This window comes from Suncus etruscus, chromosome 1 (assembly GCF_024139225.1).
Source record: "Suncus etruscus isolate mSunEtr1 chromosome 1, mSunEtr1.pri.cur, whole genome shotgun sequence".
NCBI lineage: Eukaryota > Metazoa > Chordata > Mammalia > Eulipotyphla > Soricidae > Suncus > Suncus etruscus.
In genome coordinates, this window is record NC_064848.1 from 88,532,819 (window position 1) to 88,671,705 (window position 138,887).

At 35.6% G+C, this 138,887-nt stretch overlaps 1 protein-coding gene across 1 annotated transcript; it reads left to right on the forward strand.

Moving 5' to 3' along the window:
• Positions 1-5,798: 5,798 nt before the first annotated feature.
• On the forward strand, positions 5,799-108,673 carry ASB4 (ankyrin repeat and SOCS box containing 4). The gene is made up of 5 exons (XM_049784688.1): positions 5,799-5,988; positions 17,146-17,445; positions 66,784-67,274; positions 105,253-105,366; positions 106,527-108,673. The coding sequence occupies exons 1-5, from the start codon at positions 5,799-5,801 to the stop codon at positions 106,713-106,715; spliced, it is 1,284 nt and encodes a 427-aa protein (XP_049640645.1). The 3' UTR covers positions 106,716-108,673.
• The last annotated feature ends 30,214 nt before the right edge of the window (positions 108,674-138,887 follow it).

Sequence of the window (138,887 nt, forward strand, 5' to 3'; positions counted from 1 at the left end):
AGGGTGCCAGGCAGCAGAGCTCTAGGCAAAGATGATGTTTTCCAAAGCAATCAGCAGCCACTTGGAATTAGGAAATCATTAGGAAATTAGAGGTTTCCCAAATAAACTAACAAACAACAACAAAACCCGGGCTTTATGCTACCCCCCCTCCAATTCTCCCCGTTAGCAATTAATGTTGACTAGGAAAGAATAGATGTTGCTAGAAAGAATTTAGAGCTTACGGGATTTATTTAGTTCTTCCAGCGCCCCCAACTGGTCAACGATGGAATGAGCACCCTGCCGGCAAGGAGGTCGAGAAAACTGTGGCTAGGCAGACTTTGCCTTTCAGCTTGCCAATGTTCCAGAGATAAGAGATTCCACAAAAGAATAATAACCACAGGTCTAGGCGAGAGCTAGTACATTTCATTTCATTTAGAGAATAGTGAGACATTACAGATCTGGAAGGAACATCTCTCCAGAGTTTCAGGTTGACGCCTTTATTTTTGTTTTTATAATACCACTTACCTATTCTTCAGAAAAGTTGTGATGTTCTGTTTGTCCTCTGTTAGGAAATGCAGCAATAATAGTCCTACGATGCTTTACATTACAGAAAATATATTTACATAAACCTTTTTATTTAACACTTACAGCCCTAAATATTATTTTTTCAGAAATAGTCTGCTTAGCACACAGAATTGACCTGATTTGTTATGAAAGTATAGTTCTAAATGTACTCGTTTGCTAGGTCTCTAGAATAATAACAACACAATGTCCAAATAGTAAGGGCAGATAATTGTAGCCTTGGGGAATACAGAATAGAAATCTTAATGTGGCTTGGGAATTGTGTGTGTGTGTCTACCTACAAATAAGGTAATATATGCATTTCAGTGCTTATCTATGGAAAATACAAAACTTCATCACTTTTAATCAGTTTTGAGACAATAGGTATATATGCTTATAATCAATAAATAGAAGAAATGGAATTGATAGCTATCAACTGGGCTTCAAAAATACCTAAATGATCATAATACTATAGAAAGTATAACACGATCACATATGAAACAGTATTAGAAAAGCAAAAGGACATGTCATATTAAGTTGCTACTAGACAGACTTAAGGGTAATGGCTAAGAAGAGATTAGAAGGTGTTTATCAACTAGTTCTCTGAGTTAGTTTAGCTGATGACAAGAACATCCTAATTTACCTTCTGGAAAGTCAGGGAAACCCAGGGGGTTGTTTTTATGAAAAGTTTGACTCCTTGTCAAAATTTTGTCTTCTATTATCTTTACAATTGAACTTGGTAGTAAGTGCACTTTAATAGCGTCAAATTTATGTTTAAATGGCATAATAGACCCAGGCGCCATTTGTATTTCAGCGAAAATTCCCCAAGTAGTCATTGTGGTGACACAGACAAGAAGACTAGCAGTCAGGCTTCTCTGTCAGTGACACCAGCCTGCAATTCCCCAGAGAGTTTAAGAGGGTCTTCCATTTGCCATTTGCTACAATATCATCACCTTGTCAGCAAGCTCTTCATTGTGTTACGAGAGGACGATACTGTCCAAGAGATGTCACAGAACACTAATAAAAACTCATCTTACAGGATGGAGACTTTTCATTTTAAGAGCTGCGAAGACAGGAATTTTTGTCAGACCTGTAAAACTGTATGAAACATGGCCACTGTGTAATGTGGCAACCCACAACTTAGAGAAATAGCATGTTAAAACAGTAGTATGGATAACATAGGTTGGTCTCAAATTTCTTTTATTAATCTGGGTCATGTTACTTATAGTGTAGATTGACTCTGATGGACAAGTTAATGAAATGGTTGTTTTGTAACTACAAATAATAATATTTTGTCTCCTGTTGCTCAGATAAACTGAGTTTAATGCAGATAACATTCACAATTTCATGTATTTCTTTTCTAGAAATTGCTGTTGTTTCATATTAATCCATGGATTAGATTTACTTATTTTTGTAGTTATGAGAGGGCTGAAATAGCTTATGTGGAGAAAAATTAGGAGATGCAGACCCAAGGTCTTCTGTTGCCTCTTTTAGCAGTCAAATTCCAGAAGGCAGGGGTTTTTATCTGTTGCATTTACTGCTATGGCTCCAGTGCTCTGAGAAATCACCTGACATTTGGTTGGCACTAAACTGGTATTAAAGGAATCACTAAAATAAAATGAGTGAGATTTACAAAGTGTTCACTGAAAATGCCAATATAATTTTAGTAAAAGCAGAATTCTTCAGCCACTTAACATATTGCAATTGTTAACTCCCTCTGGGAATAATATATCTTATTTTAGACACATTCAACATAAAGAAAATTCATAAGAAAACAGAAGAACAAAGAAATTTTTTGATTCACCCAGAATAAGGAACAGTGGCAATACTGGGGAAATTATTGATGAACTAGATAAATGCTACTTTCAATATTCTGTTATATTTTCATAAGAACCTATTTAGAATAAATGTATGGCTGCATATTCATAGTCAGGTCCAATGGGAAAATTTTTGGATAGGCAAATTTTGGCTCAGGAGGAATGAAACATTTTTCTTGGACACAGAATTCTCCAATAATAAAATGAACTATTCTCTGAGCCAAGATGTGAGATTTAATTATATATTATACTAAACTCAAAAGACCATTGGGCTTTGTTTCCCCTAATTTCATTAGTCTCTCTCTCTCCATCCCTCCTTCTCTCCTCTCTTTCTCTCCTTCCCTTCTCTTCCTTTTCCTCTCTTTCTCCCTTTCTCTCTCCTCTCTCTATCTCTCTCTTTTCTCTCTCTGATTTTGGAACACATCAGCATTGCCCAGTGTTAACCCTGGCACTAAGAAATTACTTCTATTGGTGCTTGGGAATAATATGGTATGTTGGGGATCGAACTTAAGTCAGCTGTGTGCAAGGAAGAAGCCCTACCTACTGTACTATCACTCCAGTCCCTTATTATGCTCTTCTAAAAAGCAGAAGTTTTAAAATTTTGAGTTTTAGAATTAAATTTAAAACATTATTACTGTTAGGATGGGTTCTATTAACTGCCTATGCATTATCTTATTCCCTCAGGTTATAAAATAGAAAACTCAACTGATTAGATTATTTCCTTAAATAATTAAGCCATATCTGTTATGTGATATTTATTGCAAAATGAAATTGACAATTCTGCAAATGATGTGATATTAGAAGATGATGAAAATTTTGGAGAACTGCCCAAATAGCACAAAAAACAGAAAACTAATGAGGATTTGGCAATGTTATTTTTATTAAGAAATATGTAAGAAAATCTTGGGAAACATGAAGTCTTGATAAGTTTTCCAGTGAAAACTCCAGGCATTGAACTGGATGTCATCATAATATCAAAAAAATTGAAGACAGGCAGTTAGCAAAATTGATGATACTCTTCAATATTTTAAAAATATTCTTTTCATGTAATATTGCATACTAATTTGATTTATCTAAAATAATAAGTATATTATTGGTTTTATGAGCCAGTAACATTGGCTCACAGTCAAGTAATAAATGTGAAAGTGTTTTTCATAAATTTATTCTTTCTTAACACAAATTAAAAAGTAATTTTCTCATATTCTGAATTTGGTTTTTATTTTAAGTTGAGTCATTTTTTTTTTTTGCCTTTTTTTCCCCTAGCTCTAATTATTCTTTACTTAAAAACCCTAGACTTTTCTGTTTCCTTTACCAGGTAGATTTTTTTTCTTTAAAATTTTGTCAAAAAGAGACAAAAATATCAATTATTATAATTAAGTTATATATGTGGACATATATAACGTCAAAAGAATAGTGTCTAATTTACAACTAAAGTACAGTACTAAGGACATTATAAATAATCGAATAATTCTTAATTTAGTATTCATTTATTCATTCACTCTAGGCACTGAGCTATGAGAATGATTCTTTTTTTTTGTTTCCTTTATGGAAATCTATATGTGGCTATTCTGTGTTAATAACTTATTCTAGTCAATATATTCTCTTTACCAATATATGTTTTACCACAAATATATACTCATGGTAGCTGAATTTAGAAAATAAGAAAGTGTTAACTTAGGTGTAATCTCACCACCAGGAAATAATTACTGATAATATTTGGGATTATATTACAAAATTATGCCTGCAAACTTCATTTTCCATGATACAAATGAATGTATGCTTTATGTAACTATGGAATTCAATATAATTATTTTTGAATCTCATTATATGTGAAGTATGTTTTTTAAGATAAAAAATTACCATATATTTTTAAGAAAATAGATTTAAAGACACAAAAGTTGTGTTTATACTTTCAAACTATCTGAAGGGTATTTTATTATGATATTCATAATTTATCAGACCTTCAATAGTTGATCATTTAGATTGCTTCCAATATTTAATTATTACTGACAATATAAAATCCACACATACAACTTTATTTATATATCCATCTTTTTTAATGACACATTGTTATATGCTATATTAAACTTCAAATTCTATTTTTCTGAAATTAAAATGAAGAATATAAAAATATTTTAAACATTGGATCATTAAAGTATGGTTTCAAATGAACTTGAAATATTGTATTACTTGACCTGGCTGCTAGTAATTGAAGTGTGCTCACTTTGTAAAAATCTCAGTTTTATATTATCTTATGCCTCAAGAATTTAAGTTAAAATTTTATTATGATTCACAAATAATTTATATTCTTAAGTAAATTATAAGAAATAAATACTATCATTTTAATTTTTTAAAAGTCACATAACTGATTATTATGCAGTCTGCACCGCTTTTGACTTTCACTAACAATATATATATATATGTATATGAGACTTCATAAACATTCTAATGAACACTTACCTTTATAATTTTTTTATTTTTTCAAACTATAAAATTTTAATCATACATTCTCTCTAATGCTTATAATCATATATCCTTAATTAAATTTATCAACATCTTACTTATGCCACGTTTGCTTTCTCTGTCTCTAATTAAAGACACATATGTGCCAGATATATAGATGTGTACACATATATAATATTTATTTTTATATCTTGGAGCAACTGAAAAATGTTTCATGTCACAATAATACCCCTTAAAGGATCACTTCAGCATGTTTGTGTACATAATTTCAATAACTTCGTTAAATTTTTTAAAAATACTAACATTAATTTTATATTATTAAGGACATTTTATGTCACATTGTCTGAATTTAGTATTTTCTAACATATTAATTAATAAAAGGTTTACATGTTTTACATTTATGCTTTAACTGTTTCATAGCTTTAATTTTTTAAAACTGAAACATTACCTTTCATGACAGTAAAATTCTTTAAGTATAAACATGAAAACCTGCTTACTTTTGCTATTTTATTGTATATTATAAAATTACAGGTTTTCATGAGCATATGTATCAGAAACTGTAACAAAAATTCCATTTTTGATTATTTGTAATCAGAGCAAGATCCTAACTCTCCATTTGGACACTAATTGCTTAAATTGAGTGGGAAAAAATAAAGAGAAAGAAGTTAATCTTACATTCTGTTTTTAATCAATTCTTATTGACATTTTATAAAATGTGCTATGAATGTTTTCTTTTATATTGACACTGTATGCTAGCCAATAAATCAATTATTATAAAGCTAGTTTTAAAAATCTGAAAATGCACTGATAGCCAAGAAGGATATTTTGAAGTTTGAAATGATCCCTATATAAATAGAACGGATCAGCATAACTTTGGGATAAAATTAGCCGACAGTTTGTGGGCTCTCTAGCAAGTGCCTGTTTGCTTGGTGCGGCGCTCCTGATAAATCACAACAGAGCTTCAGAGGGAGAGGAAGGATGGACGGCTCGGTTGCCCCTATCACTAAAAAACCTGCATCTGCCAAGTTACTTAAGAAAAATTTCCTTAAGGCTCTAAAGTCAAATGACTTTCAAAAAGTGGAGGCCATGTTAAGCCAAAAGGAAATAGATGTGGACACAGTTTTTGAAGTTGAAGATGAGAAAATGGTTCTGGCATCTTATAAACAAGGTAAGATTATTGGCTAAAAATGAATTAAAGTTGATTTCTTATATACAATGTATGTTACTATAAGCCAGTAGCTCTTCATGTTTCTTTAAATCTATATAATCTTTAAATAGTTTAACTTTAATCTTTTTCATTTTAAGCTAGAATTCATCAGAGACTAAAATGAATGTGTGGTCTGTGTATATGTATTTGTAATATTTCCTTCATTTATTTTCTGTTTCTTTTCTTTTACATTTTTTCTTTTATCTTTTATTCCCTTTCCTCCTTTTCCTCCCCCTATCTCTGTGCCTGAAATTTGAAATTCTAAACAATCACATTTTGAATGCATTTTTCTTCAATTTGGAACTTTCTTCTACCTATAATTACATAGAATAAAGAAAGTATATTTTGATAATGTCTAATTAGAGGCTTCAGATATAAACCTAACAGCGTGACTATGTTGGGAACTGGCTGCTAATTTTCTGTTAATATAGCCACTTAAAGATATATCATTATTATATCTGGATGAAAACGAAGATTTATTTTGCTCCTTTTTGGAGAATTAATGAATGTATAAGGATGTGTTTTGATTTATCTTGATGGTCCTCATCATTTTAATTAGTTTTCAGTTTAGGTGCAAAAACTGAATCAGAAGAATCAAAGTTAACTTATTTTTTGTGACAATAGAAATTCATCACAATTATAGGTGTACCTCTAATACAATCTCTGTTTTATAAAGAATTATGATGAACAAACATTAGAGTGGTATTTTTCATCTAGGAATTTTTCTAGATGCTATGCTTATTAAAGCAGAAATAAATGAGAAGTGCGCTGTTTCTGATTTCCTAAATCAGCTAGTTAATGGGAGAACTTGAGTAGTGGGGCCATCTGGTGAGCGAACTGCAAACAGACACTGTGTTCAACATTATTTTTGTTTAGATAAAATAGAGGGTAAGGAAGTGTATAGCATTTAGAAGAAATGGTCTTTTTTTTCATGTTTAAAATATCATTCATGGATAAATGATCAGAATCATCAATCTGTAGAACTAATGCTAATTGATTAAAACTAATGCTGTTGTCAATGTGAATGTACCATCTACTGATTGTCAGTGCGAAGGAAGTATTGAATGACCGAAATCAATTGTTGTTTATGATTTTTTTACTTGTAAGCTTTATTGTAAGTCGGTCTTGCTATTTTGATTGTAAGACTTTTTTTTTTTTAAAGGAGTTGATGGTTCTATTTAAAAGCAGTGTATAATTAGTATTCAGATTTCTTTTATTTTACTACAGTCTGGCTAGTGAAAGACTATGAATGCAAAATCCATTTTAAAGTTACTTTTAAACTTGTCATTTGGGACAGTGAAAAAGGACTTAGGTCTAAGTTTGCCAGGATTTCTTTCTTTCTGCTTTTTCTAAACTTGAGCGTGCCAAATTGCACAGATCATAAAAGGTGTCTGAGTTTATGAGCAAGAAAGTCAGTCCTTCAAGAAAGGGCTATTTTTCTTGCTTTCAATAGTATCATCTCCTATGAATGAAATAAAAAAATTTTAAATCCCTTCTGTTAATATGAGCATAATGCTATTTTTCTTACAGTGCTAAATTTCCCTTCATGATAATGGCTATTTTCATAATGATAGAAATATAAGATGTGCCTTTTAATTAGAGAGGCAGCAATTTATACTCTTGGAAAAGAAAAGTTCATTTAAAAGATGCCAGGTGGATAATGCACAGATATAATAATATTTTGGTCATATTTTCATGCTTAATCCAGAAATTTCTGAGTATGTGCACATGTCTGCATATTTATAGACATGCATATAGAAAATACACTTGTTTTCTGTTTAGTATGAATATCAAAACCAAGGTTAAAGCCTCCTCTGTCTTCAAAGTTTCTTCAATTTTTTCAAAATAAATCTTTCAGTCTAGTTGACAAAACTTTAACTGTTTCAGATAGGATGAAAGTAATAAATAGAATGCTATTGCTAGTTTAACAAAGTAGGCTGAAGTGGTTATATCAATTTCTTAAGTCACAAAAGAATTCACAGGGAACAATGCAGAGCTGGATAGCCTACACTGGTTGTTTGGTGAATGCTAGTGTAGTTTCTTTCTGGAAAAAGAAATGCTAAAGAATGAGAACCACTTTGTTATGGCCTTTGAGGGTATAAGCTTTGAGACCTCAGCAAAGTTCTTGGTTGTTGAATGCTATTGAGCTGCTGAGCAATAGTTTTCTGCTTTCCCTTTTTTTAAAGCACTTTTAAAGAGGCGTATCCAGAAAAGTATAAAATCATTAATGTGTAGCTGTATTAATTTCCCCTTAATAAATAAACCTATATAACTAGCATCCAGAAGAAAAATCAAAACTCAACCGGCTTACTTTCAAAGTGTGGAATTCCTCAGGATTTAGTTATTTTTGCCTTACAACACAAGACGATGTATAAAAAATAGATCATGCTACATTTTACTTTGTATACCAAATTAATTCCATATTCAACATTTAATTGCCTTGAGGCATATTTACAGTATGCCACTATTATCAAACCATATTTATATCTTTTTACTTAAAATCACATTTATCACAATGTGATAAATTTTGAAAAGTGAACCAATTTTTGTTTTAATTATAGAGAGTTCCAATTCTGTATGAAAGTTAGTTTATACTTTGGGGAAAGGCAGCAGAAAAACTTTTTAGTAAAGAAATCAACTTGGAGTCTGAACGTTATTCCCCAAAATTTGCAGTCTATTGACATACAGAGTAACTTATTTTGAATTTATGAGCAAATATGAAATGTGGATTTTGTGAGAAACACAGTGTTTGCAAAGAATTCTCCTTTCGTTCACATTTGTTTCTGGCCCCCTACACACACACACACACACACACACACACACACACACACACACACACACACACACACACAGTAGTCTACGCTGTCAGGTGACTTAGAAATCAGCTTCCTGTTCAGCTTTAACTGCAACTCTTGCCTTTCCCACCAACTAATAATTTAATTCTTTTTTGTTTTGTTTTTGTTTTTGTGCCACACCCGGTGATGCTCAGGAGTTACTCCTGGCTATATGCTCAGAAATCTCTCCTGGCTTCGGGGACCATATAGGATGCCGGAGGATCAAACCTCAGTTCATTCTAGGCTAGCGCGGGCAAGGCAGACCTTACTGCTATCGTCACCGCTCTGGCCTCTAATAGTTTAATTCTTAAGTGAAACTGATTCCATTTAATTTTTTTTTCAAGTAATCTAAAACTGTATCATTAAATCTTCAAATTAAATTATGTTTTACTTAAAAAAATTTTCACACTCTATTAAGTGAGCATGAAACACATATTAATTGGCACTTGAGAGAGAATCCAGAGAATGACAGTTACAGACTTAATTGCAAAAGCCAGCAAGCAAAACTGCATCTCCAGATAAATTTTAAAATATGGTGATGTGAAATTAAATAGGTGCACAAGCTTTTCACCAACAGAAATAATATGTGGCTGAATAGTCAAGGATTGTCACTGGGTTAAACTTTCTTATCAGATTAACTTGCAGTATTTAAAGTAAGAGGAGGGTTTCTAAGAAAAATCAAAGGTTTTTCAGGGTGATTCTCCCTGGTGATCTCTACACAAGAAACATCTAGGTCCAGATATTTTCTAGCTACACATTTTTATTCTCATTCAAATATATGAGTCTTGACTCATTAATGATACAGGCAGACTATCATATTTATCTCTGTAGTATGAAAGTTCCTACTCATCAGGGTTAATCAGAGTAACTTTATTAATTAGTATAATGTACTTCTAATAAGTACTTCTATATGGCTTACAGCCACAGGTTTTTTGCTTGGTATTCATATTTTTAATTAAAATAACCAATAAATGATTTCACTGGAAAACTTTCTGACAGGTACTCTTGCATACTTTATTAAGCAACAACTGACATCCAATATCTTGAAAGCTCTTATCTTCACCAACTTAATGAATCATCTCTTTATTGGCTAATTTCCTTTTTTTTTTCCAGAAATTCTTTTTTTTTGAGTTTTCTTGTTAATATACCAGGACTCTTAACCCCTTCTTACGCTTTCAAACTTCTAAAAGTTTTTACACTTCAAGTTTACTTTTTTTTTCTCCCCTAGGGGAAGTCTGAGGTTTATTCTGAAAATATTAGCTATTAAAAAGTAGCCAAGAGTTGTGCTTCAGTCTATAATCCTCCAGGACTGTGCAAATACATGGACACAGGCAGAGCAAATGTCTGCTAATCCAGCAATGAGCAGTGTGTGTAACCTTTGGCTGTAATAACACAGGCTTTTCATGTGTGGGGTTCTTTGGACTCAGATAACATTATAGCTGATGACTGTTGCAGAGCCCTGGCTTAACTGAAGGTTTACCAGAGATCTGTGCACCCCTCAACCCCAAACCCTGGAGGAGAATCAATCCCTCTTCTAGATGATAGCCCAAACACTTGCTTCTTTTCACATTTTCTGAACCAGATAACTTTCTATTCAGTTATTAAGATTGATTTTATTGGTTTTAAAATGAACTGAAAAACACACAGTATGTTTTGTTGTTTTTTTTTTTTAGGAGCACAATTTCAAAGTGCCTTTAGAAATCTTGCTTCATAGCAAACTTCACAAAACTTCTTTCAAGAGCTTGGGGAAACCAGAGTGTGAATTGACCTTAGCAGCAATACGGACTGTTTAAACCACTTCATCTTTGCAAAATAGTTATCTTGTAAAGTGGAGGTCTTAGCTAGACTTTCTGTGAACTCCTTGCATGCTAGTAATATACAAACTTATGAAGAAGATATTATACAAATATTACATGGCATTATTATGGGAAGGTAAAATGTAATTACAGAAACTATAAACTTACATTGCCATGATTATGTTTGGGTGTTCTATATAGGTACTTTGAGTGGGAAAAAGAATCTGTACTTCCTGAAAGAATTATATTTCTTTATGGAGAAAGATTTGCTCAAGGAAAGCTCTTCTACAGACTCATTAGGACTAGATCGCAAACCAGGCATGAGAATGTAATGTAAAGTGCATGAGAATGTAAAGGTTTTTTATTTCCTCACCTAACGGCTTCGGCATGTCCTTTGTGCAGTCTGAGCGCACAATGACAGAGGTGAGCCAAGTCTGAAGGGTGTCTATGTATGGTCTTTGAAACCCAAATACAAAGGTTAAATCACATTCTAAGTTCCCAAGTCCTTTGGGAAGAAGGAAGAGAATGAAAAATGAATCTACCTGATTAGTTAACTGTATTTCTGTCATAGTTCTATTTTGGAGGACAAATGCTCATCTCTAGACACATCACAATGCAGTTAACAGGTGCTGCCTGGTCTATAGTTTTTCTTTTACCTGTCAGGAGGAGGCTGGTTTGGGTCACACCCAGTTGTTTTCAGAGTGGTTCTGGGTGAGGTACTAAAAGTGATGGGTGCGTGCAAGGAAAATGTTTTACTATAAACCTGCTATACTATATCTCTCTGGTTCCTGAGCTGAATTTTTTTTTGGGGGGGGGAGATTTTGGCCACACCAGGCATTACTCAGGAGTTACTCCTGGCTCTCTGCTCAGAAGTAGCTCCTGGCAGGCTCTGGTGACCATATGGGAAGCTGGGGATCAAAACTGGGTCTGTCCCAGGTCAACCTCTTACAAGGCAAATGAATTACCAATTACCACTGAGCTATTACTCTGACTCACTGAGCTTAAGTGTTTTTTTCTTTATAAATATTTTTACTTAAGCACCATGATTACAAACATGCTTATAGTTGGTTTTTAGTTTTATATATAGTATGATATATTATATATGTTATGTAAAATATATTATATATAATATGACATGCTATATATAATTTGTTATGTAAAATTATATTATAATTCTGATATATTATATATGTATATATATAACACAACACCCCCTTTCACCAGTGCAATATTTGGCACTGGTGCTGAGCTGCAGTTTTAAACATGTCCTTTACCTTGGATTTGGACTAGGGGAAGATAGTTGTGGGGGGAAGGACACCATGTCATTTCCATACCTATTATACACAGGCCAACACATACCATCATGTATTCAATATAATACTGTATCTACAGATTTATGAGGTGGCCTGCGTGTGATGGGCTGCCCCTTTATTAGCACCACACTTTCCTACTACATCTAGGGCTTAGGGAGTCCAGAAACTAGTTCCTGGAAACTGCCAACAAACTGTTACTCTGCTTGAAATGCATTCCAGAAGGCTCTGTTCTATTTCAGTCTGTTCATTTCAGACTCCGTGGGCATCAGCTAAGGTGTGAGGTTCAACTCCTCTATACCTTCATTTCAAGAAATAAGTTGTACGCACAATCGATTCAAGCGGTAGCTGGACTCAAAGACCCATTGGCTTGATTTATTGGTTAATGGTTATGATAATAGGAGAACCAGATAAAACTGTCTATGAGGCCATAGGTGATTGATTTATATAAAAGGTAGTAGAATATGTTCTCTAGGTACTATGGGGGAGTTTAGGAGGAAATCAAATCAACAAGCAACTACATTTCCATATCAGAGGTGTGACATACTATAGATGAATTTGAGATCCTCTTTCCTTCCTTGTAATTTGTGAAGTAAGCTTGGCACCAAACCTATTCTGTTTCCTCAAAGACAAAGATATATGGAAACCCTGCATTGCAGATTTCCTGTGTCCATTAGCTTGTACTGAGGCAAGAGACTTATGGCTCTTGCAAGTTTAAAAGTGGCAGTTTTCTCATCTGGAAAATGAAAGTCTTGGACTGGATAATCTTCCCTCCAGTGCTAACATTCTATTTCTTTGATTTTTACATTTAAATGGTGTTTTCTTAATCAGTTCTCTGCTGCATCCTTTCCAAGATCTTTATTTACCATTGCAGAAGCATGAGTTTCTAATCAGCTATTGCATAGAGCTGCCTAATCTTAGCTGTTAATCTGTAAGCAGAACACATACCAGTTCTCAGATCTGGAATCTGTTTCTCTCCAAGAAAGAAAAGGTTGTCATTGTAAATTACTTGTTGAGAAACTTTGAGAAATGAAATGATTAGGAATTGTTAGTAGTATGATTCATTCATTATCAAATCAGGGTGCATTATATTTAGTTTAAAAACTATGTAGATGCACGTAAATTATGTGTACATATCTAGCCACAGCTCTCTTTCTCCTTTCTCTCTCTCTCTCTTTCTCTCTCTCTTTCTCTGTCTCTCTCTTTACACACTCAAAAAGCATAGGATCTATACTCCCTGGTCTCACAGTTTATGATACTATTTATTTTTGCCAGCCAAAGTACATATCAATAAAGTACATATCACCCTTCTTGGTGCCTACAAATTTATAACTTATTTCTCTTAGTTTATAATTTTCTATTAGGAAATACAGAATCTGGGACTGAAGAGACAGTACAGAGGGTAATACATTTGCCATGGATGGAGGCACGCAGCTGACCAGTGCTCAACCTCCTGCATCCTATATGGTCCCCTGACCAATATATGAGTGCAGTTGTGGCCCTATAACCAAAAGAAATACAGACTCTTTCAAAATTTAGATAATTTGAAGAAGATGATAGTTTTAAACTTTAATTTGTCACATCTGGGGGTGTTCAAGAGATTCCCCCCCACTCCCCGTGGCTCTGTGCTTAGGTGTCACTCCTACCGTGGCTCTGGGCACCTTATGTGGTGCTGGAAATTTAACCTGGTTAGCTGCATACAAGGTTAAGTGCCTTACCTGCTGTACCCCAAAGGTCACACTTTACATGATACTCTGTACATCAGATCTTTGTGTGAATTAACTTTAGATTTCTTTTAAAGAGCACATAGTTAAAAGAGAAATCACATTTTTCTAGAATTCCAAAAGTGCGTGCGTGTGTGTGTGTGTGTGTGTGTGTGTGTGTGTGTGTGTGTGTGTGTGTGTACATGTGGGGTTTGATGTGAAGTCTCAAAATTGGGCTACTAAGAAAGCTATTTTTAACTGAAAGCCAAAGAATTCCTTGATGATCTGTGTGATCCTATAAACAGCTTCTTCAGTGTAATTTTTTTTCAATTCTGGACAGGGGGATAATAGAATATTTTAATCTAATTTATTTTAAATAATAATAAATGACAAGGTACAATACTTAAGAACAACAAATGAAGCATTGAAAACTAAACAAATTAATGTGCCTGTCTCTCAGCTTTCCTGTACTTCTTAAAAGACACTATTGCAAAGAGTTTCTTAATCTAGGTGTTAACAAATATATTTTGACATTATAGAAAATTATGCACACTGTTCATTTCCATAGCTTTGTTTGTGAATAATCTACCTTAAGATCAGTATACATAGTTACTGTTCTTTTATTTATAATATCTGTATAGTATTTAATTGTATGGAAATACCATAATTTATTTATCTATAATACTTAACCATTAAGAATAGAGTTATAAAAAGCAATTTTATTTCTCTTCTTTCTTTTGTTCCTCTTTCTACTTTCCCATTCTCTTTTCTTTCACTCTTTCTATTTTTCTTTCTTCCTCTTTCTTTGTCTCTTCCTTTCTTTATCTTTCTCTTATTCTATCTTATCTTTTATATACGTCTTATCTATATCTATGTCTATATATCTTTCTTTCTTTACAAAGTGTTGACTCTCATCACTCCTGAGAACCATAGATTCTGTACAGAGAATTCAATGAACATGGCATTATTGTGGCAATATAGTGGTTCTTAGTGGGTATTTCATACATGAGGGTTATACTAATAGGATTAATACTATATAACAACAAATATAAAGTATTTTTCACTTATTGAAATACTTCTACTATCTCATGACCATACCCATATCTTATGAAGTTCTAATCTTCTGAGTACCTCTAGATGTTCATCACTGGTGCCCCAAAAGAGTCACCTCTTTCTAAATTTATTTTTACTTTATGTAATCAATGAAGTATACAATTTTTATTTCTCTTTTTCTGGGAACTAAACTTTTATTAGTGTAGTTTTAAGATTATATTATCTTTTGGAGAAGGAGCAATAATACAGTGAATAGGGCATTTGCCTTGTGTGTGGCCATCCCAAGTTTAATCCTAGGCATTCCATAAAATCCTCTATGAACACCAGGAGTGATTTCAGAGTGTAGATGAGGAGTAACTCCTGAGCACAGCTGGATGTAACACACACACAAACAAACAAAAATATAATATTAGCTTCAGGCAGCTTCCCCAACTCATTTCGGTATTACTGTTATATAAAATCCAGAGGTATTTATATAAATAAATTATCATTAAAATATATCTTATTTATCTTGAAAATTTTATCTAGGAAAATTTTTAATACCTTAAAAGCAAACCTTTGATATATTCATGTTAAAATTTATTTTGTTGCTCCAACTTTAATGTCTTCTGTGCTGTTGAACTATTGTTACATTTTCATTTTGCAATAAATATTTCAACTTTCTGTACTTTTCTCACTCCAAACTTAGGCTGAGTTGAATAATATGGCTCTAGCCATTGACATTGAAATATGATTTATAAAGCTAACATTGGAATTGTTTATCAAATAGTTAATTGCTACAAATGGGGGGGAGAGCTAGAAGTGTATAGAAGTTGGAGATCAGAGGAATAAAGGGGACAGCTAAAGAGGTAAAGAGAAGAGAATGAAGAGAGGATGGGTGGGGAAGAGATGAATATTTGGAGCAACTATATAGGAAAAAGATCTCAATACTTGGAGCTAGGAACTGGACTAAGGAACAACTATGGTTTTCCTAATCAGTCAGCTTATGCATTACTTGAAGGCACAGTTAATTGTGGAAAGGATCAGAGTTTGTTGTTTATTTTGGATGCTAGGAAGTTTGAAGGCAAGATTGCAAGCTGTTCCAGTTCTATTGTGCAGAACACAGTTTATATTTTATAAAAATCAATCTTACCCTTGAGCTCTTATTTTCTAGATGATTTTAAAAGTTGTGTTTGTTGGAAAATTTATGAGTCGTCTTAAATTATTGCATGGGAAGAGGTATTGTGTAAAATAAAATGTGGAAAAATAAAAATCTTGTTTTACTTTTTATAAATACATTAACTGTATTCATAACATAACAATAACAAAGTACAACTGTTGGTAAAAAGAACTATGGAGAAATAAAATTATAAGCTTGTAACCAAAAATTTTGGAAACATTTAAAACCACCATGGGAGTACTAAAAAGATTACTTAAGAGTAGCATTTAACCCATTTTGTAAATAGAGAGCAATCATAGCAATGAAGATCTTAAATTTAAATGTCATAGATCTAGATAGATCTAGGGTCCTCAAACTTTTTAAACAGGGGGCCAGTTCACTGTTTCTCAGACCGTTGCAGGACCAGACTGTAGGTAAAAATAAATTATGAACAAATTCCTATGCATACTGAAATTACCTTATTCTGAAGGAAAAAATACGGGAACAAATACAATATTCAAAATGAAGAACAAGTAAAATTAAATCCACAAAGTTACCAGTATTTTATTGGGATCTATGGGCCTGCTTTTGTTGGGTTGTAGTATTAGGACCCCTGCCTGAGACTGAGAAGAAGTTAAGAGACAGAGCAAAGGAGGGGAGTTGTAGAGTGCTGCGCACATCCTACTCATGCGCACTATAGGCCCCAGATGAGATAGCTGCTAAGCAGGACAGGTAGCAGGGGTAAAAACAACTGGCGGGTGGGCTAAATGTCCTCGGTGGGCCGCATATAGCCTGCGGGCAGTAATTTGAGGAATCCTGCCTTAGAAAACCACCAAAAAGACAAAGTAAGTCAAGAACAAGATATTAGAGGTTGGAGAGATAACACAGTGGTAGGGCGTTTGCCTTGCATGCAGCAGATCCAGGATAGAATGTGGGACAAATCCCAACATCCCATATTGTCCCAAGTGCCTTCCAGGAACAATTTCTGAAAGCAGAACCAGGAGTAACCCCTGAGCGCTGTTGGGTGTGACTGCCCCCCCAAAAGAACAAGATATTAGAGAATAGTAGACCATAACTCCTGCTTGAGCACACCATCCAAATATTCTCTTAAACTAGATCTCTGCAGACCTGTCAGCTACTAGTATACCATTTGTGATAGCACCTTTACCCCAATTTTATACATGTGACCAAATTAAAATACTGTATTAAAAATCATACAAAATGAAGAGAAAGCCTAAGCTAAGAAGGTAACCTTTTTTTTTTCTTTCTTTTTATCTTTTTTAGGATATTGGTTGCCTAGTAATAAAGTAAAATGTTCCTGGGCAACAGGCCTGCATCTCTCTGTCTTCTATGGTCATGTGGAATGTCTTCTGGTGCTACTGAATCACAATGCTACAATCAACTGTAGACCAAATGGAAAAACTGCACTACATGTAGCTTGTGAAGTGGCCAACGAGGATTGCGTTAAGGTACTCTGTGACTATGGAGCAAAGCTCAATAGTTACTCCTTAAGTGGACAGGCTGCTTTGCACTACTGTACAACTCCGAGTTCCATTCACTGTGCCAAACTATTGGTTAGTAGAGGTAAGTCTTCATAATGACTGATTATAGTCAACTCAGACACTTATGGATTTGAAATTTGCTATCTTTAGGCCATGTTACAGATATTCTCATGCATGAAGTTTAATTTAGAAAATTCTGAAATTGGAAAACAAATATGTATATACATACTTATATTGATTTGAAGCCTTAACATGCATCCACATTAAATATAAACCTATAATTATATTGGTTCAAGTCTCTTGGTGATTATCACATTAGGATATTAGAATCATGATATCATTTTTAAATTGTAAGAAGTTTATTCATTTTCAGTTATTTAAAAATATCTACTTAGAGGCTGGAACAGTGGCTCAGCAGTAGGGCATTTGCCTTGCATGCGATGACCTAGGACGGACTGCAATTATATCCCTCAGTATCCCATATAGTCCCCCAAGCCAGGAGCGATTTCTGAGCTCATAGCCAGGAGTAACCCTTGAGTGTCACTGGTGTGCCCTCCCCCTCAAAAAAAAAAAAGGGGCAGTGATACTGGGCTCTGAGACTTGGCTTACAGAACAGAATTTGCAGAGGAAATGCAGAAGTAGATGGTGTGGAGAGAAACTAGAGTTTGTGGTGGAGGAATACTGACACTCTGGTGTTGGGTATGGTGTGGCAACATTATACACTTGAAACATTACTAAATAGTGTTGTAAACCATGGTGCTTAAAAAGAGAATAAAAAAACATCCCCAGGAAAGATTCCTGGGTACAGAATCAGGAGTAACCTTTAAACATTATTGAGTGTGCCTCGCAAGAAAATAAAAAATAGAAACAAAAAAGATCCAAGGGGGACTGGAAAGATAGTAGAGCAGTATGGTGTTTACCTTGCTTATGGCCAACCTGGGATCTACTCCTGTCTTTCTATATGGTCCCATAAGTCTGCCAGGAGTGATCCCAGAGCAAAGAGCCAGAAAGACATTCTAAGTACTGCCAGGTGTATCCCCAAAACCAAAAGCAAATCAAAACAAAAATAGGAGTCAAAAGATAGAGCAATCTGGTATAGTGAATAATATGTGCAAAGTGCTAGAACAAAAAATGAAAAAATGTGAACTACTCCTCAAATGGAAGAAGATAAATCTGGATGAATTATTATATGGATGGGATGGGATGGAAGGCACAAGAGGGTGGAGGTGAGTTCTCCAGAATATTATGAATATGATAGAACATAAGCAACTGAGGTTTTAGGTGTGGACGTTGGAAATGGAACCACTGAAACATTTTTATGTGAAGCAACTACATGGTTTTCAAATCCTCATTCTAGAATTATACATAAATTGAGTTGGAGGAAGCCAAAATGGAAGCAGGGAAACCAGTAAAATAATTATTGTAATAGGCGAGAAGAGATGATGTTTTAGATAGGAAGGGGCAAAATTAGGGAAGAAAATGAGAAGATGGATTTCTGGAAGTAGAAAGGATGGGATTTGGTAATAGATGTGGAGTGGGGATGGGAATAAAAAAGGGGAAGTTTTGAGTATCATTGCAAGGTTTTGGGCTTTATAATATGGGTAGATAGTGATGCTTTTTTTTTTTAATGGGGAGAAGCTGGAAAAGCGTGATGTGGAAGCTTATTAGATCTGGTTTTTAAAAGTCAAAATTATATGAGCTTTGCTGGTTGTCCACCATTCTGCACAAAAACAAAAATCAAAATTAAGGGCTGGAGGGACAGTACAGCATTGTAAATATAGGGCTTGCCTATATTGCCTTGCACACAGCTGACTGGGTTCTATTTCCAACTACCCATATGATCCTCTGAGCAATGGCAGGAGTAATTATTGAGTGATGAGTTATGAATAAGCCCTGAACAACACTAGGTGTAGCCCCAAAACAAAGAAAAACAAGGCAAAATTTTAGAGCTATGTTTAAAATTCACAATCACAATTATTTCAAAATGTTCCCTGATACCTTTTGTTATTTAACTCTTCATTCTAGATTCCATCTTTATCTATTTTCATTTATAATTTTTACTTTTCAAAAAAATGTACACATGTACTCTAAATTTTATAATATGTAGTTTGGGGGCATGATTGATAATACAGCAGGTAGAGCATTTGCCTTGCATACATCCAAGTCAGGTTCCATTCCCAACATCCTATATGGTACACTGAGTCTGCCTTTTGGCAATTCCTGAGCACAGAGCCAAAAGTATTCCCTGAGCACAGCTAAATTGGTTTAAAAATTATAAAAAGAGAATAAAAAATATAACATGTAGTCTTTGAATCTGATTTCTTCCATTTAATTTAGTACATTTGAATTCACTGATATGCACTCATTGGTACATTGTCTTTTTAATTCTGGGTAGAATTATTTGTAAAGATATTGTATAGTTTATTCCCCCTTCCTAAAGAGGTATCCGGACTATTTCTAGTTAACTATTTCTAGTTAATTTAGATATTCTCAATTGCCTAATATCTATATACATGTTTTTATGTGGAAATGTTTTCATCTTGGATAAATACCAAATAGTAGAATGATGAGTTGTATAATAAATTTTAGAATACACCAAATTGTTGCCAGTAGTTTGATATTTTGCACTGCTGCCAACAATGTATAAGAGTTCCAAGTTACTTTCTAAAATTTTCAGAGCTCCGTAATGTTAGATTAAATACATATGTATTAATAATTCTAATAACTCTAATAGGTATATAAAGACAGCCATTATGATTTTCATTTTAATTATCTAATGTACTTAGGAATTATACATTATCATGAGTTTAGCAATCTGTTTTCATTTTTTTAATTATTTGTTCTTATAATTTTCTCTCTCTTTTTTTTTTTTTTTGTTTTGGTTTTTGGGCAAAAAACAGCCTTCAGGGGTTACTCCTGGCTCTACACTCAGAAATCGCCCCTGGCAGGCTCCTGGGACCATATGGGGTGCCGGGATTTGAACCACCGTCCTTCTGCATGAAAGGCAAATGCCTTATCTCCATGCTATCTCTCCAGCCCCCAATTTGCTCTTTTTTTTAATCAATGTTTTGTTATATTACTATTTTAAAAGTTATTTACATAATGTAGTTGCTTTCCTCTTTATCTCTTTATTAGATATTTGTGGTTTTCATATATTTTAATTTCTTTCTTGGCTTACTACGTGCCTAGTGTCAAAAAATAAAACCCAGAAGTATTTCATAATGCCTTGTTTTGTGTAGTATCCCTAAAAAGAATATAAGTATTTAATTTTTATAAACTCAACTTATCATATCTTTAATTCTTTTGATTTGCAATTTACTATGTTCTAGATAAAAATATTTGACCAATCTAAGTAACAGATTTTAGCTCATTTTTTCTCCTATAAGATTTATAAATTGAGGCTTAACTTTTATATCTTGGGTTAATTTTTATTAGTTTTATGCATTATGTAAATCACGGAGTGAGATTTATCTTCTTGTATATAGCCATCCAATTGTTTCTATAACATTTGTTATATAGACAATTCTGTAACCACTGAATTACCTTCTATACTATTTTTTCAGGCCCTATATTTTTTAGTTTTATGTCTCAGTCTCTTGTGTAGTATATTGCACATGGGAGATTATCAATAAATGATCTTTTGCTGATCTGGGAATGGCTCCAGAGACCGAAGTGCATGGATGGGAGCAACTGCCAGCCAATAAATGAAAACTGTTATGTATATGGTTAATGAAATGTTGCTATTGGTCAGTTTAACTCTAAGTTTCCAGGGATAGATTATGGATAAATTTTCTCCCTTGGATTATGTTTTAGACACTTTGAGAAGTCACATCTATCACTATGTAGTTGGACAGAAGGCAATGAGCAGCACACAGACATAAGTCAGGCTAACATTAAATTCGAGACCAGAGAAGTAAGTCCATTAGAGGAAAAACCAATGCCATGGCAACTGAAAACTGATGTAATTTCATTTGCTATTTAATGGGCTCTTTGTGGAAAAGTGCTCTTTGTGGAAAAGGCTAATTGAGGCCAAAAAATTGCATGCAATTTTCTCTTAAAGGATTTTCCTCCAGTTTTTCAATGTTGCAGAGCCCGCTTTGTCCCCATGCTGGATTTTGTCTGCTATTTTTCTGTTTGCCTTTCTACTTAATGCCCCTCATCTTCTGGCCTTTGTTTCCTTTGGTATTAGTATAATAGTGTTCATCAGTTGAGAGGGCTTATTTACCTCTATAAAAATGTCCTCTCTGTGAATCATGCATTTCCCTACGAATAAAGAGTCAGGTCAGGTTTAGCTGGCTGAAAGCAGCATATTATTTCTTCCTATTTTCTTTCATAGGAAGAAAATGAAAACTACTTGCTTTTCTCTGCATGAAGCAAATCCTGACAGTTGGAAGAAATTTTGTGACTGTAGGAAAGCCATAAAAATTCAAATGTTTCCTAGCAGAATATAGCATGAGGGTAATGTAAGGAAGACCGTGCACTTTAAAAGACTGTCCCTTGTCACTTAGTGTGATGTGACATGTTACCTGAATGTTATGAAATCTGTTAATCAATGATACAAACACAGGAAGACAAAAATGTCATTGGCCTTTTTAATCAAGAAATATATATGGCTGCTTTATAGATAACTTTCAAACTAGTCTATAAGCTTCCATCCTTCTCTTATGTTATCTATTGTAATAGCACCAGTTACACAAAACTTTTACAAACAACCTTGGGGATTTTCCACTACATTTACTGTACTATTAATACCACCTGTACAATGAAATTTAACATTTTATTCATATTGACATTACTTATTATATTAAGCTTTAGGGAAAACTTTGTATCACTCTAAAATTGAGCCATCAATATAAAATATGCTAATGACCCTTGCATACAATAAATGTAACAGTGATAGTGAATACTGGGTAATGAAGTTTTGACTTCCACCTACCCAGAGACCCTCTTTTTTCAGATATCAGAGAAAAACTCTTTAAAAAAAACCTTATCTTTTGATTGCTGCTTCTTCTAGAAGTGTGATGGTCAATTATTCTGTTCTGAGTGTGTGAAGTTGCAATTTTGAAGGAAGGCTATTTCTCACATCCAGTCTGCTAATGAAATGTCCCTGTTTGTAGGGTTTGGTCCCTGGCATTACATGACATTCTGAATCCTGATAAGTGTGACATGCTGGCCACCAGCACCACTAGCAAGATCTCCCCCTGCCACCATCCCTCCCCCCGAAATTCCTCTTAAAATCAAGTCATACTTTAGGAGAAACTATCTTATTAAGCAATACATTATTAAGTTGATGGTCTACACCAGGATGAAGTATTAGAGAATCTCTAATCAGGAAAGTAACAAGTTTGAGACTCTCACCATATTGCTTCAACTCTGACCTGGAAGTGACTTGTTAGTTCAGTGAAAAAAAACAATGTATAAAATCAATGTATAAATATTGAAAGTAGGAAACAACACTCTCATTATTTCACATTTTATTTGTCTACATAAAAATGCCAAGAAACTTTGAAGCTAAATAGAATATTCTTGAGCTTGGAAAAGGTACTGTATTTGAGATTGAGAACACCAAAAATGTGTTCTTATATACCAAAAAAAGAAAAACAGAAATTATAATGTAAGGAAAGGTATAGGGTATCACAGAAATTCAAGGCTTAGAAAGTACATTCAATAAATAAAATATGAAATTTGAATATAAGACATTAAGAAGATACTGTACTCAGTTTCCTAATAAACATATAGCTCTGGGTTACTTCCTCTAGAGATGTAATCCCTTTAACATTTTATAGCTGATTAACTTTATATTTATATCCCTTTTGATATATAGGGATACCTCTCCTTTACATATAAAATTGAAAATAATAACTAGAAACATAAGTAATTTTCTGTTGAGCTATTGATTTGTTACTAATAGAAGATATGAGGATCTATTTGCTATATATATGTTTTTGGGCCATACCCGGCGGTGCTCAGGGGTTACTCCTGGCTGTCTGCTCAGAAATAGCTCCTGGCAGGCATGGGGGACCATATGGGACACCGGGATTTGAACCAACCACCTTTGGTCCTGGATCGGCTGCTTGCAAGGCAAACGCCGCTGTGCTATCTCTCCGGGCCCTATTTGCAATATATTTATTATAATTATGATAATGATAGTAAAATAGGATAAATTTATTCTTTACATTTTTCTTTTGAAGTTAATCATCTTTATTTATTTTTTTAATTAAAATTCACTTAACATGTAAAACTCATATAAAATTGTTTAATTATAATTTAAAATTTATCAAGCTATTCATAACACAGTTGTTTTAGGCATTCATTGTTCAGACTACAGTACCTTCTCCTGTGTGATCTTCCCTTCACCTGTATTTCTAATTTTTACTCACCAAAGAGCCTGCCTCCTTATAGGCATAAACAAATTTACTTCATTTTATTTGCTACAATATGAAGGCAAATGAAATGAACAAAAATTAGATAAACAAGGGTGAAATTGAAATAATTGTTGTCTAGTCATGGTGTTACTAAATTCAGTGTCTAAGAATTTACTGGGATGTGATTAGTGCTAATTGAGCTTTCTCTGTACTGTTTAGGCTTACTGAACTTGATTAAAATGTAACTCTCCCAACAGATTTTCTGTGATACTACTGGGTTGACACTACTACTAATTTTTGAGGTGTGCAATAGCTGTGTGGTCCAGGATTTACAGATCTGAAACAAATTTTGTGACTTGGGAGTTTGATAAGTTAATTTGCAGAGCTGGGCCGTTTCGGTTGTAGGGTAGGGTTTGTGCTGGGATGTTGTGTTTTACACAGAAAGGGTTATCTGCCCCACCTATTCTGCGAATGCCACAGAGGTATCAGTCAGATCTAACTACATGGGAGCTATCCATGGCCATTAATTTCTTTTGGAGCTTGGTTGAGGAGACAGCAGTCTTTTGGTTGGACTAACGGCAGTAGTGGGCAAAGGCTGCTGGTTTTTTCAGTGGCAGGGGGTGGATGTGAAAATCCACTATTTTCAACCTAACCTTTTGATATAATTTTAGTCTTCTGTGAAAATATCTAAGTCAAATAGGCATCTTAAAAACTAGATTAAAAAACACATGAAAAAGTTCCTTCTGGAGCCATCAAAAAAACCTCTTCAACCCAAACTAGATTACTCTGTGTTCGATAAACTGATATGCTGGGATCTCCATTTCACATCATCACTTTCTTTTTGTATTTCCTATTTCTTGGAGCCCAGGTCTTCTTAAGTATATCTGTTGGTATATTGCCTGATTGAGTGAGTGTACAGGTTTCCAAATGCTTTAGTTGCACCTCAACCTGGCATACAATTCTATACAAATAAAATGAATCATTTTATTTTAAGGTATACAGACATCACATCAATCATTGCCTTTTAGTTTCCAGTACTGCTACTGAACAAATGGAAGCTCCTTTATATTAACATCTTTTACATATGACTTATTATCTTCAATCAATGGAAGAGATGGGAGGTAGCATTTAAATTTTTTATTTAAATTGTTTCTTGAATTGTTTCTTGCATTTAAATATCCATAATGATCCACCTTAGTTGCTTTTTAAATTCAGTCACTACATTTTAATATACAAATATTCATATATGTTAATATTGACATTGTTCCCTAATTATTCTCTTTATAAATTTTTTTCTCTTTTCAGTATGATCTCTTATTTAACTCACTACAAAATTTTTGGGGCCACATCCACTGGTGCTTAGGGATTATTCCTGTCTCTACACACAGGAATCATTTCTGGTGGGCTGAGAGAGACCATATAGGATTTTAGGGATAGAACCTGGGTCAGCCATACACAAGGCAAACACCTACTGCTGTCCTATTTATTGTTCCAGCCTCTAAATCACTGCTACTTAGATATTGTATTGCCTGGTCTATTACTATAATTGTTTTGTAGTAAATATCTCTTTGTTTTGCTTATTTTTATATTCTGCTTTCTGGAAGAGTTGCCCTAGGTGATTTTTCTCTACTTTTCATTGTCAAACTTATTAAAGATTTTTATTATATATCTTATTGTCCTGGATATATGTAGATATTTAAGCTGAATAAATACAGCTTATTTAAGATTTAAGTGTTTGATGCTCAATAGTTGAGTATTAACTTCACTTTGGGTGATCTGGCTGGGCTTTTTATTTAAGAAAATGTGTACATACAATATTCAGATTACTTTTGTTTTTTAAGTTAAACGAATTGCAAAAACCAAACTAAACAAAAAGCTTCTAACAAACCAATTCTTGGATGTTCAAAACATAATTACAATATTCTAAATTCCAGGCTGTTTTGGTACTAAGTGGGCTGGGAATGCAGATATTATTTATTTTTAGGCTGTCTAGAATATTCTACCTTCTCCCCTTTTTTGGCTAAAAATGTTTTATTTTTGACTTCAGTGACAAAGATTATTGTTTTATTTTCCACAAATTAATTTGCATTTTTAACTGTTCTACATTTTCATATAATGTTGTTTTGCTTTGTGGCACTTGTATTTTATTTGTTTATTTTATCATTTATTTATTTATTTAAGTTGTATCTTCACCCCTTACTAAATTCAGCATAAACTAGTGAGTTCAGAGTAAAACTGGATGTTAATCATTGAATATTTAGCAGATGTCTAATTAGCAACTAGAACTAGAAAAGTGTATATTTGAACAAGATCAATTTCACAGCCTGTGTTGACAAAATTTTCTGTTTATATTTTCAATGACTCTTTTTCCATCCTATGATATTATGTCAGAAAGAATAAAGTAGGGGCTGGAGATATGGCATGGAGGTAAGGCATTTGCCTTGCATGCTGAAGACCAGAGGTTCTAATCCAGGCATCCCATATGGTCTCCTGAACCTGCCAGGAGCGATTTCTGAGCATAGAGCCAGTAGTAACCCCTGAGCACTGCCAAGTGTGACCCCCCCAAAAAAGGAATAAAGTATCAAATGCTTAAAATGTTATTAATAAATTAAAATATTAAACAGTTTAAAATTTAAATTATTCTTGGAATTTGTTAAATAGAACAGAGTATAGCAGTGACTGGTGCAGTAATAGTAATAGAGGAACTATGACTAAAAAAGAAAGAAAGCTGCTGTATATGATTGTATTTTAAAGAGTATTTGAGAAAAGGAGACAAGAGAGTATATAAGAAAATGGAGCTAAGGCATTTTTTCTTGTAGAAGATAAAAAAGTGTTTTAAAGCATTTAAAAGTCTAATGGCAAAATCCACTAGTGAGTATATATTAAAGAGAGGAAATATTTTATACTTTATATTTTGAAAGTTCTCATATATTCAGGATATGAGATCTAGATCTAGAACCAGGCACAATGATTGACTGTTATATTGTATGTGTTGGGGAAGAGGGGAATGAAAAGTAACAAATTATGAATCTTAACATGCTGGTATTAAAGTTAAAGCTTTTTTTGCATGTGTCTGGCCAATTGTCTTAACACCACTTGTTGAAAAGGCTTTCCTGGCTTCATTTTGAGTTTCTTGCCCATTAGGCAAAGATTAATTGATTGTCTGGGGAACATTCTCTGAATACTCATGTCTATTCCATTGATCTGAGTGTTTGTCTTTATTCCAATACCATACTGTTTTAGTTACTATTGCTCTGTAATAAAATTTAAAGTTGGGTAAAGTGGTTCCTTCTATATTCTTTTCTCTAGGAATTGCTCTAGATATTTGTGGGTGTTTATTGTTCAAAATGAATTTCAGGAGTGTTTGATCCATTTCCTTGAAAAATGTCATGGGTATACTTAAAGAAATTGCATTAAATCTGTAGCAGTGGTCCTCAAACTATGGCCCGCGGGCCACATATTGTATTTGTATCTGTTTCGTTTTTCATTGCAAAATAAGATACATGCAGTGTGCATAAGAATTCGTTCATAAGTTTTGTTTTTACTATTGTCAGACCCTCCAATGGTCTGAGGGACAGTGAACTGGCCCCCTGTTTAAAAAGTTTGAGGATCCCTGCAGGGTATATTGCCATTTTAATGATGTTAATCCACCCAATACATGAACAGGGTATGTGTTTCATTTCCTTGTGTCATTTTTATTTCTTGAAGCAGTGTTTTATATAGTTTTGTTTGTATAGGTCCTTCACCTCTTTAGTTAAGTTGACTCCAGTATATTTGAGTTTGTGTGAGTGAGATTTTTTTAAATTTCCATTTTTCTCTATCATTATTTGTGTATAAAAAAGCCATTGATTTTTGTGTGTTAATTTTGTAGCCTGTCATTTTTCTATATGAATCTATTGTTTCTTGAATCTTTTTGGTAGAGTTTTTAGGGTTTTCTAAATACAGTATCATGTCATCTGCAAACAGTGAGAACTTGAATTCTTGCTTTTCTATCTGGATGCACTTGATATCCTTTTCTTGCCTAATTGCTATCGCAAGAAATTCCAGCACTATATTGAATAGGAGTAGTGAGAGGGGCAACCTTGTCATGTGTCAGATTTTAGAGGAAAGTCTTTCTGTTTATCTCCATTGAGAATAGTATTTGCCATTGGTTTGTGGTAAATGGACTTGACTATATTGAGAAGGGTTCCTTTCATTCCCATCTTGTTGAGGGTTTTTATCATGAGTGGGTGTTGGACCTTATTAAATGCTTTCTATGAATCTTACTATATTATGTTACTTGATTTACATATGTTAAACCATCCTCGAATTCCTGGAATGAAATCTACTTGGTCATGGTGTATGAACTTCTTGATGAGGCATTGGATCTATTTGCCAGGATTTTTGTTGAGGATCTTTGCATCTGTGTTCATCAGGGATATTGTCCTGTAGTTTTCTTTTCATTTCTTTTCTTTTTTGCAGCATCTCTGTCTGGTTTTGGTATCAGGGTGATGGTAGCTTCATAAAGACTATATACTCATATCTCCATCTAACACCATGCACAAAGGTCAAATCCAAATGGATTAAAGACCTTGATATCAGATCAGAAACTATAAGGTATATAGAACAACACAAGGTAAAAACTTCATGACATTGATACTAAAGGCATCTTCAAGGAGGAAACATCACTCTCCTAACAAGTGGAAGGGGAGATAAACAGATGGGTTTAAATCAATCTGAGAAGTTTCTGCACCTCAAAGAAAATAATGACTAGGATAAAAGGCCACCTACAGAATGGGAGAAACTATTCACCCAATACCCATCAGACAAGGGGGTAATATCCAAAATATAAAAAAGTATTGACAGAATTAACAAGAAATAAACATCTAACCTCATCAAAAAATGGGGAGAAGAAATGAATAGACACTTCCTCAAAGAAGAAATACAAATGGCCAAAGGGATATGAAAAAGTGCTCCACAGCATTAATCATGAGAGAGATAAAAATCAAAACAACAATGAGAAAACAAAACTAAACTAAACTAAAATGGGGCTGGAGTGGTAGCACATGGTAGGAAGTTTACCTTGCATGTGGCTGACCCAGGCCTGACATGAGTTTGATCCCTGGCATCTCATATGTTCCCCTGAGTGAGGAGCAAAATCTGAGCACAGAACCAGGAGTAACTTCTGAGCACTTCAGGTATATCTCCAAAAAATCAAAACAAAAATCTAACAAACCAACCAAACAAACAAAGATAACAAAACCAACAATGAGGTAACCTCTCAAGCATCAGAGACTGGCACACATCACAAAGAATAAGAACAATCAGTGCTGGTGGGTATGTGGAGAAAAAGGATTGCTGGTGGGAATACTGTCTAGTCCAGCCTTTATGGAAAACAATATGGAAATTGAGCTCCCATATGATTCAGAACATTCCTAGGGATATACTCAAGGAACACAAAAACACAATATAAAAACACTTCTGCACACCTATATTAATTGCAGAATTATTTACAATAGCTAGCATCCAGAAACAACCAAGATGCCCTTCAACAGATGAATGGCTAAAGAAACTGTGGAACATATACACAATGAAATACTTTGCAGCTGTTAGAATAGATGAAGTCATGAAATTTTCTATACATGGATGTACATGGAAACTATTATGCTGAGTGAAATAAGTCAGATGGAGAGAGATAGATACTGAATAGTCTCACTCATCTATGGGATTTAAGAAAAATAAAAGAAATTATTGTAATAATACCCAGAGACAATAGGTAGGAGAGCTGGAAGAACCAGCCCACAATATGAATCTTACCACAAAAATGGTGAGTTGCTGTTAGAGAAATAACTACGCTAACTATCATGACAATGGAAATGAGTAAGAAATGTGAAATGTCTGTCTCAAATATATGCAGGGAGTTGGGGGCAGGGAGAGAAATGGGAGTTATTGGTGGTAGGAATATTTCACTGGTGTAGTGGGGTGTTCTTTTTATAACTGAAATCCAACTACAAACACATTTGTAATCACAGTGCTTAAAAAGAGATATTATTTTTAAAAATTAAGTTAAAGTAGATCTTCTATGTTGAAAGGTATTTTTCAATGTAAAAATAGAGATAGAGAGTGAGAAAAGATTTTGCAGGTTTAAAAGTGTTGTAATATTATTAAAGTCAAATGAGGGTATGAATAATTAGTCAGGTGGCTTAGATTGCTGAGCTGCTCTGTTTTTATTTAACTATGATACTAATTATAATTGTGATACTAATCTTGTTTTGGTGATACTACTTCTATGATTTATATTCACCATACAGAACTTATCTACATTTTTGTAGGTACTGAGAGAATAGTCAGTTGGGTGCACTGAGGACTGGTTTTATTCATAGCACCAGTAGACAGACTGGAAATAAGATTTTGGCAAAAGATTTATATTGAAATGATGAAACTTTGAACTAAATTAGAAAAAGAGGTAGAAAAATAAGGAATATTTAATGGACAAAGGACTTAATGGATAAAATACTTAATGGACAAAAAAGTGCAAGGGTTATGATAAAACCATGATAAGAAGAAAGGTTTTTATGTTAAAATAAATGGCTATACAAATTATAATTCCAGAGATTCGTACTAATCAATTTCAGGTTGGACTCCATCTAGGTATGATTGGGTGAGAGTCACTATAAAAGAACAGGACAAAATCACGAGAGTAGAAGATCCAAAAACAAAAAAGATCAATTGATTGTGTGTGGTTGTTAAGTCACTCAGGATTTGTGATAATAGAAGTCAGTTGCCAAAACCTTCAGAAACTGATGATGAGATAAAAGTATTGATGAAAGTGGAGTAGATGCATAGAGTCTACAATGCAAAGATGTTTTTAAATTTGTATTATTTTTTTTTTCAAGAGAATGAGGTGGTAATTGAAAGAAGCAATGGGTTTTCAGATACATGAGAGAGAATACAGCTCTCTTCTGCAGGCCACAGTTAAATATCCTACATCCATTCTTTGAGCTTGGAACAGGGCAAAGCTAGTTCAGTTGCCATGGTGACCAACACCGTGTCTCTGGGCTCATTAATCCTATGTTCCAAACTAAGCACTTAGCGATAGCTTCTGAATAAATGCAACAAAGCTCTGCATACTGAAAAGGGCACATTCATGTTAAGCAGGGGAAAAAGGTTTTCAATTTCATTCATTAAACTTGAGTAAATAATTTAATATCTTTGTGCATCAGTCTTCCTAGCTAATGAATAAGGATAAATGCTTAATGGAAAATCTAGCCTAATAAAGTTAACAACATCAGCTTTACATATAAAGGAAATTGATGTTGCTGGTATATATGCATATGAAGGAAATAATGGAAAGGAAAATAACATATATTAAGTGGCTACGATGTGGAATGTCAGGTATTTTAAAATAAAATGACTCATTTAAAACTTGCAACAACCATGTGAGGTGAGGTGTATTTTACTCCCCTAATTTTTGAGATGAGAAATCAGAAATACAGAAAAATCAAATAGGCTCAGGTCACACAATTGGTGGGGTTCCAGCAGGTCCTGTACCTTGCTGAAAAGTATAAACTACTTGCCCTTCTGAGATATTTGGTTAGCTTTAAAAAAGGGAAAAAAAGTTTTCTTAAAGTAATATTTACAATGCAAAAGATAAATTTAAATGCTATAGTTTAATTGGATTAGCTTAATATTCACATTCTATAAACATACATATATTTAACATGGGGAATAGACCACCACACTTGATATGATTAAGAGGCCATTTGTGGTATTGGAGTTTCAAACCAGTCAGCTGCATGTAAAGTAACACCTCACCTCTTGCTTTATCTTTACTACTCATTGCACTATGCCCTTTTACATTTTATTTTATTGAAACAATTGTGATCAGCAGAATCCTTCACAGTTGAATTTGAGATATGCAATGAATCAGGGCCCTTGCCACCACCAGTGTCAACCTCCTTCCACCAATGGCCCCAGAGTGCATCCTACACCACCACTCTTTGCCTCCTGACCTGCTTGTCTAACAGGCCACTTTAAGTTTAGATTGTTAAAGTTTAGGTCCCCTGATTCTATTATCGTTGACTTTGGCTTGGATATTTAGTTCTGTTCTTATTTATTTCCCTGCCAATGCATCCAAGACCACTTGGCCCCTGATCCTCAGACTTTCTTTGATTCTTTCTTCTTAGTTTTATAGAAAAATGTGGGAATATGTGAGAAAATAAAGTAATCCATGTCCCAAGTTCTATTATAAAGACAGAAGCCCCAATTTAAAAGATAAGATATTTAAAAAATACAATTAAAGAAAAAGGTGTGTGTGTGGTAGGTTTTTGTTTGTCTTTTGTTTGTTTGTTTGTTAGTTAGTTTGCATAAACAAGCAAAATATGGGGGAAATAGAAAGGAAAAACCTTTGGTTAAAAAACTCATGAAGCATCTGGCATAGGACCAACTACAGACTCTAGACATATTAAGTTGCCTAACCCCATTTTTTTTTCTCTGTGGTCTCAGTTAAAGCTCTTCACAATCACGGAAGTCACAGCCAACTTTTGTGGTTAGAGATCCTGGTTTTTGTCCAGATCCTATGACAAAGCAGGGTGACAAGTAGCATCTTCTGGTTTCATTTCACCATTGGATGGCAATGTAGGGGGCCCTGCCCTTAAAGCAAGTTGTTGCTATTACCATGTCATCAGGGTGTCATATGAACCTACTCTGGAGAAGTTGATGCCAGGACAGCATCAGGACCATCCCTGGCAGAAGATAGATTCATGGTGCTGGTGTGGAAAACCATGCTGGTTCCAAATATGGGATCCAAGGTTCAGGAGTGAATGGCTAATATCTGATTTTCTGATGCCTAAGCTTAGTCACTATGAGAACACTCCACTTCATTGCATATGTTTTTAAGCTTTTCTTAAAAAAGAAGACATTTTTGTATATTAAAAGTATGTTCGATTTAAAGATATATAGACTGGCAATGCCTCTTCCAAAGAGAGGAAGTTCTTTTTTTTTTATCAAAACAATTGGTTTATACCCAGTTTGCCATTTCTACTTCCTAGATTTGGAAACCCCCCCCCCCCACACACACACACATCGAACTAGGCACAGAAAGAAGTCAATTATTTTTTGTTTCTTAACATAGTGACTTTATTTACTTTATACATTTATTTATAATTTTATTAATTTATTTATAAATAATAGATAAATGAGATATATATATTTAAAATACATAAAAAGTTTCCTTAAACTCTTTATTTAAAAAACACATCAGTTTCTCATTTCTACCTTTACAATGTGAGATAGTAAGATTTAACATAATAAGAGTAACTCCCTGCAATTAAATAGATCCCTGTTCTTGATGTACTATTGGGATTCAAATTAATTCAAATGTTAATTATTTTTGTTTCACTTGTAAGTCCCTACAAGTTCTGTTTTCTTAAATTTGAGTAACTGATTGTTGTACCAGATAATTGCCAAGTCTTCCTTTAGAAGTAAATTGTTAATTGCAGCCTTTCCTCCCACTATAGGTCTCCTCAGATTTACTCTACTTTAAATTTTCCTCTCAAAGGAAAATTGTGACTTGCGTTATGAGTTTTCAGGCTGGATATGTTTTCTGTTTTATAAGTAAACACATCAGAAACCAAAAAGTGAAGAACAGACCTTCCATGTACCTGCACTACCTTATTCTTGTTTCTTTTTTTCTATCAGTGCATCTCACATGTATTTCTTACTTTAAGGAGCCTGGACCTTATTATCTATTGAATATTTTAAACACCATTTAACAAAAGATAGAATATTTAGAAAGAGAAATCGTATGTCCTTTGCAAACTCCATAAGCCAGTTTAAAAGATCATCTAAACCACCGTAGAAGGGAACTCAATCATCCAGATTTGGTGATAAAAACAGTTAAATCAAGCAAGAACCTGAGGCTCCCGTCTTTGTTTTCCATTTAGGTAACTGAGAACCTTAGAGGAAGTCAGGAAAAGCATAATTGCTTCAGAGCTAGAGACTAAAAATCAAGTAAATGCCAGCTTCCAAAAGAAGTTTCCATTAATTAGAAAGCCAAAAGGGAACAGAATAACAGCGGACCTCTCTCTTTTCTGGAATAAACCATTTCTCCAGCAGTCAGAAGAGCCAGCTTCCACCTAGAGCCACCTGGCTACTTTAGGAAGGTTCATTCTTAAGAGCATCTTTGGCCTTTATTTACTCACAGTCTTAGAAGTAAATTAAACTATCAGAAACACTCTTGAGTTTCTAGGTCTTAATTAACCGAAGAACCGTGTTTTCAAGGCTGAAAGTGAAGTATCTTCCTGTAAGAAAAATTGAATAATTTTGAGTGGGGAGACCAAGAAAAGTCTGAATAGGAGTCTTGAGAAAAGTTGTCTTGCACTGAATAATTAATAATAGCCACCGGATAGGGTCTTTCTATTGTCCGTTTGACATTTATTCCAACACTAAATTCTTACAACTATCCCCTGAGGTTATTGCTATTATTTCTATTCGCATAGTAAGACACCAAAAGACGATTTGTTTAATGGAAGTAAGACCAGGTTAGAAAAGTAAACCTCAAGGCAGTGCAGCAGCTACTTCCACAAGGTGGTGCTGCTTCTCCTTTGCTACTCAATCCGGCAACGTAATTTAGTTTTGGGATTGCCCTGTTGCTTCCCTTTATGACTCTTTTACTTCAGTAGTTGATGGATGTGTCAGTCTATAAAACCCACCCCTCCCTGAGCGCCTTCAAGACCTGCCTTCCTCTTAACCTTTGTTTAAGAAAAAATTTAGGTGATTATTTAGTTTCTTTTCTCCAACACTGATGATGAAATTTAGGGTGGTATTCGACTCAAAGAGCTCAAATACATATTAATATAAATTTAATGCTTAAGAGCAACTGTTCTGAGAAAGACTATATGAGTTAATTTTTAACTTTTCTATTTACTATTTGTATATTTAACTTCGGAGAATTCCCACTCTTTTTAATGAGTTGTGATCAGTCTGATACCTAGGGAATTCATGTGTAGGTTGATTGTGATGTACATTTTGATTAGTTGGTATTTCCTATACTTCTTAAATTAAACAGTATAAATGTCCCTGTTCTTCCCAAGAATAAAGGATAATAAGAGGCTGAGACATATTTTTAGGGGCACAAATTCTCCTCCTTTTCTTTCTCAGTTAAACCCATTGAGAATATTACTCATATCAGGCCAAATTTCTATAGAGAAGTTTCTGTATTCTCAAATGGTTAGTCTACACTAAATTTTTAAGTATAAAGTATTTTTAAGTACAATTGGAGTTTAAGAAATAAATACTAGGCTACATAAAATATTTTTTTTCTTACAGCACAGGAAAAATAATTGAATACTGATTTTCTGAAAAAAAAAAATCAAACACAAATTTTGAAGATTTTACCTTGATTCCATTCCAAGTTTGAAGATAATATGGCCCTTGGGGCTGGAGTGACAGTACAGTGGTTAGGGCATTTGCCTGGCATTTGCAAGCAGCCAACTGGGGTTCATTCCCTGGCATATAGTGCCAGAGCTTGACATGAGTATTTTCTGAATGCAGAGCCAGGTGTCAGTCACCCTTGAGCACCAATGAATTCTAAAATAATGGGCAGATAAAGCTAGAAATGGGAAAAGTACTAAAGGAAATAATTTCTTTCTTCTGCTACCTGGGAACTGCCCTATACCTTTCTGTAGTCTTACCCTTAGTTTGGCCATTTTGAGTCCCTGGTAATCACATATTACACACATGTTCTACTGGATAAAGAAACTCATGCATTATACTAATAGAGGTCTTTTCCCAAAATTTCTTTTCCTGATATGAGTCCCCAGCAGTGTCTTATCTTTCTACTAGCAAAAACAAATAACACAAAGCAAAAAAAAAAATAACAAATCATCCCTCCCCAGACAAAACAAAGCCACCAAAACCCCAACAATATTAACAACAAACCAGCACACTTCCTGAAGATTAATCTTCCTCCCACCCAGCTGAATGACTATAGTAACATTTATTCCCTCATGTGAAAAGAGCTTCCTAGTTGCAAGATACAATCTGACTTCATGAATACAGCAAGATTAGCATATAATAGTATGATAATAGTATATTTTCTAAAGTGAGTTACTTAGTCTTATCTATGATTAGTTTGCTAAATTTTAATCAATTTTTTGGATTAAAGAGATAAAATATAAAATAACATCACTGAGTTTAGTGCCACATCTGGATTGCTGAGTTCTAGAAAGGTATCTTTTCTTTAAGGTTGAGTAAATTGGAAATAAATACTAGAATAAATAAACATAGGTTAGCTTCTATTAGAACAAGTCTGCATTCCAAGGGATGAAAAGAAATATTCTGGGGAGTTGTTAGGTAAGCTTTGATATAAAAAGATTTGTCTCAAGAGACAGAAGGAAATAGGTTGTAATATTTGCTTTCTGTTTTCAATATGTTTAAAAAATACAGGCAGCTTTTTTCCCTCTACATTTTTTTATTGAGACAAACTAATTAAAAGGCACAAACATAGGGCATGTTTATATGGACATTGTAACAAACAAAGACATTAAAAGTGTAGAAATGTGTTGCCTTCCTCCTAACAGAAAGATCCTAATCTTTTATATGTACAAAAGTTGTACAGTTTAATGTCCTAAAGTACAAAAGATCTTTATAAAATCACTTTACTTTAAGTACTACATTATTTATTACTGTGTAGTTTAACCCCCTAGAACTCTTTTGTATAATGACAGGCAGATAGATACCTTTCCCTGATGTAGGAAGTCTCTGGCAGTTTCTTTTTTTTTTAAATTGTGAGAATAGATTGTGTGAAAATGGTTTTGTTTGATAAGCATTAATAGGCCTTTTTTTTTTTTTTAACTTTTTCACCTTCTGTGCAACCCATGGATGTTTATTCTACAATCTGCATCTCCCTCTAACAGATGCCCAGCTCATCTAACACTATATATAGTTTATCTCTTCCAGATATCAAAAAAATATGTTCATTGATTACAACCTTGTAAGTCAATGCTGGCTCAAAAGTAGAGGTCAATGTGGTTATTTTGCCTTTGAGGTGAAAGCAAAACTGGACCAGAAGCAAAAAACAAAAAACATAGGTTTCAGATGGGATAGAGTCACTTAAATGAGTTTTCTAGTAGCCTTGCTGGTAGACCCCTATTTAAATAAACATCTCAACCTTACTAAGTTTACTAAGTTTTCCTGTTCTAACTTTCCTTCTTGCATTCATCTCATCAATGAGAATTGTGTTCTCCTAATTAATCAAGGCAGAAAGCCTAGAAGGAATCCTAATAGGATCTAAAGCATATCCAAATCTCTATCACTCTACCAAACAAAACAAAAATCAAAACCCAAAAGAACAACAATAAAAAATCCCAAAATCAACTTACTCTGAAAGTTTACCTTATGTAAACTTACCTTATGTCTTATGACTCAAGTCACATTATTTCTCTCTCAACTATATCAGTAATTTTTCTGCTTTCTGCTTTTATTTCTTTTGCCATAGATGGAATTACCTTTGCACAACCAAACTAAGTAATCTTTACAAAAGGAGAATCACATTCCTTCTCAATGATTCATCTTACAATTAGAATATAGTCTAAAACCTTTTCTTTGACAATCTAAGTCTGACACCATGTAATTTTTGCTGTCTCATAAATGTTACATTTTATAAATCTTTTATTCATTCTTTTTATGCTTTGTGTTTCTGAACACATTAAACTTGAATCTTCCTAACTCAGTCTTTATTCTTATTGCTTCCATTTCTCAGAAATTGTTCCTCATGATATTTAGTTTACTTTCTACTGCACAGAAGTCAGATCCTCAGAGACTTTGCTAATAAAGCTTCTACTTTCTGCATCATTCTTTATCATTTTACCAAGCTTTTTTACTTCATAACACACCACTGCTTATCACTATATTATATAATTATATTTATATAAATAATATATTGACATGTATACATACATATGTATTTTTATATAAACTAACACTTTACCTTTGCTCTATCAGAATACAACTTCCATAAATTTAAAGATTTTACTCGTCTTATTACTGTACCATGCATACAGTAACTAGTGCATAGTAGAAGATTAACAAATACCTATGGGTTTATATTTAGGGGTAGGGGGCATGCTTTATTGTTTTTTGCTATTATGCCAAATCCATTTCTGTCCAGAGCTTATTTCTGGCTCTGTGCTTGAGGATCACTCTTGGCAGTGTTCCGTGAACAACATGCAGTGTTAGGGATTAAACTCCTGGGTTAGTAATTATATAAAGGTAAGACAATACCAGCAGTACTTTCTCACCAGTACTCACTCAACATTCGTTGAGCTAATTAATATACAAAGCACTAGGAATACAGGATAAAAAGAAATAGCATCTGTTCTCTACAATCTTACAGTGAGCAATAAAAACTGGAATAAAAAGTCTAACATCTTTACAGTAGAGAGAGTCTGGTGACAAGAGAAGTTATTCTGGAAAACATAGAACTGATCTTTTCACCAGCTAAAGAAGGAATCAAGGTTGTTTTATGTCAAGAATACAGCACAGGGGCCGAGATGGTGGCGCTAGAGGTAAGGTGTCTGCCTTGCAAGCGCTAGCGTAGGATGGACCTCGGTTCGATCCCCCGGCATCCCAAATGGTCCCTCCAAGCCAGAGGCGATTTCTGAGCGCATAGCCAGGAGTAACCCCTGAGCATCAAACGGGTATGGCCAAAAAAACAAACAAACAAAAAAAAGAATACAGCACAAACAAAAGTTCATAGGTGTTTGCATCATATTGTCAGAAATTTAATAATTAAAGCAAAGTGTGAAACAAAGAAGACCAAACTAGAATCTGTCTTTTTGGATAGATTTGTCTCCTAAATACTAAATTAAATATTTGGATTAAATACTTGAACTGTATAATGCAAAAAAAAAAAAGAAAGAAATTACAGGATTTTAGGATAATCAATGATGTGGTTAGATATGTACTTTAAATGTATTACTCTCAGAGTTATGAAGGATGAATTTGAAAGTATGAGAGCCTTTTGGGGAAATGCAAATAAACAAACCTGTCAGTGGTAATAGGATACGAAGTAATAAGGCCAAGACTTGGTGATTGGTGAGGAGCTGGGGAATGAGGAAGAAGGAGGGATGGAGGATGACTTTCTGGCTTTCAGTTTGGTATACTGGAACCATAGCAGTGATGCAGCTTAAGAAGGAAAAAATTTGAGGCATATTAAAGTTTAGTGATTAATCAGTCTACAATGATAAAGATGCAGTTGTGCACATAGGTTTTAACTTCCGGATTCAGCTCAAGAGAGGTCACCTCTATTTGAGACTTACAGTACAATGCAATTCATTTAATTATAATTTAATTTAATTATAATTATAATTTAATTATAATTTTTCATTTAAAGCATGTGATTAAATGTTTCTGATAATGTTAATAAAACATTGAACCAATAGTTCATTTTTTAAATTAAAAAATTTTTTTTTTGTTTTTTTGTTTTTTGTTTTTTGGGTCACACCCAGTGACGCTCAGGAGTTACTGCTGGCTCTGCACTCAGAAGTCACTCCTGGCAGGCTCAGGGACCATAAGGAATGCTGGAATTCAAACTGGGGTCTGTCCTGGATCATCTGCGTACAATGCAAAATGCCTTACCACTGCGTTATCACTCTGGCCCATTCATTTTTATTATTTAGTTGTCTTGATAGGTCATATTTTCTATCCATTTATTAATTGAGATATATTTGTCTATATATGTCAAAAGTTCCATCTTTTGGACTATTGTACAATCATACACAAGTGTTTTTGTGCACATGTTTTTTTATTCCTAAGAAGAGCTTGGAGAAATGATAACAGATACCCAGAGTGAAACAGAACAAACTAGGGTGAGATGAAGTGGAATCACAGAAAAATAATGGTAATTTAACAAAAGAGAGAAAATTGAGAATCCTAAAGAAGTTGAAAAAATTAAATTTTAGGAGTAACTCATCAACATCATTTATCCTAGCAGTGAGGAGTTGTGTAAGTTGCAACTTGAAAACTGTAGATGGGAATAATCGATGGAGGCCACTGGTGAATTTTTCAAAAATGGAATCACTATGACTTACCAAGTTACAACACAATTAATGATTTTCAGGTGTACAGTGATCCAGCACCAGTCCCTTCACCCATGTCTTTTACCTTCCAACAATGTCCCTATCATCCTTTATGTGCCCCAGCCTGATACTATGGCAGGCACTTATTATCCCTTTATTTTCTTTACTTAGAGGCACTGGACCACTGGTTAAATTTAACAGAGCAGTTCCAATGGAATCTTAGGGGACTGGGGGACATATGAGGTGACAAAATTAATGCAGAAACCAGAGACCACACTTTGATAAAGTTTGGCCCAAAGAGATCATATAAAGGAGGTAGTAAATGAAGAAAAGGGTTGTGATAAATTTTGTATGATTATAAGATACAAACAAAAAATTAATGAAAAAGAGAAAATTGGAGATTAGTAAATATACATTACTTTGCCTAGCAACATCCAACTTCTATACATGAATAAATTTCACCATTCCATAAATTTCACAAAGATGTTATTAAATTAGAGAAAAGATCCCTTTTGATATAAAATGGGAGAAAGTTAAGGCTAGCTTTAAATTTATCAATTTTTTTGTTTCATTCTAATCATTAAGATCTGAGCTCAATTCTGTAGTATTAAAAAATAGCAGGTTTTCTTTAGGTATCTCCAGGCACAGAGAAGATTATACTTATAGTTTAGACCTCTTACAGTTCAGCTAAGTCATTTTCTGTCTAATGATATGTGAACAGGAGACGTGTAAGTCACTTCCAAATTTTGACATTAAAGATACAGGTAGAGTTTTAAAATTATATTCCTTTCCATGATGTTTGGACAATGAGAGAAACCTCAGAGGAGGTAGAGAAATATGAAAGCTACAAGACTGTAATATTTTTTTCTTTCCTGAGAGATTAAGAAGAGGGCATTGATTCTTTATTACCACCTGGAACTACAGATGTGAAAGTAAGAAATACACTTTCAACACATAAAGCCCTTTTGAGTTAGGTGTTGTTACAAAATCATGTTAGGATTAAAATCCTAACCTCTGGAACATTCAGAATATATCATTAATCAAGAGTTAGTATCCTAGGTAAGAGAAAGAGAGCTGCAAGTGGGTAACTAAAATCATCAACTAAGTTTTACAGGAAGAGATTAAATCTTTGACAGAAGGACCATTGGTATGCTGGTTAAAGGTAAAAAAAAAAAAACAACTATCCTGGTATTTAGAAATGAGTTTGAGCAAATTGAATAGGCCATCTGCAAAGATATTATTATATGATTTCAAGACAAAGATGAAAAAAGAAAGACTGAGCCTGACACCTAAGTCTCCATGATAAAAGGGAGACTGACTAGAGTTTATGAGATTGTAGATTAAAAAGAAAAGGTAACTTTAAGGTAGCAGCAACTTTCACAGATGAAAAGCTGTACAAAAGGATGTGAGAGTAATGGTTCACAGTATCATTGCTGATCTAGAAGAGGTAGTTCTCAGTTCCAGAGCCTGGGTAATGTGACTATTGGAGAAATAGAATCTTAGAGGTAATGGTATTTCATTTAAGATTTCATTTAAGACTAGACTATGAAACATACAGGGAAATATATTTGCCATAGACTAGAGATTGAAAGGGCAAAATTGAAACTAGAGCAAAGCAGCCAACTGAAAATATGCTTTGGTGACAGTTAATAATAAACTTGACACTGAACAAAATTGCATCCTTAACAAAGAAACAGACTGAAGAAACAATACCAGAACACACAAAAATGAAAAGCCTGGATAATGAAAACAGAAATGTAATATTTGAGTAATAGATGTTTATAAATAATGCTTATTATTAATATAAAACCAGACAATATAAGTAAAACTCCCAGTGAGTGCTTGAAAATAGCAAGCATTATTAATATTTTCACAAAAGAACACTGAACAAATGTTCTGTCTGTTACCTCCTCAAAACCCTATGTAGGCTTTAGCATTGTTTTGAATGGAAGCCAATAAAGTTCAAGTTGACAAGAAACAAGACATCTCAGATAAAAAGAAAGTAGGTAAACTTCTAAACTTCTACCTCAAGTTAATAAGCTGAACCAAATTCCTTCAGAGAGTCTTATCTTTAGAACTCATCATATGTTCAATGTACATTCACTATCATTGAGAACACATACCTTTTTTCTCTTGCCTTGCCTTAGTTTATTTTCTAAGAAAAGTATAATTTTAGAGTGATGTTTAAAAGAAAGATAGGAAAAGCCAAAGCAATAGTGTAATAGGTGAGGTGTTTTCTTTGCATGCGGCCAACCCAGTTTGACCACCCAATATTCCATATGGTCCCTTGAGCCCGACAGGAGTAATTCATGAGTGCAGACCCAGAAATAAATCCTGACCGGGTGTAAGCAAAAAAAAAAAAAGTCATTTATCAATTCATCATATTTTCACTCATGACAAAATGTAAATTTCAAAAATATTGAGAAGAAATTCTTTATCAGTGACTATAACTTGGTATCAATGGATGGTAAAAATTTTTAGTTTAGTACTTTTATTTGCTTGTTTTGTTTCTTGGGGGACAAGCTTAGCTGTGCTCAGGGCTTATTTCTTGCTCTAAGCTCAGGATTCACTCCTGAAGAAGCTCCCTACAAGAACCATATGGGATGCCAGCAATTAAACCTGATTTGGCCATGTGGAAGGCAGGTGCCTAACCTTAACACTATACTGTTATCTCCAGTCCCAGATGATGAATATTTTCTGCAAAACAAGATTCCATTGTTTTTAATATATACAGATATATTTTTTGTTGAATATAAATAATATATAAAATAAAGCAAGAAATAAGCTCATTTAAAACCATAGTCTTATTTGGGAATAAAATTTATACTTTTAGTACCTAAAATAGTTGAAAAAACTCCCATAGACATATTTATCATGATCTATCAAAATTTAACAATAAAAATAGTGAAATCATACAATCAAATGTGTAAACAAAAATAAATTGCTTGTAAAAAGTAAAAAATTGGTGGTTTCATATCTCTATGATGTTCAATATTAGATAAAATCTAGATGAATTAAGCTCTTTATAGGACTCTTCAGAAGAAAATTAGTCATGAATTTTTTTTTGTCAGTTTTAATGAATAGAAAACTAGTCCTTGGGTTTCAGTTCCTAGATAATAGGCCAAAAGGTGGTGCTTCCTCTAAAAAACTCACCAGCCTCATGAATATTATCCATGCAAAAATACATAAGGTATGTTTATAAAACAATTATATTTTGTTTCCCAAATGTCTCTAATAGGCTCAGAGGTCTAGCTTCCCCCTACTATGGCAGAAAAACTTGTGTGTAGAACACCTTTTCTGGTAACTCTTAAGTAATCAAAATTTTGCATAGTCATTTTAATTATCAAAGTCAGTCTTAGTTAAATAATTGAACATCAACAACTATTTATTAAAACTTCATTATAAAATCAATGTTGGGAGATAATTTATAGGGCTGAAGTTCATGGCATGTTGAAGCTCCAGGTTTGATCCCTGGCATTGTCTGGTCTACAAAGCTCCTCTGAGTGTAACTAAGTAAGCAAACAAAAACAAAGTCAGATGCACCATTAAGATAGTTTTAGGATAATCCCTCTTATAATTTTTAATAATATTTTTACTTAAATACTATGATTACAAACTTGTTTGTAGTTGGGTTTCAGAACACTCCCCTTCACCAGTGCAACATTCTTACCATCAATGACTTCCATCCCCCTCCTCTTTCATCCCTTGCCTGTATTCAAGACAGTCATTCTATATCTCTCACTATCATTGTCATGATAGTTGTCAGTGTAATTCTTTCTCTAACTGCACTCACCACTCTTTGTGGTAAGCTTCATATTGTAGGCTGGTCCTTCCAGTCCTCATCTCTATTGTCTCTGGGTATTATTATAATAATGTCTTTTATTTTTCTTAGATTCCACAGATGAGTGAGGTTATTTGGTGTCTATATCTCTCCCTATGACTTATTTTACTCAGCATGATAGTTTACATGCCCAGCCATATATAGGAAATTTTTATGGCTTAATTTTCTTTGACACATAGTATTCCATTAGTATTTCACAGTATTCCATAGACAGTCGTCCATAGATGCATACATAGTATTCCATTGTGTATATGTACCACATTTTCTATAGCCACTCATTTGTTGTCAGGAATCTGGGTTGTTTCCAGATTCTGACTATTGTAAATAGCCCTGCAATGAATATAGGTGTGCAGAAGGTGTTTTTGTATTGCATTTTTGTGTTCCTAGGGCATATTCCTAGGAGTGGTATAGCTGGATCATATGGGAGCTCAATTTTCATTTTTTTGAATAAACTTGTATTGTTTTCCATAAAAGTGGGACTGGTATTCCCACCACCAGTGAATGAGAGTTTCTTTCTCCCACATTCCCTCCAGCACCGATTGTTCTTGGTTTTTTTGTGATGTGTATCAGTCTCTGTGCATGAAAATCAATGTGCATGAAAATCAATGTTGTTTTTGATTTACATCTCTCTGATGATTTGTAATGTGAAACATTTTTTTCATGTGCCTTTTGGCAATTTACATTACTTCTTTGAGGAAATATCTGTTCATTTCTTCTCCCAACTTTTTTGATAGAATTAGTTATTTTTTTTCTTTGTTAAATTCTGTCAATACCTTGTATATCTTAGATTTTAGTGTGACGGTATTGGAGGGTTTTCCCCTTTCAAGGCTCTTCTTCACTGAAAGGGGTGGTCTTTGCTAAATGAAGGTTTCAGGATTATATAGTGGCTAGAGCTTTTTAGGCCAAACACATATTTTGCTTCTAGAGTATGAAGCAATGTGGTGGTGAGCACTATCTTAAGTAGAGAGGTACCTTTCCTAAGGAGCAACTGACAGCAAGAGGTTTTATTTTTTTTTAACATAGATTGAATTGATGAAGACGAATAAAGGAGAGATGAAAAAAGTAGTAGAGGGAAGAAGAAAGAAAAAATAAAAAAAAGATAGTAGAGCTTTGCTACAACGTGTTCAATGAGTGGGACCTGTAGCATAAGTCTGTGGTGCGCCATTGATTGTTCCAATGGTCTCAATGATCATATGCTTTGGGTTCTAATAGAAGACATAAACAAAAGGAAATGAGTAAATTCGAGTATTTTATCAAGACATTGACATAATGGGCACTGTATACGGTATCCACTATGATTGAACACTTAGGTTTAAAATTAGGGTGTCTACCCTTTGTTTCCGAGGCTCCCCGTGAAGAAAGAAGCTGAAGGAATATTTTATACTCAATAAAATTAAGACATTAAAGCACATTGTTAGTAATCACTGCAGTGGGAGTTCAGGCTTCCAATCATATTCTGGTTCTGTGGATAAATACATTAGGACATTATTATAGACCTTTGCGGTTAGAGGTATTGCATACCTGTTCACTCAAAACTACTGTTTTCCATCATTGCTGGTTTCTTAGGTTATAATGGGTAATCACATCTTTGTGTTGCCCCCCCCCCCACTTTATTTGAACATTTATCCTCATTATATACTGGCACCTATGGTATTTGAGTTTTTTACCCTTTTGACCCTTATATTTGTTCATGGATTACTATATGTAGCTGTGGTATATAGTCTACATACCTCAAAGAAGTGCTTTCATTTTGTATCCTTCTTCTGACTTACTTCATTTAACATAATATTTTCAAGATCCATCTATGTTGCCGCAAAGTCCATGATTGTATCACTTTTAACTGCTATGTAGTATTCCATTGTATACAAATACCACATCTTCATGATCCATTCATCTGTTTTTGGGCATCGAGGTTGGTTTCAATTTTTGGCTATTGTGCTGAGTACTGTGATAAATAGTGGAATGCATATATATTTTGGGATGAATATTCTTCCATCTTGGGGGTACATACCCAAGAGTGCAATTGCTGGATCATATGGCAGCTCAATTCTGAGTTTACTAAGCACTCTCCATACTGATTTCCATAGGGGTTGGACTGGGCAGCATTCCCACCAGCAGTGGATGAGAGTTCCTTTCTTACCACATCTCACCAACATAGATTGAACCCTTTTTTTTTTTTTTTTTGGTTTTTGGGCCACACCCAGCGGTGCTCAGGGGTTACTCCTGGCTGTCTGCTCAGAAATGGCTCCTGGCAGGCATGGGGGACCATATGGGACACCGGAATTCGAACCAACCATCTTTGGTCCTGGATCGGCTGCTTGCAAGGCAAACGCGGCTGTGCTATCTCTCCGAGCCAGAACCCATTATTTTTGATGTGTGACATCCACACTGGTGTTACTTGGTACCTCATTGTCCTGATTTGGATTTCTCTAATAATGAGTGATGGTGAACATGTTTCATGTGTCTCTTGGCCATTTGGACAGTCATTTTATAATATTTTGGAAATGAACACAAGATTACTACCCTCATCTAAAGTTAAAAATTGGGAGGGTGGGGGGTTGGTAAAAAAAAATTGGACAGAGGAGAGCAGATGATAGGTATGAAAACAATAGAATGATTGCCTCAGTTTCATTCAGAAATACTATACAGGGATACACAACAGCCACTTATGAGCCAAGGTTAACTATCTTGAGTACTTGTATCTGGTCACCTCTGCAACTTCAGCATGCTCTAATAATGGATCTGGAATCTTACAGCCAGCAGGTAAAAAAAACTCAAGGTTAGTTATTAACCTACCTTTTATCCTTTCTTAGAAAAAACTGTTTAGGCACTGAATGAAAGGATTCAATTTAGTTTTTCTTTCTTTCTTTCTTTCTTTCTTTCTTTCTTTCTTTCTTTCTTTCTTTCTTTCTTTCTTTCTTTCTTTCTTTCTTTCTTTCTTTCTTTCTTTCTTTCTTTCTTTCTTTCTTTCTTTCTTTCTTTCTTTCTTCTTCTTTCTTCTTCTTTCTTCTTCTTTCTTTCTTTCTTTCTTTCTTTCTTCTTTCTTTCTTTCTTTCTTTCTTTCTTTCTTTCTTTCTTTCTTTCTTTCTTTCTTTCTTTCTTCTTTCTTCTTTCTTTCTTTCTTTCTTTCCTTCTTTCCTTCTTTCTTTCCTTCTTTCTTTCTTTCCTTCTTTCCTTCTTTCCTTCCTTCCTTCCTTCCTTCCTTCCTACCTTCTTTCCTTCTTTCCTTCCTTCCTTCCTTCCTTCCTTCCTTCCTTCCTTCCTTCCTTCCTTCCTTCCTTCCTTCCTTCCTTCCTTCCTTCCTTCCTTCCTTCCTTCCTCCCTCCCTTCCTCCCTTCCTCCCTCTCTCCCTCCCTTCCTCCCTCCCTCCCTCCCTCCCTTCCTCCCTCCCTCCCTCCCTCCCTTCCTCCCTCCCTCCCTTCCTCCCTCCCTTCCTCCCTCCCTTCCTCCCTCCCTCCCTCCCTTCCTCCCTCCCTCCCTCCCTCCCTCCCTTCCTGCCTCCCTCCCTTCCTCCCTCCCTCCCTCCCTCCCTCCCTTCCTGCCTCCCTCCCTTCCTCCCTCCCTCCCTCCCTTCCTCCCTGCCTCCCTCCCTTCCTCCCTCCCTTCCTCCCTCCCTCCCTCCCTCCCTCCCTTCCTGCCTCCCTCCCTCCCTTCCTCCCTCCCTCCCTCCCTTCCTCCCTGCCTCCCTCCCTTCCTCCCTCCCTTCCTCCCTCCCTCCCTCCCTCCCTCCCTTCCTGCCTCCCTCCCTTCCTCCCTCCCTCGCTCCCTCCCTCCCTTCCTCCCTCCCTCCCTCCCTCCCTCCCTTCCTGCCTCCCTCCCTTCCTCCCTCCCTCCCTTCCTCCCTGCCTCCCTCCCTTCCTCCCTCCCTTCCTCCCTCCCTCCCTCCCTTCCTCCCTCTTCCTCCCTTCCTCCCTTCCTCCCTTCCTCCCTCCCTCCCTCCCTCCCTCCCTCCCTCCCTCCCTTCCTTCCTTCCTTCCTTCCTTCCTTCCTTCCTTCCTTCCTTCCTTCCTTCCTTCCTTCCTTCCTTCCTTCCTTCCTTTCTTATACCCAGTGACGCTCAGGGTTACTCCAGCTATGTGTTCAGAAATTGCTTCTGGCTTGGGGGACAAATGGGACGCCGGGTATCAAACTCAGATCCATCCTGGGTCAGCCACGTGCAAGGAAAATGTCCTTCTACTGTGCTATCATTCTGGCCCCACAATTTAGTTTTTCCAATGTTTGTTGGAGAAAGGACAGCGTACATAATTTGCAGAGCCAGAGTCAAAGCAAAATTTAAAAAAATATCTTTTTTGGGAGGCACACCCGGTGACGCTCAGGGATTATTCCTGGCTATGTGCTCAGAAATCACTCCTGGCTTGAGGGACAACAGGACAACATTGGATGCCGGGTGGAGGTGGGGTGGGGTTGAACTGCTGTCCGCCCTAGGCTAGTGCTGGCAAGGCAGGCACCTTACCGTTCCGTGCCACTGATCCGATCCCATAAGTCTTCATTTTAAAGTATTTTTTTAGAATTTCAAGTTGGTAACTGCAGAGTAATATCCAAATGTATGACTTCTTAAGTGAGAAGTCTGCATGATGCCAGTCCTGGTAGGCCAATTATTGTACTGCAAGCCAGTCCATATTTCTGTATTTCTAGTTAGATGCCAAAATAGCCTCAACTGCCAAGTCATAATAGCTTAAATACTTTTTACTAGTGAAAAGCTTTTATATTTAATCATAAATAATATACAAAAGGCTAGATTGAAGTTTGAAAACTGAATATAACCAAACTTAATAGCTTTGACAATGTAAATTTATAGCTGTGAATAAGATGTTTAAGTATAGAAGGGAAATATCTTGGAGATGTCAGATAGCAGATAGCAAGACTAAAGATGGCTAGAGATTTACATCTAAGAAAGTTTAATATTTCAACAGAAAATTCAAAACATAATAAAAATGATCACATATAAAAGAAAATAGGGTTTCATAAATACATACTTGCCTTTTAGATATATATCTAAATTTGAGAATAAATAGATAAATAAGTAAATAGCTATAGTATGATAATAACTGCTAAGACGTTTAAAAAATACAATTGAAAGAGCTGTCTTTCTATGTTCTAGGAACTTATAAGCTAAATACTATACTCTGCTTTTCCAAGATGACACTTAATTAAAATATGTTTTGAAGAACCAGAATAAATTAGTTAAGAAGTCTATTTAATGTTTATTTATTTAATTACACACACCTAATTTATTTATTTATTTTATTAATTTAATCAATGAATGAAGTTTATTGAATTAACTTTATTTATTGTTCTACATCTATGAAAATAGATCATGCAGGCTTCCAGTGCTTGCTATACAGTGTTTTTCAAAAATTATTTCTTTCATTATAGAGCAGGTAATGTAATTGCAACCATATGACACTTATTATATCTATGTAGAAAGGTTGTTCCTCAGCACCCACAATCATCACTACCAAAGTGTCCAAGACCTATGACCACTATCTACCTTTTGGCTACTGCTTTACTACCTCCCAGCTCCCTGCCCATAGCACTTCCAACTTGGTTATCTCATTTTTATAATCCAAAGTCTTATGTTTGTCCTTGTTTGAAAGTCCTTATTTCTTTTCTGTTGTCTCTATACTACAAGTAATGATATTGTCCAATATTTGTCTTTGTCCCTCTGATTTATCTCTTTTAACATGATACCCTTCAGTTCTCACATTGCAGTAAACTGCAAGATCTCTTCTTTTCTTACATTGTGTATAAATACCACAAATTCTATTTATCTGTTGTTGGCTATTTCAGTTATATATATATATATATATATATATATATATATATATATATATATATATATATATATATAGGTTTTTGGGTCATACCTGGCAGCACTCAGGGGTCACTCCTGGTTCTACGCCCAGAAATCTCTCCTGGCAGGCTTGGGGGACCATATGGGATGCCGGGATTTAAACCACCATTCTTCTGGATGCAAGGCAAATGCCCTACCTCCATGCCATCTCTCCGGCCCTGTTTTTTTCATATCTTGATTTCTGTACTAAACATTGTAATAAAAAGAGGTGTGCTCACATATGTTCAAATTAATGTTTTTGTGTTGAAGGAGTAGATGCTAAGAAGAATATTTTGGTTCAGTTTAAGAGCTATTCTTTTTTCTTTAATTTGTTTTTTTTAGGGCCATATATTTAGTTGGCTCTGCCCTAAGGGATCACTCTTGGTAGAGTTCAGGAGACTATACTGTGTGCCAGGAGATCAAACCTATATTTGGTTGCATATAAGCAAAGGCCTTACCTGTGATACTAGAGCTCTCCAGACTTTTTTTTTTTTTTTTGGAGAATCATCATGTTTTCCATAAAAACTGAGGAAGATTACATTCCTGCCAACAGTAAATGTGGCTTCCATTTTTACCACATCCTTGCCAATGCTGGTTGTTTTTACTCTTTTTTTTTCCTGATAAATGCCTTTATCAGATGGTGGTGTGAGATGATTTCTCATTCTAAAATTGATTTTTCATTTTGATTTGTAGTTCCCTGATAACAAGTACCAATGTACACTTTTATATGTGTACTTACATCTATACATTCATGTACCTAATGCTCAATGTATGTCTTTGGTAAAATTTCTGTTCGTATACTTTCCCCATTGATTCATGGTATTATTGGTTTTGTTGTCAATCATTGTAAGATATTTATATATCTTGGATATTAATCCTTTATCTGATGTACTGTGTGTAATATTTCTCCTATTTCATTGTGATTTTTAAAAATTTGATCCTGTTTCTTTTGGTATTTGAACCTTTTTAATTGAGGTAATCCCATTTGTTTATTTTTGTTTATTTTTTTTTTGCTAATGCAGTTAAAATCGGAGACATCTTTGTATATCTTTTAGAATACTACCTATATTTTTTTCATTTAATTTAATGGAATTGACCCTATGCTGTTTAAAGACTTTTGTTTGCTCAAAGACAAAAGCTTATTTTACTTATTCGTAAAGGGTATGGTCTATCATGGAAAAAAATTAAACATCAGATTTTATTATGTTTACCATGAAGTGGTAAAACAGACATAAAATTATGTCTATGAGGCTAGAGTGATAGCACAGCAGTAGGGCATTTGCCTTGCATGTGGAGGCCCAGGACAGACCTGGGTTTGATCCCCACTATCCCATATGGTCCCCTGAGCCAAGAGCAATTTCTGAGCCATATCCAGGAGTAACCCCTGAGTGTCACCGGGTGTGGTCCAAAAGAAAACAAAAAAATATTATATCTACTATATAGTTGTAAAACAGAAACAAAAAATTAAGAAGATATACTAGAAGCTGTGTACATGAAAAAGAATATTAAACTTATTTAAGGAAAGATGAAACAAAACCAAAAGTTTAAATAGAACAAGATTTAATATCTGTCAACCAGGTTACTGGCACCTGAGTATTATGTTATCCTTGGAATTTTGTTCATGTTTCAATCATTTTGTAATATATACAAAATTTTAGATTGACACAATTGATATTTGGATTTAGTAACAGCACATTTCTAACTAACTCCATTTTACATGTAAAAATGAGATACTTAGTACATATGCATAATTATGGGGATTTCCAAAGAAACAGTTGTGACATAAAATAAGTCCAGTTTAAATTTGAACTTATTCAATATTTTAACAAGATTTGTTTCTCATTTTAGTATTTCTCTCATGAGTTATATCAATGACACTTATGGTATTTAAATTTAATTATAATGTATATCACTTATGTAGTTTCAGATATGCATTTGTTAGGTTGTACATTCCAGAAAATCAGTTCTCATTATGTTTTGAAGGATACTCATCTCAAAACATTAATATATTGAATTTTACACTATATGTTTATAATTTACCTGATTTATTTGAAATAATCATAATTCTATACTTTTAATTATAAGAAATTGCTTTTATTTTTGCCTGTAAATATTGGATTGGTATTTATTTTGTTTTTGTTTATTTGTTTTGGGGTTACACCCAATGGTGCTGGAGGTAACTAGTAACTATTGGCTCAGGAATCACTCCTGGAAATGCTCAGGAACCATGTAGCACCCTGGTTGGAATCCAGACCTTTCTCTGCATGAAAAGAATGCATTCAACCTGGTGTTTTGTGTCTATGAGTCTGCTGTCTTTATTTTAAAACTCTTTGCTTGTTTTAAGGAATATTTTTCAAAATAAAAGTAGATGAAATTGTGAATTTTATTAAAGAATAGGAAAGTTTTGCCTGAAAAGTTAAGAAGAATTGATTTGACCTTGACGTTTATCTCACCAATAATATACAAGTTTTTCAATAAATCAAACCCATTAGGACAGGAATATAAAGAAGGGGCGGTGAGTTTCTTGGGCCTGGGGAAGTACTAATTATCAATTTCTGCAGTGACAGAGACCTGCTGCCCGCTTCCATTCTTATGCAGTTTCTTCGTTTTTCTTGAGAAATTTAAATTTTATTTATTAATCTAAAAATAACAATGAAAATTTTTCATTGTGTAGGTCCTTCACCTCTTTAGTTAAGTAGACCCCAAGATATTTTTTGTCTGTTTGTTTTTGGGCCACACCCGGTGACGCTCAGGAGTCGCTCCTGGCTTTGGGGACCATATGGGTCACCGGGAGGATTGAACCGCGGTCCATCCTAGGCTAGCGCTGGCAAGGCAGACACCTTACCTCTAGTGCCACCGAGCCGGCCCCACACCCCAAGATATGGTGAATGTGAATGGAATTGTTTTTTTAATGTCTATTTCTTCTCTATCATTATTAGTGTATAAGACAGCTATTGACTTTTGTGTGTTAATTTTGTATCCTGCCACTTTACTATATGAATTTATTGTTTCTAGATGCTTTTTGGATGAGTCTTTAGGGTTTCTAAATATATTATCATGTCATCTGCAAACAGTGAGAGCTTGACTTCTTCCTTACCTATCTGGATGCCCTTGATATCTTTTTCTTGCCTATTCACTATGGCAAGTAGTATAGGACTATGTTGAATAGGAGTGGTGAGAGAGGGCAGCCTTGTCTTGTACCAGATTTTAGGGGAAAGGCTTTAAATTTATCTCCATTGAGGATAATATTGCCATTGGCTTGTGGTAGATGACTTTGACTATATTGAGAAAAGTTCCTTTCATTCCTATCTTGATGAGGGTTTTTATCAAGAATGTGTGTTGGATTTTATTGAATGCTTTTTTCTCCATCTATTGATATGGTCATATTATTTTTCTTTTTTTATAATATGGTGTATTATGTTGATTTATTTATGGATGTTAAACTATCCTTGCATTCCTTGGAGGAAACCTACTTGGTAGTGGTGAATGACTTTCTTGATGATGCATTGGATCCTATTTGCCAGAATTTTGTTGAGGATCTTTGCAGCTGTGTTCATCAGGAATATTGGTCTGTAATTTTCTTTTTTTTGGCAGCATCTTTGTATGGTTTGGGTATCAAGGTGATGCTAGCTTCATAAGAGAGGACACAAGAAAATAGAGACACATATTCTGCTCATGGATTGGCAAGATTAATATCATTAAAATGGCAATACTTCCCAAAGCATTGTACAGATTTAATGCAGTTCCTCTAAAGATAACCATGGCATTTTTCAAAGAAGTGGATCAAACATTCCTGAAATTCATTTGGAACAATAAACACCCACAAATAACTAAAGCTATCCTTGGGAAAAGGAATATGGGAGGCATTACTTTCCCCAATTTTAAACTGTAATACAAAGCAATAGTTATCAGAAAAGCATGGTATTGGAAAAAGACAGATCCTCAGATCAGTGGAATAGACTTGAATATTCAGAAAATATTTCCCAGATATACAATGAGCTAATATTTGATAAAGGGGCAAGAAATCCAAAATGGAGAAAGGAAAGCCTCTTCAACAAGTGTTGTTGGCACAACTGGTTAGCCACTTGCAAAAAAGCAAACTCAGAACCCTATCTAACACCATACACAAAGATCAAATCCAAACGGTTTAAACACCTTGATATCAGACCTAAAACCATACAGTATATAGAACAACACATAGGTAAAACACTATATGACATTGAGACTAAAGACATGTTCAAGGAGGAAACAGCACTCTCCAAACACGTGGAAGCAGAGATAAACAGATGGGACAATATTAAGCTGAGAAGCTTCTGCACCTCAAAATAAATAGTGCCCAGGATACAAGAGCCACCACAGAATGGAAGCAACTATTTGCTCAATATCCATCGGACAAGGAACTAATACCAAAAAATATACAAAGTACTGATAGAACCTAATAAGAATAAAACATATAGCCCCATCAAAAAATGGGGAGAAGAAATGAACAGACACTTTCTCAAAGAAGAAATACAAATGGCCAAAAGACACATAAAAAAATGCTCCACATCACGAATCATCAGGGAGATGTAAATCAAAACTACAATGAGGTACCATCTCAACCACAGAGACTGGCATCCATCATGAAGAACAAGAGCAATAAGTGCTGGCAGGGATGTGGAGAAAAAGAAACTCTTATTCACTACTGGTTGGAATGCTATCTAGCCCAGCCTTTATGGAAAACAATATGGAAATTCCTCAATAAACTGAAAATTGAACTAGCATATGATCCAGCTATCCCACTCCTAGGGATATATCCTAGGAACTCAAAAATGCAAAACAAAAATCTCTTCCTCACACCTATATTCATTGCAGCACTATTTACAATAGCCAGACTCTCCAGACAACCAAGATGCCCTTCAACAGATGAAAGGCTAAAGAAACTGTGGTACATATACACATTGGAATATCATGCAGGAGAGATAAAATCATGAAATTTTCCTATACATGGATGTATATAGAAACTATTATGTTGAGTGAAATAAGTTATAGATAGAGAGATAGACACAGAATAGTTCCACTCATCTTTAAGAAAAATTAAAAATTAATTAAATTTTAATTAAAATTAAAAAATTAATTTAATTTTTAATTAAAATTAAAAAAAATAAAATGTTAAGAAAAATTAAAGACATTACTGTAATAAGGCCCAGAGACAATAGTTAAGGGATGGAAGGACCAGAAGGACTGGCTCACAATTTGAAGCTCACCACAAAGAGTGGTGAACGCTGTTAGGGAAATAACTACATTAACAACTAGCATGACAATGTTAATGAATGAGAGAAGTAGAATGACTGTCGTGAATACAGGAAGATTAGGGGACCCATTGGTGATGGGAATGTTGCACTGGCAAGGGGGTATTCTGTTTATGACTGAAAACCAACAACAAACATGCTTCTAACAATGGTGCTTAAATAAAAATTTATAATTTAAAAAATAATAAAAAAATTTGTGGTGATTTCATTTCTTTTTTTCTACAGTTACAGTCATACCATGTGCACCCTTCATCAGTACATTTCACACATCAATGTCCTTAGTTTTCCTCCAATCTTCTCTATTGCCTCCTCTGTTTCTTCCTTTTAATTCCTTTTAGACACTGTGGTGTGCAATATTGTTACTGAAGGGGCATCAAGTATCAAGGGGCATCAAGTATAAGGCCTCACCTTATCACCTTTGAGCAAGTAGTTCTTGCCCAGTGTGATCATTTTCAAGTTTCATTTTCATAGTCCCTTCTCTGTTCTCACTGCGTTCCATCACCTTTTGTGACTAGCTTTCTACAATAAACTCATTCTCCTGGCTTTTATCTCTATTGTCTCTGGACATTATTACCATACTATCTTTTCTTTATGTCTCACAAATGAGTGCAATATTTATATGTCTATCCCTCTCCTTCTGACTCATTTTCTCAAAATAATACTCTCCATAACCATCCATATATAAATAAATCATGACTTCATTTTTCCTAAGAGCTAGTATTCCACTGTGTAGATGTACCACAGTTTCTTCATCCACTCCTCTATTCTTGGGTACTTGGGTTGTTTCTAGATTCTGGCTATTATGAATAGTGCTGTGATGAACATAGGAATGCAAAGGGCTTTTTGAATGGTGTTTTTGGGCTCCTAGGTATATTCTCAGAAGTGGTATTACTGAGTTATATGGAAACTCAAGTTTTAATTTTTGAGGAATAATTCATATTGACTGACCGGACAGTTGACATTCCCATCAACAATGAATGATAGCCTTATTTTCCCCATATTTATGTCAGCAATGGTTGTACTATTTTTTTGTGATGTGTGCCATATATGTATATAGAAGGAAGAATTTGGCTATTTTATATTAACTTCACTGGATTTAAGAAGAGTCCAACAAGCTGACTATAAAAGTTAACAATTATGGGGCCAGAGAGATAGCATGGAGGTGGGATGTTTGCAGAAGGATGATGGTTCGAATCTCGGCATTCCATATGGTCCCCCAAGCCTGCCAGGAGCGATTTCCGAGTGTAGAGCCAGGAGTAACCCTTGAGCACTGCCAGGTGTGACCAAAAAACTGAAAACCAAAAAAAAAAACAAACAAAAAACAAACAAAGTTAACAATTATGATTGCATAGGGCTTTCATTTTAATGAAATCTCATAAATGCAAACAAGGCAGAAAGATTTCAATGTGTAAAAGAACTCTTTCTGGACAATTAGCCAGAAAAGAAATGCCACTGTTAATAATTATAAATAGTGTGCTCAAATCCTAATAATAAAATAAATTAATTTTAAAACATAACTTTCACTCTCAAATCATAAATAATTTTATAAAATGTATAAAGTAGTATATTGGTGAGTTAAATAGCACTCATAGGTATCAACAAGAGGCCTATACCTTTAAACTTTGGGCAAATATTTATGAAAGTTCTCAAAACTCTTGACAGGTCACAGTTAAATGGCTATTTTGGAGGTAATTTCTCCTCCCAAATAGCTCTAAATTTACAATCAGTTTTGTTTATTATAGAATGAGTCATAAGATAAAAAACTTCTTTATGTTCTGTTTGTGGAACCAAAAGATAGAATAGCTTGTTGATTTCATCTTGGAGTTCCTTTCATAGAATTAAAAAGAAATTTCTATATATTTATAAAGTTACCAATAACTTTGTGATTTGTGAGTTGGAGAGGAGTAAATGAGGCACTAAGTATCTGAAAACAAACAAACAAACAAACAAACACAGGAGAGCAGGGTAAATATGGCAAAACGAACTGAGAGCTTTCCTGTAGAACTCACACCAGAAATCTGTAAAATCAAATTAAACAAAAAATTGGTCTTGAAGCCTCATGAAAAAAAAATCATATTTTCTGTCTCCATAGCTGTGGAACAAAGATTATAGCTGATTTTAGAGCTACGGTTTGTGATTCAGAGAGGGGTGTGAAGGAGTGTAGACAGGATGAAAAACCTGGAACTATGCAATGAGAAAAGGAGTAGATAAACTCAAATGAGCATCAGATTTAAATCTCCAGCCTAAATTTTGTGTTATGTACACATGCACGGATGCATTGAGTGCACAGGTTTTACACAAGTCCAGCTTCATGCTTGTACTTTCTGAATCGGGAAATGAATAGGAGCTAAGGGAAGCCAGTGTGGAGATTGGCTATGTTGCCCTAGGATTCAGTTATGTGTTACAATCCCAGAGGTGGACTCTGTTCAGCAACTGGGCAGCTGAGAAAAATCTTGGAATAATGACACTTTAAGTATAAATCCTAAATAACACTGTCTTACCCAGCCCATGGTGGTGCTTGAGTAGCAAACAGATTGTCCTCTGGCAGCACTACCATGAAGGAGCATGGCATAAATCAGTATGCTATGCTGTAGTGTTAGAGACACCCTCTCTACCAATTAGTGTCTTCCAGATTAATAATCGAACATTGCAAAGGCACTTCTCACCTAAAAGGATTGAATAAATCTGGTTCACAGCTATTGTTATCTTGCACAAGCACAAATTTTTTGCTCACCTCATTAAATAAGTGAACTATCCCTCCCCAACCCCCACTTTCTATTTAACTAGTATATTGGAATGTATAATAGTTCAGACCAAACTCAATAATTCAGAACAAACAGCACAGGTGATAAGCAGGAACTGTGTTCCGTTGGTGATCTTAGAGAGCTGCATAAATATAGCACCCATGTCTAGAAGGACACACCTGAATCAGTTTATCTAGCAGCATCAAAGATCCATTCTAAAATGGAGCCACAAGTCTATCCAAGCAATCAGGCATCACGTTGTGAGTTGCCACACAAGAATGTTGAACTTTGGCTTTATACTTACAGCTGGTATTGGAAAATGTAGGTTTCTATTAGCCATAAAGATTTGCATGTTGAATGGATTTTATTTGGTATCTATGCCCAAAATCCTCAATCGTTGTTAGGATTGGCCAGACAATGACTTAATATTGCAGACATCACAATGAAATATTACCACGGGATCGTCTCCGGCATTCATCCCTGAGGGCTTGCTTCAGCTGTTGCGAGTCTTCCCGGGCCAAGACTGTGGATAAAGCTGACTCTGCTGGGACCCTTAAACATGGCAGACATTTTGAGGTTTCCCCAGGCTTGCTTCAGCCTGGGAACTTTGATCGTCTCTGGCATTCATCCCCTTAGGGCAGGGGTCTCAAATTCGCGGCAGGCCGTTTGTGGCCCTCCATACATTTTGTGGCCCTGCCCTAAAGAAATCTTTTTTTGTTTTGTTTTGTTTTGTTTTAGTTGTTTGGCTCACACACCTCCAATGTTCAAGGCTTACTACTGACTTTGCACTCAAGGATCACCCCGACTTTGCCTCCTGCCGCCCCCAGGTAAATTGAGTTTGAGACCCCTGCCTTAGGGCTTCCTTCAGCTGAGGCGAGTTGTCTGGAGCAGGAGACAGTGGATAAAGCTGACTCTGCTGGGCCACTTAAACCCACCTCTTAAGACCATTGGCAAAACTCACAGAGAAAGAGAGGAAAAGGAACTTGATAACGTTTATTAGAAATGAAAAGGGAGAGATCACTACAGATACTGCAGAGATTCAAAGGGTATTCAGAGACTACTTTGAGAAACTCTATGCCACTAAATATGAGAACCTGAAAGAAATGGATAAATTTTTGAACTCATATAACCTTCCATGGTTGAATGGAATGTAGCATATCTAAACACCCCTATCACTATTGAGAAAATTAAAACCGTAATCAAAAATTTGCCCAGAAACAAAAGCCCAGGCCCTGATGAATTTACGAATAAATTCTTTCAAACCTTTCAAGAGGAACTACTACCAATCCTGGCCAGGTTCTTTCGTGAAATTGGAAAAACAGGAACACTTCCAAATAGCTTTTATGAAGCCAACATCATGTTAATACCAAAACTAGAGAGAGATTCTGCCAAAAAAGAAAATTACAGACCAATATCCCTGATGAACACTGATGCAAAGATCCTCAACAAAATCCTGGCAAACAGGATCCAATGCCTCATCAAGATCATTCACTATGATCAAGTAGGTTTCATCCCAGGAATGCAAGGATGATTTAATATCCGTAAATCTATCAACATAATACACACATTAACAAGAAAAATAAAAATCACATGATCATATAAATAGACACAGAGAAAGCATTTGATAAGGTACAACATCCATTCTTGATGAAAACTCTCAGCAAGATGGGAATGAAAGGAATTTTTCTTAATATAGTTAAGGCCATTGACCACAAGCCAATGGCAAATATTATCCTCAATGGAGAAAAACTAAAAGCCTTTCCTCTATACTCTGGTACAATACAAGAATGTCCTCTCTCGCCACTCCTAATCAACATAGTACTGTATTTAGAAAACCCTAAAGACTCTACCAAAAAGCTTCTACAAATAATAGATTCATATAGCAATGTGGCAGGCTACAAAATTAATACACAAAAATTAATGGCCTTTTTATACTCCAATAATGACAGGGAAGAAATGGACATTATGAAAACAACCCCAATCACATTAGTGTCACACAAACTCAAATATCTTGGAGTAAACCTGACTAAAGATGTGAAGGATCTATACAAAGAAAACTATAAAACACTGCTCCAAGAAATAAGAGAGGACACACGGAAATGGAAACACCTGCCCTGCTCATGGATTGACAGGATCAACATTATTAAAATGGCAATACTTACAAAAGCATTGTACAGATTTAACGCGATTCCTCTAAAGATACCCATGACATTCTTTAAAGAAGTGGATCAAATACTTCTGAAATTCATTTGGAACATTAAACACCCTCGAATAGCTAAAGCACTTCTTGGGGAAAGGAATGTGGGAGGCATTACTTTCCCCAATTTTAAGCTGTATTACAAAGCAATAGTTATCAAAACAGCATGGTATTGGAATAAAGACAGACTCTCAGGTCAGTGTAATAGGCTTGAGTACTGAGAGAATGTTCCCTAGACATAGAACCACCTAGTTTTTGATAAAGTAGCAAGAAATTCTAAATGGAGCAAGAAAAGCCTCTTCAACAAGTGGCGTTGGCACAACTGGTTAGCCACTTGCAAAAAAGTAAACTCAGACCCCTAGCTAACATTGTATTTGAAGGTAAAATCCAAATGGATTAAAGACCTTGATATCAGATCTGAAACTATAAGGTATATAGAACAACACGTATGTAAAATACTCCATGACATTGAGACTAAAGGCATCTTTAAGGAGGAAACAGCACTCTCCAAAATATTGGAAGCAGAGATAAACAGATGGGACTATATTAAGCTGAGAAGCTTCTGCATCTCAAAGGAGATAGTGCCCAGAATACAAAAGCCACCCACTGAGTGGGAGAAATTACTCACCCAATACCCATCTGAAAAAGGACTAATATCCAAAATATACAAGGTTCTCAGAACCTTATGAGAAAAAAAAATCTAACCTCATCAAAAAATGGGGAGAAGAAATGAACAGACACTTTGTCAAAGAACAAATGCAAATGGGCAAAAGGCACATGAAAAGATGTTCCACATCACTATTCATCAGGGAGATGCAAATCAAAACAACTATTAGTTAACACCTCATGTGACAGAGATTGGCACACATCACAAGAATTAGAACAAGCAGTTCTGGAGGGGATGTGGAGAGAAAGGAACTCTTTTTCACTGCTGGTGGGAATGCCGTCTAGTCCAATCTTTATGGAAAGCAATATGGAGATTCCTCCAAAAACTGGAAATTGAGCTCCCATATGATCCAACTATACCACTCCTAGGGATATATCCTAGGAACACAAGAATACAATACAAAAAATCTCTTCCTCACACCTATATTCATTGCAGCTCTATTTACAATAGCCAGACTCTGGAAACAACCAAGATGCCCTTCAACAGATGAGTGGCCAAAGAAACTGTGGTACATATACACAATGGAATACTATGCAGCCGTCAGGAGAGATGAAGTCATGAAATTTTCCTATACATGGATGTACATGGAATCTATTATGCTGAGTGAAATAAGTCAGAAGGAAAGGGATAGACCAAATAATCTCACTCGTCTATGGGTTTTAAGAAAAATGAAAGACATTTTTTTTTCAATAATTCTCAGAGACAAAAGAGATGAGGGCTGGAAGGTCCAGCTCATGACATGAAGCTCACCACAAAGAGTGATGAGTGCAGTTAGAGAATAACTACATTTAGAACTATCCTAACAATGTGAATGCCTGTCTCGAGTACAGGTGTTTTGGGGGTGGGAAAAAGGGAGATTTGGGACATTGGAGGTGGGAATGTTGCACTGGTGAAGGGGCGTGCTCTTTACATGACTGGAATCCTACAACTGCAATCATATTTGTAATCATGGTGTTTAAATAAAGATAATTTAAAAAATAAATAAAATAAAATAATAAATTAATTATAAAATTTGCAATAAATACATAGGTGTATATATCTTTTCATACAGTGTTTTACTATTTTTAAATAAATGTGGAGAATTAGAAAAAAAGAAATTTTACCACCACCAGGTGTAATTTATAAGAACAGAACCAGGAGTATGCCCCAAGTCTGGCCCAGAGCAACCCTTAAATGAATATTTTATGTTATATATATAACATATATGTACATATCTATCTTTTACATATGTGTATATGTATATAGAAAACCCACCAGTTCTGAAGGAGGCCTCTTTTGCTCAGACTCAGTAATGTGGTATTGCTTGTACCTTTGTAATTCAGGGGCCACATGATACCAAGGTTCAACTCTATGTCTGGTATTTGCATGTCATGTGCCCTAATATTTGATTATCTATCATCTATCTATCTATCATCTATCTATCTATCTATCTATCTATCTATCTATCTATCATTTATCTATCCATCTAATCTTTTAGGTGGAGGGGATTTGGATATACCATCTCTGCTCAGGGCTTTCTCCTGTCTCTGCAATCAAGGATTAATCTTGGCAAAGCTTGGGGGAATTTAAGGGATGCAGGTGATGTAAAGCAGGTTGGCAACAGGCAAGGCAATCACCCCGCCTTCTGTACTCTTTAACCCCACAATCTATCTTTTATTGTTGTTTGATTTTTGGTTTTGGGTCACACCTGATGGCCCTCAGGCATTACTCCTGCCAGGCTTGGTGGACCATATGGGATGGCAGGAATTGAACCAGGGTCTATCCCAGGTTGGTGGAGTGCAAGGAAAACACAATACTAGTGTACAATCGCCCTACCCCCACCGTTAATTGACCTATCTCCTCCTCCTCCTCCTCCTCTTCTTCTTCTTCTTCTTCTTCTTCTTCTTCTTCTTCTTCTTCTTCTTCTTCTTCTTCTTGTTTTCTTCTTCTTTTTCTTCTTTTTCTTCTTCTTCTTCTTCTTCTTCTTCTTCTTCTTCTTCTTCTTCTTCTTCTTCTTCTTCTTCTTCTTCTTCTTCTTCTTCTTCTTCTTCATCTTTTATTTTTGGGTGACACACAGAAACACTCAGAGGTTACTTCTGGTATGTACTCAGAAATCGCTCCTGGTTTGGGAGACCATCTGGGACGTCGGAGATCAAACCGAGGTCTATTTTGTTTCAGCTGCATGCAAGGCAAATGCCCTACTGCTGCACTATCGCTCTGACCCCGCATTGATCTATCATTTTAATAAAAAATGTATTTTAGGTTGTATCCTGTGCTCTTTCTATCTTATCATTCTATAAAATTGCTTGTACTCAATAAGCTGGTAGAAAATAATAGAAAGGCAAACAACAAAACTCTGGCACTACTCTAGTGGTGATTTTATAGTATCCTTGGCACTTCACTTCCAAAAAGTTGGACTTGTGGGATGTCTTTTATTTGCCCTTTTGAAGAAGTATGAAGGAGGTTATGTGTCACAGGCATGGTCTTATTGGGATCTATCACCAAAATGACTAATTTAAGTTCTCAAGAATTTTATACTTGCTGTTTCTAATTGTCTCTGATATCATGAATAAGTTACAAATCTAAAATAAAATTAATCAAATAAACCTCTTTATATATGTCATTAAATATTATACTCAAAACCACAATTAAATGTAAAAAGAAGGTTCTATTCACAAAGAAACTATGCAGGCATATCTAGGTGTACCAAGAGGTCAAGGATCAATTGTAACTGTCCGAAGTACATTAAAAAAATAAAAGATGTGGTTTGTTCCAAGCTGGCCTATAAAATTTTTATCCTGACCCTTTGATTTTCTTCCTTACTAGAAATTCTCCAGAGTCTAAGTAACCTTGCCTCTGGCTTCCCAGAAGACATTTTTATTCATTCCATTTCACACCAGGACAAAGAAGGTTTGACCTGACCCACAACTTCTTGGGGTGGAATACTGATGAACACAGATGTTCTTATTAAAGTCAAGCTTTGGTTATAATCTCTTTTTTTTTTTATAAATCAGAGGTACATACAGTGTTTGTATTTAAAGAACAACAATCTCAAAACCTCACTAGGTAACTGATTTTAGTATAGTATATTGAGCATGCTTGCAGGAGTATTCCTTTTCTCAAATTTATTCCACATGAATAGAGTATGCTGTGAAAAAGGGTATCAAGGAACAATATAAAGGATGAAGTTTTTAAAATTAAGAGATTGCAATATTATTTTTTAAAAAAGTTTCAAAAGCAAAACACAGTGGCAAAGTATAGAATTATGTTCATCTGGAATATTAATAATGGAGCAGAAGCACATAGAGGTTAAGAAAATTTGAAGGCAGTTCTAAAACCTGTCTTTAGGGCTGTATGAGAGTAGAGTGGTTAGGGCACATACTAGCAAGCATTTCCGGAACTATGTGGTCTCCTGAGCATTATTGGCACTGCTGAAGTAGCTGGCTTAAAATCCTGGTATTCTCTTGTATCTCTTGATACAAGCCTTTCCTCACTAAATCTTTTTTAATCTTATTTCCTGTTGCTTGGAATAGCTACTAATCTACATTCAAGTTTTGTTTATAAAATCAAGACTGAAAGCAACCACACACAAAAGACTGAGAAGATTCAATGAAACAATATGAAAGCATTTTGCTAAGAATGGTGTGTGATAAAAGCATATTAGCAATACAACAATAATAGAAAGAGAAAAAGAAGGCTAAGACTTATATTTGTAGTAGTGATAAAAACTTTTCAGTAGAGATTAAAAGTGCAGGCCTTACAGGGATCATATTTATCACCCACTAAATTAGATATGAAAGGTAATTTTCAAATGCTAAGTTAACCAATTTCTAGTTACTAGTCTTTATTAGAAAAATAAAATTTACTTTATTTTCCTAGCCTGTTAGATTAATAGATTATAGTAAATTTTGATTGGAACACCAAACAGTATAGATACCCAATCTACAACAAGCTGTAAAATGGAGACCAGTTATACTAGTATTCTGGGGGAGAGGGGGAGTAAAGGAGGGAGATATGGGAGACATGCTGGGAACAGGAGTGGAGGGAGGACAACATTGGTGGTGGGAATGCCTTTCATTCATTGTCACTATATACCGTAAATAATTTTGTGTAATGAACTTTAGTCACAATAAAAATTATTTAAAAAAGACTGCAAATAAACATGATGAATAAAATAATTAGCATTTAATTTCATAAAAATCAAAATAACGCTGTCATTGTTACCCTCTGCTTATATCATAGAAGACATTTAAATACCCATTAAAATTGTAATGTTATTAATCTCAAAAAATATCTTTATTTAAGCACCATGATTACAAACATGTTTATAGTTGGGTTTCAGTCATGAAAAGAACACCCCCCTTCACCAGTGCAACATTTCAACATTGCACCACCAATGCCCCCTTCTCCCTCTTACCCCACCTCTGCCTGTATTTGAAATGGGCATTCTAAGAAGTTTTCCAAACATTAAAATTTTTTTATTTTTTTTAAGGAATTTGAAACTAAAAATCAAAGATGTTATCACCTCTAAATAATTTTCCTCCTATGTTTGGTTTGGTTTTACCCCAGTTGTGTTCCAAGAGTACATCATAAACATAGATTCAGTTATTAAAGGTTTTATCTGAGTAGTTATTTGCTCTACCTCTAAATTTTTCTTGAATCAACATTGCATAGATTTGCCTGCTCTGATAGAAGAAAAATATTTTTGGAATATTTGTAGGATTTTCAAAACTACTATATAACCTTAATTTGTAACAATAACTCATGCTTTATTGAGAAACACTGTTTTGTTTTTAATAAAGTTATTTAAAGAAAATGTATCATAGTTAACATAACTGATCATAATAATTTGTTTCAGGATGACAGAAAGCTAAGTTATCAAAAATATAAAGAAAATAGAAAATCTAAAAAAATAAAAAAATAATTGAAAAAAGAAGAGTTCATTAGCAGTTATATTCGTGAAAATTATTGTATCACCAAATGAAGTGGTTAATACAATAGCAGAAGCCTTAGTGTGCTTTTTTCTTTAAAATAGTAGATGCACTAAAAAAAGAAAGAAGTGTGTGTGTGTGTGTTGTTGTTGTTGGTGTTGTTGTTGTTGTTGTCATTTGCATAGGCACAGTAAAATATGGGAGAAATTGGAAGGAAAAACCTTTGGTCTAAAAGCAGGAAGACCTCACCCCTGAAGTATTTTGGCATAAGACTAACTTTAGGCTCCAGGTCTATTAGGTTGTCCAACCTCTTAGATATTCTCTGTCATCCCAGTAACAGTTTTTCACCATCACAGTTGTTGCATTCGGATTTCTGTAGCTATAGATCCTGGTTTCTGTGTAGGTTTTTGTTTGTTTGTTTGTTTGTTTGTTTGTTTTTTGTTTCTGGGTCACACCCGGCAGTACTCAGAGGTTCCTCCTGGCTCTACGCTCAGTAATCGCTCCTGGCAGGCTCGGGGACCATATGGGATGCCTGGATTTGAACCACTGTCCTTCTGCATGCAAGGCGAATGCTTTACCTCCATGCTATCTCTCCGGCCCCTTCTGTGCATGTCTTAAGTCGAAGGCTGGGGTGGTGTATAGCGTCTTCTGGTTTTGTTTCACCGTTAGGTAGCATTGCAGAGATTCCTTCCCTAAAAGCAGACTATTGTTGTTCCTAGGTTGTCAAGGTGTCATAAGTACCATCTTTGGAGTAAGTCAGTGCCATGGCGGTAGTGGCTCCTTCCTTGTTATAGTTCTTATTCCTGGTGATGTTGTAGGAAATCATGTTTGTTTCTGTAGATGGCATCCATGGTTCAGGGGTGAATGGTCAATGTCTGATCAGCTGAAGTCTAAGTTAAGTCACTGTACCAGGAGTTCAGGGTGTAAGGTCTCACTGCACTTTAAAATGTTGTGTTTTTGGGGTCGGAGAGATAGCATGGAGGTAAGGCATTTGCCTTTCATGCAGAAGGTCATTGGTTCGAATCTCGGCACCCCATGTGGTCCCCCAAGCCTGCCAGGAGCGATTTCTGAGCCTGGAGCCAGGAGTAATCCCTGAGCACTGCCTGGTGTGACCTAAACCCTCCCCCCCCAAATGTTGTGTTTCTATCTCTATTAGATAAGAACTTGTTTGCATACGTATGTTTTACCATTTTAATGTGCCTATACAAATAAAATGTCTTGCATTTTTCCAAGTCATCTGGAAGAAAGAACTAAAACTCATTCAACTGAATTTTAGTGTCTGAATGACAGCCTTTGTTTTCTCATGTGGGGGTATATTTGAGAGCTGTCCATGAGGTGGCACTATTGCTTCAAAGGAGTAATTTCCATTGGGCTAGGAAAGAAAACTTAAGGGAAAAAAGATAATAGAAGCTACCAGAAGTTAGGAGAGAAACAGGAGTAAAGCCTGCTCATTGAACCTTGGAAATAATGACAAAACATGTTTAATCATTGTCTCTCCCAATCTTCCTTCCTAGGAGCAAATGTGAACGTGAAGACCAACAACTATGAGGAAGAGACCCCTTTGCACACTGCTTCCCAATTTGGCCTCTCCGAATTAGCGACCTTCTATGTGGAGAATGGAGCCATCGTTAACATGGTGAACGCCTACATGGAGACTCCACTGGCAGTTGCCACCTACTGGGCCCTCCGTTTTCAAGATCAGAAGTACAACAAGGAGCATCACCGTATCTGTCGCATGCTGATTGACCATAAGGCAAACGTGAATTGCCGGGATGAAGAGTTTAAATCTCCTCTCCATAAGGCAGCCTGGAATTGCGACCACGTGATCATGCATATGGTTTTGGAAGCTGGTGCCGAAACCAATCTCGTGGATATCACTGGCTGTGCTGCCATTCAGCATGTGCTGCGTGTCACCTCTGTGCGCCGTTCTGCCAAGCCAGAGATCTGTTACCAGCTGCTGCTGAATCATGGGGCCGCTCGAATCTATCCAGCCCAGTTCCACAAGGTGAGGCCCTTCTATGGATGATTGAGAACTGAGTACCAGAGACTCAGATGAGTTTGTTCTAAAGTTTCCATGTAACAGGTTTGGAGGTGTGAATTTTTGCATTAACTGCTTCAGATTCACTAGCCTTTCATGTATAACCCTAACTATAACCTTCTAGTTTAAAGTTGTTTGACAGCAGGCCTAAAAGGAAGAGATGAGAAAAAGACTAATAGGAAATGTTTCACGGATGCTTCAACACTTGTATATTGCTTGTGACCTCCTAACTATATTGCATTGAAAAAGGTCAGAAGACCCCTATAGAGGGTCAGATGTGAGTGTTGTTACACTTTGCCGTCTCTTAAGTAGAATGTTTGACAAGCAGCCTGTTTTTAATTAGTTTGTAAATATGAAAGGATCATTTATTTTACAGCTTAATGGAAGATGCCATATAATAAATTATATTTAATTTTTAATTTTTTTGGCACTGGCTTAGAAATTTTTTGTATTGTTCATTAAAAATTTTGTTTTTTATTTTTTATTCTTAAAATATATAATTACTTTATATAATCATTGTGGTTACAAATATATTCATAATTGGGTTTCAACGATAAAATATACACCCTTCTTCACCAGTGCAACTTTCCTGTCACCATTTTCCCCATGTTCCTCCTCCCCTGCCTGTCTTTGAGATATTCTATTTCTTTATCATTCTCATGGGAGTTGTTAGTGTAGTTTATTTCTCCAACTGTATTTACTACTCTTTATGATAAGCTTATTATCATGGGCTGGTCCTTCTAGCCCTCATCTCTATTGTCTCTGGGTGTTATTATTATACTGTCTTTTATTTTTCTTAAATCCCATATGTGAGTGAGACTCTTCTGTGATCATTTCTCTCCCCCTCTAACTTATTTTACTCAACGTAATAGTCTCCATAGCCATCCATGTATAAACAAAATTTGTGACTTCATTTTTAACAGTTGTGTAGTATTCCATTGTGTACATGTACTATTATTTTTTTTAGTCACTAATCTGTTGTTGGGTATCTGGGTTGTTTCCAAAGTCTGGCAATTGTAAATACCCCTGCTATGAACACGAGTGCAGAGGGCATTATTGAATTGTGTTTTTGCGATCTTAGGTTATATTACTAGGAGTGGTATAGCTGGATCATATGGGAGCTCAATGTCCAGTTTTTAAAGGAATATTGCTGCAAACATGTTGCTGTGTCCCTAAACAAAACCTTCATAGGGTCCGAGAACCTTTACAGGGAGAAAGCGGGCACACAAGGTGGATGGATATGAAATATGAAATTATGATACCACATGCAGTATGTGTGGGGTCAACACCTTTCTTTTTTTTTTTTAAATATATGTTACTTTTATTTCTTGAGTCTGACTCAAAATAACATGCATATATTTAATAATAATGTAAAGTATTATTTTAAAATACAATGGTTGTGGGCCCGGAGAGATAGCACAGTGGTGTTTGCCCTGCAAGCAGCCGATCCAGGACCAAAGGTGGTTGGTTCCAATTCCGGTGTCCCATATGGTCCCCAGTGCCTGCCAGGAGATATTTCTTTTTTTTTTTTTATAAATTTATTTAAACACCTTAATTACATACATGATTGTGTTTGGGTTTCAGTCATGTAAAGAACACCACCCATCACCAGTGCAACATTCCCATCACCAATGTCCCAAGTCTCCCTTCGCCCCACCCGACCCCCGCCTGTACTCTAGACAGGCTCTCCATTTTCCTCATACATTCTCATTATTAGGACAGTTCAAAATGTAGTTATTTCCCTAACTAAACTCAACACTCTTTGTGGTGAGCTTCCTGAGGTGAGCTGGAACTTCCAGCTCATTTCTCTTTTGTGTCTGAAAATTATAATTACAAGGGTGTCTTTCATTTTTCTTAAAACCCATAGATGAGTGAGACCATTCTGCGTTTTTCTCTCTCTCTCTGACTTATTTCACTCAGCATAAGATTCCGTGTACATCCATGTATAGGAAAATTTCATGACTTCATCTCTCCTGACAGCTGCATAATATTCCATTGTGTATATGTACCACAGTTTCTTTAGCCATTCATCTGTTGAAGGGCATCTTGGTTGTTTCCAGAGTCTTGCTATGGTAAATAGTGCTGCAAAGAATATAGGTGTAAGGAAGGGGTTTTTGTATTGTATTTTTGTGTTCCTAGGGTATATTCCTAGGAGTGGTATAGCTGGATCGTATGGGAGCTCGATTTCCAGTTTTTGGAGGAATCTCCATATCGCTTTCCATAAAGGTTGAACTAGACGGCATTCCCACCAGCAGTGGATAAGAGTTCCTTTCTCTCCACATCCCCGCCAACACTGTTTATTCTCATTCTTTGTGATGTGTGCCATTCTCTGGGGTGTGAGGTGGTATGTCATCGTTGTTTTGATTTGCATCTCCCTGATGATTAGTGATGTGGAACATTTTTTCATGTGTCTTTTGGCCGTGTGTATTTCTTCTTTGTCAAAGTATCTGTTCATTTCTTCTCCCCATTTTTTGATGGGGTTAGATGTTTTTTTCTTGTAAAGTTCTGTCAGTGCCTTGCATATTTTGGAGATTAGCCCCTTATCTGATGGGTATTGGGTGAATAGTTTCTCCCACTCAGTGGGTGGCTCTTGTATCCTGGGCACTATTTCCTTTGAGGTGCAGAAGCTTCTCAGCTTAATATATTCCCATCTGTTAATCTCTGCTTTCACTTGCTTGGAGAGTGCAGTTTCCTCCTTGAAAATGCCTGTAATGTCCTGGAGTGTTTTGCCTATGTGCTGTTCTATATATCTTATGGTTTTGGGGCTGCTATCGAGATCTTTAATCCATTTGGATTTTACCTTAGTACATGATGTTAGCTGGGGGTCTAAGTTCAATTTTTTGCAAGTGGCTATCCAATTGTGCCAACACCACTTGTTGAAGAGGCTTTCCCTGCTCCATTTAGGATTTCCTGCTCCTTTATCAAAAATTAGGTGGTTGTACGTCTGGGGAACATTTTCTGAGTATTCAAGCCTATTCCACTGATCTGAGGACCTATCCTTATTCCAATACCATGCTGTTTTGATAACTGTTGCTTTGTAGTACAGTTTAAAGTTGGGGAAAGTAATTCCTCCCATATTCTTTTTCCCAATGATTGCTTTAGCTATTCAAGGGTGTTTATTGTTCCAAATGAATTTCAAAAGTGTCTGATCCACTTCTTTGAAGAATGTCATGGGTATCTTTAGAGGGATGGCATTAAATCTGTATAATGCCTTGGGGAGTATTGCCATTTTGATTATGTTAATCCTGCCAATCCATGAGCAGGGTATGCATTTCCATTTCCGTGTGTCCTCTCTTATTTCTTGGAGCAGAGTTTTATAGTTTTCTTTGTATAGGTCCTTCACATATTTAGTCAAGTTGATTCCAAGATATTTGAGTTTGTGTGGCACTATTGTGAATGGGGTTGTTTTCTTAATGTCCATTTCATCCTTATTACTATTGGTGTATAGAAAGGCCATTGATTTTTGTGTGTTAATTTTGTAGCCTGCCACCTTGCTATATGAGTCTATTGTTTCTAGAAGCTTTTTGATAGAGTCTTTAGGGTTTTCTAAGTAGAGCATCATGTCATCTGCAAACAGTGAGAGCTTGACGTCTTCCTTTCCTATCTGGATTCCCTTGATATCCTTTTCTTGCCTAATCGCTATAGCAAGTACTTCCAGTGCTATGTTGAATAGGAGTGGTGAGAGAGGACAGCCTTGTCTTGTGCCAGAATTTAGAGGGAAGGCTTTCAGTTTTTCTCCATTGAGGATAATATTTGCCACTGGCTTGTGGTAGATGGCCTTCACTATATTGAGAAAGGTTCCCTCCGTTCCCATCTTGCTGAGAGTTTTGATCAAGAATGGGTGTTGGACCTTATCAAATGCTTTCTCTGCATCTATTGAATGATCATGTGGTTTTTATTTTTCTTGTTATTGATGTTGTGTATTATGTTGATAGATTTACGGATGTTAAACCAGCCTTGCATTCCTGGGATGAAACCTACTTGATCGTAGTGGATGATCTTTTTAACGAGGCATTGAATCCTATTTGCCAGGATTTTGTTGAGGATCTTTGCATCTGCATTCATCAGTGATATTGGTCTGTAATTTTCTTTTTTGGTAGCATCTCTGTCTGGTTTAGGTATCAAGGTGATGTTGGCTTCATAAAAGCTATTTGAAGTGATTCTGTTTGTTCAATTTCATGAAAGAGTCTTGCCAAGATTGGCAATAGTTCCTCTTGGAAAGTTTGATAGAATTCATTAGTGAATCCATCTGGACCTGGACTTTTGTTTTTCGGCAGACATTTGATTACTGTTTTAATTTCATCAATGGTGATGGGGGTGTTTAGATATGCTACATCCTCTTCCTTCAACCGTGGAAGATTATAAGAGTCCAAGAATTTATCCATTTCTTCCAGGTTCTCATTTTTAGTGGCGTAGAGTTTTTCAAAGTAGTTTCTGATTACCCTTTGAATCTCTGTCATATCAGTAGTGATCTCTCCTTTTTCATTCCTGATACGAGTTATCAAGTTTCTCTCTCTCTCTTTCTTTGGTAGGTTTGCCAGTGGTCTATCAATCTTGTTTATTTTTTCAAAGAACCAACTTCTGATTTCGTTGATCTTTCGGATTGTTTTTTGAGTTTCCACTTCGTTGATTTCTGCTCTCAGCTTTGTTATTTCCTTCTGTCTTCCTATTCTTGGGTCCTTTTGTTGAGCATTTTCTAGTTCTATTAGCTGTGTCATTAAGCTACTCAGGTAAGCTCCTTCTTCCTTCCTGATGTGTGCTTGCAAAGCTATAAATTTTTCTCTCAGTACTGCTTTTGCTGTGTCCCATAAGTTCTGATAGTTTGTGTCTTTATTGTCATTTGTTTCCAGGAAACTTTTGATTTCCTCCTTGATTTCATCTCGGACCCACTGGTTATTGAGCATGAGGCTGTTTAACTTCCAGGTGTTAAAGTGTTTCTTCTGAGTCCCTTTGGAGTTCACAAATAATTTCAGAGCCTTGTGGTCAGCGAAGGTAGTCTGCAAAATTTCTATCTTCTTGATCTTATGGAGGTATGTTTTATGTGCCAGCATGTAGTCTATCCTGGAGAATGTCCCATGTACATTGGAGAAGAATGTGTATCCAGGTTTCTGGGGATGGAGTGTCCTATATATATCCACTAGGCCTCTTTCTTCCATTTCTCTCCTCAGGTCTAGTATATTCTTGTTGGGTTTCAGTCTGGTTGACCTATCCAGTGTTGACAAAGCTGTGTTAAGGTCCCCCACAATTATTGTGTTGTTGTTGATATTATTTTTCAGATTTGTCAACAGTTGTATTAAATATTTTGCTGGCCCCTCATTCGGTGCATATATGTTTAGGAGAGTGAATTCTTCCTGCTCTACGTACCCCTTGATTAATATAAAATGTCGATCTTTGTCCCTTACAACCTTCCTGAGTATAAAGTTTGCATTATCTGATATTAGTATGGCCACTCCAGCTTTTTTATGGGTGTTGTTTGCTTGGATAATTTTTCTCCAGCCTTTTATTTTGAGTCTATGTTTGTTCTGACTATTCAGGTGCGTTTTTTGTAGGCAGCAGAAGGTTGGATTGAGTTTTTTGATCCATTTAGCCACTCTGTGCCTCTTAACTGGTGCATTTAGTCCATTGACGTTGAGAGAAAGAATTGTCCTGGGATTTAACGCCATCTTTATTTCAAAATTTGGTGTGGCTTTTCGGTAGTCTTGTCTTAGATTAGGTCTTTCAGTTTTTCTCTTAAGACTGGTTTTGTGAAGTTTCTTAGCTGTTTTTTGTCTGTGAAACCATGTATTCTTCCGTCAAACCGGAAAGTGAGTTTTGCTGGGTATAGTATTCTGGGTGAAGCATTCATTTCATTCAGTCTTGTCACAATATCCCACCACTGCTTTCTGGCATTGAGTGTTTCTGGTGACAGGTCTGCTGTAAATCTCAGGGAAGCTTGCTTGAACATGATTTCCCCTTTTGATCTTGCTGTCTTCAGAATTCTGTCTCTATCTGTGGGATTTGTCATTGTGACTAGGATGTGTCTTGGGGTGGTTTTTCTGGGGTCTCTTTTGGTTGGTACTCTTCGGGCATGCAGGATTTGATCACATATAATCTTTAGCTCTAGAAGTTTCTCTTTAATGATGTTCTTGACCGTTGATTCTTCCTGGAAATTTTCTTCCTGGGTCTCTGGGACTCCAATGATTCTTAAGTTGTTTCTGTTGATCTTATCATAGACTTCTATTTTCATCTGTTCTCATTCTTTGACTAATTTTTCCATTTTCTGCTCATTTGCTTTAAGTTTTTTGTCCAATCTCTCCTGCTGTCTGGAATTGTTATGTATCTCATCTTCCAGAGCACCAAGTCTATTCTCAGCTTCTGATACCCTGTCCCAGAGCTTATCCATTTTGTCATTCACTTCGTTTACTGACTTTTTCAGTCCTGTTAGTTGACATGTTATTTCAGTTTGGAGTTTTGTGATTTCTGTCTTCATATTTTCTTGGTTCTTATTAGTGTTCTGTTCAACTCGATCCATGGTTTCTTGGAGTCTGTTGAGCATCTTCCATATTGCTAGTCTAAAGTCCTTATCTGAGAGGTTGATTAGTTGGTTGGTCATTATCTGGTCCTCAGAATTGTCATCTTCATTCTCTATGTCTGATGCTGGCCTGCGTTGTTTCACCATTGTCACACTTGTATTGTGGGTTTTTCTACGTGTTGTGGTGGTATTCATTGTCTATATGATGCAGGCAGCATACTCCTCTGGCTCCTCCCTTTCTGGATGGGCTGACTTGCCTCTAAGGGAGGGGAGTCCTCCGTGGATAAAGCCTCACACTGGGTCAAATCTTAGGCCCGAGCATGCAACAGAGAAGACAGTCCGTAGAGAAATGTTTGCTTCTGTTATATAGCGCCGTTCTTACTGTGATTTTTCCTTCTTGTTGCAATGGAGTTCTTTCCTTAGGCTCCGCTGGAGCCTCTTTTTGCCCCACTCACAAGAGTTTCACGCAAGAGGACAGTAGACAGACATAGACAGGTCACACTCACAGTTTTTCACAGTTGGGCCCCACTGGGCCGTTGTACTTTTACGGATTTTCCCTGCCTGGTGTCACACACAGGGAGCTGGCTTTTGCAAAGCTTTGCCGGTTTTCATGCTCTGTACTCCCTCCCTGAAAATGGCCTCTGGGCGAGCGAGGTTTCTGGAGCCTCTTTTTGCCCCACTCGCAAGAGTTTCACGCAAGAGGACAGTAGACAGACATAGACAGGTCACACTCACAGTTTTTCACAGTTGGGCCCCACTGGGCCGGTGTACTTTCGCGGATTTTCCCCGCCTGGTGTCACACACAGAGAGCTGGTTTTTGCCCAGAGCAAAGGTTTTAACTAGAAATCTGCGGATCACCAGGAGCTATTTCTGAGCAGACAGCCAGGAGTCGGGTCAACACCTTTCTGACAAGAGTGTGACAAATTTAATCTTCAGGCAGGGGAGTATATAAAGGGAAAAAGAGGCAGTGGTAACATGAAAGGAAAGTAATGTACATTCTTTGAATTTAGAACAAATACACATAGCTTTAGGTAGTTTGTAACCTTAGAATAGAATAGGTTTCAGTTAGGAGTTAGAAGATAAAAGGAAGGCTAAATTCTTACATATCAAAGAAGTTCCTGGCCCTAAGTGTCATTACTGATGTAAATTAAGGGATAGCAGGAATCCTGGTTTAATCCTGATAACAAATATTCTTACCTGAGGAAAATAGTATTCTAGCTAGGGGCTAAAACCCACTTCCTATGATATGATAATAGAAAGAGAATAACACTAAAGAAAGGGGTACAGAATGTACATAGTAAACTAGTCTAATTCTACACTGACCAAACCTGTTTGCAAGCAGGTATTCAAAGTGACAGGGAGAGTCCCCAGGCAGAAATCAATCTGATGTTGATGTTCAAAGGCAGGGAGAGAAGACCATTGTCTTGAAGATACTATATTTTGACTTGGCCTTCAAGTAAAAAAGGCTGACAGAAAAAGAGGTAGCTGACTGGGCTTTGAGTTGCAAATATACTAAGCCAGCAGAGAACTACTAGCAGCTTGCTTTGGTACTGAAATTCCTTTAATGACCGCAAGATAGCTAAGGCCAAATTTCTATAGTATAGCAGAAATGAATTAAAGGGAAAAATGTTGAGTCACTACCCTGTAGGAAGTATTACAGAAATATTGCCAGTGATCCACGCAAAGAGTCAATGATAGACTTCTCTAAACGGGCCTTCTGGCAGATAATTCTTGGGAGGAAAATTAGGCACTGCACCAGGAAAGCCAAAAGCCACGTTTGGTGCGTGCTTTCTTTTGCGGTAGTGACAGAATATCCATATTGTTTTCTAGAAAAGTTGGAGTAGACAGCATTCCCACTAGCAGTGAATGAGATTTTCCTTCTCCCCACATCCACACCACCAGTGATTGTTCTTCTTCTTTTTGATGTGTGCTAGTCTCTGTGTAGTGAGATGATATCTCATTGTGGTTTTGATTTTCATCTCTCTGATGATTGGTGACTTGGAACATTTTTCCTTGTGCCTTTTGGCCATTTGTGTTTCTTTTTTGAGAAAATGTCTATTAATTTCTTCTCCCCACTTTTTATGGGGTTATATGTTATTTTATTGTTAAATTCTGTCACTAGCTTGTATATATTAGATATTAGCCCCTTCTCTGATGGGTGTTGGGTGAATAGTTTCTCTCATTCTGTGGGTGGTTTTTGTATTCTCATCACTATTTCTTTTGAAGTTCAGAGGCTTCTCAAGTTAATATAGTCCCATTTATTTACCTCTGCTTCCATTTGTTTGGACAGTGATGTTTCCTCCATGAAGATGCCTTTAGTCTCAATGTCATGGAATTTTTTAATATATTCTATAAAACTTACAGTACTGATTCTGATATTGGGTTTTTAATCCATTTAGAATTAGCCTTTGTGCATGGTAATAGATAGAGGTCTGAGTTCGCCTTTTTTGCATGTGGCTACCCAGTTGTCCTCGCACCATTTTTTGAAAAGGCTTTCCTCACTCTGTTTTGAGTTTCTTGCCCCTTTATCAATTTATTCATTCTTTGTCTGGGGAACATTTTCTGAATAATCAAGTCTATTTCATTGATCTGAGGGCCTGTCTTTATTCCAATGCCATGCTTTTTAAAGACTACTGCTTATAGTACAATTTAAAGTTGGGGAAAAGTTATGCCTCCCTTATTCTTTCACCTAAGTGTTGCTTTAGCTATTTCATGTTTCAAATGAACTTCAGGAGTGCTTGATAAACTTCTTTGAAGAATGTCATGGGTATCCTAAGAAGAATTGCATTAAATCTGTACAATGCTTCGGGAAGTATTAGCATTTTAATTATGTTAATCCTCTCAACTTATGAACAGGGTATGTTTCCCCATTTCCTGTGTTCTCTTTCATTTCTTGAAGCAGTGTTTTGTAGTTTTCTTTGTATAGGTCCTTCACCTCTTTAATTACATTGGCTCCAATATATTTGAATTTGTTTGCACTAATGTGAATGAGAATGTTTTTATTAATGTCCATTTATTTTCTATCATTATTTGTGAATAGATTGATTTTTATGTGTTAATTTTGTAGCCTGCCAATTTACTATATGAACCTATTGTTTCTAGAAGCTTTTTGGTAGAGTCTTAAGGTTTTCTTAAGTAGTATATTATCTGCAAACAGTGAGAGCTTGACTTGTTCCTTTCCTATCTGGATGCCCATGATATCTTTTTCTTGCCTAATCCTTATGGCAAGAACTTCTAGTAATATGTTGAATAGGAGTGGTGAGAGAGATCAGACTTGTCTTGTACCAGAGTTTAGAGAAAAGGCTTTTAGTTTATCTTCATTGAGAATAATATTTGCCATTGACATGTAGTAGATGGCCTTGACCATATTGAGAAAAGTTCCTTTCATTTCAATCTTGTTGAGAGTTTTTTTTTTTATCATACATGGGTGTTGGATCTTATCAAATTCTTTCTCTGCATCTATTGATCACATCATATGGTTTTTATTTTTCCTTTGGTTGATATGGTGTATAATGTTGATTGATTTATGTATGTTAAATCATCTTTGCATTCCTCCATTGAAACCTACTTGATCATGGTGCATGACCTTCTTCTTGACGAAGCATTGGATCTATTTGCTAGGGGATTGTTGAGGATCTTTGCATCTGTGTTCATCAGATATTGGTGTGTTGTTTTTTCTTTCTTTCTTTTTTTTTTTTTTTTGCAGCATCTCTGGTTTTGATATCAGGGTGATGTTAACTTCATCAAAACTATTTAGGAATATTTCTCTTTCTTGAATTTAATGATAGAGCCTGAAAAGAATTGCAGTAGTTCCTCTTGAAAGGTTTGAAAGAATTCATTAGTGAATCCATCTTTGCCTGGGCTTTTGTTTTGGGAAGACTTTTGATTGTCCTTTTAATTTTCTCAGTAGTGATGAGTCTGCTTAGATAAGCTAGATCATCATGATTTAACAGTGGAATATTGTAAGAGTCCAAGAATTTATCCATTTCTTCCAGGTCCTTAAGTTTTGTGGCATAGTTTCTCAAATTAGTTTCTGATTACCCTTTTAATTTCTGTATTATTTGTAGTGATCTCTTTCTTTTCATTTCTAGTCCAGTTTATTAAGTTTTGCTTTCTCCCTTTCTTTATGCGTTTTGCTAGTAGTTTATCAATCTCTTTTATGTTTCCAAGGAACCAGTTTTAGCTTTTGTTGATCTTTGATTGTTTTTTTGGATTTCCACTTCATTGATTTCTGCTCTAAACTTTGTTATTTCCTTCCACCTACCTATTTTTATTCCTTTTGTTGTTTGTTTTGTAATTTTATAGGCAATGTCATTAAGTTATTTATATAGGCCCCTTCTTCCTGATGTATGCTTGCAAAGCTATAAATTTTTCTCTTACTATGGCATTTGCTGTGTCCCATAATTCTGATCATTTGTGTCTTCATTTGTATTTGTTTCCAGGAATATTTTGATTTTCTTTTTGATTTTATCTCTGACTTCCTGGTTGTTCCGTAATGAGTTGTTAAATTTCCAGATGTTAAAGTTTTTCACCTGTATCTCTTGTAGTTCATGTCTAATTTCAGTGCATTGGGAAGGTAGTGTACAATTTCAATCTCTTGATCTTATGCAGATATGTTTTATGGGTAACATGGTCTACCCTGGAGAATGACCCATGTTCATTGGAGAAGAATGTGTTTGCAGTTTTCTGGGATTGGAGTGCTCTATATAAATCAACTAGGCCACTTTTCTTCTATTTTTTCCTTTCAGATCTATTGGGTTTTAGCCTGATTGACTTATCAAGGGTTTTGGGTGGCATGGAGGTCTCCCACTATTATTGAGTTGCTGTTGATGTCTTCTTTCAGGTTTGCCAACAACAGTTTTAAATATATTGCTGGTCCCTCACTGGATACGTGTGTTTAGGAGTGGGATTAATTCCTGTTATACATATCCCTTGACTATTACAAAATATCTATTTTCCCCTTATGCCTTTTCAAGTCTAAAATTTGTGTCATCTGATATTAATTTGGCCACTGCAGCTTTTTTAAGGGAGTTATTTGATTGAATATTTGCCCTCCAATCTTTAACTTTAAGTCTATGTTTGTTCAGACTATTCAAATGTGTTTCTTGTAGGCAGCAGAATGTTGGATTCTGTCTTTTGATCCATTTTGCCACTCAGTGTCTCTTAACTAGTGCACTTAGTCCATTGATTTGAGATCATTGTCATGGGATTTACTGTTGTCTTTATCTTTGCTGTGTTTCTTGGTCTGTCTATTCTTAAAGTAGACCTTTCAGTTTTTCTTTTAAGGCTGATTTTGAGTCAGTTAAGTTTCTGACCTGTTGTTTATCTGTGAAGCTATTTATACTTCCTTCAAACATGAATGTGAGTCTGGATGGATGCAGTATTCTAGGTGAAGCATTCACTTCATTGAGTTTTGTATTGTATCCCACTACTGCCTTCTAGCCTTGAGGGTTTCTTGTCACAGGTCTGCTATAAATCTTAGAATGTTCCTTTGAATGTAATTTCCCTTTTTGATCTGCTGCTGTCAGTATTCTAACTGTGGATTGATTTGTCACTGTGAGTAGGTTGTTTCTTTGGGTGCCTTTCTTCAGGTCTCTTTTAGCTGCTACTCAAATACATGTAGTATTTGGTCACATGCACTCTTTAGCTTTGGGAGTTTCTCTGTAATGTCCTTGACTGTTGATTCTTCCTGGGGATTTTCTTCCTGGGTCTCTGGAACTTCAAGGATTCTTATGTTGTTTCTGTTGAGTTTATTAAAAGATTCTATTTTCATCTGTTCACAGTCTGAGTATTTTTTCCATCATCTGATTATTTTCTTTAGGGCTCCTTTTCAGTATCTTCTGTTGTATGGAGTTTTTATGCACCTCATATTCCAGATCATTGATTCTGTTCTCAGCTGCTGTTCCTAATTTTTCTTTTTTCTCTTTTTTCTTTATTTCTTCTTTACTTCTCTTCTTTCTTTTTCTTTTTCAATTCAACCTATGTTACTATTAATTCATAAAGTCAATGATGCCTCTTTCTTTTTAGGAAAGAAAACTCGATGCAAAAGAGAGGGCCATTGATACTACATAGTTAAACACCTCTTATAGACTCACTACAATATTGCTTAGTATTTTAGACTTGAAAATTATGCTTATCCTATCTTAAAATACTGTTACTCTTTTGGAGAGGCTTTTCAGTGAGGTTTTTCTTTCACTTACAAAGTTTTTCAGTCCTGTTATTTCAGTTTGAAGTTTTTCATTTTTTTTTCATATCCTCTTGATTCTTATTTGTGGTTCATTCATCTTGATCCATGCTTTCTTTGATTTCTGTGAAGATTCTCCAAATTTCTTCTCTATGCTCCTTATCTGAGAGGCTATATAAGTAGTTGGCACTTTTTGATCCATCAGCTCTGCCATCTTCATTCTCTATGCATGATGTTGGCCTACATTGTTTTCCCATTGTCATGTTTGTAGTGTGGTGTTTTATACGTGTTTTTCTGAGGTTCATTAACTAGAAGATGCTTCATAGCCATGCTCCTCTGGCACTCCCCTTCGCATGCAGAGACAGCTTATCTCTGCTAATGTGACCTCAAGAGATCTCTGCTGTGCCCTCAACAGCGCCTCTGGGTGGGGTGGTTTTGGCCACCTCATGGAGCAGACCAAAATTCTTTTTAGTATTTCTCCATTTATCCAAAGCAATGGTAGGAATCCAATATATATACAGTTTTGTAAGTTGTGACATTAATTTATTTATGCATGCCCCTTCCCCATTCTTGATAGATGCTTACAAAGCTAAAAATTTTCCTCTTAGTACCACTTTATCTGTGTCCCATGGATTCTTTCTTGTTTGTTTCCAGAAATCTTATGGTTTTCTCTTTTAGTCTCTTACCCACTGGTTGTTCAGTAGTGAGCTAATTTCAGTGCCTCATGATATTAGAAGGTAGCATTTACAATTTCTGTCTATTTTATATAGGTATGTTTTATCATCTATCATGTGGTCTATTTTGGAGAATGAATCATGTGCATTGGAGAAGAATGTGTAGCGAATTTTCTGGGATTGGAGAGCCATATATATATCCAGCAAACTGGATAAACACTCTTATTCATGTATTTATTCATATACATATAAATATATATGTCCCATATAATATGAATTTATATAGCCAATTTCTTCCATTAGTATATTCTTTTTAGCATTAGTATATTCTTGTTAGGTTTCAGCCTGATTACCCTATCAAGTTGTGACCAGGCAGTGTTGGATTCTTCCACTATTATTGTATTGTTATTATTACCTTCCTTCAAGTTTTTCAATAGTTGTTTTAAATATTTTGTTAGTCCCTCATTGGGTCCATATACATTTAGGAGTCCGATTTCTTCCTGTTGTACATATTTTTTAATTATTAGGAAATGTTCTTATTTGTCCCATCCCTTCTATCTTTTTAAGTTTAAATCTGTGTCATCTGAAATTAGTATGGCCACTCCAGACTTTTTAAAGTATTTGTTTGCTAGAATGTTTTTCCTCCTACTTTTGAGCTTGAGTCTATGTTTATTCTGGTTATTCAGATGTGTTTCTTGTAGTCATCAAGCCATTGGATTTAGATTTTTAATCTATTTGTCACTTTGTGTCTCTTAACAGGTGCATTTATTCCATTAACATAGAGAGAGACGATTGTCATAGAATTTTGTATCATCTTTGTTAGGAATTTGGTGTGTCCTGTGGTCTGTCTTATCTTAAAATAGATCTTTCAGTTCCTGTTTTAAGGCTGGTTTTGAGTCTGGAAAGTTTTTAAACTATTGTTTATTCATGAAGCTGTGTATGCTTTTCTATACCTGAATATATGCTTTGCTGGTTGAATAACTCTTGTCGATGCATTCATTTAATTGAGTTTTGTTACTCTATCCCACCACTGTTTTGGGGCCTTTGGGCCTTGAGGGTTTCTTGTGACAAATCTGTGGTAACTCTTAGGGATGCTCCTTTGAATGTAATTTACCTTTATGATCTTGCTGCTTCCAGTATTCTATGGGACTCATCATTGTGACTAGGATGTGTCTTCGGGTGCTTTTGCTTTGGATCTCTTTTGACTGATGCTCTTTATGCATGCAGGATTTAGTTGCATACAGTCTTTAGCTCTGGGAGTTTCTCTGCAATGATGTCCTTGACTCTTGATACTTCATGGGGATTTTCTTCCACTATCTCTGCAATTCCAGATTCTTATGTTGTTTCTATTGAGTTTATTCCAGACTTCTATTTTTATCTGTTCTCATTCTTTGAGGACTTTCCCCATTATATGATAATTTCTCTTGAAGCATTCCAACCTCTTCTGTTTTATGGAGTTGTTATGCATGCCATCTTCCAGATCACTGATTCTTTCTTCTTCCACTGCTACACTGTTGGAGAGATTTTCATTTTGCCTACCAAGTTTTTCAGCCCAGTTATTTCAGTTTGAAGTTTTTAAATATCTACTCTCAGATTCTCTTGATTCTTATTTGAGACATGTTCAGTTTGTTCTATGCTTTCCTTGAGTTCTCTGAACATCTTCCATATCTCTTCTCTAAAGTCCTCATCTGGGAGGGTAAAATGATGGTTGGTACTTTCCGAGTCATTGAAGCTACCATCTTTGGTTTTTTAGCATGGCGGGGCCCTGCATTATTTCTCAAGTTTGCCAAAGCACCTGGTAGGAATCCAATTTTCAGTTTTGTAAGTTGTGACATTAATTTATTTATGTAGGTCACTTCTCCCTTCTTGATAGATGCTTGCAAAGCTAAAAATTTTCCTCTTAGTACTACTTTACCTATGTCCTACTGATTCTTTCTTGTTTGCTTCCAGAAATCTTATGACTTTCTCTTTGAGTTAGTCTCTTACCCACTGGTTGTTCAGTAATGAGCTATATAATTTCCAGGCATTAAAATGTTTCCTCATTGTCACGGTTGTAGTATAATATTGTCTATGTCCAGGCTGGCATTCTTTGACTAGGAGGGTTGTGTGACCACAGAGCAAAGTAGATTGGCCATGCTCCACTTGCTATTTGTCTTTGCCTTGGGCTTTTTTGGGGGGCAGACATTTGATTACCGTTGTAATTTCCTCAATAGTGAGGGGTGTTTAGATATGCTACATCCTCCTTACTCAACCATGAAGGTTATAAGAATTCAAGAATTTATCCATTTCTTCCAGGTTCTCATGTTTAGTGGCATAGAATTTCTCAAAGTAGTCTCTGATTACCCTTTAAACCTCTGCAATATATGTAGTGATATCCCCCTTTTCATTTCTAATATGGGTTATCAAGTTTCTCTCTTTCTTTGTGAGTTTTTGCCAATGGTCTATCAATCTTGTTTATTTTTTCAAAAAAGCAACTTCTACTTTCGTTGATCATTTGGATTGTTCTTTGGGTTTCTGCTTTATTGATTTCTGCTCTCAGCTTTATTTCCTTCTGTCTCCCTATTTTTGGTTCCTTTTGTTGATAATTTTCCAATTTTATAAGCTGCATCATTAAGCTGTTAAGGTATGCCCCTTCTTCCTTCCTGATGTGTGCTTGCAAAGCTATAAATTTTCCTCTCAGGACTGCTTTTGCTGTGTCCCATAGACTCTGATAGTTTGTGTCTTTGTTGTCATTTGTTTCCAGGAAAGTTTTGATTTCCTCTTTGATTTCATCTCGGACCCACTAGTTTCTCAGTAGCAGGCTGTTTAATTTTCAGTTCTTAAAGTATTTCTTCTGTGTTCCTTTGTAGTTTACATCTAACTTGTGGTCAGCAAAGGTAGCCTGCAAAATTTCTATCCTCTTGATTTTTATGGCGGTATGTTTATGTGCTAGCATGTGGTATATCCTGGAGAATGACCCATGTACATTGGAGAAGAATGTATATCCAGGTTTCTGGAGATGGAGTGTTCTATATATATCTACTAGTCCTCTTTCTTCTATTTCTCTTTTCAGGGCTAGTCTATTTTTATTGTGTTTCAGTCTGGTTGATCTGTCAAGTTTTAACAGGGCTCTGTTGAGGTCTCTCACAATTATTGTGTTGTTTTTGATGTCTTCTTTCAAAATTGTCAATTATCATATTAGATAATTTGCTGGTCTCTCATTGGGTGCATATATGTTTAGTAGTGTGATTTCTTCCTGTTGCACATATCCTTTGATTAGTATGAAGTGTCCATTTTTGTCCCTTACAACTTTCTGAGTATAAAGTTGGTGTCATCAGATATTAATATGGCCATCCCAGCTTTTTTAAGGGTCTTGTTTGCTTGGATGATTTTCCTCCAGCCTTTGATTTTGAGTCTATGTTTGTTCTGACTATTCAGGTGTGTTTCTTGAAGATAGCAGAAGGTTGGGTTCATCTTTTTGATTCATTTTGCCACTCTTTGCCTCTTAATTGGTGCATTTAGTCCATTGACATTGAGGGAGATGATTGTCATAGGATTTAATGTCATCTTTGTAGATAAGTTTGGTGTATTTGTTGCTCTTTCTTTTCTTAAAGTGGACCTTTCAGTTTTTCCTTTAAGGCTGGTTTTGCATCTGGGAAGTGTTTGAGTTGTTGTTTATCATGAAGCTATGTATCCTTCCTTCAAACGTAAATGTGAGCCAGGCTGGGTGCAGTATTCTAGGTGAAACCTCAATTTTATTCAGTCTTGTCACAATATCTCACAACTGACTTCTGGTCTTGAGAGTTTCTTGTGACATATCTGCTGTAAATCTTATGCATACTCCTTTGAATGTAATTTCCCTTTTTGATCTTGCTGCTTTCAGTATTCTATCTCTGTCTGTATGTAGGACTTATCATTGTGACTAGGATGTGTATTGGGGTGTTTTTCTTTGGGTCTCTTTTAACTGGTACTCTTCAGGCATGCAGGATTTGATTGCATGTAGTCTTTAACTCTGGGAGTATCTCTGTGCTGATGTCTTTGACTGTTGATTCTTCCTGTGGATTACCTTCCTGGGCCTCAGGGACTCCAATGATTTTTATGTTGTTTCTGTAGAGTTTATCAAAAAGTTCTATTTTCATCTGTTCACATTCTTTGAGTACTTTTTCTATTGTATGATCATTTGCCTTAAGGTTCTTTTCCAGTCTCTTCTGCTGGATGGAGTTATTTTGAATTTGATATTCCAGTTCACTGATTCTGTCCTCAGCTGTTGTTACCCTGCTGGAGTGGTTTTCCATTGAATTTTTCAGTTGTGCTATTGTATTTTTCAGATCTGTTATTTCAATTTGGAGTTTTCTGATTTCTGTCTTTCTGTTCTGTTTAGCTAGAGCTATATTTTCTTTGATTTCCATGTGGATCCTCCATATTTAATTTCTAAACTCCTTATCTGAGTTGTTAATCAGATGGTTTGTATTTTTTGTGTCATCAGAGCTATCATCTTCATTCTCTGTGCATGGTGTTTGCCTGCAAGTTATCCCCATTGTCACATTTGTACTGTGATTTCAAAACGAAGCAACCATGCTTTTCTGGAGTCTCTAAGATAGCGATTTTGCTGGGCCCTTCTCAGCCCACTCAGGAGAGGTTCAGGATACAGGACAGTAGAAAAACTTGCACAGGTGACACTCACATTCTCTCCCAGTTGGGAATCACTCAGCAGGGGCAATTCCTCCAGCCTGACATCACAGAGAGAGGACCTGCCTTTTCTTTCCCTGCCAGAAGACCTGTCGGTTACCTCTGTAGCCAGTTTTCACTCTGGAACTCAGTTTTCCTTGGCTTTCCATGCCGAGCAACTCTAGGAGAACAATTTTTCTGGGCCCTTCTTGGTCCACTCAGCTATTTTGCATTTGTTAATTAAATACATTTCATAGAAAATATTAAGACGTAAGTTATACCATTACTCAGGGCATTCTGTAACACATGTTACAGTGGGAATCCATGCTAAGTACCTGATCTTAGAATAGGGCTTTAATTTTTTTACCTCTGAATTTCATGTTAGCTTGGACATGGTCCTTACTATACTGTGGTAAAGTCCTCTATCTCTATTTTGTTGATATTTTTTGTTTTTTAAAATCATGAATGAATATTGAGTCTAATCAAAAGCTTTTCATGAAAATAATCATATGGTTTTTAAATTTTTGTTGTTTTACTACATTAATCTTTTTGTAGATATTGAATAATACTTGCATCTCTGTAATGAATCCAATTTCATATTTATCCTTTGGATAAACTGCTGAATTCAGATCAATAAAATTATGTTGAGTATTCTTGCATCTATGTTCATAAGGAAAATTGGATTGTAATTTTCTTTTTAATAATAGCTGTCTCCTTTTGTATTAGGAAAATGTTGACTTCAGAGATGCATTTGTGAAAAAAGAAATACTTTGCTTCTTTGAATTTTTTAAAAAGCTTGAGAAATATAGAAATTAATCTTTTTTGAGAAATTAGTATAACCCACTAATGAAACTGATCAGACCTTTACTTTTTCTTACAAGTAATTTGTTTATTGAGGGAGCCTTTTATTTCTCTTGATTTACTCATGGGAGATTGTATCATTCTAAAAGTTCATTAATTTATTAAAGGTTTTTCAGTTTAGTAGCATAAAATTGTTCATAATAACATTGTATGATCTTCTGATGGATATGCTGTAATTTGGTGCCTTTTATCTCTGATCCAATTCATTAGATGTTTTTTCTTTATTTCCCCATGACTCTATAATGTTTTTAATCTCGTTTGTTCTTTTTAAAACACAGTTCCTTATTGATTGGCACTTTTATTGTTTCATTTTTAAATTTTCTCTATCAATTTTTTCTGCTCAATCAACTGCCCTTTACTTACTTTTAGAAAATTCATTTGCTTTTTGTTTAACTTCTATAACAGTGATATTAAGCTATTTTATATCTTTTTTGGTTCCTAATGTAGGCCTGTATTACTATGAGTACCCTCATAAAATCATTATTTATGTGTTACAAAATAAACTGTAGGTTTTGATATTATCTTCACTTTTGTTAATTTCATGTAAAATTTTAACTTTGACTCAATAGTTGTTCAATAGTATGTTGTTCAGTTTTCAAATGTTAGAGATTTTCTTGGGTGTCCTTTATAAAGTTAATTTCTACCTTTAAAATCCCAAAAGATGCTTAATATGATCCCTATTTTCAAATCTTAATGGATATTTTTTTCTGTCCAAGTTTGTAGTCTTATCATAAAGACTGTTACATTTTCCCGTTAGAAGAAAGTATATTTAGTTTTGGGGGGATGGAAAGTTTAGTACAACATCCCATATTCTCTCAATGACTCATCAAGGGCTTTTGTTTCCTGTAGATGATATATCTGATCTGTTCAAGACATGAATGGGGTATGAAAGTCTTCTATTATACTTGAGTTGCTAGCTATATCTCTCCTCAGGTCTATTAACAGCCACTTTATTAACTATCTGCCTTTTCATCATGTGTATTTATTAATAAAAGATAGAAAACTTCTTGATTTATAAAATATTATTCAAGTTGCTTCTTTTCCTTATTGTCTTCTAAGTGTTTTTGTTTTGAGGATACCATGCAGTATACATCTAAAGTTTTAAGCTAATTTTTTCCTTTAAATGTAAAGCACATGCTTATTTGTTAAAAAATTATTATTAACAGCACTGCACATTACAGAACCTCCATAAAATTTAAAGTAAAATTAAAAGGCACTAATAGGTCTGTGGATCATCTTACCCTAACCCTATCTCTAACTCTATATCCTAAATCTAACCCTTAACCCTAATCTTAACCATAATCTTACCCCAACACATACTTCCTTGATGGAGTGTAAAGAAATTTTATGTTCTTTCTTGTGTTTCTTATGTTCTTGTAAAGAACTTTTATGGTCCTTCTAATTATAAATGGGGTTTTCTTCCTTGTTTTTATAGTTCATCATTAAGTATTTTTGAAGAGCTGGTTTAATGACAGCAAATTCCCTCAGTTATTATTTATCTGATAATGTTGTTATAACTTTCTCAAATGAATGATATTCTGACATGAAAGAAGTTCTCTGCTTAGAGATTTTTTTCATTCAGTATGCTATATGTCATTTAATTTTATTTTTGATTTTAATGTTTCTTTACAAAAAGTCCAGTGTTAGTCTTTTGAGGTTTTCCTTATATATGAGTCTTTGCTTCTTTCTTGCTGTTTTAGGAGTCAAATTGACTGCCATTTGATAAAGTTTGTGTTGGTATTCTTGTGTCCATATATATTGAAGTTGCCGGATTCCTCCAGTTTTTTCATTATATTTGATTCTACATGAAGGCTCAGGATAGTAACCCAAGTATGAACTTGTCTAGTAATTCACTAGTGTTTTTAAGATTGTAGGATCAAACTAGTACCTGGAACTGATGTGTCCTTGGAAGAGAGTGAACTGTAGTTGCCATAATACTGAATCTAACTAGACTGGGCTGTAACCCAGAGTTCACACTTTATGTGTCTGGCAGCTGAGATAGAGTCAAAGTCCGGCTGGCCTCAGAATGATGAGTAATTGTAATCACATACTAATAACACCTGTTAGAAAAACCCATCTTCATAGCAACTTGGGGGATTTACCATTGCCAGAACCATATCAAGGATAACTGTTCAGTTATGGCCCAATGAATAGAACTTGTAGGGTGGCTTCTCCAACTAGAAGGCTGAGGCAATAACACATTGTTGTGTTTTAGTTTTATTCCCTGTCAAGATGTTACACACTCATGACAGCTTCCAGTATTTTCTATCCTCAGTGGGTTAGAGGCACAAAGCTGAACTTCTATAACATCTTTGTATTAGTACATTCCTGTTTAAGTGTGAATATTAGTTTTATATTGGTTCACCAGCCTATTCTTTTAGTCTGTGTTTTACCCCTCATACCACCCTGCATAAAGCACCTTAAGTCTAAATTACACTACAGTCTTGTGTTCCCTAGTGGCAAAAGTTTCAAAGATGGTGATTGTGCTTGCCAGTCAATTTTCTCAGATATCTTTTTGTAGACATCTTGTTTATTCTTCCTTCCTAGTTTAATTTTAAAAGTCATAATATGGGGCCAGAGAGATAGCACAGCGGTGTTTACCTTGCAAGCAACGGATCCAGAACCTAAGGTGGTTGATTCAAATCCTAGCATCCCATATGGTCCCCATGCCTGCCAGAAGCTATTTCTGAGCAGATAGCCAGATAGCCGGGTGTGGCCCAAAAACCAAAAAAAAAGTTATAATAATTATTATTATTATTATTTTGATTATTTGATCACACTCAGCTCTGATAGGGCTTATTACTGACTGTGCTCAGGTAGTCACTACTGCTAATACACTCCTACTATATTATTACTCTGGTATTTTAAACTTTATTTTTTATAATATTCCTAGAAAAAGCATGCCATTGTTATCTTCATTTCAAAGGTAGTTTGTTGGATTGAAGCAATGGCATTTGTATTGCATGTGGCTGACTCAGGTTTGATACCTAGCAATCCATATGGTCCCCTAAACTTTGCCAGGAGTGATCCCTGAGTATAAAGCCAGAAAAAAAGCTGTGCTGGATGGAACTCCAAAACAAACTAAAGAAAATAGGTAATAGGTAATATATACTTTTAATAGCACACAGAATAAGTGATCAAGTATATTAATCCATATGTTTAAAAAATTTCTTTTCCATGACCCCCATACTTTGGTGAGCCCATGCAAACGATAATTGCCACACTAACATTGTTTTTACAGTGCTCCTTTGACTCCAAACCTTTAAGAAACCACTAGCAAAAATATCTGGAACTGCAAAAAAAAAAGGTTTACATTAGTGTTAGCCTATATGTTTTTAGATGCACTAGCATTCTGGGGGATAAAGGAGGAAGATAAGGGATATATGCTTGGGAACAGGGATGAAGGGAGGACAACACTGCTGGTGGAAAGGCCCTCATTACAAAAAATCATGGGGCTGGAGGAGGGTTAGAAGAAATCTAGTAATCACAAGTATGTGTTTTAGCAACTTACTTGTATGATTTTAGGGCCATTAACTTAATTTCTCAAATCCTGATTTCCTCCTCTGAAAATGAAAGATAAAGACATTAACTTTTCAGGATTGTCTAAAGAGTAAGAAACTAAGACATAAATTATTGTACTCAGTAGTCACAGCCAACTAATGGTTTCTCTTTTGCCCTCTCCCCAAAATGAAATCTTTGTCCTTTGTAGGAACATCCCTTCTAGCTCTCCACTAGCCTATAAAAGAGACAGACAATATGTTTTAAGGAACATTTCACAGTTAACCATTTTTCCTTTCAGGTTCTATTTCTATTCAATTGATACTCTGAGTTCTACAGTTTGGCTATATGTTAAAAAGATTTAAGATACAGTTGGTTACTGGTAGGTGGTTGATATAATCAACATTTTTGTTGCTATTGAACAGACTGTAAGAGACCTGGTTCCCTTCCAAAAAATAAAATAATGATAAACTATACAGCTTACTATGCATATACTTCAAAGAGATTTAGAACAATGACTCTACTGTAAGAATTTTCAGAGAAAGTCATCTTTGCAACAAATAAGTGACTGGACTCATTAATCCCAAAGATAAAGTGATTTGTTCTTTTGGATAAGGAATTCACTTTTCTTATTTACAAAGAACAAGGTCAGAACTGAAGATGCTGTCTTCCAATACAAAGTAAGTTTGTACAGGATATGTTTCACTGCAAGCCAATGTATAAATTACATGGGGTAGGGATAGGAAGAATTGCAGGCTTTGCAATTGCAGTACAGAAGTACATTTGATTTTTTTTCTCAGTATAATTCAGAAAGAAGTGACACTCCAGGGAGCCAAGATTGAGTTTTTCTGTAGGGCAAGAAAGACATTTTTCTAGGGGAAGGAACGGTATGTGAGGGTTTGAAGAGGTAAGGATGATTTCTGCCTTTGAACAATGTGGTATTAGGTACAAGTTGATCATTAAAAACATTTCTGTATGCTATATATCAACAAATAAGGACTCAGGAAGATTTGAAATTTCTCTCTTAAAGAAAGGTATATATGCTTTTAAATTGACAGTGTAGCAGGAAAATTTCTCTTTTATCTGTTTTAAACCTATTCTTTTAGCTATTCATTGGTGAGGGGATTGGTTTAATTATTGTCAGCAGGTTAACATGAAGTTTTTGGCATCAAATGTTCTTGGATGAAAGGAGACTATACATATTTTCCCTACCCTCGCACTCATAAATTTAAGAGATTCTCAGAGGTAAACTTCATTGGGCATCTTTTCTTACCCAAACTTTCAAAGAGAAATCAGGGACTTCTCTCTAGCCCTTATCTGGTCCTAATTCCATGGTCAAAGATCCTAGAAGGGAGCATACAGTGGTGATAAGAAACTCTCTCTCTCTCTCTCTCTCTCTCTCTCTCTCTCTCTCTCTCCCCTCACTCCTCTCTCCTCTCCTCTCTCTTTCCTTTCTCTCCTCTCTCCTCTCTCCTCTCTCTCTCCTCTCTCCTCTCTCTCTCCTCTCTCTCTCCTCTCTCCTCTCTCTCTCCTCTCTCCTCTCTCTCTCCTCTCTCTCGGTCTCTCTCTCTGTCTCTCTCTGCTTTTTGGGCCACACCCAGTGACACCCAGAGGTTACTCCTGGCTATGCACTCAGAAATCGCTCCTGGCTTGGAGGACCATATGGGACACCACGGGATCAAACCGTGGTCCATCCTAGTTTAGAGCATGCAAGGCAAACGCCCTATCACTTGCACCACCGCTCCGGCCCCAAGAAACCTTATCTCTTAAGGACTGAAGTGATAGTACAGAAGGTAGCCTGTACATGGCTGACACAGGTTCGATTCTCAGTATCCCATTTGGTCCCCTGAGCATAGCCAGAGTTCAGAGCCAGGTGTAATCCCTGAGCGCAGCCGGTTTTGAGAAAACAAAACACCAAAAAAATTTTGATCTCTTCAGTGCTTTTTGTTGTTGATGTGGTCAGATAAAATAGTGTGGTCTGAAGAAGGTGAATCTTGATGTTTTAGTTTTGGAAGAAACTCAGCATGCCAGTGAGGAGAGTTGGGAAACTGGCTCCAAGGAGGCTTTCATGCCGCCAAACCATCTTTAGACAGTAGACAACTTTGTAGAAAAGGTCAGCAAAATATTCCAAGGGCAATTATGGCTTTAAACAGTGTGTGTGTGTGTGTGTGTGTGTGTGTGTGTGTGTGTGTGTGTGCGTGTGTGTTTGTGTGTCTTAGATTTTGGGAGCAACTAGGAACACATACTTGAATTCTGTGAGTCCCATTAAATTGCATCTAAGTGTGTATATACATGATTGGCAGCATAGTATATTGCTAGGTTTTTTCGAGGAATACTTATATTTTTAGACTGTACATTAAAAAGTTAAAAAAGAAATGTGTAAAATTACATGAGAACATTTCTGAAAAAGCAGTAGATTTAAATTATGACAAACTATTGTCATACCCTCATGCTTCTGTTCACAGTGTATCTCTATATGTTTAAATTTTAACTTCAAACGAAGAGGACAGATAATCTCTAAGATCACTTGAAATCTAACGTTCTATGGTGCTATGGTTAAATCAATTGGCCAGCTTTAGGTTTTCTTTTCCCATCTCCAGCCTAGTTACAAAGAAAAAACTTAATTAGCCTGTTTTTTTTAAAACTAAGGTTCTAAAGCTACTTACTCTTTTTTTTTTTTTTTTTTCACTTTTTATATAGCATTTGACTTGATTCTTTTTTTTTTTTTTAATTTTTTTTTTATTTAAACACCTTGATTACATACATGATTGTGTTTGGGTTTCAGTCATAAAAGGAACACCACCCATCACCAGTGCAACATTCCCATCACCCAAGTCCCAAATCACCCTCCTCCCCACCCAACCCCCGCCTGTACCCTAAACAGGCTCTACATTTCCCTCATACATTCTCAATATTAGGACAGTTCAAAATGTAGTTATTTCTCTAACTAAACTCATCACTCTTTGTGGTGAGCTTCCTGAGGTGAGCTGGAACTTCCAGCTCTTTTCTCTTTTGTGTCTGAAAATTATTATTACAAGGGTGTCTTTCATTTTTCTTAAAACCCATAGATGAGTGAGACCATTCTGCGTTTTTCTCTCTCTCTCTGACTTATTTCACTCAGCATAATAGATTCCATGTACATCCATGTATAGGAAAATTTCATGACTTCATCTCTCCTGACAGCTGCATAATATTCCATTGTGTATATGTACCACAGTTTCTTTAGCCATTCATCTGTTGAAGGGCATCTTGGTTGTTTCCAGAGTCTTGCTATGGTAAATAGAGCTGCAATGAATATAGGTGTAAGGAAGGGGTTTTTGTATTGTATTTTTGTGTTCCTAGGGTATATTCCTAGGAGTGGTATAGCTGGATCGTATGGGAGCTCGATTTCCAGTTTTTGGAGGAATCTCCATATCGCTTTCCATAAAGGTTGAACTAGACAGCATTCCCACCAGCAGTGGATAAGAGTTCCTTTCTCTCCACATCCCCGCCAACACTGTTTATTCTCATTCTTTGTGATGTGTGCCATTCTCTGGGGTGTGAGGTGGTATCTCATCGTTGTTTTGATTTGCATCTCCCTGATGATTAGTGATGTGGAACATTTTTTCATGTGTCTTTTGGCCATGCGTATTTCTTCTTTGTCAAAGTGTCTGTTCATTTCTTCTCCCCATTTTTTGATGGGGTTAGATGTTTTTTTCTTGTAAAGTTCTGTCAGTGCCTTGTATATTTTGGAGATTAGCCCCTTATCTGATGGGTATTGGGTGAATAGTTTCTCCCACTCAGTGGGTGGCTCTTGTATCCTGGGCACTATTTCCTTTGAGGTGCAGAAGCTTCTCAGCTTAATATATTCCCATCTGTTAATCTCTGCTTTCACTTGCTTGGAGAGTGCAGTTTCCTCCTTGAAGATGCCTGTAATGTCCTGTAGTGTTTTGCCTATGTGCTGTTCTATATATCTTATGGTTTTGGGGCTGATATCGAGGTCTTTAATCCATTTGGATTTTACCTTTGTACATGATGTTAGCTGGGGGTCTAAGTTTAATTTTTTGCAAGTGGCTATCCAATTGTGCCAACACCACTTGTTGAAGAGGCTTTCCCTGCTCCATTTAGGATTTCCTGCTCCTTTATCAAAAATTAGATGGTTGTATCTCTGGGGAACATTTTCTGAGTATTCAAGCCTATTCCACTGATCTGAGGACCTATCCTTATTCCAATACCATGCTGTTTTGATAACTGTTGCTTTGTAGTACAGTTTAAAGTTGGGAAAAGTAATTCCTCCCATATTCTTTTTCCCAATGATTGCTTTAGCTATTCGAGGGTGTTTATTGTTCCAAATGAATTTCAAAAGTGTCTGATCCACTTCTTTGAAGAATGTCATGGGTATCTTTAGAGGGATGGCATTAAATCTGTATAATGCCTTGGGGAGTATTGACATTTTGATGATGTTAATCCTGCCAATCCATGAGCAGGGTATGTGTTTCCATTTCCGTGTGTCCTCTCTTATTTCTTGGAGCAGAGTTTTATAGTTTTCTTTGTATAGGTCCTTCACATATTTAGTCAAGTTGATTCCAAGATATTTGAGTTTGTGTGGTACTATTGTGAATGGGGTTGTTTTCTTAATGTCCATTTCTTCTTTATTACTGTTGGTGTATAGAAAGGCCATTGATTTTTGTGTGTTAATTTTGTAGCCTGCCACCTTGCTATATGAGTCTATTGTTTCTAGAAGCTTTTTGATAGAGTCTTTAGGGTTTTCTAAGTAGAGTATCATGTCATCTGCAAACAGTGAGAGCTTGACTTCTTCCTTTCCTATCTGGATTCCCTTGATATCCTTTTCTTGCCTAATCGCTATAGCAAGTACTTCCAGTGCTATGTTGAATAGGAGTGGTGAGAGAGGACAGCCTTGTCTTGTGCCAGAATTTAGAGGGAAGGCTTTCAGTTTTTCTCCATTGAGGATAATATTTGCCACTGGCTTGTGGTAGATGGCCTTCACTATATTGAGAAAGGTTCCCTCCATTCCCATCTTGCTGAGAGTTTTGATCAAGAATGGGTGTTGGACCTTATCAAATGCTTTCTCTGCATCTATTGATATGATCATGTGGTTTTTATTTTTCTTGTTATTGATGTTGTGTATTATGTTGATAGATTTACGGATGTTAAACCAGCCTTGCATTCCTGGGATGAAACCTACTTGATCGTAGTGGATGATCTTCTTAATGAGGCATTGAATCCTATTTGCCAGGATTTTGTTGAGGATCTTTGCATCTGCATTCATCAGTGATATTGGTCTGTAATTTTCTTTTTTGGTAGCGTCTCTGTCTGGTTTAGGTATCAAGGTGATGTTGGCTTCATAAAAGCTATTTGGAAGTGTTTCTGTTTGTTCAATTTCATGAAAGAGTCTTGCCAAGATTGGCAGTAGTTCCTCTTGGAAAGTTTGATAGAATTCATTAGTGAATCCATCTGGACCTGGGCTTTTGTTTTTCGGCAGACATTTGATTACTGTTTTAATTTCATCAATGGTGATGGGGGTGTTTAGATATGCTACATCCTCTTCCTTCAACCGTGGAAGATTATAAGAGTCCAAGAATTTATCCATTTCTTCCAGGTTCTCATTTTTAGTGGCGTAGAGTTTTTCAAAGTAGTTTCTGATTACCCTTTGAATCTCTGTCATATCAGTAGTGATCTCTCCTTTTTCATTCCTGATACGAGTTATCAAGTTTCTCTCTCTCTCTTTCTTTGTTAGGTTTGCCAGTGGTCTATCAATCTTGTTTATTTTTTCAAAGAACCAACTTCTGCTTTCGTTGATCTTTCGGATTGTTTTTTGAGTTTCCACTTCGTTGATTTCTGCTCTCAGCTTTGTTATTTCCTTCTGTCTTCCTGTTCTTGGGTCCTTTTGTTGAGCATTTTCTAGTTCTATTAGCTGTGTCATTAAGCTACTCAGGTAAGCTCCTTCTTCCTTCCTGATGTGTGCTTGCAAAGCTATAAATTTTCCTCTCAGTACTGCTTTTGCTGTGTCCCATAAGTTCTGAGAGTTTGTGTCTTTATTGTCATTTGTTTCCAGGAACCTTTTGATTTCCTCCTTGATTTCATCTCGGACCCACTGGTTATTGAGCATGAGGCTGTTTAACTTCCAGGTGTTAAAGTGTTTCTTCTGAGTCCCTTTGGAGTTCACAAATAATTTCAGAGCCTTGTGGTCAGCGAAGGTAGTCTGCAAAATTTCTATCCTCTTGATCTTATGGAGGTATGTTTTATGTGCCAGCATGTAGTCTATCCTGGAGAATGTCCCATGTACATTGGAGAAGAATGTGTATCCAGGTTTCTGGGGATGGAGTGTCCTATATATATCCACTAGGCCTCTTTCTTCCATTTCTCTCCTCAGGTCTAGTATATTCTTGTTGGGTTTCAGTCTGGTTGACCTGTCCAGTGTTGACAAAGCCGTGTTTAGGTCCCCCACAATTATTGTGTTGTTGTTGATATTATTTTTCAGATTTGTCAGCAGTTGTATTAAATATTTTGCTGGCCCCTCATTCGGTGCATATATGTTTAGGAGAGTGAATTCTTCCTGCTCTACGTACCCCTTGATTAATATAAAATGTCCGTCTTTGTCCCTTACAACCTTCCTGAGTATAAAGTTTGCATTATCTGATATTAGTATGGCCACTCCAGCTTTTTTATGGGTGTTGTTTGCTTGGATAACTTTTCTCCAGCCTTTTATTTTGAGTCTATGTTTGTTCTGACTATTCAGGTGCGTTTCTTGTAGGCAGCAGAAGGTTGGATTGAGTTTTTTGATCCATTTAGCCACTCTGTGTCTCTTAACTGGTGCATTTAGTCCATTGACGTTGAGAGAAAGAATTGTCCTGGGATTTAACGCCATCTTTATTTCAAAATTTGGTGTGTCTTTTGGGTAGTCTTGTCTTAGATTAGGTCTTTCAGTTTTTCTCTTAAGACTGGTTTTGTGTCTGTGAAGTTTCTGAGCTGTTTTTTGTCTGTGAAACCATGTATTCTTCCATCAAACCGGAAAGTGAGTTTTGCTGGGTATAGTATTCTGGGTGAAGCATTCATTTCATTCAGTCTTGTCACAATATCCCACCACTGCTTTCTGGCATTGAGCGTTTCTGGTGACAGGTCTGCTGTAAATCTCAGGGAAGCTTGCTTGAACATGATTTCCCCTTTTGATCTTGCTGTTTTCAGAATTCTGTCTCTATCTGTGGGATTTGTCATTGTGACTAGGATGTGTCTTGGGGTGGTTTTTCTGGGGTCTCTTTTGGTTGGTACTCTTCGGGCATGCAGGATTTGATCACATATATTCTTTAGCTCTGGGAGTTTCTCTTTAATGATGTTCTTGACCATTGATTCTTCCTGGAAATTTTCTTCCTGGGTCTCTGGGACTCCAATGATTCTTAAGTTGTTTCTGTTGATCTTATCATAGACTTCTATTTTCGTCTGTTCCCATTCTTTGACTAATTTTTCCATTGTCTGCTCATTTGCTTTAAGTTTTTTGTCCAATCTCTCCTGCTGTATGGAATTGTTATGTATCTCATCTTCCACAGCACCAAGTCTATTCTCAGCTTCTGATACCCTGTCCCAGAGCTTATCCATTTTGTCATTCACTTCGTTTACTGAGTTTTTCAGGCCTGTTAGTTGACATGTTATTTCAGTTTGGAGTTTTGTCATTTCTGCCTTCATATTTTCTTGGTTCTTATTAGTGTTCTGTTCAACTCGATCCATGGTTTCTTGGAGTCTGTTGAGCACCTTCCATATTGCTAGTCTAAAGTCCTTATCTGAGAGGTTGATTAGTTGTTCAGTCATTATCTGGTCCTCAGAATTGTCATCTTCATTCTCTATGTCTGATGCTGGCCTGCGCTGTTTCCCCATTGTCACATTTGTATTGTGGGTTTTTCTACGTGTTGTAGTGGTATTCATTGTCTATATGATGTAGGCAGCACACTCCTCTGGCTCCTCCCTTTCTGGATGGGCTGACTTGCCTCTAAGGGAGGGGAGTCCTCCGTGGATGAAGCCTCACACTGGGTCAAATCTTAGGCCCGAGCATGTAACAGAGAAGACAGTCCAGAGAGAAATGTTTGCTTCTGTGATATAGCGCCGTTCTTAGTGTGATTTTTCCTTCTTGTTGCAATGGAGTTCTTTCCTTAGAAAGAGTGCACGGCCGCGTAGCGAAGCGGAGCGGCCGTGCTCCTCTGAGCCTCTTTTTGCCCCACTCGCAAGAGTTTCACGCAAGAGGACAGTGGACAGACATAGACAGGTCACACTCACAGTCTTTCACAGCTGAGCCCCACTGGGCCGGTGTACTTTCGCGGATTTTCCCCGCCTGGTGTCACACACAGGGAGCCAGCTTTTGCAAAGGATAGCCGGTTTTTATGCTCTGAAGTCCCTCCCTGAAAATGGCGTCTGGGCGAGCGAGGTTTCTGGAGGCTCTTTTTGCCCCACTCGCAAGAGTTTCACGCAAGAGGACAGTAGACAGACATAGACAGGTCACACTCACAGTCTTTCACAGCTGAGCCCCACTGGGCCGGTGTACTTTCGCGGATTTTCCCCGCCTGGTGTCACACACAGGGAGCCAGCTTTTGCAAAGGATAGCCGGCTTTTATGCTCTGAAGTCCCTCCCTGAAAATGGCGTCCCTCTTTTTCAACATAGTCAAAACCATTTTCCACGAACTTTTACAGCAAACTCTATATGCAATAAGGAAAAATTAAAAGCTAAGTCAGTTTTAGATTAAAATTAATATCAGGCACCACACACTAGCTATTGCTTTAGATTAAATAGACTCAGATATTCTATCTCATTAGAGGCTAAAGCTTCCCTGATCCTTTCATGGTACAAAATGTATAGCTCTCTGTTTTAATCTGTCTGAAAAAGCCCTGGTCAGTAGGTCAGTGTTGTACACTGTGCTCAGAATATGTGTGTGATTGGATCCAAATATTAAACAAGTATTTATGCTGTGTTCTTTTGAACCCAGCATGATTATGATACCTTCACTGATTTAGAGCTTCAATATATACATATCACCAGCAATGGCTATGGCTATGCTTCTTAAATAAGGGGCAATTGAAGGAAACCATGTGCTGCAGTTGGCTAACAATGGCTTACAAACATCTGGTTAAATTATTGGAAATATTGTGAGCTGTTTACCCAGTGAAAGCATAATTAAAATTAAGTCACATATGCTTACAATAAATAAAAGTAGGATAAACAAGGTAAAATATTTAAAAATAATACTTTCTAATAATTTTATGTTACTTATCCATCTTGTCATTTGCATTTATAATATTTTTGGTAGACAACCATGTAGTAAACACCATGCTTACTACACATTTCTTCCCAAACCTATGTTTAGTGACTTCACATTGGTAGTTATAAATAGGCCATTTGTTCCCAATATTTAAAACCAGTTGCAACATAAAATCGTGGTATCATTGAGGAATGAGTGAATTTATAAGATGTGACAATTACTTCTCTTTTGTGTAATATTCTTTAATGTAATGAAAATATAAATCAACATTAATATAAAACTACATGTGCTTTTAATAACAGATAAATGTTTATATTGAAAACAACACAATATCCATACAAAATTGATAAGAAAACATTTTGTGAGAACCAACTAGTTTTGTAGAATGGGAAATGAAAAGTATTGTATAGTTATTACTTGCTAGTTGTAGACTATATGTTTTTTACATTAATGAAATTCTTATATGTATAGATATTCATTACTTTTCTGCTGAAACGTCTGTTAAATGTTGCAGCAGACTGTTGACCTTAGATTGTTTCTCCCAAATTCCTAACTGAAACCCTCTGGTTGGTCTGCTTGCTGAAGAACAAACAAGGTCCTCAGAGGAGGCCATGCCTCCTGAATTGATACTGTGTTCCAATGAAGTCTTAATATAGTGTTCCTTCTTATAGACCTCACTATAATGACTATGTTTTATCCCATTCTGTTTATTGTACTGATTCCCATTGGTCTGGGGCAGAAAGGTTGCATTCTGATGTATTGTACTACAGGAGAACTGCCATTTATTTTGTCTCATCTCTAATAGAGAATAATTCTGTTAATATAGAGCTCCACCAACTCTGTACTCAGCTCTCTTAATCTTCTTAAATTGATTAAATTAGAGAAAGAATTTAGTTTGGTTGCTCAAACTAGGCTGGGAGTTAACTAAATTCCTTGTTCTCTGGAGAAAGCTTTTAGTGACATGATCTGCCTGCTTATAGTTTGAGCATGAAAATTCCATTTGAGAGTAGAAAATTAGGAAGCTCTAAATAGTGCCAACTATATGTATTATATGGTATCAGTGTTGTCAATACAAAAACCCCTTCCTCACACCTATATTTATTGCAGCACTATTCACAATAGCCAGGCCCTGAAAACAATCAAGATGCCCTTCAACAAACGAATGGCTAAAGAAACTATGGTACATATACACAGTGGAATATTATGCAGCCGTCAGGAGAGATGAAGTCATGAAATTTTCCTATACATGGATATACATGGAATCTATCATGCTGAGTTAAATAAGTCAGAGGGAGAGGGAGACACACAGATAGTCTCACTCATCTATGGATTTTAAGAAAAATAAAAGTTATTTTTGCAACAATCCTCAGAGACAATGAGAGGAGGGCTGGAACACCAGCTCACTTCATGAAGCTCACCACAAAGAGTGGTGAGTACAGTTATAGAAATAACTACACTGAGAACTACCATAATCATGTGAATGAATGAGGGAACTGGAAAGCCTGTCTAGAGTACAGGTGGGGATGGGGTGGGATGGAGGGAGATTTGGGACATTGGTGGTGGGAATGTTGCATTGGTGAAGGGGGGATATTCTTTACATGACTGAAAGCTAATCACAATCATATATGTAATTAAAATGTTTAAATAAAAAAATTTTCAAAAAATGATATCAGTGTTATTACTAAAGTATATTTTCTTATCTCTATCATCTTCATTTATTTTTAAAATAATTAAAAATTCAATAAAGTCATTTATTGGCCCTCTAAAACCCAAAATACCAAATTTTCAAGAGTCTCAAATATGAGGCTGTTTTTCTAGCCATACTTATAAATCTTATCTATACCCTCTATCTCACAAACTGATCTTTACCTGTTTTAGTCAACTACATGTGACTTGACCTTCTAGTCAGTTTTTTTTTTATTTTTATTGTGACTGAAGTTCATTACACAGAATTATTTATGGTACATAGTGACAATGAATAAAGGGCATTCCCACCACCAATGTTGTCCTCCCTCCACTCTTGTTCCCAGCATGTCTCCCATATCTCCCTCCTTCCACCCCCCCCCCCAATACTAGTGTAACTGGTCTCCACTTTACAGCTTGTCAGTTTTGATTGTGTTTGTTTTGTTTGCATTTCTCCCACTTTCTTAGTTCTCTGATAAACTCTACATTGAATGCTCTTTATGTTTTGTATCACTATAATAGATCTGGTTTCCATAGACTTTTAATGTCACAAAGTCTTGGAATCCTAACTCCATAAGGTACTGAACAAATAAATCTGAGTTTACATTTTCTTAGCCTTTGATGTTAAAATCTATAAGATAAGGTTACTCGTAGAACCATTCTCAAAAGTAGGATTTAAAAAAAAACCCAGTGAAGTGCACAAAGATTTAATCTAATCCCTAGCAGATAATAAACCCTCAAAGATGATAGTTATATATTTTCCTTTCTTCTCTTTTATTTATAAGAATTTCTCAAGTTTTAGACCACAATCCTCTACATTTCCCACTTCAGATTATTATTGCATCTTAGAGATTTACCCAGAATGTATTTTGATGGTGCACAAGCCTTTATGTCTTGACTTCTTACTGGAACATCATTGTGCTTATTTTATTGTTTTGTTGTTTTATTTGGGGGGCCATGCCCCGTGACACTCAGGGGTTACTCCTGACTATGTGCTCAGACATTGGTTCTGGCTTGGAGGACCATATGGGACACCGGGGAATCGAACTGTGGTCCGTCCTAGGCTAGCGCTGGCAAGACAGATGCCTTACAGCTTGCACCACCACTCTGGCCCCAATTTGTGCATATTTGAACTGACATTAAAATATTACATTTTACATATCCTTCTGCTCTCTATATGACCATTTTCCAAGTTAGTATGTCCTTAGTATCTTTTTATGTGAATGGAATGTCTGTCCTTGACACCAGGCTTCAAAGTTAAATTTTTATTCCTTACATCAAATAAGAAATGAAGTCTTGCTAATTATTTTTCCCAGCTCAAATTACCCTTCATTGTCATGGACAACAATGAAACTAACCAAGAGACTGTTATATGTCCTTTAAGCTGGCATAGCAATGTTTGCTGCCCTTGTAATATCCTTGTTTTCTCTTTTTGTTTTTTCTTATGGTGCTCAAGGGACTTACGATGATCTTTAGGTTAGTCACTTGTTATTTAATGACTTAAATTACACTCAAACTAACTTTGAAATATCTATGTCTTTCCTCCTCCTTTAGTAATAAACTTGAAGGTAAAACAATAACAACAACAAAACCAGGTCATAAAAGTCTTAGGAATACAGGCAAGCACTAAATAAAGTGTTAAATAAAATCTTCCTAATGAAATGGATTAAATGTTCTCCCTTGAACATATTTCTTGCTTACTTGTATCTATTTTTTTTTTGCCTATTTCCACTTTGGAGAAGTTTGTCTCCTCTCTTGAATACATACTTCTTCCTGTCTTCCTCATACCCTTCTAGATAAGTCTAAAAATATTATTTTGCTTCATCATAAATAAATAAATGATAAATCTTTCCTTGTTGAGAATATATAATACATTCCTGTTGCTTAGTTGTCAATTCCATAAGTTTCAGATTGATAATTTACGTGTCCTGTCCTCTGGCTCCAATTTATATCCTCAAAAAACTTGCTTTCTCACAGATATGGCCCCTCTTTTCAGATGACCATCACATCAAGCACACACACACACACATACACACACACACATACACACACACATACACACACACACATACAGCACTTCACTAGGTACTAAGATGATAACCTATCTCAAATTTGCACAGGCCCTGACAGATATTCACTGTTCCCATTAAAGAATGAAGAGTTAAAACATCTCTGGAGGAAGTAAGGAAATCAAAAATCAGACTGGAGAATTGTTTTTTTCTTTTTGTGGATAAAAGCATATTAAATGCAAAATCATAACTCCATTTTGATAGTCATGCACATACTTTGTGTTCAGTAGGAGCATAGTTAAGGGCATTTCACAGAGAGCTTGTTATATCTTCTTTAAAGTCATGCAGGTGGGGGAAAGTATGTGAAATTAATGTTGAAAATATTTAAAGTAAAATGTCTGTTGCTATTCAGTAGGTCTCAAACTTTTTAAACAGGGGCCAGTTTACTGTCCTTCAGACCATTAGAGGGCTGGACTGTAGAATAAACAAAATTATGAACAAATTTTTATGCACACTGCATATATCTTATTTTGAAGTGAAGAAACAGAAAGGGAATAAATACAACATGTAGCCTGCGGGCCATAGTTTGAGGACCACTATAGATCTTGTGTTGGCAAAGGAAAAAAAAATGACTGGGGAAGAATGTGTTTTCACTGGTGGTAAAGCAGAAATCCAAATTCCTGTAGAGCAATTGGAGAACCATGGGGACTAAATTTTAGAGTACATCCAGAGAAAAAACCCTGGAAGCATTGTATGGATGCAGAAGGCACTGTGAAGGAATAAGAATTGTAGAAATCTATCTTAAGAGTGGTATTAGCTTTGTCTACACTGTTCACTTTCACAAACTCTAAGTGGCAGGGAGTATTATCTACTAAATCTTCCTGTAAAGGAAAGTCCATATTAATACTCTTCAGTGAAGATCTTTGTTTTCATTTTATTATCCCTTAATTTATCCAAATGCAATCTGTAGGAGCATGTGGGGGAATGCAGTTTCACCAGGATATGGTGGGAAAATAGAGAATCTTTTTCCTTCCATCAACAAATTTTCCAGTTCTCTGAAACCTTGTTGGTATTCTTCAATTTAATTCTGCTAGTAACTTCCTAGATTTACCATAAGATACTAATTAAGGTTCAAAATCTTTTAGATGTCAGCTACAAATCTATTAAAGTCTGGCTGACTACAATGTCGGGAATTCTCAATACCTTCCATAAGTTTGATAATTTAATAAATTTCTCACAGAACTCAGGAAAGGATTTTACTTAATAGTATTCACTGGCTTTTGATGTCATTCAAAAAATCTGAGAAAAGCAGTTTAATTGGCAAGAAAACTATTAAATTTTATTCACTTTAGCCTAACCAATTTAGATTATAGAACCAACTTCAAAGACAGGAAGTGGGGCTCAGATTTTTATCATGGTAGAGTTAGTGTAATATAACAGTCTATACACACTTGGTATTTTTTTTATAAAACTCATGCATATTCATTAGGAGGGACTCTAAGGAACATACAACAGCTAACCACAATCAATCTTAACTACTTGTTTAGAATATGGAGTTTTTAATGAAATGTTTTTTATAGCATGATAATGATTACAGGTTCAATTTTGCTCCATTGTAGTTTTCACAGACCATTATCATCCAGTCAGGAGGCTGGAATCCTTGTGATTACTACAGGAATTCATAGGGCTCTGTATTGGTTAAAAAAAAAGTAACAAATTAGCTTCTTTAGCTACTCTGACTTTTCAGTTTTGGAGTATAAACAATGAAACAAGGTGTTCTAAATAAATAACTAACATGCATGCTAGAGTTTGTCAATGAAAGTTAAAATATCAGCAGGTTTGGGGCCAGAGAGATAGCATGGAGATAAGGCATTTTCCTTGCATGCAGAAAGTTGGTGGTTCGAATCCCTGCATCCCACATGGTCCCTCAAGCTTGCCAGGAGCAACTTCTGAGCATAGAGCCAGGAGTAACCCCTGAGCACTGCTGGGTGTGACCCAAAAACCAAATATATGTTTGACTTGGATATATTTTTTAATTGTACTGGGATTGATCAACTTTTATGTTACTCTAATTTTCTTTATTAATCTTAAACCCATAGTCTTCTATTTACTTCAGTCTTGGATTGCTACATTTGACTTTTGGATTATAAAACTTTATTTAGAAGATCTGAGAGATGGCTCAATAAGTTAAACATATGTCACATGCAGGGGCCCAGGATAATTTCCATATTGCTTTGCTTTACAAGCATCTCTGGGAGCTATCCCTTAGCACCAGGAATAGTACCTGAGAACTCCCAGATTGAATCCCAAAACAAACAAAACTTTTTTGTAGAACTGGAAACATTTTCCAGGCAACTAGAAACATACTGTTTAAAAATTCCGTTGTTATGGCCAGAATATGTAATTTATCTAGTGTCTACCTCTCTTTTTAAAATGCTTCATCACATACTCTTGGAAATTAATCTGGTTGTATAATTATCCCGTTTGCCATGGATATTCACAATGTCTTTGGAATCTCACATGTCTGAAATTTTTCTCTAAAGCCTTCCAGAACTACAATGAGTCAAATGACTCGGAGTAGAAAGAATGAAACTTTTATTTGATAAAGTGAGTGAAACTCTATGCTTCCTTTGTAGGTGCTAGAGACTTGCCATTCTTCTCCCAAAACAATTGAAATTGCGGTCAATTCCTATGAACATATCAGATGGAACACAAAGTGGAAGCTTGCTATTCCAAATAAAGTCCTGAAGGTAAGGAATCAATTCACTTATTATGATTTCAGTAGAGATTTTTTAGACTCCAGTTGAAGTGAAGAAAATTGAAATTTTAAAAATTATCTTGAGACTCTTTTTACTCCTACTACACAATTTTGGAAGTACAAAAGGGTATAGTTGCTTATATAGCAGTAAAGTGAACCACTGAGTCTCCAGTGCTTTTAAATGGAACCATTGACTACAGTGAGCATATAAAATCAGCAAATTCACTCTTTCCTTCAATTGAAGTGAATTTAATAATAATAACAGTAATAGCCTATTATTATTTTTAATAATATTTTAATATTTTAACCAGTTGCTATATTAAATGTTTTATGTAAATAATTTTATTTGCTCTTACATATTTTAAAAAGTAGGCCAGGAAAAAAATTGAAAACTGTGTTTTTAGATGCCAGTACTAGATGTCTGAACTTTGTACCTTTTTAAATGATCTCTCCCATCATGCCTTACTTTCTTGGTTTCAGCAGTCACGTTCTCTATCCAACAAGTGGAAAGATGTTAGGCAAAAATTACAAAACTCACTCGGAGTTTCTTAGTACATTTAATATTATTGTATTACTTATTAACTATATTACTTAAGAAGAAACTTGACTTACCCTAACTTCATAACTATTGAATGTATGTCACTCCAGTCCAAAAAAGAAGAAAACTATATAAAGGGGCTGGAGCCATTGCACAGTGTGTTGGGCATTTTCCTTGCATGCAGCTGACCTGGGTTTGATAACAGCATCCCATATGGTTCCTAGAGCCTTCCAGGAGTAATTTCTGAGCACAGAACCTGGAACAAACTCTTGACCACCACTGGGTGTGGCTAAAAAACAAACAAAACCAAAAGCTATATAATAACATTTAAGCTACTTTAAGATTGCTACTTTGATTTACACTGGTCTTCACATAAGTGTAAGTCATCTATTTCCCTTGTGAATAAAGCATAGAATATTATAACCCTTTCTTTTTTTATGTCTCTTTATATTTTACCTCAATTCTTTGCTTCACTTTTATGTTTAATTTTGTCTATCAGAGACCCTGAAAAGTTACCATGATGTTTGAATTTGGAAGTGGTACAGTTTGTTGATTGCCATTGATGTAAACTGTGGGGCTTTATCAACTTTAACTTGTCTTTCCTCCCTTTTCAGAAACATGGGGATTTTTACAACTCCCTTTTCACTGTGTGCAGTAACACTCCAAGGACTCTCATGCATTTATCGAGATGTGCTATTCGAAGAGCATTGCACAGCAGATGTCATAAAGCAATTCCTTTGCTTTCCCTCCCAACGTCATTGAAAAAGTACTTGCTCTTAGAGCCGGAGGGAATCCTTTATTAAACCTTATGAGACAGAAGTTCCCAGTCTTAGATATTTAAATAGACTTGCCTGGTAGACACAGTTTGCATAATTAAAATAGTACTTAGGTGGATTATATCACTTTAGGGATTTCAAAAACCCTTTACAAACACTGTCATTAATCCTATGTATTGTAATGAGAGGAAATAAAGAAGAATTAAGGTTAAGGCATTCTCAAAGGCAAGAATAGATCCAGATATATTGATAAAACACTAATAATTATAGAGTGCTCTTACTAGGTGCCAATAGTTTTTGATAAAATTTTCATTTAAGATTTTATTTAAAATGGGACCTAGGTTGTCTTACAACCAAACTCATTTTCTCTCCCACCAGTGATAAGTTTACATTAGCTTTCAGTTGACAAGATAGAAGACTTCGTGATTATCTCTTAATCTCATTGTCTTCCATCAATTATCATTTAATAGTAATGATCATTGCTAGTTTGGCAAATTCTATTTCTTTTCAAGCCTTTCAAGTTATTATTTGTGTGTGTGTGTGTGTGTGTGTGTGTGTGTGTGTGTGTGTGTGTGTGAATAAGGCACAAGAGCTTAATCAAAGCAGATCAAATCAGGAGTTTTGGTCTAACTAGAAATTAGAACAAAGACCAATCCACTAATAGTGTAAAAAAAAAAGACTAAACATTTTATTATGCCTTTTATTGCGCCTGAGACTGGAGATGCTACCTTGAGCTGATATGACTTGTGCCCTCCAGAATCTCACTATGTAGCAGAGGATCTTGACATTTTATCAGAGTACTGCTGATCATGTAACAGGGGCAAGAGTACAGGTGTAGAGTCATTTTATGCATGCTTTTCAAGTTGTATTTGTGATGTTAGTTGTGACTTTTGCTTGGAAGCTTTGAAGAGTGAGGGAATGACATGAATTAGAGCAATTGCTTGCTGTTCTTAATGTTAATATGTTCATTTTGGGACTGGGATTTCCTGAACCATAGATAGTGTTTAATTTTACTCAGTTTCCTGTTTAGTGCCTCCCTAGATTCCACGAGAAAACTATTACACAAGCAAATTCTCTTATGTAAGAAGGAAGTTTTGGAAAATGAGTGCATGCAATGAAACTTTGAGGAGAAAGATTTAAATTGATTGTGTGCTCTCTTTGTTTTAGCATAGCACGCTATCATGTCAGAAAATTTAGCTAGATGTTAAGGAGCATGTTGCTAGCTAAGAAAACAAACAGACTTCTTGAGAATGGTAAAAGTTTGAGAAAGTTAGAAGACAGTGTTCTAATTAGACAATTTAGTGAGTAGTTTGCATGAAGATAAGTGCAGATTATTAACATCTGGTCTTCATGAGTTCTGAAGCCTATTCACTTTTTACTCATGCTCATTTTAGTACATTCATTGCTTCATTGTAGAGTTTAAAGCAAAAGCAACAAAGCACAATATAACCTATTATAATCTTTGTGACTGAGCAGGTTCACTTTGTGTGGTTCTGTCTTTTACTAACATTATATGCATGAATTTTATTTTCAGTAAAGATGACATCAATTAGTCCTTTGGCCTACCACTTCTGCTAGGATTTGAATACTCTACAGGCCATGTTGTTAAAGTGATGTTTCTTTAAGTGAGTTTTATTCAAGTATCTTGGATCAAATGAATTATATTAAAAAATAAGATCTATGTTATTAAATAGCATGTTAAATTCGTATGAACTATTTCTATAAGACATATTCTTTCGCCTTCTAGATTTCTTGACTAGGGTTGCATGCTTGCTTTCTGCCACTAAAACCCTTGTAGACAAAGGGAAGGGTGTTAATGGGAAAATAGTTTTAAAATCTTTTTGCTTGTGTTTAAAATTTTGCGCTAATCTAATATACAATACATGAGTAATTGTGAATTTTTGATTCATATGAATTAGAAATATTGCTTCATCTTTGAACTTAGATTTATTGGATATAAATAAAGATAAATAAAAAATAAAAAAGATCTTGTTTTCATTCATCTTTTTGAGTTGTTTACTTGTATCCAAGCCATGTACACCTGACTTTTAGCAACACAAATAATTATCCTTCCTTGATTTATGCAACATTTAGAAGAAAAAGAAGAATGAGAAAATATATTTGCTGATAACATTTTTCAAAAGAACATAAAAGGTAAATACATATCAAATACTCTCACATAGAGGTAAGGATATTTTAACAATAATAGAATTATATGACTAACATTCTCCTGTCTATCACAAACTGAATCTCCTGGGTTTCTCATTTCTCTTCATTCTCACCATTCATACAACACTGGGTAGTAGCAACCGAGTTAATTATCTCCTCATTATGCCTTTTTTAGTTTCTGTGAATAGATATCAAATGGTTTAAAAACAGGTCCTCTCTTCTCCAAGGTCTCCATCTTGGAGACCTAACTTGTTTTCACCCCTTCTTGGGATCATATATTTCTGCTCTATTTCTTAATCACCTAGTGTTACATATCAACTTTGTTCTTCCATCCTGAACCCAGTGTTTTCTTATAAAAATAACAACAGTCAAAAGGTGAGTGTAGGAATAAAAAAGTAATAAACCATTTTCAGTGGATTATCAGTGTTAAGACAAGAAACAATTGAACCTTAAATATTTGCAACTCTTCTCACTGTGAACTCATTAACAAAATTTTAAACTATCATACTTTCAAAAACTTTGAAAAAGAATAAAGATATTCACATTTTTCATTAAAAAACAAACAATAATTTCTGTAAAAGATTCATCATAATTTTCTCTAGGAGTACAAGCCATTGTTTTATAGTTAATGTTGAATATTCAATCTGCTACCAATTTACCTTGATTCATATACTGTCCTACAATTTTATTTTACTAATTGGGGAAATATTAGTGTTCCCCTGCTCAGTTTCTTCATTTGTAAAATGGGAATAATATTGGAACATATTTTAGAAGACTTTCATATGCAGATGTCCCTAACTGTACAATGTGGTTAGTGCCTAAATATATATTATGAATTAAAAATATTAAATAAAAATGATGCCTGAGAGTTGTGTTTTATTTCACTCCTTAGCATGAAAAGAATTTATTGTTGTGGTTTCTACTTAATGTGCATCACCTTCTAACAGTATTAAAATTCAAAAAGTGTAAGTTAGGGATTGTTTATAATTGTTTTAAGATCTAGGAACAGAAACATTTTAAATTCAGTTAAAATATTGTGCTTAGGTGTAAAGTGGAGACCAGTTACACTAGTATTCTGGGGGGGGGTTAAAGGAGAGAGATATGGGAGACATGCTGGGAACAGGAGTGGAGGGAGGACAACATTGGTGGTGGGAATGCCCTTCATTCATTGTCACTATGTACCATAAATAATTTTGTGTACTGAACTTTAGTCACAATAAAAATTAAAAAAATATTGTGCTTAAGGAGATGCAAATCAAAACAATATGACATACTATTTTATACCACAGAGACGGGCACATATCACAAAAAATAAGAACAATAAGTACTGGTGTGGATGCAGGGAGAAAGAAACTCTCACTCACTGCTGGTGGGAATACAGACTGGGCCAGCCATTTTTGGAAAACAATATGAACATTCATTCTTCAAAAAGCTATAAATAGAACTTCCATATGATCTAACAATACCAATCCTAGGGTTATATCCCAGGAACACAAAAACAATACAAAAATGCCCTTTGCACTCATATGTTCATCACAGCACTATTTACAATAGCCAGAATCTGGAAACAATACAGGTGCCTGACAATAGATGATGGCTAAAGAAACTGTAACATATCACAAAATAAAATACTATGCAGCCTTTAGAAAAAAGTCATGATATTTGCTTATACATGGCTGGACATAGAGATTATTATGCTGAGTGAAATGAGTCAGAGGAAACTGGATCGGCATAGAGTAATCTCACTCATAAATGAGATATAAAAAAAAAACGAGATAGTATGGAAATAATAATCCATAGACAATTGAGATAATTGTCAGGAGGTCCATCCCAGGATAGGAAGCTGCTGTAACAAAGAGCAGTGAGTGCAAGTAGAGTGGAGAGGGGTCTACTATGACAATGATGGTTGGAACTGATAAGTCTGAACAAAAACTCAGTGCTGGACAGGGAGAAAGTGACATGCAAAGCATACTCCATTAATAATAGTGCAAAAGGAAAGTGTAAGAAAGGTAAGATAGATGATAGATAGATAGATAGATAGATAGATAGATAGATAGATAGATAGATAGATAGATAGATAGATAGATAGATATAAATATAGAGAAATAAATAGATAGACAGGGGTGGGTGGTTGGGAGGAAATGGGAGACATCAATGGCAGGAAGGTGAAGGGTGGTGTACATTCTATGAACAATATTTTGTAACGACATGCTTAAGTAAAATTTTAAAAAATATTGTCATACTTTCAGTTTTTACATATTGGAGTAACATGTTCTGAAGTTCATGAAAGACTTAAATTGTTAATATTTAGACACATAAATGTATATAATATTTTAATTGGGAAATAACTTGCAGAGCTCTATAATGTGTCAGGTACTTTACTGACCTCCGAAATCAGAGAAAGAACTAGACAGGTCAGAGTTATGACTTTTTCTGAGATAGTGAATAGAGATGAAATAGCATTAATTTTAGCAAAAAAAATTAATTAATTTATAAACTTACAGAATTTAAATGGATTTGCTAAAGATGTAATGATTTCTTTTACTATTTCATAAGGACTTTGAAGTTACTTGAAACTTTCTATAGACAGAGAGAATGGAGCATCTTTTTCCATCTTCAATGAGGCAAAAAGTCAGAGCAAATGAACATTCAGTAGATAAAATTTTGATTAGCATTGAAGTTCCTAGAGGTGAGGTTATTTTAAAAAACAAATAAATGAATATTCTGGAGCACTGGAGAATTTTATTTAATTATTCTTTGATTTATTCAGTTATTTATTTATTTATTTTTGGTTTTTGGGCCACACCCGTTTGATGCTCAGGGGTTACTCTTGACTAAGCACTCAGAAATTGCCCCTGGCTTGGGGTGACCATATGGGCTGCCGGGGGATCGAACTGCGGTAGTGATCTTACTTTGGCTAGCACTTGCAAGGCAGATACCTTACCTCTAGCGCCACCTTGCCAGCCCTGATTTATTCAGTTCTTATATTTAAGTCATTCCATGTAAAATGTAAAAGAAAACGTTTTAATACTGTCACTGCAAGATGCACTTTTAGTAGCCTGTTTTTATTTTTATATGGATATAAAAATTCTTTCTATGAAATAGGTATTTCATAGGCTTAAGAATATTTCTTAGTGATGGACTTCTTACTTGTATGTCTGAGTTTTAAACCCAGAACTGCCAATATTAGAAATTATAGTTTATAAATGAGTTGAATTTATGTTTATAATAATTATTGATTGGAAATACTTGCCAAAACTATATATTCAAAGAGAAACTATCACCATCTTTTGTTGATTGTCACCAATGAGAATCAATAAAGATAATATATAAAAGCACAAAAGAGTTGCTATTTACTATTTTTTCTTTCTTCCTTCTTTCTACCTCCCTCCTTTCCTTCCTCCTTTTCTTCCTCTTTTCCTTCCTCCCTCCTATTTTCCCTCCTCTCCCTAGTTTTCTTTCTTCCTTCTCTACTTCTTCCTTTTCTCCCACTGCTTTCCTTCCTTCAGTCCCTGGAATGTATATGCTTAAATTTCTTTCTTAGAAGTTAGATTTCTACAAAAAAAGTTAGATTTCTAAAACACTCACATTGGATGACATTTTTATAACTATGTGCAGATACAGCCAAGGAAATAATGTACTATTGACCTTTATATTTTCTAAATGAATGACACTGAATATTAATAATTATTAGGAAGGGAATAATTGAGAAAAACTATAATCAGAAGTTATTTATCATTGAGGAGGAGAAGATAAGTACTAGGCACCTTCTCAAAGTTTAGAAACCCATGTACTTATTAAATTCAAAATAAAAGATAAAACAATAACACAGTTTATTTCAAGATTTAAGGGGATCTTAAAGTTCAGTGTTGGCTCTAACAATTCTCATGACAATGATAAAGAGAGAAATACAATGCCTATCTCAAAGACAGGTACAGATTGGAGGAGGGGGAAAATAGGGGATAATGATGGAGGGAAAATTGCACTGGTAAAGGGAGGTGTGTATTTTATGGCTGAAACCCAGTTACAAACATGTTTGTAACCATGGTGCTTAAATAAAAAAATATATAAATAAAAATAAACTAGGATCATTAGTTCAAAAATAGACAGTTGGTTTATTTTTAGTACTGTCTATTTTTAGTCTATAAAATAGACTGTTGGACTGACCAACAGTGAGAACCACTGGGTAGTAAAACTAATGGACAGGGGAGGTAGGACATTGAAACTACAGTAACTCTTTAAATACAAATCTTTCCAGGTGTTGGGTTCAGATAGAATGACTTCTCTGGACTACATCAGCTGAATTACTGTTATTCCTTATGGGTTCAAACAATGGGAAGACCATCGAGAGACTGAAGGAAGGTAGAAACTGAAGATTAGACTACTTCATGGTTACCTGCTCTGGCTCCTTTTGGTGATACGTAAATTCTTTTTCTAAGGCCAATGCTCCTGTTGAAGCCCTTCTTTTATGCAATTGTTCCCCTATAAGTTTAGTCATTGATTCATCCACCTTTATCTTCATTCCTATGGATAATCAAAGCTTTGTCTTACTGTATCTTTTTTTCTCCCTTTGAAGGTTTCAGCCTTCCTGGATATAAATACTTGCATTTCTCTGATGCATTTGTCTGCAATCATATCCATTGAGTACATCATCCATTTCCTCTAAATATCTAAACTGTGACTGATGCACACAGAAAAACTAAAATGTCTCACCTTGGCAAGAGCTGTGCTAGTGGTCCAGATGATGAAGAGTTGTTGGCCAGTAGACCAGTTGTCAGAATATAGGTGATGAGTTGGTTTTGGTAATAAGAATGGAAAAGGTGGCATTTAAAGTTGAGTGCATAGCTTCAGTGAAGGGTGAGGGTCAGAAATATACATATATGATTCCTTCTTACCAATTAAAAAAAACTTGATCGAAGTAAGTGGACATTTGTTGGTAAAAGCAGAATATGAGATTATCAAGGCTGGGTGGTACCAAATTATAAAATGTCTTGAATAAAGGGGAAGTACTGGGGCCATTGATAGCATATTGATAGATTGATAGCACAGTGTTAAGTTTGCTTTGCATTCAGCCTACCTAGTACTGACCAACCCAGGAGTAACCCTGATGTGCCCCCCCCCCCAAAAGGGGAAGTACTCCTGGAAACCAGAAAACCAGTAGTATATATATTAATATCTTTATTTATACATTTGATTACAAACATGATTGTAGTTGGGTTTCAGTCATATAAATAACACCTCCCTTCACCCATGCAACATTTCCATCACCAATGCCCCAAATCTCCCACCTCCCTACATCATGTCTTTTATTTTTCTTAAAACCCATAGATGAGTGAGACTATTCTGCGTAATATACCAGTAGTATATTATTATAATCATCATCATAATTATTTTCCCATCTTTTAATTTGTGGCAATAATTATATAGTCAAACTATGTGACCTTTACAGGCTATAACATTCAGAGAATTTTCATGATGTTTAATATAAATAGTGGCTTTATCATCACCCTCAACTGTTCTACATCAAAATAAATCCAAAAGTAAAGATTTAAATTTGAAAGTTTCCTAAACAACTAATCCCTTTCTTCTAGAGTTAGTCTCTAATTTTAGGGGTCCTCAAACTACAGCCCGAGGGCCACATATTGTATTTATTCCATTTTGTCTCTTCACTTCTAAATAAGATATATGCAGTGTGCATAAAAATTTGTTCATAATTTTTGTTTTTACTATAATCTGGCCCTCCAACAGTCTGAAGGACAGTGAATTCTGGCCCCCTGTTTAAAAAGTTTGAGGACCCCTGCCATATGGAATGTTTAACTAAAGCAAAAAAAAAATAGAAAAGGAATTATAACCTTGCCCTTTTTGAACAGCAAAATGAAAGGCATTTCTTTTAAAAGAGGATATTTCCTTTCCAGGGTATAAGAAAATGAAGAATAAAGGCAACATTTAGAGTTCTAAAACTACTTATTCTTGCCACAGCAGTGGTCAAATGATAAATTGTTTACAGAAGCACTGACATAATTAGTCTTCAGGGCACCAGAGTTCCCCCAATCTTGAAGTCAGAGGGATAATGAAAGGCCACTTAGGATAATCTATCAGGGAAAATTTAAGCAGCAGCAAATTATTTCTAAGTAACCTTTGCTTAGATCTACCTTAAAGATAAAACCCCCCAAAACCCTGCAAAGTGTTTGCTCCCATGTATTATAAATACTGTCTGGAAAATCCAGGAATGTGAACTGTGGAATACAGAAGGTCTGATTTTTAATCCTGATTATATTTAACCTTCCATCACTGTTATATTAATATCTCTTAATTTAATCAAGACACTTAAGTCAGTTTATTAACTTGAATATAAATTTATTTGATTTACCTACCTGATTTTTGTAGGCTTTTAGGGAAACTTAATTAAATAACACATATAAAATATTTAAAATTATGACTTGTATTTATTGCATTTATTTATTGTATTCATTTATCAATAAATATTCAGACTAAGCCCATTTACTGCTATCTTGTATCAGTTGGTCCTGATGGCATTGAGTAAATAGAATATATGGTAATCTTCAGCCTCTGAGTCATTCATATACACAGGCCAGAAAAGTGACCACATTTATTTATCTTTATTTTTTTTTACTACAAAACGTCACTGCTTTTAATTTCTGTTTTAACTATGTGAATGGTTTCTACTCTTAGAAATTTAGCCTGAAGGAGGCAGAAGACCTTGTCTTCCCTGTTATGAACAATAGTTGGTACCTTTCAACTCTAAAGTCAGCCCCTGAGAACACTAAAAGCTAAAACTCAGAAAAGACCAAAAATATTCTTTTAACAATGTTATAAAACTTCTGGTTACAATTTCAAACAAATCTGCTTTGCTCCAAACTATAAAAAGATTGAAGAATCAATGAAGCCTGGGTGATAGCACAGTTGTAGGGCATTTGCCTTGCACACTACTGATCCAGGACAGACCTGGGTTTGATCCCCAGTGTCCCATATGGTCCCCCGAGCCAGGAACTATTTCTTTTTTTTAATTATGTAAACAATGTTGCAAAGAAAGAGGACAAGGTGAAGTTACAGTGGAAGGACAGTCACTCAAAAACAGAGTTCTCAAAAGAAATCCCCCTGCTGACACCTTAATTTTGAGCTTACAATCAAAGAAAAATAAAACAGAACCCATGTAGAATTACTTTGTCCCTCAAGACCCCAGATTGTAGTACATTATATTTCTTAGAGGTACACAAAGCAAACTAAAGCCATACAATTTATATAACTCCTTAAATTTGAAGACATAGTAGTTTTTACATTTCCATGCACATGCATATTAGTTTAAGTTAACCTCAAAAGTTTAAGTGGTTTTTTTTTTAAGGTTTAGAGTCAAAGGAGCACAGTAAAAATGGTGTTAGAGTGGCAATTATCGTTTGCATAGGCCCATCAAAGTATGGGGACATGAAAAGGAAAAGCCTTGGCCTAAATTCAAGGAGACCATACCCCTGAAGTTTCCCAATATAAGACCAACTCTAGGCTCCAGGCAAACTAGTTTTTCCAATCCAGGTTATTGTCTGTAGTGCCAATACAGTTTTATTTTTCACACAGTCTCTGTTATTGGTATCATGTTTCTGTATTGAAGATCCTGAAATCTGTATATCCTACATTGAAGTCAGTATGGTGTGGAGTGTTCTCTACTTTTAACTCACAATTAAAGGGCAATGCAGAAAGCCCTGTCCAGTAAGCAGGTCGTTGTTGTTGGTTAAGTCTTCTCAGTGTTAAGGGAAGACTCTTTTGAGTAGATCGATGTCAGAGCAGCAATAGGGCCTTCCCTGGTAGAGGATTGCTTCCAGGTGATGTCATAGACAACTTTGGATGTTTCATAGATGGCTTCCCTGGTTTAGGGGTGAATAGAGAGTGCCCATACTTCTGAGGCCTGTGCCAGGTCATCATGTCAATGTTCAGTGTGTAAGGTCCCATTGCACTACAAGATTTGTGTGTTCCTATCTCTATTAGATAAGAACTTATTTGTATGTATAGTATTTTCCATTTTAATGTGCCTATGCAAGCAAGGAATAATGGCATGTGGCATTATCAGCACATAAGGGGGCCACAAGAACAAGTCCAACAATCCCCATGACTTGGTTCAAACATAAGCATTAAACTGAGGGACTGTTTCACCAAAATTCCGTATTGAACAGTTCACAAAGAGAAAAGATAAAAAGTGGGAAAAATAAACTATCTAACTTAAAACAGTGGACACAAGTGTCACCGTTTAAAGGGATATTCAATAATAGTTATAGTGGTTGAGGGAATATATCTACAATATTCAAAGGAGATATGTATGTCCCTTTTATGTCATTAGAAACAGTCAGGAGGAGGTGCTGAATCCTGGACACCACTTTGGTCTGTGATTTAGCCTTTTGGAGTCTGCAAAATGACTCCCCGCAGTTCCATATAGGAAAAATGCATTTGAGTGGGAACTAATCAGAAACCTAGTATGGTAGCAACCACAGTTACACTATGAAAGAAGAGGCCGAGAGGTCGCTGAGAGTAAACAAGTAGGAAAAGAGTACTGGTCTCTTCCCAGCCTGAGAGTCCATCCTCTCATTTTTATTTAGAATATATATGGTATGCCCCCACGCAGTTTTTAAAATGGAGACCAATGAGAAAAAAAATTACCAGTGAATGTCCCCACATACACCAGTGCTGCATCGGCCAGCCCTCCTCCCCATGTGTCACCTCCTTAGTGTAGGGAGAGAAAGGGGGAAAGCCTGAGAACCACTATAGAGTCCACCTGGGCCGGCAACTAGGGAAGGCCTGGAGTTCCGGGGAGAAATAGGGGAATGGCTGGGGGCCTGCCAAGCCTCCCAGCACCCCTAAGCTCTGAGTAGGTCTCTGGCATGGGGTGTCCCTTAATCCCATACCTGGGAAGAGTTGGTCTCCAGGATCAAGGAACCGGAAGCTACCTATCTGCCCAGCCTCCTCCCCCTACTACTCCCCCCTAGAGTAGGGAGGGGCGGGAAGCTTGAGGGTCCCAATAGACTCCACCTGGAACCCACTTCTGGCCCCCCAAACTGGCACTTAGGGGAGGCCTGGAGTCCAGGGGAGAAATAGGGGAACATCTGGGGGCCTGACAAGCCTCAAGTACCCCCCCCCAGCTAGGGAGTAGGCATCTGGCATGGGGTGTCCCCTAACCCCATACCTGGGAAGAGCTGGCCTCCACGATCAAGGAACCAGAAGCCACCTATCTGTCCCCAGGAACTATTTCTAAGTGCAAATTGCATAGCCAGGAGTAACCCCTGAGCATCACTGGGTGTGGCCAAAAAATAAACAAAAAAATTGAAGAATCAACAGATTTAGAAGCATTGATTTTTAGCCCAGTGCTATATAATTTAGGAAAAGCAAAAATTGCAGTTAGTTTTTCTTTGTACACTGAAATAAACAATTTTCTATTAATTCAATCTCTTTAATTTTTATTTCTTTCCTTCTTGATTTGCTCCCCTTTCCTATCTTCTCTTCCTTTACTGCTTTTGTCTCTTATCTTTCTAGAGTATATTGTTTGTCACTGCTTTATCAGGATCTCAGAGTAAATAATGTCAAGATTCTGTAGGTCTCAGAGCCTGTATATGCTGAAAAATTTTACCTTGGGTACAGAAAGGTGACATTTAAGATATTCAAGAATTTGGAAATCTTGTGCTTCTTTCTTCCTATCTAATTATTCCTTTATTTTCATAATTATGGAAATTTTTTGCAAGTTTTTTTTTCTAGCAATAGTACCCAAATGAAAGATCAAACTCAAGCCAGAAGTAAAAAGGAGCAACAAGGAGAAACATCTGCAAAAGTCTTAGAAACACTTTTGACTTTTCCAGTGATGTTAGGAAAATCTCTAATCTTATGTCCCAAATGATACAAAAGTCAGACAACTCAATAAACGTACAAAGGTGATCCCTTTGTAAGAAGGAATAATCTAGCATAAGACTTGACCACATAGAATGAAATGTGGGAGTTAGACATTATGGTGTTAAAATTTTGCCTTGTTGTTTACTTTCTAAGAGACGGTTGCCCTTTATTTGATTTGTAAATGCTACCATGGAAGAAAATGTTTTACACACACACACACACACACACACACACACACATGCACGCACACACACACCCCTAGCTAACAAATGTAAGAAAAAAACTACAATGTATACATCTGAATAAATTAAGTGAATTTATATTTGAGTTTCCAAGAGTCATTAGGGTATTTTTTTCTGTCTGGATCAGGATTGAATGTCACACTTAAGCACTCGTAAGCATATTCTATATGTATAGGTAAACTTTTAAAATTTAATTAATTTTAAACAATGCTTAAGCTGGAGTTCTTCTAAATAACAAGTGTGCCTGAAATGTCACTTATTACATCTTTGACAGAAAATCAAAATAATCTTTCCTGTTGAACCCAAACCCAATCTTAGAATCTCTCTTCTATGAGGAGTTCAGAAGTTTATCAACTGTTTTCCTGACAAAAAGACTCCTTCAATCTTGCTTATTTCTGTAACTACCCTGTTCTTCTAGTTAGCTCCCCTATTTATGTAATTTTCACCCTCAGGTCTCCCATCCGGAGACATACTGGGTACCCTCAGGGCTACATGGCCTGTTGAAAAATACTTAGCTACACTGTCATTGCCAAATATTTGAAATTGATAGGCATGATGAAATCTTTGTCATCTTTGGATTCTACACTCAAAGTTCTCACAAGCCATCGGCAGATACTATGTAAACAAAAAGGCTGGAAGAATTAATGACATGATAATTACTTGTGCAAACTTATTTTTTAGTGTGTAGGAGGGAGCATAGAATTTTGACAATTATTGAGCTACTTACTGAACTTGAAATCTACAGGTGAAAAATGTCACAGCCACCAGGGGGCACTGATGAGTTAATGGCACTTGCCTTGGGCTGGACATTTCAGATAACTGAGACACTTAAACACCTAAGCTCCACCTCCTTAGTTTAATATGTTAATATTAAATGTTAATATGTTAATTAGTTTAAGTGGCTCACTAATCAGATCATAGTAAATGCTTAAATGTCTACCTAACTAGGCTATAACCTCTTCAAAAGAAGGAACTGGCACCTCATCAAGTTTTTTTGTTTGTTTATTATTTGGTCTACACCTCAGTTCTCAGGGCTTGCTCCTGGCTCTGTGATCTGGCTCAGAAATCACACCTGGTGGGTTCCAATGACAAAATGTGGTGCCAAAGATTGACCCTAGGTAGACAAGACGAACCCAACCTACTCTGGCCCTTCATTAGTTTTTAAAAGAATCAAGAATAAATGCGGGCTGGTCCAAGTGCAGAGGTGTTTACAATTATTGATCACAGCCAGTTACAGATTTCATTGTTCCTTCTCCACTCCTATTGCTTAACTTGACTAAAAAACTTGCCTTAACTTGCCTAAAAAAAAAAAGAATAAATGCATATATGCAACTGCACAATTTTTAAATATGTAATTGGATATATATTTTTACCAATGCAATCAATGCTTTATTTGGGATAAATAACTTACTTATTATTCCAAAATGTTCTCTAAACATTTTTTAATGCCCAGTATTGAAAATATGGTCTGACACCTGAAATACATACACTATTGCCAAGCCAATATTCCCACAATGTTCTTATTGCTTTCTCCCTAAAACAATTCTACTTCCCCATATGCAAAATTATACTATTTTTATCATTAAAGTTTAGTTTTAATTCTGTTCAGTCTCATAGATATGGTATAATATAGTGGATATCTTTTGTATCTGGCTTCTTTAAATAAATAAATAAATAAATAAGCTTAATAACAAAAATATTTTCATATTTTTATTTTATAAAATAATTTATAAAAAATTTATTTTTTACATATATCAGTAGTTTATACCTCTTGATAGCTTAGTAGTATTTCATTGTATAAATAAACCACAATTGTCTAATATAGTCTTGTTAATGAATAGTTATTCCTAGTCTAAATCTAGAACAATGGTAGGTATAATGGTTATGTTATAGTCTAATTGGATAATTTATGCTATTCAGCTTTTTGGTCAAATATCAGTCTGGATAGTGGTGTGAAGTTTTCCTTCTTTATTTCTTATGTAAAAATAACAATTTTAGACTTAAAATGTCTCAAATTCACAATATCTTATATTATGAAGATAGATTATACTTTATAATACAGGCAGGCTTCATCCAATGAGAAAAATATTTAAGAAGTAAGAGTGATTTCTCAAGAAGAAAGATTATTCCTACAGAAAACCGACAGATCATTGACTATAATGAGACCACCATTTTGGGATCAGAGACATAGTACAGCAGGTAGGGATTGCCTTTTAGGTGGCTGACCTGCTTATTTGATCCTGGGCACCAATGACACTGCCAGGAGTGATCTGTGACCTCAAAGCTAGGAGTAGGTCCTGAGTACTTCTGGATATGGTCCCAAAACAAAACAATAGCAAACTATTAGAAATTAACTAGAAAACTAGTTTTCTAGTCTCCAGCTTACCTTGCTGATTGAGATGTGTTTGCCCTGAAATCATGAATTAACCCCTTACAAATATGTCTGTCTATCTCTCTATTTCTCTACACCCCCACATACACAGTTATTGGTGCAGTACTCTCTGAAGAGCCATAAGTAATAAGTAATATAAATGGCAAACTACTGCTATGAATTTTCTTGTTCAATTCCATTTATGAAAAAATATTTATACCCCTTGGATAAATATTTAAGAGTACAAACAAAAGGTCAGTCAATGATATATATTTAGCTTTATAATAAATCATTAGTTTTTCAAAGTGATGTATATTTTTTTAGTAACACATGAGAGTTTTCATTAATAATACACTAGTAATACATGAGAGTTCTGGTGGCTGCAGATACTTGTCAACATTTGATGGTATCAGTCTTGCAACGTTAGCAGTTTTCATGATATCTCTTTAAGGTTTTGATTTCATTTCATTTTCTGAGGGTAAATAATCTTAAATACCTTTTCATATTCTTTTTATATTTGTTTATCTTTGTAATTTGTATCCTTTTTATTACATATTATTACATATTTAGTTAGTATAGCTTGACTGATTACATACATATTAGGTCTATTACTAAAAATGTGTTATTTAATTCTTTTAGTTATTACTTATGGAAAATCTAATATGGAAAATAAAATAGTTTTAGTTATTTTACATATTTTAATTCATTTAATTATACTATAATGCTATCAAAATAGTATTGCTTTTTATTTATTTATTTATTTATAGTTTTTAGGTTTCATCTGGCATGATCTGAGCTCAAGGATTGCTCCTGGTGGGTTCTAGGGATTATATGGGATGCTAGGGATCAAATCTGTGTCAGTTGCATGCAAGGCAAACACCCTACCTGATGCACCTTTGCTGCCAACCCTTGTTTCTCTGTTTTACAGGTAAAAAATATAATATTGAGGAATTACATAAATTCCCAGGCCCATACTACTAATTATAAGTTGTAGGCAGGATTCAAGTTTAGTCACTTCCATACTCAAGTTATATATTTTGTTTGAACCAATTAATTGTATTAGGTGTACCTATCTTACCACTAGAATAGATTCTAAGAACAGAGATCTTAGCATCTTTGCAGTCTATTACTAAAACCCCACAATATTTTGTCTGTTTGGCAACCACACCTATTGTACTAATTCCTAACTATAATCTTAGTGTTTACTCCTGGCAATAATTGGGGAACCATCTGTAGGGCAGGGAATTGAACCACTATACTATGTCTCTGACTACTCTACAATATTTTGGCTGGATTTTTTTCTTTAAACTACAAGACAAGACAAGAGAATCTATTCCCTGCTCACCAGCCACAAGAACTTCTCGGTATTCTGATAACCCATTTTTCTGTTTACTGGAAACCTTAGCAACTGTTCATTGCTCCATAAGCCAAGTTGACTAATCTCTTCTACAGCTCAGATTCACTCTCCTGAAAAAGGAGTGCAAGGAACAGGAGTAAATCAGTCCCTTCCAACTGGCAGTACCCAGAGCTAGTGCTAATCTGTGTTATCTTAGCTCCCACAGGATGAGTAATCATGCCTAAGATCAGAAGTAGGCTAGCCAGAAGATCTAACCCTAGAAAACAGGTGCAAGTTTCAGTATCAGAATAAGAGGTTAGCTGAAACTCAATCTTTATTTATGCTTACAACAGAATCTTTTTAATCATAATTTGCAGGGACATTCAGGTTTCATAAAGACTGATCTTTCTACCAGTTAGTAACTATCACAGAAATAACAGAAATGTGCTCAGCCTGAACCAAGGATAACTGAATTTGAGAGTACATACACAGTGGATCTGAGCCAAAGATGTCTTCCTGACACCCCCCAGATAGGCAATAGATGACACCAGTGACTAAACCAGTTCATGCATAGTGAGTTGCACACATAAACATGTTTTTGAGGCCCTTTATACACTTAGCTGGGGAACACACTGTTCTCTGTGGAAGATTGCCAGAAACTTATGAGAGATTTAGATCAAAGCCAAGAACAGACACTAACTCTTTCTCTTGCTTCAAAGGGGCACTGTCCTATGCTGGGTTGCCAATACTCTGCTCCTTGATTCTCTAAACTTTGCAAAGCAAAGTTTGCAAACTATGTCCCTGCATTTCTCAATCCATTGGCTAGTTTTTAAGTGATTATTTGAGGGCACTATACATCTTGGAATAACTGCTATTCAATGCTAATTGCAAATATGTTTCTTCTAGTTTAGTGTTTTTCATCTTAGTGCCTCAGGCTATGAACTTTTGTAACAGCACCAAAGAGACAAATATTAACCCTTCTCATTTCAGATGTACAAGAAAGTTTTAGTAGCTGCCTGTTCCTATCAATTTTTTGCCTTTGCTTCATTAAGAAATGTGAAGGAAATTCAGATAATTAAGGCAAAGTTGGAAGAAAACCTTACTCATATTTTATTGTGTAATTGTATCATGTTTTAAAACATATATATGTACAAATATACACACAACTATTCTTTTTTTGGGGTGAGGAAAGATGGTTTTTTTTGGACACACTAAGAGGTGTTCGGGGCTTATTCCTGACTCTCTACTCAGTGATCACTCCTGGTGGTACTTGGGGGACCCTATGGGGTGCTGGGGATTAATTCCAGGTTGGCCACGTAGAATATGAGCCCTATCCTCAGTACTGTTTCTCCAGCCCCAATTTATAAATACTTTTGCATACAAATATTGCACTAAAGGGTGATTAGTACTAAGTATCATCATCATATTTTTATTTTAATTTACTTTATTTAGGTCCTGAGCTAACAAAATTGTTCATGATTGAGTTTCAGTCAATGTACAATGTACACTAGCCTTCATAGTACATATATTCCACTACAGATATACCCAGTATCCTCCCACCTACCTACCTACCACCTGCTTCTGGAATTGACATTCCACTTCTCTTCCTCTTCCTTTTTTCCTTTTATATACTGTGATTTGCATTATTGTTAATGAAATAGTACTATGAATATTATTTTATCTCCATTCATCATCCAGTTCTTCAAAGTGATCAGTTCAAACTATCATCGTCATAGTGGACCCTTCTTTACCCTAACTTCATTATTCCACTATTTGTGGCATGCTTCTTACCATGGACTGGTCGTCCTGGCCTAAATCTCTATTGCTTTTGGGTATTGTTACCATTACATCTTTTATTTATCTTATATTCCACAAATGAGTGAAACTATTCCATCTTTCATGATCCCTCCAGCTCATTTCATTCAGGGCTCATTTCACTCAGCAAAATACTCCATCCATGTATAAGCAAATTTTTTGACTTTATTTTTTCTAACACGTGCATAGTATTCCATTGTGTAGATGTACGACAGTTTCTCAAGCCACTCATCTGTTCTTGGGCACTCGAGTTGTTTCCAGATTCTGATTATTGTAAATAGTGCTGCAATGCCAACATAGTTTTTTTAAAAAAAATTTATTTAATTAAAGAAATATGGTTTGCAGAAATGTTTATAGTTGAGTTTTAGACATAAAATATTTCAACACCAATCCCACCACTAGCAACAACTCCCATCACCAGTGTTCCCATACATGCCCCACCATGTCTACTCATTGTTTTTCACCTTGAAAGGCACATTAAAAAGTTTGATGATTATAGCTTTAGATCTCATGTTATCTATGTCATTGAGGTGCCATTAGTTTTTTCACTAAAGTTTCACATAATACTTATAATAATTTTTTAAAATATTGTATTGAAATCATTGTGATTTACAAAGTTCTTGAGTTTTAGACATACAACATATCAGAGTCAAGCCCACCACCAGTGTTAATCTCCCTCCACCAAATGTTCCCAGAGTGCATTTCAGACCACCATCCTTGCCCCTAGCCTGCCATCATAACAGGCCCATTTTAAGTTTTAATTGTTAAAGTTTGGCTGTCATGATTTCATTATTGTTAACTCTGGGTTGGATATTCAGATCTCTTTTTTTAACATCATCAATGCACCTAAGACCAGTTGGCCCCAGCCCCACAATGCTTCATATTTGTGTTTATCTTCTTCCAATCAATTTTTTTTTCTTTCTCTTCACTATATTCTGGGGCCAAAAAGTGTTAAAAAAAAAACTCCCATTTAAGCCATAGCATTTTTTTTTTTTGTGGTTTTTGGATCACACCCGGCAGTGCTCAGGGGTTATTCCTGGCTCCATGCTCAGAAATTGCTCCTGGCAGGCACGGGGGACCATATGGGACACCGGGATTCGAACCGATGACCTTCTGCATGAAAGGCAAATGCCTTACCTCCATGCTATCTCTCCGGGCCCAAGCCATAGCATTTTTAATGCATTTTAAATACCACATATAAGTGATATCATTCTATATTTATCCTTCTTTATTTATTCTTCTTTGGCTTACTTCATTTAACATAATATCTTCCAGTTCCATTTATGTTGTTGTAAATTGCATGATTGCATCATTCCTTAGAGCTATATGTAGTATTCTATTTATATATGTATGACATCTTAATTATCTACCCCTCTGTTGTTGAAAATCTAGATTGATTATAATTCTTAGATATAGTACTGAGTGCTACACTAAATAATGTTGTGCATACATCCTTTTGTCTCAGTGTTTTTTAAGATACCCAAAAGTGAGATTTCTGTGTCATATGGAAGATCAATTCTTAGTTTACTGAGAACCCTCCATATGGTTTTCCATAAAGGTTGGACCAGGCAGTGTTCCCACCAGCAGTGAATGAGAGTTCCTTTTTTCTTACATCCCCACCAAAACTAATTGTTTCAAGTATTTTTGATATGTCATTCTCACTTGTGTAAGATGATATTACATCATGGTTGTCTTAATTTGGATTTCCCTAATGACAAGACATAATGAGCATTTTTTTATGTCCCTGTTGACCATCTGTTGATCTTCCTCAGAGAAGTGTCTGTTTATTTCCTCTCCACATTTTTTGGAGTTTTTAGATTTTGTGGAATTAACCTTTGTATATTCTGGATATCAAAACTTTTTTCTGATGTGTACAACAACTATTTTGAAAAATAAGAAAAAGCTTGGAACAAATGTTGCAATGATTATGCCTAATTTTCTTATTGTCTATTGTAGGACAGCTTTACAACTAAATATTTAAAACTATTTCAGTAAAAATCATATGTAATTTAAAAATATTTAAAATAACATTTTAAAAATATTTAAATAAAATCTTATTATATTTACACAGGATATAATATTTTGAAAATTATATAGGCAGTTGCTATATTTGCACTAACTAGCTCCATAAACTCACTCTTTTCTCAAAAGCGATGTATAACAAGCTGTGAAAAATCATAGGTATAAGGCAATTCAGTAGAAAGCTGTCAATCTTAGGTGGCCCAAGACCTTGCCCTGCTTGTCACACCTACTGTAACAATCACCCAGAATAACTGTTTTGCCTATGGCCCTGCTTTACTACTCCTCTACAATTTTCTTTGAAGACATCAATCTGACCAAATTTCAGATATGCTGATGTTTGGATTGATATCACCAGGGCTTTCTGAAATGAGTGTAGAGTAGACACTCTCCCTTTGTATCTTCCTTCTTCCTGGAAGACTGTAATCATGCCCACAAATACAGTCACCATGTTAACACCAGTCCAGTTAACACCAGATTCAGTCTTTCTCAATTGAGATGTAAACCAAGCTCAGGGAAGCATGTTAAGGATTCTTCTATGGAGAAATTTTATATACTACATGCAATTGCAAATTATTGAAAGACAAGCCCAAGCAGGATAAGCTGATTCTGGTCTTTCCCCCACCCCTGATTCTAGACTTTGAACTTGCTATTTGGTCTCACATATAAGTGGAAAGAAGCCTCATGAGTATAAATTTCCAATATGTGAAAGAAATATTTTAGTTACTATATATTTTACAATACAAATGCAATAATTACAATGACATTTTACTAAAATATGTGCCTGAGTCAGACTGAAGGAACTGTTTTACACTGGATTGTGCTTGGTGCCAGAATATTTTCCAAAAGACATATTGATGGTCAGAAATAAATGACTTTGCCATTTTACCATTTCTTAATTATGGCCCTGGAATTATTCATTCCCATTGCTTTTTTCTTAAATAAAATTTTGTTGATATCTATAATGTACCACCTTGGAATTCTTGGATAATTCCATGTTTTTAATACTGTCATCTCCATAGGAGCACACCAATCTAGATGCCAACGTGTATCTGAAGACACCTAATTTTCAGAAACAAAAGAAGTAACAGAATAATCACGAGCAACAGAGTAGTTTCTTCTGACAATGACTTAATGACCTCATTGTGAAATACAATAATTTTTATAAAATTTTTGTTGTGCATTCTTTTTTCTCTTCTATTTTTTCATCCTTTTCTTTTTCTAAAAAAAAATAATTTCATTCCCACTTACCTGAAATAAATGTATTATGATCAAGCTATGTCTAGTATGGGATCCTTGGTCTTTAAATAAATTAATTTACATATAAAAAGAAATCAAAATAATTTTAAAAAGTTTAATACATATGATAAATTTATAGTATGGTCTTAAGAATAGCTTATATCAGTAATTTTTACCTTTGAGGGTGAACCTGACTTTGATTCAAAAATTTCCAGCAACTAGAAATGTTTCTTTCCTATTTTTTTATCACAATGTTGATATAACTATAAATCAAATTTGCATATTTTCTTCTGAGTCTTTTATTGTTAAGTAATCTCACTACTGTGTGATTATACAAAATAATATTTTTAAATTTAGTCTTATTGTAGGCACAATAACTTACAAGACTGTAGGGTTTCTTGAACTATCATTTTAGCACTGTACCTTCCATCAGTCTCCATTTCCCTTCACAATTGCCCTTCAACTATTCTTTGTGGCAAATTTCCTACTGAAGATCAGTCCTTAGTTTCAATTGCCTTTGGGAATTTGTGATTTTCCTACTTATTAAAATTAATTTTTATTAAAGACTTCAACATTTTTTGACAGAACTGTAGTCTTTGTTACTTAAAGGCCTTCAGTTAATTTACAAGATACCTCATTCTTCTTTTTTTTTTTTTATAAAACTTTATTTAAGCACCATAATTACAAGCATGTTCATAGTTGGGTTTCAGTCATAAACAGAATATGCCCCCTTCACCGGTGCAACTGGTGAATTCCCTCCTCATTCTTAACTTTTACTATGAAACACACTTTGTTAAAGCAATAAGACATGTCAATTAGACAGTTAAGGAGTTTTCACATCTAAATACTGGTTGTGTTTTTACTATAAACCTGATCTCATTGAAGTTCTGACATCTTAAAGACAATACTGAGTTTTTGTTCCTTAGAATTCTCTTTTAGGGAGGCTCTACTTTACAAATTTAGGGAAAGACAGAAAAAATATTTTAAGTAGAACTATAGTAAATTTGATCTACAAAAGTCCTGGTTAAAAATCCTGTTAAACTAGAGTGAACAGTTCCAACTATGATCCAATTATCATTTTACTAAAATATTGGACCCTTCTGTACTCTAACTGTATTCACCGCTCTTTGTGGCAAGCTTCCTAATATGGACTGGTCCTCCTGGCTCTTATCTCTATGAATATTACTACCACACTATCTTTAATTTTTCTTATGTCCCACAAATGAGTAAGATTATTCTATGCATATCCCTCCCCTGTGACTCATTTTACTCAGCATAATACGCTCCATATCGTCCATGTATAAGCAATTTCATGACTTGATTTTTTCTAATATCAAATTGATATTAAATTTATCATATTACTATATAATATTAAGTGCTAAATTTCCTACTGTTCAATTGTACCACACTTTAGTCACTCATCTGTTCTCAGACACTTGAGTTGTTTCCAGATTCTGGCTATTATAAATAGTTCAGCTATGATCATAAGATTTCAGAGGGCTTTTCTACATGGTGATTTTGGATGCCTAGGGTATATTCCTTGAAATGGTATTGTTGGATCATATAGAAGCTCAAATTCTACTTTTTTGAGGAATATTCATAACGTTTTCCCAACAGGCATTCCCAACAGCACTGAATGAAAGTCCTTTCTCCCCATATCTATGCCAGCAATGGTTGTTATTCTTTGTGATATATGCCAATCTTTGTAGGTGAGATGATATCTCAAATTTTTTAAGTTGCTTCTCCCTGATGATTCGTGATGTGGATCACTTTTTTTCATGTACATTCTGGTCATCCGTATTATCCATTATAAGTCACGAAAGTATTTGGTAAAATATTTAGGGAAAAATAGTTAAGAAGTGGTGAATTGATTAGTGAAGTATGATTCTGATGAAAGGAGACATTTTGGGCCAGAATTTGAAGAGAAATAGGATATGGGTTAATAAAGATAAAATTATTTACCACAAGAGAATGCTCTATTTAAAGGTGTTATCTTAGCCTGAATTCATGAAAAAGAGAAAAACAGGTCATTCTCAGTTATATGCTTCACTGGTGAGTAGAACTACAAAATAGTGATAGGCCGAAAGAAAGTAAGGTTAAAAAAGATTATAAGGATTATAAGCAAAGATTTGTGATATTTAATTTGATTAAAAAATTCAGATGCTTGGTATTATGCAAAACATATCCATTTTTTGCATTTCAATTTTTTTTCTTTCGTGGAAAGAACAAATAATCTAACTACTGTACTCAGTTTTCTCAAGTAACTAATCTTTCTTACCTCCAGACTTTTTCTGTTTATTGGAATTACTGTTTATTATGGATTCTACCATGTTGAAAATAACAAGAGCCATATCAAAGTCTGGCCTTTGCTCCTCAAGATTGTTAGGGGAGACTGAGATAAACAGAATGTTAAATGATGTATCTTCAGAGTTTTATGACCATCATAATATCATGAACAACCAATCAACCATTATTAGATTGCCTTTATCAGGAATCAGAACAAGCAGTACTCTGAGTTGGAACATAGCTCATCTTGTACACTTTTATTGCTAATACTGCCATTTTGTCTCTATTAATATTTTTCATCTCTTCTTAAACTTATAAAGGCTATAAAGCTAAAACTAACACTTTCAGGTTCCAATGCAACTATAGTTCAGGATAAAATTCTGTTTCTGCCTGTCACAAAGAATAATTTTGTCACTGAATATAGTAAAATACATGTAAGAAGCAATAACTGGGTATATATCTATGACTGGGTTTGTAGTGAGCACTTGTAATGTCCCTTCCCATATCTAGGCTGCCATCTCCAAGTATCTAATTGTGAGTGAGGCTTTGAAACTTACTTTAAAATGAGTGTTCTTCTGAATATTCCCACTGTCTTATAATTGAAAATCTTTCAATTATAAGTTAAAACAATCCCTTTACTTAAAAAGAGTAGAGGGGATCCTTTTCTTTTGTCATAACCTTCGATATACTTGCAGAATTTTTTAAGTGTGAGATAAAGATAAAATCAAAGGAGAACACCATGCACAAAGGTAAAGTCCAAATGGATTAAAGACCTAGATATCAGAACTGAAACTATAAAGTATATAGAACAACATGTAGGTGAAACACTCCATGACATTGAGACTACAGGCATCTTTAAGGAGGAAACAGTACTCTCCAAACAAGTGAAAGCAGAAATAAACAGATGGGGCTATATTAAGCTGAGAAGCTTCTGCAACTCAAAGGAAATAGTGCCCAGAATACAAGAGCCACCCACTGAGTGGGAGAAACTATTCACCCAATACCCATAAGATAAGGGGTTAATATCCAAAATATACAAGACACTGACAGAACTTTACAAGAAAAAATTATCTAACACCATCAAAAAATGGGGAGAAGAAATGAACAGACAGTTTGACAAAAGAGAAATACAAATGGCTAAAAAGCACATGAAAAAATGCTCCACATCACTAATCATCAGGAAGATGCAAATCAAAACAACTATGAGGTACCATCTCACGCCACAGAGATTGGCAAACATCAGAAAGAAAGAGAACAAACAGTGCTGGCGGAGATGTGGAGAGAAAGGAACTCTTATTCACTGCTGGTGGGAATGCCGTCTGGTCCACCATTTGTGGAAAGTGATATGGAGATTTCTTCAAAAGCTGGAAATTGAGCTCCCATACGATCTAGCTATACCACTCCTAGGGATATATCATAGGAACACAAAAATACAATACATAAATTCCTTCCCTACACCTATATTCATTGCAGCATTGTTTACAGAAGCCAAACTCTGGAAACAGCCTAGATGCCACTCATTAAATGAATGGCTAAAGAAACAGTGGTACATATATACATTGGAATATTATGCAGTCGTCAAAAGAGATGAAGACATGAAATTTTCCTATACATGGATGTATATGGAATCTATTATGTTGAGTGAAATAAGTCAAGGGAGAGAGATAAAAACAGAATGGTCTCACTCATCTATGGGTTTTAGAAAAGTGAAAAATAATTGTGTAATGATTGTCAGAGAAAAAATAGAGGAGGACTAGAGAGTCCAGCTCCTGACATGAAGCTCACCACGGAGATCGTTGTGTGCAATCAGAGAAATAATTACACTGAGAACTATCATAACAAAATGTGACTGAATGAGGGAATTCACCAAAAAAGTGGTATGGAAACGCAAAAGAGTTCAGATAGCTAAAGTAGCTTTAAGGGGAAAATGGAGAAGGATTATGTTAATCCAATTAAAATTATTCTACAAGGTTATAGTAATAAAAGTAGTGTAGTACTATAATAGAAATAGGGCTCCCTGTGTGTGACACCAGGCGGGGAAAATCCGCGAAAGTACACTGGCCCACTGGGGCCCAACTGTGAAAACCTGTGAGTGTGACCTGTATATGTCTGTCTACTGTCCTCTTGCGTGAAACTCTTACGAGTGGGGCAAAAAGAGGCTCCAGAAAACTCGCTCGCCCATAGGACATTTTCAGGGAGGGACTACAAAGCATGAAAACCGGCCAGAAGTTGCAAAAGCCGTCTCCCTGTGTGCGACACCAGGTGGGGAAAATCCGCGAAAGTACACCGGCCCAGTGGGGCCCAACTGTGAAAAACTGTGAGTGTGACCTGTCTATGTCTGTCTACTGTCCTCTTGCATGAAACTCTTGCGAGTGGAGCAGAAAGAGGCTCCAGCGGAGCATGGACGCTCCGCTTCGCTACGCGGCCGTGCACTCTTTCTAAGGAAAGAACACCATTGCAACAAGAAGGAAAAATTACACTAAGTACGGTGCTATATCACAGAAGCAAACATTTCTCTCCGGACTGTCTTCTCTGTTGCATGCTCGGGCCTAAGATTTGACCCAGTGTGAGGCTTCATCCACGGAGGACTCCCCTCCCTTAGAGGCAAGTCAGCCCATCCAGAAAGGGAAGAGCCAGAGGAGTGTGCTGCCTGCATCATATAGACAATGAATATCACCATAACACGTAGAAAAACCCACAATACAAGTGTGACAATGGGGAAACAACGCAGACCAGCATCAGACATAGAGAATGAAGATGACAATTCTGATGACCAGATAACGACCAACCAACTAATCAACCTCTCAGATAAGGACTTTAGACTAGCAATATAGAAGATGCTCAACGGACTCCAAGAAACCATGGATCGAGTTGAACAGAACACTAATAAGAACCAAGAAAATATGAAGACAGAAATCACAAAACTCCAAACTGAAATAACATGTCAACTAACAGGACTGAAAAAGTCAGTAAACAAAGTGAATGACAAAATGGATAAGCTCTGGGACAGGGTATCAGAAGCTGAGAATAGACTTGGTGCTGTGGAAGATGAGATACATAACAATTCCATACAGCAGGAGAGATTGGACAAAAAACTTAAAGCAAATGAGCAGACAATGGAAAAATTAGTCAAAGAATGGGAACAGATGAAAATAGAAGTCTATGATAAGATCAACAGAAACAACTTAAGAATCATTGGAGTCCCAGAGACCCAGGAAGAAAATTTCCAGGAAGAATCAATGGTCAAGAACATCATTAAAGAGAAACTTCCAGAGCTAAAGAATATATGTGATCAAATCCTGCATGCCCGAAGAGTACCAACCAAAAGAGACCCCAGAAAAACCACCCCAAGGCACATCCTAGTCACAATGACAAATCCCACAGATAGAGACAGAATTCTGAAAACAGCAAGATCAAAAGGGGAAATCACATTCAAGCAAGCTTCCCTGAGATTTACAGCAGACCTGTCACCAGAAACACTCAAGGCCAGAAAGCAGTGGTGGGATATTGTGACGAGACTGAATAAAATGAATGCTTCACCCAGAATACTATACCCAGCAAAACTCACTTTCTGTTTTGACAGAAGAATACATGGTTTCACAGACAAAAAACAGCTCAGAAACTTCACAGACACAAAACCAGTCTTAAGAGAAAAACTGAAAGACCTAATCTAAGACAAGACTACCCAAAAGACACCAAATTTCGAAATAAAGATGGCGTTAAATCCCAGGACATTTCTTTCTCTCAACGTCAATGGACTAAATGCACCAGTTAAGAGACACAGAGTGGCTAAATGGATCAAAAAACTCAATCCAACCTTCTGCTGCCTACAAGAAACGCACCTGAATAGTCAGAACAAACATAGACTCAAAATAAAAGGCTGGAGAAAAATTATCCAAGCAAACAACACCCATAAAAAAGCTGGAGTGGCCATACTAATATCAGATAATGCAAAATTTATACTCTGGAAGGTTGTAAGGGACAAAGATGGACATTTTATATTAATCAAGGGGTATGTAGAGCAGGAAGAATTCACTCTCCTAAACATATATGCACCGAAAGAGGGGCCAGCAAAATATTTTATACAACTGTTGACAAATCTGAAAAATAATATCAACAACACAATAATTGTGGGGGAACTGAACACAGCTTTGTCAACACTGGATAGGTCAACCAGACTGAAACACAACAAGAATATATTAGACCTGAGGAGAGAAATGGAAGAAAGAGGCCTAGTGGATATATAAAGGACACTCCATCCCCAGAAACCTGGATACACATTCTTCTCCAATGTACATGGGACATTCTCCAGGATAGACTACATTCTGGCACATAAAACATACCTCCATAAGATCAAGAGGATAGAAATTTTGCAGGCTACCTTCGCTGACCACAAGGCTCTGAAATTATTTGTGAACTCCAAAGGGACTCAGAAGAAACACTTTAACACCTGGAAGTTAAACAGCCTCATGCTCAATAACCAGTGGGTTCGAGATGAAATCAAGGAGGAAATCAAAAGGTTCCTGGAAACAAATGACAATAAAGACACAAACTATCAGAACTTATGGGACACAGCAAAAGCAGTACTGAGAGGAAAATTTATAGCTTTGCAAGCACACATCAGGAAGGAAGAAGGAGCTTACCTGAGTAGCTTAATGACACAGCTAATAGAACTAGAAAATGCTCAACAAAAGGACCCAAGAATAGGAAGACGAAGGAAATAACAAAGCTTAGAGCAGAAATCAATGAAGTGGAAACCCAAAATCAATCCGAAAGATCAACAAAAGCAGAAGTTGGTTCTTTGAAAAAATAAACAAGATTGATAGACCACTGGCAAACCTAACAAAGAAAGAGAGAGAAACTTGATAACTCGTATCAGGAATGAAAAAGGAGAGATCACTACTGATATGACAGAGATTCAAAGGGTAATCAGAAACTACTTTGAAAAACTCTACGCCACTAAAAATGAGAACCTGGAAGAAATGGATAAATTCTTGGACTCTTATAATCTTCCACGGTTGAAGGAAGAGGATGTAGCATATCTAAACACCCCCATCACCATTGATGAAATTAAAACAGTAATCAAATGTCTGCTGAAAAACAAAAGCTCAGGTCCAGATGGATTCACTAATGAATTCTATCAAACTTTCCAAGAGGAACTACTGCCAATCTTGGGAAGACTCTTTCATGAAATTGAACAAACAGAAACACTTCCAAATAGCTTTTATGAAGCCAACATCACATTGATACCTAAACCAGACAGAGATGCTACAAAAAAAGAAAATTACAGACCAATATCGCAGATGAATGCAGATGCAAAGATCCTCAACAAAATCCTGGCAAATAGGATTCAATGCCTCGTTAAGAAGATCATCCACTACGATCAAGTAGGTTTCATCCCAGGAATGCAAGGCTGGTTTAACATCCGTAAATCTATCAACATAATACACAACATCAATAACAAGAAAAATAAAAACCACATGATCATATCAATAGATGCAGAGAAAGCATTTGATAAGGTCCAACACCCATTCTTGATCAAAACTCTCAGCAAGATGGGAATGGAGGGAACCTTTCTCAATATAGTGAAGGCCATCTACCACAAGCCAGAGGCAAATATTATCCTCAATGGAGAAAAACTAAAAGCCTTCCCTCTAAATTCTGGCACAAGACAAGGCTGTCCTCTCTCACCACTCCTATTCAACATAGCACTGGAAGTACTTGCTATAGCGATTAGGTAAGAAAAAGCTATCAAGGGAATCCAGATACGAAAGGAAGAAGTCAAGCTCTCATTGTTTGCGGATGACATGATACTCTACTTAGAAAACCCTAAAGACTCTATCAAAAAGCTTCTAGAAACAATAGACTCATATAGCAAGGTGGCATGCTACAAAATTAACACACAAAAATCAATGGCCTTTCTACACACCAATAGTAATAAGGATGAAATGGACATTAAGAAAACAACCCCATTCACAATAGTGCCACACAAACTCAAATACCTTGGAATCAACTTAACTAAATATGTGAAGGACCTATACAAGGAAAACTATAAAACTCTGCTCCAAGAAATAAGAGAGGACACACGGAAATGGAAACGCATACCCTGCTCATGGATTGGCAGGATTAACATCATCAAAATGGCAATACTCCCCAAGGCATTATACAGATTTAATGCCATCCCTCTAAAGATACCCATGACATTCTTCAAAGAAGTGGATCAGACACTTTTGAAATTCATTTGGAACAATAAACACCCTCGAATAGCTAAAGCAATCATTGGGAAAAAGAATATGGGAGGAATTACTTTCCCCAACTTTAAACTGTACTACAAAGCAACAGTTATCAAAACAGCATGGTATTGGAATAAGGACAGGTCCTCAGATCAGTGGAATAGGCTTGAATACTCAGAAAATGTTCCCCAGACATACAATCACCTAATTTTTGATAAAGGAGCAGGAAATCCTAAATGGAGCAGGGAAAGCCTCTTCAACGAGTGGTGTTGGCACAATTGGATAGCCACTTGCAAAAAATTGAACTTAGACCCCCAGCTAACATCATGTACGAAGGTAAAATCCAAATGGATTAAAGACCTCGATATCAGCCCCAAAACCATAAGATATATAGAACAGCACATAGGCAAAACACTCCAGGACATTACAGGCATCTTCAAGGAGGAAACTGCACTCTCCAAGCAAGTGAAAGCAGAGATTAACAGATGGGAATATATTAAGCGGAGAAGCTTCTGCACCTCAAAGGAAATAGTGCCCAGGATACAAGAGCCACCCACTGAGTGGGAGAAACTATTCACCCAATACCCATCAGATAAGGGGCTAATCTCCAAAATATACAAGGCACTGACAGAACTTTACAAGAAAAATACATCTAACCCCATCAAAAAATGGGGAGAAGAAATGAACAGACACTTTGACAAAGAAGAAATACACATGGCCAAAAGACACATGAAAAAATGCTCCACATCACTAATCATCAGGGAGATGCAAATCAAAACAACGATGAGATACCACCTCACACCCCAGAGAATGGCACACATCACAAAGAATGAGAATAAACAGTGTTGGCGGGGATGTGGAGAGAAAGGAACTCTTATCCACTGCTGGTGGGAATGCCGTCTAGTTCAACCTTTATGGAAAGCGATATGGATATTCCTCCAAAAACTGGAAATCGAGCTCCCATACGATCCAGCTATACCACTCCTAGGAATATACCCTAGGAACACAAAAATACAATACAAAAACCCCTTCCTTACACCTATATTCATTGCAGCACTATTTACCATAGCAAGACTCTGGAAACAACCAAGATGCCCTTCAACAGACGAATGGCTAAAGAAACCGTGGTACATATACACAATGGAATATTATGCAGCTGTCAGGAGAGATGAAGTCATGAAATTTTCCTATACATGGATGTACACGGAATCTATTATGCTGAGTGAAATAAGTCAGAGAGAGAGAGAAAAACGCAGAATGGTCTCACTCATCTATGGGTTTTAAGAAAAATGAAAGACACCCTTGTAATAATAATTTTCAGACACAAAAGAGAAAAGAGCTGGAAGTTCCAGCTCACCTCAGGAAGCTCACCACAAAGAGTGATGAGTTTAGTTAGGGAAATAACTACATTTTGAACTGTCCTAATAACGAGAATGTATGAGGAAAATGGAGAGCCTGTCTAGATTACAGACGGGGGTCGGGTGGGGAGGAGGGAGACTTGGGACATTGGTGATGGGAATGTTGCACTGGTGATGGGTGGTGTTCTTTACATGACTGAAACCCAAACACAATCATGTATGTAATTAAGGTGTTTAAATAAATTTAAAAAAATCAAAAAAAAAGAAATAGACATGGTTTAATCAACTAGAATAAGCAGCTTTGAAATAATTTACACACATATCAATATTTAATCTATGACAAAATAGATATGACTAAAAATGGAGAAATCAACAAAACCATCAACAAAATATATTGGTAAACTAGATTGACACATGTCAATTAATGACCTTAAATTGCACTAATTATATAATAAACACTAAGTTCTAAATGGATTAAGGTTTGGATATAAGACCTAAAATTATCAAAAAAAAGAAAGAAGAAAGAAAGAAAGAAAGAAAGAAAGAAAGAAAGAAAGAAAGAAAGAAAGAAAGAAAGAAAGAAAGAAAGGCAGGCAGGACGGAAGGCAGGACGGAAGGAAGGAAGCAAGGAAGGAAGGAAGGAAGAAGGAAGGAAGAAAGAAGAAGAAAGAAAGAAAGAAAGAAGAAAGAAGAAAGAAAGAAAGAAAGAAGAAAGAAAGAAAGAAAGAAAGAAAGAAAAGAAAGAAAGAAAGAAGAAGAAAGAAAAGAAAGAAGAAGGAAAAGAAAGAAAGAAAGAAAGAAAGAAAGAAGAAAAGAAAGAAAGAAAGAAAGAAAGAAGAAAAAGAAGAAAGAAAGAAAGAAAAAAAAGAAAGAAAGAAAGAAGAAAGAAAGAAAGAAAGAAAGAAAGAAAGAAAAAGAAAGAAAGAAAAAGAAAGAAAGAAGAAAGAAAGAAAGAAAGAAAGAAAGAAAGAAAGAAAGAAAGAAAGAAAGAAAGAAAGAAAGAAAGAAAGAAAGAAAGAAAGAAAGAAAGAAAGAAAGAAAGAAAGAAAGAAAGAAAGAAAGAAAGAAAGAAAGAAAGAAAAATCAAAGGAGAAAATTTCTCCTCTAAGTCCCAAACTCCAAATACCATAATAGCGAGGGTTATGGCTGTAGCATACAAATTTGAGGAGATAGTAGGCAGTCCATAACATTCATTTAAGAATGGCTCAGGGGGAGAGGGAGAGAAAGAGAAAGTTAGAGAGATATA

Bases quoted from the DNA above. Each gene is read 5' to 3' on its own strand.
- ASB4 (XM_049784688.1), top strand. From the start codon at position 5,799: ATGGACGGCTCGGTTGCCCCTATCACTAAAAAACCTGCATCTGCCAAG. The intron at 5,989-17,145 runs GTAAGATTATTG...TATCTTTTTTAG, and splicing joins TCTGGCATCTTATAAACAAG to GATATTGGTTGCCTAGTAAT. The intron at 17,446-66,783 runs GTAAGTCTTCAT...CTTCCTTCCTAG, and splicing joins CAAACTATTGGTTAGTAGAG to GAGCAAATGTGAACGTGAAG.